General features: G+C 40.8%; 14 protein-coding genes across 20 annotated transcripts; 6 read left to right on the top strand and 8 right to left on the bottom strand.

The window, feature by feature from the left end:
• The first annotated feature begins 1,724 nt into the window (after positions 1-1,724).
• On the top strand, positions 1,725-22,453 carry cap2 (cyclase associated actin cytoskeleton regulatory protein 2). The gene is made up of 13 exons (XM_087834888.1): positions 1,725-1,971; positions 6,929-7,050; positions 7,131-7,231; positions 8,704-8,781; positions 14,114-14,257; positions 14,822-14,907; positions 15,268-15,373; positions 19,565-19,760; positions 19,869-20,035; positions 20,245-20,368; positions 20,461-20,543; positions 20,710-20,853; positions 20,955-22,453. Exons 2-13 carry the CDS (start codon positions 6,939-6,941, stop codon positions 21,036-21,038), a joined length of 1,425 nt encoding a protein of 474 aa, XP_087691014.1. The 5' UTR covers positions 1,725-1,971; positions 6,929-6,938; the 3' UTR covers positions 21,039-22,453.
• Positions 22,454-22,783: 330 nt separating this feature from the next.
• Positions 22,784-25,769, bottom strand: aunip (aurora kinase A and ninein interacting protein). The gene is made up of 4 exons (XM_006787824.3): positions 25,649-25,769; positions 25,309-25,427; positions 25,007-25,163; positions 22,784-24,684 (listed from the first exon to the last, which is right to left on the bottom strand). The coding sequence occupies exons 2-4, from the start codon at positions 25,399-25,401 to the stop codon at positions 23,651-23,653; spliced, it is 1,284 nt and encodes a 427-aa protein (XP_006787887.2). The 5' UTR covers positions 25,402-25,427; positions 25,649-25,769; the 3' UTR covers positions 22,784-23,650.
• Positions 25,770-25,965: 196 nt separating this feature from the next.
• vps28 (VPS28 subunit of ESCRT-I) lies at positions 25,966-31,243 on the top strand. The gene is made up of 10 exons (XM_006787825.2): positions 25,966-26,041; positions 27,845-27,911; positions 28,026-28,054; positions 28,245-28,282; positions 28,375-28,464; positions 28,556-28,661; positions 28,751-28,852; positions 29,146-29,199; positions 29,291-29,382; positions 30,319-31,243. The coding sequence occupies exons 2-10, from the start codon at positions 27,869-27,871 to the stop codon at positions 30,437-30,439; spliced, it is 675 nt and encodes a 224-aa protein (XP_006787888.1). The 5' UTR covers positions 25,966-26,041; positions 27,845-27,868; the 3' UTR covers positions 30,440-31,243.
• Positions 31,244-31,295: 52 nt separating this feature from the next.
• Positions 31,296-34,226, bottom strand: LOC102796944 (tektin-B1-like). 3 transcript variants are annotated; one of them, XM_006787828.2, is made up of 10 exons: positions 34,138-34,226; positions 33,532-33,684; positions 33,238-33,403; positions 32,975-33,100; positions 32,679-32,884; positions 32,301-32,553; positions 32,119-32,226; positions 31,892-32,035; positions 31,711-31,790; positions 31,296-31,610 (listed from the first exon to the last, which is right to left on the bottom strand). In XM_006787828.2, the coding sequence occupies exons 2-10, from the start codon at positions 33,534-33,536 to the stop codon at positions 31,406-31,408; spliced, it is 1,293 nt and encodes a 430-aa protein (XP_006787891.2). In that variant the 5' UTR covers positions 33,537-33,684; positions 34,138-34,226; the 3' UTR covers positions 31,296-31,405. The 3 variants fall into 3 exon arrangements, with proteins under 3 accessions (XP_006787891.2, XP_006787889.2, XP_006787890.2); XM_006787826.3 differs by having other exon boundaries at positions 34,046-34,194; XM_006787827.3 differs by lacking the exon at positions 34,138-34,226 and having other exon boundaries at positions 33,532-33,754.
• Positions 34,227-35,109: 883 nt separating this feature from the next.
• Positions 35,110-56,683, bottom strand: nup153 (nucleoporin 153). Of its 3 annotated transcripts, none has more exons than XM_006787830.3 (22): positions 56,549-56,683; positions 51,541-51,763; positions 51,178-51,453; positions 50,202-50,341; positions 48,334-48,462; positions 46,562-46,678; positions 46,357-46,404; positions 46,145-46,198; positions 45,045-45,182; positions 44,875-44,927; positions 44,477-44,609; positions 44,207-44,368; positions 43,936-44,025; positions 43,774-43,858; positions 40,971-41,072; positions 40,236-40,883; positions 39,925-40,104; positions 38,840-39,784; positions 38,022-38,459; positions 37,705-37,923; positions 37,425-37,611; positions 35,110-36,797 (listed from the first exon to the last, which is right to left on the bottom strand). In XM_006787830.3, exons 1-22 carry the CDS (start codon positions 56,624-56,626, stop codon positions 36,710-36,712), a joined length of 4,533 nt encoding a protein of 1,510 aa, XP_006787893.2. In that variant the 5' UTR covers positions 56,627-56,683; the 3' UTR covers positions 35,110-36,709. The 3 variants fall into 3 exon arrangements, with proteins under 3 accessions (XP_006787893.2, XP_006787894.2, XP_006787895.2); XM_006787831.3 differs by having other exon boundaries at positions 51,541-51,760; XM_006787832.3 differs by lacking the exon at positions 56,549-56,683 and adding an exon at positions 55,449-55,747 and having other exon boundaries at positions 51,541-51,760.
• A 1,967-nt stretch (positions 56,684-58,650) lies between these two features.
• On the bottom strand, positions 58,651-70,719 carry ptdss1b (phosphatidylserine synthase 1b). The gene is made up of 13 exons (XM_006787833.3): positions 70,438-70,719; positions 70,256-70,347; positions 69,445-69,489; positions 69,238-69,362; positions 68,767-68,925; positions 64,515-64,666; positions 63,992-64,133; positions 62,956-63,068; positions 62,724-62,789; positions 61,748-61,847; positions 61,468-61,527; positions 60,294-60,372; positions 58,651-60,204 (listed from the first exon to the last, which is right to left on the bottom strand). Exons 1-13 carry the CDS (start codon positions 70,614-70,616, stop codon positions 60,107-60,109), a joined length of 1,410 nt encoding a protein of 469 aa, XP_006787896.2. The 5' UTR covers positions 70,617-70,719; the 3' UTR covers positions 58,651-60,106.
• A 242-nt stretch (positions 70,720-70,961) lies between these two features.
• On the top strand, positions 70,962-75,224 carry mterf3 (mitochondrial transcription termination factor 3). Its single transcript, XM_006787835.2, has 8 exons — positions 70,962-71,041; positions 72,065-72,438; positions 72,534-72,686; positions 72,790-72,979; positions 74,296-74,443; positions 74,543-74,614; positions 74,699-74,860; positions 74,967-75,224. The coding sequence occupies exons 2-8, from the start codon at positions 72,072-72,074 to the stop codon at positions 75,159-75,161; spliced, it is 1,287 nt and encodes a 428-aa protein (XP_006787898.2). The 5' UTR covers positions 70,962-71,041; positions 72,065-72,071; the 3' UTR covers positions 75,162-75,224.
• Positions 75,225-76,810: 1,586 nt separating this feature from the next.
• uqcrb (ubiquinol-cytochrome c reductase binding protein) lies at positions 76,811-79,281 on the top strand. The gene is made up of 4 exons (XM_006787837.2): positions 76,811-76,873; positions 77,865-77,933; positions 78,059-78,225; positions 79,074-79,281. The coding sequence occupies exons 1-4, from the start codon at positions 76,855-76,857 to the stop codon at positions 79,149-79,151; spliced, it is 333 nt and encodes a 110-aa protein (XP_006787900.1). The 5' UTR covers positions 76,811-76,854; the 3' UTR covers positions 79,152-79,281.
• A 13-nt stretch (positions 79,282-79,294) lies between these two features.
• On the bottom strand, positions 79,295-82,097 carry lrrc14b (leucine rich repeat containing 14B). The gene is made up of 3 exons (XM_087835214.1): positions 81,822-82,097; positions 81,070-81,698; positions 79,295-80,340 (listed from the first exon to the last, which is right to left on the bottom strand). The coding sequence occupies exons 1-3, from the start codon at positions 82,095-82,097 to the stop codon at positions 79,674-79,676; spliced, it is 1,572 nt and encodes a 523-aa protein (XP_087691340.1). The 3' UTR covers positions 79,295-79,673.
• Positions 82,098-82,753: 656 nt separating this feature from the next.
• LOC102799860 (protein naked cuticle homolog 2) lies at positions 82,754-89,774 on the bottom strand. The gene is made up of 9 exons (XM_006787838.3): positions 89,639-89,774; positions 89,508-89,534; positions 89,331-89,401; positions 85,486-85,540; positions 85,137-85,243; positions 83,749-83,844; positions 83,523-83,658; positions 83,258-83,401; positions 82,754-83,175 (listed from the first exon to the last, which is right to left on the bottom strand). The coding sequence occupies exons 1-9, from the start codon at positions 89,661-89,663 to the stop codon at positions 82,754-82,756; spliced, it is 1,083 nt and encodes a 360-aa protein (XP_006787901.2). The 5' UTR covers positions 89,664-89,774.
• Positions 89,775-90,246: 472 nt separating this feature from the next.
• gatad1 (GATA zinc finger domain containing 1) lies at positions 90,247-92,823 on the bottom strand. Its single transcript, XM_006787839.3, has 5 exons — positions 92,136-92,823; positions 91,601-91,723; positions 91,459-91,518; positions 91,144-91,327; positions 90,247-91,057 (listed from the first exon to the last, which is right to left on the bottom strand). The coding sequence occupies exons 1-5, from the start codon at positions 92,313-92,315 to the stop codon at positions 90,867-90,869; spliced, it is 738 nt and encodes a 245-aa protein (XP_006787902.1). The 5' UTR covers positions 92,316-92,823; the 3' UTR covers positions 90,247-90,866.
• On the top strand, positions 92,365-96,754 carry chrac1 (chromatin accessibility complex subunit 1). Its single transcript, XM_035906421.2, has 4 exons — positions 92,365-92,461; positions 93,038-93,321; positions 93,442-93,568; positions 95,835-96,754. Exons 1-4 carry the CDS (start codon positions 92,377-92,379, stop codon positions 95,915-95,917), a joined length of 579 nt encoding a protein of 192 aa, XP_035762314.2. The 5' UTR covers positions 92,365-92,376; the 3' UTR covers positions 95,918-96,754.
• Positions 96,755-98,069: 1,315 nt separating this feature from the next.
• On the bottom strand, positions 98,070-100,880 carry si:ch211-57n23.1 (uncharacterized). The gene is made up of 3 exons (XM_006787841.3): positions 100,786-100,880; positions 99,715-100,273; positions 98,070-98,387 (listed from the first exon to the last, which is right to left on the bottom strand). The coding sequence occupies exons 2-3, from the start codon at positions 100,260-100,262 to the stop codon at positions 98,246-98,248; spliced, it is 690 nt and encodes a 229-aa protein (XP_006787904.2). The 5' UTR covers positions 100,263-100,273; positions 100,786-100,880; the 3' UTR covers positions 98,070-98,245.
• Positions 100,881-103,173: 2,293 nt separating this feature from the next.
• pip4p2 (phosphatidylinositol-4,5-bisphosphate 4-phosphatase 2) lies at positions 103,174-118,746 on the top strand. Of its 3 annotated transcripts, none has more exons than XM_006787843.2 (8): positions 103,174-103,418; positions 108,376-108,500; positions 110,297-110,403; positions 110,992-111,115; positions 111,737-111,811; positions 112,388-112,440; positions 115,956-116,046; positions 117,301-118,746. In XM_006787843.2, exons 1-8 carry the CDS (start codon positions 103,313-103,315, stop codon positions 117,442-117,444), a joined length of 825 nt encoding a protein of 274 aa, XP_006787906.1. In that variant the 5' UTR covers positions 103,174-103,312; the 3' UTR covers positions 117,445-118,746. The 3 variants fall into 3 exon arrangements, with proteins under 3 accessions (XP_006787906.1, XP_006787905.1, XP_006787907.1); XM_006787842.2 differs by having other exon boundaries at positions 108,352-108,500; XM_006787844.2 differs by lacking the exon at positions 111,737-111,811 and having other exon boundaries at positions 108,352-108,500.
• The last annotated feature ends 2,294 nt before the right edge of the window (positions 118,747-121,040 follow it).

Raw genomic sequence — 121,040 nt, 5'->3', positions numbered from 1 at the left:
TCGTATATCCCCTTTTTACTCCGTTTGAGCTTTCAGAGCACTTTCTCCTACAAGTTTCATTCACCCAATCACACACAAGCAAACAAGGCTTGTATCTATACCTAAGCACTTTTTAAAATAAAATTCATGCACACATATTCACACTCCGATGGATACACAGGGAACAACTAAGTGTTCAGGATCTTGGCCAAGGATGCTTCAACACATGGAGGAGTTGATAATCAATCCACTGACCTTCCAGTAATCACAACCACCCTAAACGTTAGGTAGTGAAGAACTAACAGACACATAAGCACCAAAATGGGCAGTTCTTCTAATGGCCACTTGAATCTGACTTGAAAAGTGAGTCAGGTTGGGACAGACATTTACATGGTTACAGCCTACTACAAAAAACATTTTGGACCAAATTCCTACTTAATAGTCTGAGGTCTTTTGTAGAAGTAGGCATAGTCCAGGGAGGACTCTGGTTGGTATACCTGTTCCTCATCTTCAAACTATGACAGTGCTTAGCACTGGAAACTGGAACTTTAGATGGGGGTCCCATTACCTGGACCTAATTCTAACTTGTGCCCTGGATAACTCTGAAGACTCAGTGTTGTTGCACATTCTCAAGATTGTTTATTAATCTTTTTTATTTATTTGTCTGTGTCTAAAGCTTCCTGTGCTGTTTTGTTTATATTAGTCTAAACTTTGTGTGAAGTGGCTAACTTCACCACCACCAATATTCAGCAGTGCTGAAATTGTAGCTTTTGAGAATTACCTCAAAACATGTCAGCTAGCTAGCTTACTGGAAACTTCTAACTACACTCAGCCTCACTGATTCCTAGATGCTACACCACACTGTTACCATACTGTTTATAAAAGATGGCTGTAGATGGGCATTCATTAGAAAAGTCCCATTATGAAACATCAAGCTGTGCATTTACATGGCCCCTGCCTTGTTGTTTTGAAATCAGATGTGGTGGGCAAGGTGCAGATGACAAGGTAAGCCTGTCCTAAACCATACTTGACTTTATCCTCTTGTCCTCTATTACTATAATGCTGACTCTCATTTACAAGTAAACCCCTGCTGTCCGTTAGAGAGAATGCAGATTTGAAACACTTCTACTCTGGCTTTGCTTTTCAGACCTGAGGCGTCAAGGAAGGAAGTTCACCACCATCAGGCTTTCTTTGCATTAGCTGGCTCAATGGGTATCACTGAAACGCTGAACAGGACCTGCTCTTGATTAGGAAATGCGCTTGCTGTAAGTTACCATGGTGATTTAACCAGGTAAAAAGATAGGCACTTTTATGACACAGAAACTCTGACTGTGCCCATCTTTTATATACAGTCTATGACTGCAACAGACCGGCGTATGTCTGCTATTCTTGGACCTCAGTGGGGTTAAAAATAGGGTTTGGTGTTTGTTTACCTTGGGGAACTGAGGGAGTATTTACGTTAAAAGTAGAAAACTAAAGGGCAGCTTTAAACCTTTAAACTGGTTTTGGAGTTATTGTTGTGACGTGTGTTCGTTTAGGGATTTAAAATGTTGAAAATTTGCAGTCTTAAATTTCAGTCTTAAAACTTCATTTCATTCCCATGCACTATGAATATGATGATGACTGCCCAGCTTGTAAAAGGCCATTCCCTCAAAAGAGCCCCATGCCGGCATCGCCACAGCACCAATCACTTGTCTATTTTTAGCAGAGCTCTCCAAGGCTGCCATGTTGTCTGCGAGGCAAACGTCTCTCCCCCGGAGCAGGGAGGCACTGAGTCACGGTCCTGGTCTCTGCAGCTGTGCGGCTCTCAGGTTCAACGTGTTGCTTAATTAGGACATCCCGGAAGAGGAGCCGGTGCCGCGCGCAGCTGAGTGACGGGGCAGGGGAGCAGGAGGGGACCGCAAGACAGCAGCGAACTGCCACGAATCCGTCCCGGCGTAATCACACCCCTAAAGATCCGGACAGAAATTTACCGCGGACCAGACCAGGGAGGTAAGATGCTTTTAGAGGATGTACTGATGATTTTTTTAACCAGTGTCAAGTTCAGTTCGTTTCAGTGTGGGGCGGAGGGATGGAGCCCCGGGGTGGGGGGTGCGCATCCCTACGCAATAATAATGTCCAGACAAAGTGATCCCGTGCAGCCTGCTTTCGTATGTTATGGCAGGGCATGTGAGAGCACTGTTTGTCACCTCCTTTATCTCGATCGCTGCGGGGAGTAACATTATTGCGGCGCGGAATATGAAGCATCAGACTGAAGGACGGGTGAAGTCCTGTGAGCCGGTGCCATGTCATGTTTTATTATGGAGTGATGGTGTCTTCTCGTGTTTACACAGAGAGGGTTCATTTTGCAGCTGTGATAAACCAGTGTGAGTTTAAACAGCCCAGTAATTTTTTTAGGATCACATATGCTGTACCTCAGAAACAACAGGACGCTAATACGGCAACTAAACCTTTAAACCGACTTGGACAAAATTTATATGCTTTCATATTTCAAATTGATTCATCTTTTTCTCAAAGATCTATCAGCACACTCCCAGCCTCTGGTCCATATTACATGAGTTACATATCTCTTTATTAACCGCATATAGATAATCCAAATTATTATTACATAAATAGTAATATTCTTAATCAAAACAGCCAAACCTTTCACCATCAACTCCCACTGATCACATCACAGCTTCCCACATCAGTAGGTGGATGAAGAGTTGCAGCAGATGAAGAATCAAAGTGTCTCCGAGTGCAGGACCCAGGCCCACAGTGGAATATCTTACAGTAGGCCCATAACAGCAGGAGCCAGACTGCGTCCCAATATAGCCACAAAGATCAGATACCAGGCCGGGGGGTTCAGGAGGCACATGCAGAGTCAGGGTGAAGTCCCTAAAATCTTTCCACTGCATGTGCTACTGGTTTTGCTGTGGAGTGTTTGTGTTGCTGGCCAACCCGACACCTGCTGACACTTAACTGCCCATAAACTAAACACTCCACATTTCGCACATTTGGACCTCTTTTAATGCTTCACGGGCTGATTCTATCACTTTATAATCACATATCACTCAGTATAGTCAGTATATAGTCCATTCATTCTTTTTTTTTCTTATCTGTTGTTTTCATGCATCATTTGGCATTTGTAGTTTGTGTATTCTTTGCTTTGTTTGTATTTTCACAAGTCAGTTGGCTGCTATAACAACATATTTTTCTCTCCAGGATAAATAAAGTTAACTGTCTTTATGTCTATTATTAAGGAGACTGGGGTAAAGGCTATTTGTTGGAAATTACAGACACGTTAAAAACAGTACTGCCACATTTTCATGCCACAGAGATGTATCTCTGATACAGCCAGCAGGCTTAACCCCCAGGCTTCTTCCCGTTAGGTCTTTGTGTTAGACTGAATGCATTCCAGTAAGTCCATATGAAAAGCCTAAAAGAGCATCATTGGCCATGTCTTTGCATTGCCATGGAGAATTTGGACAAGTGACAATAAAATCAGAACAGAGGCTGAGTGTCTTTGCTTCAGTCTTTATAGGCAAAATTTGAGGTTGTCGACAAGCGAGACAGTGATGAAGTGTTTTGGATTTGAAATAGTACAGTAGTTGATTTTTTTGCACTCTACTGAATTTAAATTTGAACTTTTTGCTCTATCCCCAAACCCAGACAAACCCAGACTTTTATGTATTATAATAATCGTTCTATCTTTGAGTTATGTCAGTATTTAAAGATTATTTTTGCTGGAGCCATCAAATTTGACTTGACTCTGAAGATCAGCTTCAATTGTTTCAGCTCTAATAAAATCACATCTACTTTTATGGCAAAAGATTTTTAAATCTAAACATACAGTCGTTATTGTGTCTTCAGAGAGTATAAGCAACAGGTATCAAGTCTACCAGATGAAGTATAAAAGCAGGTGTTACAAAACTTTCTGGGGCTTCTTAAAAGAAAGACTAATTTTTAAGAAATCGCTCATATCACTAATCCTCATATCCTCATGCGACAGTCTGATCTGTGTCACAAAGTTCACCATGCTCACCAGCCTACGAGTCTGGCTAATATCCAAAGCTGTAAGAATGGTTCCCTTCCCAATGAGAGGAGTGATCTTATGATAGATCGAAGTGATGATATGACATGCTTGTTTTGCTGAGTTAAATGGTCTATATATGATCCCCTGTACATATAATAAAAGCACAATTTCATGAGCTATGGCACATTTTGCAGAGCCCCTTGGGAGATCTGCAGACCTCACCGGACAAAGGGTGACAGGTCTGCACACTAGCTGACATTTCGCAAATATTGTGTATTTTTTGGGTTAATGTTTAATATAAAGTTTTGTTTTGTAATCCCACTTGGATCAGACCCTCGAGACCAGAAGCTGGTACCAAAGTACAAACTGATAAGAATATTTTCGACTCATTGCTCAAACTTTAAGTGTCCTGCTTCAGAGAACACAAACGCTTGTTGCAAAGCGAGACTCTGCTCTCCAGGTTTCTGGTCTTGCCTAAGAGCTGCTGTGACCCACAGAGCAGAAATAACCTCTGAGTCCTGAAACAGGAATTTGGCACTGCTGGGAGATTTCTCCAGAGAGATTCGATGACGCCCATCAGGACATGTTTGCTGCTCACAGGACATAATTAGTAGACATAATTTACAAAGATTACAGACAGCGAATGCTATTCAGCCAACATAGCTGCCATATTATTGGAGAGTGTTTCCGAGCGTTTCTGTAGATCGTTTTTGTAAAGCAAAGAGAGCCGTCTATAACTCACACCCCTGGATTGCATGTTGGACACCCAGGTAAATAGCAGGTGTCAGATTAGGAAGCATGTGTTACCTAGCAGTGGTTTGCGTAAACATGCAGCGGGTGGCTGGATTGAGTTCCTCCTCTGTTGACTAATATATGTTGGAAACAGGCCTGCATCGCTTCATAGTGAGACATATGGCTGGTCAGTGTGACAAAGTGGTCTGTGGAGTATTCTTGAATGTATTTCAGCGGTGCTCAGTTACTGTTTGTTTACGTCTGTCCAACAGCCAGAAACATGTGAATTTATGCAAATATGTTTCTACACTTTAAGTTTCCATAGACTAAAACAGAAAGCAGGTCTTCCCGTTGTATATATCTTGTCCTTCCGGGGTTGATGTTGATCGTTACAGAGCAAAAACTTCCAATATCGATACATCAGTCCATATTTTATGCAAAATATAGACATTGATAAAGGAAAAGGAAAATGTTCTCAGTTCCTGCATCTTCAAAAAAAATCATGGTCTACATGGTCTGTGCTCAAGAGTGAGGCTGGTGTAGGTGCATCATTAGCTACCATGCACAGAAGTCTGCAGAAGAAAAAAAAGGCTACTGTTATATCCCTAAAACAGAGCCATGCATGAAACAGAGACAATATCAGACAACAGCATCTTACTTGGACGAGGACCTGAGATGGTTTGAACAAGTGTAGAGGAGGGATAGTGGATGTGGTGGACAAAGGATGCTGAACACGGAGCTGCCAGGAAGGAGGAAAAAAGCAAGACTGCAAAAGAAGATTCATGGATGTAGTGAGAAGGACATGCAGAGGGTTGGATGTGACAGAGGAGGATGATAAGTATAGGGTGAGATGGAGGCAGATGATCTGCTGTGGAGAACCCTAGGGGGAGCAGCTGAAAAAGAAGTTGCATGACGATAGATGAGCTTTTAGAGATTACCTTTTATTCATTTATTTGCACACACTATAACAAAAGGACAAAAAAAGACAAAATTATTACCCAAAAAAGAAAAATTCAAATCACTAAAGCACCCAAAGATAAGCAAATAACCATAAATAAACTGTATATTTAATCAAAGAATCCACTTCATTGTTTGACTTTTCTCTCAGTCTGGCATCAGTTTCTGCCTTTCTTCATCCCGATTAGGTGACACTTTGAAATTGTTATGGCCCAGGCTGTGACTGTGGCAGTGAGCCAGACACCTCATACAGTGACATTATTTATACAAGGCGGGCTGCACATAGCTAAATTTAGTGTTGATGAAAATCAGGAGCAGCACAGTGAGAAGGTTGAATAGTGACAAACATCACCAAATAAAACAAAAATAATGATTATAAATGAATTGTAATGATTTCATCTGTCATCACCAACTGCGCCTTATCTCTAAGGCTAGGCATTATGTTCCGCATGAGGACCTGGAGAAGCTTATTCACGCTTTTGTGACCTCCAGGTTGGATTATTGTAATTCCTTGTACTACGGTCTTCCCTCTTCTCTTCTTCTTAGACTGCAAACAGTCCAAAATGCAGCAGCCCACCTCTTGACTGGTACCAGAAAATTTTGCCCTATTACTCCTGTTCTAGCTAGCCCGCATTGGCTGCCCATAAAGTACCGTATTCAATTTAAAATATTACTCCTTACATTCAAAACTATTAATAAATTAGCACCAAGTTATCTTAGTGAACTTCTCAAACCACATACTCCTGCTAGAACACTCAGATCTCCCACTCAACTACTTCTGACCCAACCCAAATCTTGGCTGAAGTCCCGGGGTGACCGTGCGTTTGCTCTGGCTGCCCCGGTACTGTGGAATGACCTTTCTCTCGACCTCCGCGCATCTGATTCCATTGTACTGTTCAAATCACAACTAAAAACCCACTTATTCAATCTTGCCTTTCCCTCTAGTTAATATTTATTTTATGATTTTATATCATGCACTTTTATGCTCATTTAAATTCTTGTTTGCTCTGTACTTGTTGCTTTCCTATGTATCAGTGACAGCTACCTGCTTGCATACTTAGTACTTGCTTTGGTCCTATTTCTATTATCCTCCTCCTATTCTCTATGTTACTTGTTAAGCACCTTGCATACCCTTGGCTTTTAAGTGTGCTTTATAAATAAAGTTAATTATTATTATTAAGATTATTATCATGTGACAGCAGCAGCAGCCATGAGTAAGAATCCGTGGCTGCTCTTGTTTTCCAGGTTTGTCTTCATGGAAGGATTAATGCAGCGCCTGGAGCGAGCTGTGACTCGCCTCGAGCAGATGTCAGCGCAGGCGTCCAGTGGGATGGCAAACGGGGACTGTGTCAACGGCATTGATGGAGGCAAGTCTGTTAAACTTGCATTTGGAGGATTAAATTAAGACAAGCAAGCAAGTTAGCAGGATTTCACTGTATTTTTCCAGGTCTGTCTCAGTGCGTGGAGGCCTTCGACGTGCTGATGAGTGGCCCGGTGTCAGACTACCTGAACAACAGCCGCGCCATAGGGAGCGAAGTGGAGAAGCATGTAAGGCTTCACCCACTAAAATCTAAAGTCTCACATATGCTACCCTACGAATATAAAATCACTTGTAGGCACTGTCCATGCATCAGCTGCTGCAGACAGATGTTTCTGCAGCTGCTGCTGCAGCAGTCTTCTCTTACAATGTAGCAGGTCTCTCATTCTGCTGTTTGTCAAACCGATCATGATTTAAGGGGGCATTCCCTAAACCTCATACTGAATTCAGCTCATGCTTTATAAGGAGCATATATTTATCCTCAGAGTGTCAACGGGGCTTTTTAAATGAGCCTCTTGCTCTTGTTAAAGAACATTATTTTTTCATTAACATGGCTTTGTTGTGAAGTAGTTCACAAAAAAAATACTATAACATTTGAAAGGTTAGCTTTATACTTTGGGACATATTTAGTTTCTTGCTTGCTTCTCAAGCCAACCATACAAAGGCAAGACAAGACACTCATCAAGACATTTAACGCTGTATAATTAAGATGACGTATTTGGTTTTTGCCATAAAGATGTGAGACTGTTGTTTGTTGTTTGGCTTTCTCTAACAAAAGATCAGACTGTTCGTAAATGAGCGTCTAATTTTGTGCCTGATATATTTATCTATAAACTAAGCTGTGCAAAGGAAGAAGAGCTCTCTGCAAAGGGAGCACTGCTGAAAAGAGGAGAGCCACCACAGATTTTCATTCTCTGCCAACCTTTATCTCATTGGACACACATTTATAAACACAGGATTGTCCCACTCTAGATTCCACTTAGATAGGCAAAGCTGTATGGGAGGTCCGTGGTCCCAAAGAAGGCAGACAACATGTCTGTGTGTGTGTGTTTCCTGTCCTTAACAAAGCCAAGGATGGGAGTATGATTGATCTTTGACCTTACATTCATTTATCAAACTGTTAGTGGAGGACCTTTTCCTATTTGGTAATGACCTCTACTCCCCGTAGGACCAGGAAGTGTTTTATGGTATGCCAGTTGGCAATAATAGCTGTGTTATGTCCTTGGAATGAATCCAGAACAACAAAAAGCCTCCAAAACAGACGTGTAAAGGTACTGCCTGAATTTCCTCTGTGCCTTGAAAGATGGTTTCCATCTCTGTGTCCCATCACTGAACACGGTGGAGGGTGTGTGTGTGAGAGAGAGAGAGAGAGAGAGCCAGAGGTGGTTTCTTCAAGTTTGTAAAGCTCCTTTTATGGAAAAAGCCTCCCCGGTGGTTCCCTTGGCCTGCAAATGGACCTCTCACACACACACAGAGGACACGGTTGGCTGGGAATAACCCGAACTAAGCGAGTGAGAGTGTGTGTTTGTGTGTGTATATCAGTTAGACATAGTCATTAGAGTGTTTGCCTAGATTTCTGCAGCGACTGCTCAGATTGTTCATGTTCTCTGCATGGTGAACAATCTGTGAAGACAAGCACTCATCAAGTATAACATAATGTATTATGAGATCAGTCCTAACATTTACACTTTGTGACTGACAGGCAGAGATGGTGATGAACGCCTTACAGACTCAGAGAGCTTTCATCAAGATGGCTGCCACACACCAGGAACCAGCGCAGGTACGACAGGAGGACATTAAAAGGGTGTCACAGTGTAACCTCAGAAGCTGTGGGATGGTTTTTGGGGGGTTGTTTTGTTTTGGGGTTTTTTTTATCGGCACTGGGTAATTATAATATAATTTGTCTTATATAAAGATCTTATTAAACTTGTAAAACACAACTGAAAACATGAGCTAAAATGAACTGGCTTATGGAGTCGGGACATATTATGCATAATCGTATGTCACCGACTTCAATCTTTCACAAAACAGTACAATTTTATTTATAAAGCACCAAAAATAACAACAAAACAAAAATAATAACAGCCACCTCAAAGTGCTTTATATGGTAAGGTAAAGACACTACAATAGTGCAGTGTTTTCTGTCTGATCAGCTGTTAAATAATATTTGATGAACTACAACAAAAACTATAAGTGTGGTTATGCATCCTGATTATTTAATAGCATATGGCATCTGTCCTTTTTATTCGTTTACAGGCTGCAGCCGGTCTGGTTTAACTCTGTCAGCTTGTTTAAAACTAAAATAATCCCACAGAGGTGATTTTGTTTTCCTTTTTCCGAGAAGCTCTTACACGACAATCACCTAAGGACAGGAGACTGAAGCTAGAATTTACACGAGCTCACAAACGTTGGGCCGTAGAAGTGTAGCCTGGTCTGACGAGTCTCATTTTCTGTTGTGACAGCCAGATGGTAGGGTCAGGATTTGGCATAAAGAACATGAAAGCATGGATCCATCCTGCCTTGTATCAACAGTTCAGGCGGCAGGTGGTGTATTGGTGTGGGGGATATTTTTCCGGCACACTTTTGGACCTCTTAGTACCAACTGAACATCATATAAACATGTCTGTGTGGGTTGTAGACATCCAGATCTTGGTAGTCTAAGGAGCTTGGAAAGAAAGCGACTGGACTTCTTTAAGCTTAAGATGTTTCATGTCTCATCTGAGAAGCTTCTTCAGTTCTAAGACCAAATGTTGGAGAGTCCCAGGTGTTTAAACCTTAGTGGGGATTGTCCCTTAAGAGGGTCGTTGACTTACATTATTAATCATTTGCCTCATAACATGAGGCAAGGTGGAAAAAAGGCAGCTCTGAAGGGAAGGCCAACCACGTACTAGCGAGGTGTACCTAATGAAATGGACAATGATATATGGTGGACAGCTGTCCACATACAAAAGGTAGGTTAGACAATCAGGAAGAAGGGAAGACAGAAAACAAGGCACCATTACAGGGAAAGACAAAAACAAAGAAGATGAACAAGGAAAAGTAATTTCTATAAAAAATCAGGAAGACAAAGAAAGAGGATGGCAAAAACAGGAAAACCCCAGGAACTCAAAACAGAAACCAAAACTAAATAATATCGCAACAAGTACCACTCAACATCACAAAAAGATGGCTCCATGAAATCTAACCTGATATGACAGAGCAGTTCAGTGTTGTTGTCTTAGCAACATATAACAGGTTTATTGGCCATCGTGTTGTTAGGGAAACACCAGTCATGGCATCCCTGCCATAATTATTTTTCACTGTATCCTCTTTATTGTCTTTAGAGCCTGTCTGAATGTGACGCAAACAGTGTTACCATGTGACTGGATTCCAAGACTGCGATTGGCTGTTTGTGTTTCAGCTCTCAGCTGAGCCACACAAAACCTGCTGAAGCGTGGTGCAGCTCTCATGACTTTAAGGGCCAAATTGCATCAAATTGCAGCAGCAGCCTAACAGAGAGATGAGCTGGGCCTCAGTCCTCTGTAACGGTCTGACCCATGTGTTTCCCAGCAGGCCCGTCTGTTCACAGAGGGATTACTCTGCTCTTTGACCAAGAAAATGCTAATACAACACATTCCCAACATGTTCACGTATAGAGAACAGAGGGGTGGGAGAGATGTCTGTGTCTGTGTGTGAGAGAATGATATCATCCCATTGGCCTTCTGCTTGTGTTGTATGTGTGTGTGTGTTACAGGGTCCACAGAGCCCACCAGGAAGTGATTACTCCCGATCTGTCAGGTCATTGGTTGAGAGGCTGTGAAACGAGCATTCAGAGATAGTCAGAAATGCAAACAAGGAAAGAGTGAGAGAGAGAGGGGGACTAACCCAGGAGAGGGGTGGGCTGATAGAGAGGAGAGACACATTCAGCATCACAACGAAACTCAAAACAAAACACGGAAAACGGGGAAATGGTGGCTCAAGAGCTGCTACCAACGCCCTGATCCAACCACATAATGGCCAATGAAAGCTTCTTTCATTGTCTTTTTGAATGTGCAGCATGAGCAAAAACTTCACACCCTCATGTTGTAACCCAGTTAAAACCGAGAGCAATGAAACATAAATTAAAACTGAGTTAGGTAAAACCGCACACCTTTGGTGTCTGTTTTTACAGACAGGCGTTCAGGTTTTACAAGAAAAGCTGGTAAAATATGGAACCTAAAGACCTGAAGCTTGCATGAAAACTGTAACGTAGTTTTCAAATGTTCAGATGTTAATCTGCATTCATATCATGCAGGATGAATAGGAATAAAAATACACTTCTGTTTATAACCTTTAAAACAGGTTGAACAGCAGATATTGTTCAATAGAAGGTGCCCTCCTTGGTTTAACTGTCATAGATGCCAGTTTAAGTTTGAATTTATAAGGCCTGATTTAAGCTTTCTACCTTAGCATGAAACGGTTTCCTTTGCACAGTCAACATAACCTAAAAACCTTTTAGTGCACAACCAAACACCAAAAAAAAAAAATACTCCCCCGAGTACAAAACTCTCTTCAGAAATCTCTCACAGCTTTCCGCAGTCAGGTCTATATCTGTAGCCCTCAGCACAGATAGAGAAAAGTGTGTAACTCCGGGCAGCGCCCCTTTTCTATCCACACGCATACACACACACACACACTCACATGCGCGCACACATATCTCCAAAACTTCTGGCTGGCCTTCCTCCACAGCGCAGCTCTGTTGTGCTCTCTGACTTTTTATGGGCATGTTCTATATTTGAGCCTGTTGTTGGTGTGCATGTGTATATGTGTGTGTGTGTGTGTGTGTGTGTGTGTGTGTGTGTGTGTGTGTGTGTGTGTGTGTGTGTGTGTGTGTGTGCGTGTGTCGACAGTTAGATCGAGTGTTAGACAAAGAGAGAAAGAGTCAGAGAAAGTAGGCATCTCACTCTCTCTCACCCTCTCATGTGACCTCAGGTTGGCCCGTTAACTCACCGTGTGTGTGTGTGTGTGTGCGCGCCCGGCAGTTCACACACGACTTTCTGCCTTTGATGCAGCGCTTGTGTAGGAAGTCAAGTCCTGTGCTGTTATAACGCACTGAGCTCAGCCAAACACATGATGTGAGCTGACGTTTTTTATCCTTTTTGCCGGATTGTTCTCGGCACTGAAAGAAGCAAAAAGCTCAAAAATCTGATAGATGGCAATAATGATTCAGCACACTCAGCTGAGCTTGTCAATAACTCTTTTGTCAGTGTGTTGATAGCTCAGCAGTAAACAACAAAAGTGGAAATGAATCAATTAGCTGCTCTAATACATCTCGCCAGCACGTGAACCTTCCCACAGCTGGGATGGGAGTGCAGGCGCCTCTTTTTTGCAGTAACTTCTCCAGGCTTTGTAAAAGTTTGCAGTTCCTCAGCTGGTAAACGACTAACGTGTACGGCAAGTCATTCTTTCTCACCCCTCTGTGTCCGGGAATTCTCAGAGCGAACTGTTTGCATGCAAACGAACCAACGAAGACCGAATCTGTGCCACTTCCTTCTGAAGCGGCCAAAGTGAAGTCATCAAAGGGAGGTGTGCAGGAACCAGAAGGTGGAAAACAGGCCAGAAAACTAGTGCATTCACATGCAAACAAACACAGAAAACTGGGAAATGTGACTGTAGAGGCAGAGGACAAAAAACAGCAAATGGCACGTCTGCATGGCAAGGACCATGACACTGGGTTGGGGGTGTGATACACTTCAGACAGGTCATCATTAAATATGTGATCATATAACACAACAGTTTTAACACTCTTAAAGAGGCTGTCCTTATGAACATATACATAAACGTAACATACACAAAGGTGCACCCAGCACCTTTGTGTATGTTATTTTTTACTCCCTAAGATCCTGCTTACTTATATGGGTGCATTACAGTTGGATTTTTCTGCACCTTATACTTTACTCTGCTCATCACAGACTTATTGTACCTCAGGCATCCCGAACAAGAGCTCAGATCTAAGCAGGGTAAATGTTTTTCCTCTGAATTTATCCTCCAGTACTCATAAATTTGTATTAAATGAGTAATTGTTCACCTTTAAATACTGGCAATAGAGATAACAGATTAGTAATGGAAGGAATTACTACAGGGAAAGGTAATGGAAAAAGTTCCGCCTTAGGGAGGCAAACTTCACCCCTCGAATTTTGCTTGCTACCTTAAATTCGTCCTACATGCTCACTCTTAAGCACGGCCTATTTGCTGCAGCAAAGAGGTGATGTATTGCTTCAAAGACAGCCATTAGGTGGACTTAGAGGATATAAAAGCAGCTGGAGGAGCAGAGAAAGGGGCGTCTGTCTGTGCTTATGAAGATCATGCGCGTCTGATCAGGGGAAGAATTTGTTGGGAAATAAAGTTTAGTGCTGTTTTTGTTGCTCTCCTGCTCTCGAACATAAAACTACTAAACCTGATGCACATGAATAGATTTTCATTTCTGCATCACCTCTTGCTCACGTTGAGGTGATGCATGTATCAGGAGCACCGCTGCAGCTTAACCGATCACTGCCAGCTCATCCTGATTGTTCATCAGCTTCCTCCTGTCACAGCTCATTAGCTCCATATGTTCTACATTACACTCATTTCACAGCAGATCAGAACATGTAAGCAAGTAGCAGCTATTTGCCAGTGAAACGCTGTGTTCCTGTACTTCTGTGAGCGCGGGTGCATGTGTAATTGATAAACTGTAAACATTGGAGAAACGGTATGCCTTACAAGGCCACAGGGATCTCCCCATGAACTGAGGAATGTTTTCAGGCTCGGAGCGATGGGGAGGGGAGCTGAGAACTATGAGACGAGCTATACCGTAACTGAGATCTGGATGTTCCAGTGGAAAAAAGGCCCGGGCTAATCAAATCAGACCGTCTCCTGCAGTCCAGTTTAGGAATTGCTGGATGGTGCCGAAGTGGGCATGGAAATATAGCTCAGATTCTAAAAGAGGGGCTAAGGAGGTGGCTAAAATATACTAGCGAGTAAGATTTTACAGGCATCAGTGTTTCTTAAACAAATAAGAAAATTTGATGTTTATAGGGTTCAGATTATAACGACCCTTCTCTTTTACACCCATCTCCTGTCCTCTTCCTAATTTCTCCCTCCTGCTCTTGCAGACAGAGCTCCAGGACCTCTTGAAGCCAATTTCAGATCACATCCAGGAGATTCAGAGCTTCAGAGAAAGAAACCGTGGCAGCAGCCTCTTCAACCACCTTTCAGCTGTCAGCGAGAGCATCCCCGCACTGGGCTGGGTGGCCGTGGTAAGGATGAGCACACATGAACGTGCACATGATGCTGTGTAAAGATTGGCATGTCTGATAAACCCTATTTAAGCCACAATACAAGAAAGAAAGCATATCAACTGTCAGAACAGAAAGCTTTTTGAATTTGATGGTCCTCAGGAGCAAGTATTCGACCTTTATGAGTAGAGTGTGTGTAATAACCAGCTGATGGTAAATGACGCCGATGTTAGCTTAAACCCGTCAGACAAAAGCAAACATGAAGTTAAGCCAACTTTTCAATCATCTGCATAAACAACCTTTCATGCAGATAAATAACTAAAAGTAAGACCTTATTTTTCTTCCTACAACATGGACTTTTTCTGTTTTCCATCAGTAGAAACATTTCTTCTGACTTGAGGCGAAGATCATTTATATTAAGATCAAAGATCACCATCTCCAGTGCTTGAATACAAGTCTTTGAAGCTGCTTCTGGTCTGTGCAGGTTACTGTCAGGACGCCACTTATGAAACGTGCTGAACTTAAGATGTTCAGAGAAGTGTTTATGTCACAGCTTTCAGGAGATTTTATCTCTCCCCACCTCAGAGTCAGAAGCCTGGTCCATATGTAAAGGAGATGAACGATGCTGCCACCTTCTACACCAACAGAGTGCTTAAGGACTACAAGGAAACGTAAATATAGCTCATTTTTCATCTTTTCTAGATATTTAAAACATTACAGCTGATTTATTTATTCCATAAATGACAATTCATGCAAACCATGAAAGTGACTGTGGTAAACAAATCAGGTAGAGAGATAACGGGAGGCTAGAATGCAAAAGTAGATGAAAATTAGAAAGGTAGCATGGCGAATGCAGATTTTTTTATTTATTTCCCAAATTGTTAAAACATTTCTGTATCAATTTAACCTGCAAAATGCTGCATCGTGAGTTTCTTGCTCCGCTCACCTGCTCAGGTCCGTCCTCATCCACATGCCTCAGCTTCCTTCATATATAATTTGTTATTTGACCGTTATACGTTTGTCTCTCCCAGAGACCGACGTCATGTGGACTGGGTGCGCTCCTACCTGTTGATCTGGACTGAGATGCAGGCGTTCATCAAACAGCACCACACGACAGGTCTGGTGTGGAGCAAGAGTGTGAGTACACAAGCGAGGTGCCAAGTAGATGGATTCAAAAGGCTTTTTTGCCTTTGTTAGTACAATATTGTGCTGTTTTATGTTATACTCACCACCTTCTCATACCTGAGCCTGAATCACTCCTGTTACTAGTGCTTTATAATGTCAGCTGTGTTTTCGTTTGGTTTCTGTTCGCACGGCTTGATCGTTTTATATCTGCTCAAAATAACTTCTACCATTTTTAGTTATGGAGCAGTCAGTTACATAAACCACTGCAGGGAGCATGAATGAATGAATGAGCTTCTCCTCAGTGGTCGCTCACTGCATTTCTCTGTGAAGCTTTCAAAGACCTCTGTCCCACACACACTCACACACACACACTGTTAATGTCTACTCAAGGACTAACCTTTGCTAGATCTCAGAGATTACAGTGATCTGAAACCAAATCTTTTTCCCTTATTGGTTAGAAGAGTTTTTCCTCTTGATTTGGTTACAGAAAGAAACAACAAAACTAAAGCTTCACTTTACTTATTAACTGAATTGTTGATCCGAGGGGAAAGATGCCTGTTCACTCTTGCTCTGAGCCGCCAATGAGGATCAATACTGCTGTCATATTTGTACGCAAACTACGAGGTTGCTGCCAGGAGATGGTCGGGAGATCTGACCTTAGCATGAAGAATGTTAACAAAGTGAAACAGCTGGCCTGGATAGTGTCATTCATAGTTTAATTTTAAACTCAAATAAAATAAACCATTTTCATTACTGAGCTTTAGAGGTGCTGTGGAGATATAGTCATCATGGACACCCTTTTTACAGGGTGGAATGATTGTACAGCATATTTAATACCTTTAACAAAACAAGAACCAGATGCACAAGTTTGCCTTCATTTCAGATTTTATCTAATTCATAAAGGCTCAAGTAAATACACACACGGCCACTAATATTTGGTTAGATGTCCCTTAGCAAATTGCACCTCTACCGGATGCTTTTGGCACCCATCAATAATTTTCTGGTATAAATCTGGCCGGATATTTGGCCACACTTTATGGAAGAAAGATAATGTTAGAGTTCATTTAATTTAGTTGGTTTCCTGGCGTAGACCCGGCTTTGAAGTGCAGTCCACACAGGCTGAGGTCGGGGTTTTGGTAAGGCCATTCAAGAATCTTTGTCTCGCCTGACCACCGTCTCGCTTTTCCATGTGGGCAGCTGCAAATTTCAGTCGAGGTTAAAAGTATCGATTTAGTAGCAATGGCTTCTGTCTTGGTCTGCACCCTCTCAGTCCATGACAATGAAAAACTGGTTTCACTGTGGACAGTGATGCTGGTCTTCCAGCAGATTCCAGTTTCCAGACTTGAGCCTTGGTGGTTTCTGGTGACTCCTAACCAGTTTCCTCTCATCTGAGGGTGACAGTTTGGGTCTTCCTCCTGACACCGGCAAAGTGATGGCACATTTCAATAACTTGTATTTAAGTACAGTTGTTTGAACTGATAAATCCTGCAGTTGTTTAGAAATGACTCCAAGAAACGTGCTTAAATCCACAATTCTCCTTCTTAGTCTTCACTGAGTTCCTTGGACTTTCCCGTTGTTCTCAGTATTAGTCAGTCCAGTGAGTGCTTTTAAACTAATCCTTTTATACTGGCAAAGAGAAACTACAACGTAGTCGATCATGATCACTAATGAGAAGTTAGCAGGCCTTGTGAAGTTAAAAAAGTTAAAAGATTTAATGTGTGTTTTCTTATTTTTTAAAGTCATTAAAGATGTATGCAGTACACTCATTCGACACTGGAAAAAGAACAGTTCAAAGAAATCATTCGTGGCCTTGATGAGTGGATGTAAACTTTTGACTACAACTGTACCTTTGGACATTCAGGGCAGCTGCTTCCTTCTGTTTGCACTCTAAGTTAAGAGATCTTCTGCTCTCAGCAGGGAATCAACTAAGCCCCAAAAGGTTCACTTTTTCCTTTATTGCAACATGAAACGATGAAAACCTATGCTCAGCTAAAACTAATGCTCAACAACTGTGCTCACATGTGTACATGCAGAAACTTGAGAGCCTGCAGCGGCTGTGTGTGTGTCAGCTGCTGGCCCTGCTGTCGGACAGCAGAGCTGCTGCATGTGCGAGAGACACACAGTGTGTGTGCGCAAACAAGGACCGGAGTGTGTGGTACCAACAGGTGGTCCTCACGATTTACTTGAATGGAGGTTTTCTTTACAGAAGTTGCCCCGACAAAGAGCCTGTGTACACACACAGCCTGTGCCGTAACCTAAACTGCAGGGCTGGTCCCTCTTCACCGATGCAACGCGTCATCTGCTGCTCAGACAGCGCTTTAGTGACAGGCCTATCCACAGGCTGACATATGGACCCATGCAAACGGTCACATTAAACTAGACACAGGGTAAAAAAAACAAAAGAACTTAAAACGTTAAAGCAAGTCTGATTCTGAGTAGTCAACATCACACTTTTAACACTTCAAATATTTGTTCCAGTTGTCCCTCGGGGGCTTGTAGTTAACATGATTCTAGTTATCACTGTTTAAATGGTTGAACTGACAGTTGTTTTATTTATTTCAGCTGATTATTTCTTGTATAAAATCTTTGAAATCGATAAAAATAGTAATCTCTGCTTCATAAATCTCGGGGTGAAGCCTTCAAACCTTCAAGCAAGGAGTTCTTCATGTCAGAAACAGGAAACAATAGATGTCAACTATCTAATAGATTTTTGATTGCTTAAGCTGTAGTTTAAAACAGCAGAAATTAAGAAGATTTTAAGTGAAGCTAATTATATTAACACAAGGAGCCACCTTTTTTTTCCCACGTAAATCCTTTTTGTACACAAAAACCCACAAATACACACACAAAGAAGTGTTCAGTAGATAGTTTTACAGCCATGCATGAATGTGTGCGTGCACACATCTGCTGGTTCTAATCCAGAGGCATGCAGTGAGCTGTTTAGTGTAACAGGTCGACATTGTTCAGCAGTGATATTCACAACACATGTTACTCGTGTCAAAGGTCAAGTCTGAGCACTCAGAGTCACGTTTGGTGACAATTTAACCCTGTGGTAGGTGTGTGGGTCTGTCTGTGTCAGCTGTGCTAGATCTTCAAAAAGCAGATGTGTGTGTGTGTGTGTGTGTGTGTGTGTGTGTGTGTGTGTGTGTGTGTGTGTGTGTGTGCCCTTCTCTTCCTTACACATCAGGCCTTTTCTTCATAATTTTAATTCTGATGTTATAAAAAAGCTGTAATGAGCAAAATTTGGGAAAATGAGGCAAAAAAAAATCTTGATTTTTCTTTTCTGGCACAACAGTGCATCCATCTTCTTACGCTTATCCAATTCAGGGTCGCGAGGGGCGAGCTGTGGTCTATCCCAGCTGTCGTAGGCTGAGAGCCGTGTACGTCCTGGACAGGTGGCCGGTCTATCCCGGGGTTACGTTTGAGAAACAGTGCAGTCGTAAAATTTGGGCCATTTTGATGTGAAGCTGTCTGTTTTTCACCCATCAAGTAGGAAAACTCCTGTTTGATCCGGGAGAAGACAGGTCACTTTGGGGTTGTGTCAGCACAACAGCTGACATTCATCTTAATCATTTTTCATATTTCATCAGTTTGTTTTGTCTTTTTTTTCTTAGTCGTTATTGTTTTGTTTCTTGTTGCATTGCCTTCATTTTCTTTATTGCTTAAACTTGTTTGTTTAGTTGTTTTGTTCTTGTTAGTTTAATTTTAAAGGGAAAGCTCACAAACCAAAGATGCCGTGTTTCACTGTATTATAAAAGCTTACTTTAGTTTAAAATAGTATCCAAATTCATTCAAATAAAAAAAATTAGGTAAAGATTTTGTTCAGATTAACTTGTTCAATATTCGTGCACAACACTTAGCTTAAGTAGTACAACCAACATACAGGATAAGTCATGTGAACTGAAGGCAAAGTGAGTGAGATCTGCTTAAATTGAAGTTACTAAATTTAAGTGTTTTAACTTTCTTAAAACTCAAACAGTTCACATAAAAATGTGATTGTGTTGCTTTGTGTTTTTTTCATTACTCACATCAAGTGTCAGAGGACCAGGATCTGCGAGCACTGCAGAGTTGTACGATTTAAGTACACTTTAAATGAAATAAGCAGGCCGACCTCAGATTCAGAGCCTGAGTCAAATTAAAATATTTTAGTAAATATACTTGAATTATGTTTAAAATATTTTATTTTCTTCCAACATCTCTCAGGGCCCCATCGCTCCTGCTTCTCTCTTTGATTCGCCCCCAGCCCCGAGTGCACCCTGTCCACCTCCACCACCTCCTCCACCCCCCGGCCCTCCACCAGTGTTCACCGATGACGACGCCAAGCCTCAGGCGGACGCCGCCGCAGCTCAGCACTCCGCGCTATTTGCCCAACTCAACCAGGGCATGGACATCACTAAAGGTGCATCCACGAGCAACGCAGAAGAGCTGAGCGACAGTTTCCACCTTAATTTAATTTAAGCTTATATTTTTAAACTCATAATGTTATCCTCACACTTTCCATCTGTAGGTCTGAAGCATGTGTCAGATGACCAGAAGTCCCACAAGAATCCCAATCTGCGTTCTCAACAACCATCAACAGCCAAAGGCAAGAACGCGGGGCCTGTGGCTTCACCCACTACACCTTCCCAGAAAAGACCCCCTCTGCTGGAGCTGGAGGGGAAGAAATGGAGGGTGGTACGTGTGATGTGTAAATCCTATTTTGAGGATCATTTGTATTTAATTAAACCCACAACGGGAGCTGAAATGAAGGGCACTTTGGAAAATTTCAATGACAATTTAATTTGCACCTACCCAGCTCTCATTTATATCGTAGAAACAAACCCAATCCATGTGTCCTGGTAGACCGGCTGCTAATCTAGATTTTTGAATCCTTATTGTTGCAGGAAAACTTTGAGCAGAAGCACGACCTGGTGATCGAGGAGACGGAGCTTAAACAGGTGGCGTACGTCTTCAGTTGTAATAACTCCACCCTGCAGATTAAGGGCAAAATAAACTCCATCATCATTGGTAAGCTGCCTGAAAACAAAATCATGAGTTTGAGCACAGATTTCATAATGTGGGATTATAATCTTCATCTGGTTTGTTCTCATCCCGTTTAGACAACTGTAAGAAGCTGGGTGTGGTTTTTGAGAACGTTGTTGGGATCGTGGAGATCATTAACTGCAAATCGATTCAGTTACAGGTGAACACATTTTTATTTTGACACAGAATTAAGCGATGTACCGAGTGTCTCGTAGGTCCGCTTTCATTTTCTTAAAAATGTTCAGAGTTTTACACCCAAAGTGTAAAATAACATCTCACCGTGCCCAAAAAAAGCCTGTCAGTAAGTGTGGCATGTCTTTCTGCAGGTTTTGGGAACAGTTCCCACCATTTCCATCAACAAGACCGAGGGCTGCCAGGTCTACCTGAGTAAGGACTCCGTCAGCTGTGACATTGTCAGTGCCAAGAGCTCTGAGATGAACATCATGATACCTGAAGGAGAGGACGATTACGTGAGTAACCGAGATAAAGACTGAGCTAATTCTCTCCATGTGTGCAGCTGTTCTTACACTTACTTTGTTTTTGTTTTCCTTTTTTTTTTTTTTTTAAACAGAGGGAGTTCCCAGTGCCGGAGCAGTTCAAGACTGTGTGGAATGGATCCAAACTGGTGACAGAACCCACGGAGATCGCCGGCTGACTTTGTCGTTCATACGAACACAAATATATTTCCGTCCTCCTGATGTTATCCCTCAGACATACAATGCTGTGAAAAGTACTTTCCCCCTTCATAACTTTTTTTGTATAGTTGTCACATGTTTTTAGATAATGAAACTTTAATCAAGTTTCAAAATTAGATATATTGTTCTCTGCTGACCAAACAGAACACAAAGGCTCATCTCACGCCAAAAAACATCCTGATGGCCCCTGAGACTTTTGAGCAAATATTCTGTGGACTGACAGGACAAAAGCTGAACTTTCTAGAAAGATTGAGCCACTTAATATCTGGCGTCAAACTAACACAGCATTTCATAAAAAGAAGATCATACCAAAAGTAAAACATGGTGGCGGTAGTGTGAATGTCGGTGGTTGCTTTGCAGCTTCAGGACCTGAATGACTTCTGGGCGACTCTGCTCTCTACCAGAAAATGCTGACGGAGAATCTTCGGCCATCAACGGTGCTCAGGAAACTCAAGGACATTTGGCTTAGTCAGTAGGACAATGATCCAAAATACACCAGGAAGTCCACCTCTGAATGGCTCAAAAACCAAAAACAAATTGAAGGTTTTGGAGTAGTCCAGTCAAAGTCTGAACTTAAATCAGACTTAGATGCTGTGGCATGACCTTTAACACATTGGAGAGGTTTCTGACCATGCCGGAAACCTCTCCAATGTGGCTGAATTAAAACAATTCTGCAAAGATGAGTTGGCCAAAATCCCTCCACAATGATATGAAACGCTCATTGCCGGTTATCGCGGTTCTTGCTATCAAGGGTGGCACAACCAGTTATTAGGTTTAAGGGACAATTACTTTTTCATACAGGTAGTTTTCGGCAGTTTTTTTCCTTTGATAAAAAAAAAAATCATGGTCATCATCATTTAAAAATTGTGAGAAATATGGAAAAAAAAAATCAAGAAGGGGGCAAATACTTTTTCATAGACCTGTAGGAAAAGTTTTCTAATAGGCACGTAGATTAACTTTTAGTCCACTTGCTGTATTTGTGACTTCATAAGAGGTTTCTCCAGCACTTCTGCAGCTGTTGTCTGTAATGAATCTGTCAGTATAACACAATCTCCCACTAGTGGTGAAGAATAGCTCAGGTTTAGGTGTCACAAACCAGAACACACTTACATTTCTGTGCCAAAACAACACAGGCATTTATGTGAGAAAGTGTAACTGCTGAAAAATAATATTTTAAAGGTATTCTCATCATTAGATCCGTTTCCTTAAAATATAGATTTTAAATGTTCCAGGATGACCACTAATAAGACAGTACTCCACTTACACCTACTGCAGAAAACTTAAAAAACCAACATTACCTTCAAATAGAGAAAAGCAAATAAGTGTCTGTGGTACATTTTCCATCCAATAAAGTGCTTCCAGCCACCTCTGTAAAGAGCATCGTGCCCAGCAGTCATGTAGTAAAGTCACTGTGAAGTAAATGCAGTATTGTACTTATTCTGCATTAACAGCTGCTGTTGTGATTGAAATGATTAATTAGCTAATTTCTTTTACTGTACAACGTATCAGCTATAGTGGTAACGGTTACCTCCGAGCACTTCCTATTGTACTTTGTATACCACTCTTATTTTGTAGCACACAGCACCAGCATAGCACAGATGAAATGCTGATACTAAAAATATAATATACGAGAAAACAATTTTATGTAATTCTGTGTCTTTTCTTCTTTTTTTTTTCAAATAAAGTCAAAACCTCCCAGTTCTGGTTTGTTAGTTTTATTTTGTGAGGACAAAAAAAGCACAACAAAAAGAACCATGAAAGGGAGAAACAAAGAATAAAATCTCTGGAAACTTACAGGAGATTAGCCATGACATGGAAAGAAGACAATCACACAGTAGAAAAATAATCCAAAACAAATGTTCTTCCGGCTCATCCCTGTAAGGTAAGAACTGATGATATTTGGCCATAATGGCTTGTAATATCATAGAAGCAGCTCTCCCTGTTTTGAGCAGGAGGGCAAGAAGTCCTAACCAAGAACAGGCAAGAACCTGGCTAACTTTTAAAACAAAGGGACTCGTGTAGATGAAAGCCTTCAATCTGAGACAGGTCTGACACAACAAGACCTGCAGCATACAAGCTGGCCGTGTACTGCTAGGTTCATAGATTATATAAAACCGTGATGTTACTCACTGGCTGCTGAAGTCCCGGCTTTAATTCTCACACTGAACATCTTGACTTCCCCATTTTAGTGTTTTGAAACAAGAAGTGACAGCAAAGGGGTGCAAATCCACAGACACTACACACTCATATGTCAGCAGTCAGATAAATCACAATTTACAAACATTAGGTTATGAAATGAGATCTTGAAACTCTCCAGAGAAAAATTAACTGGGCTAATAACTCAAAGGCGCTGAAAGCTAACTTTCCTGTAGACTTGCAATAATCAGACTTCTTTTTTCCGTCCATGAGCTGCCCCCTACTGGCCATTAAAAAGAATGCAGGTTTACAACACTTCCCCAACCTGGAAGTCCTTAAAAAAGGATTTTTCAATATTTTATCCTCCAAAATCCACATTTTTAGAAAAAAATTGGAACAGCATCTGAAATCTGTAGTGCCTTTAAAAGGCTGTTTTTCAGTGTTTAATCACTACATTTCCCTGAGAGTCTTGAGTAAACAGCATCTCTTCATCCTCTTCCTCCTCCTCTGGCAGAGATTTGTAAGCACTCACCACTCCCGTGCTGACGTTACTCTGATCTTTGAGAGGACTCCTGGTGTGCAGACCTCTATGTGCGATCACCCTGAACCCTTCAGAGTCCTGAGTGAACAAAGTGGCCAAACTGTCCTCATCGAGTTCTCTGTTTCGCTGCTGCGGCATTTGCCTTTTGAGAGGAGAGCTTATCGGTTTTGTCCTCTTGATCTGGAAGGCAGAGCTCTCTTCTTTTGCAGCATTTTCCCACAGCTGACCTGTTTGTTTCCGAGGTGAAGCGGTTTTTGGTTGTGTCCACTTGTAATTTGAAACAGGTCTGAAATGAGAGGAAGATGAGTCTTTGCTTGGGGAATTATAAGACGGTGGCGTGCTGTTTTCCTTCTCATCAATCATACAAGAAGATTGAAGATGTTTAAAAGATTTCTGAGTTGAGGTTCGTCCTTCTGCATCTATCAGTTTTCTAAAGACCTCCTCCTCATTCTGCAGACTGTTTAGGAAACTTGGCCCGGAGCTGCTGAAGTTCTCCACTGTTGTACATTTGTGGCTAGTCTGATGAAAGTCATTTTCAGTGTACTGACTGAAAGTGAACAGCGGGTCCTGACTCCACGTCTGTGGTAGAGGTTGACTGTCATCTTGTGTAAAGATGGCATCAGAGACCCTCCTCTTACTCTGTGGTGGTTCACACTCTTCAGGCTTCTCTTCTTTAGATTCACAGTATATGTTTTGTAAAGTTGAATGGTTTTCTGAACACGTCTGCCATAATTCTGTTTCCTTCTTAGTCATATTTTCACTTGTACACTCGTCAACCAAAACAGGCTCAAAGTTGGAGTTTTCAAAACCAACATTGCGCCCTCGTTTTTTCCCTGATGCTGTGGCTGTCGGTGTAGTTGAGGCAGATGATGAAAGAGGCTGCACTGAATCCATGTTTGGTGGCTCAGAAGTGGACATCTTATTGAGGACTTTTAGAAGAAAGTAACAAAAAAAATATGTTAACACAAAATCAAATAATTTACTGTATTAACTTGTATGCTTATTGGTCACTTCATTAGGTACACCTGTTCAATTTCTTGTTAACACAAATATTTAATCAACCAGTAATGTGACAGCAATGCAGACATGATTAAAACGACCTACTGAAGTTAAGACTGAGCATCAGAAGTGAGATGAAAGGCGGTTTAAGTGAGTGTGGACATGGCATTGTTATTGGTGTCAGACAGGCTGATCTAGACCATCAGACTATAAGATTAGACTATAACTTTTGGCAGACTTTTAGATGCTTACCTCTCCGATGAGCTGTGAAAAAGGCAGATATGGAGCTCTGTTTGGTTTTTGGCATTTCTGTTTTGGTCTGAGTGAAGTTGAGTGCCACAGCCAAACTGTATCCAGCACCTTCACAAAAGGGGTTCAGCAGTTTAGAAATAGGACGGCTACGGCGCTTCTGAAAGATATAAAAGAGAACACAGTGTGTAAACAGTAATAGACAGAGACTGCAGATCAGCATTTTAGTGTATTAAATAACTGCTCTACTCAGGCATGCTGGAGAAACCATTCGGTCAGTGTTCAGACCCTGTTTACACAATTACCTGTTTAGCTTTTCCTTTCAGCTCCACAGTGTCCAGCCAAACATCACAATCCTCTTGATCAAAGGTCTGCGGTGCTGCTGCAGTGCTCTTCATGGTGGACAGCCCAGGGAAGATACGCTCTGTATGAAATAAAAACAGGATTTTATAAACGAGTTAGACATGCCGTTTATTTTAAATAAATAATCATTATACTTTAAAAACTATTTTCGTGTCTCTCGTTGATGAAGATGTTTGCAAGAAACCTTTACTTATCTTTAACTAATTCAATAACGCTACCACAGTCCTGTGAGTTAGCTACAGTTGGTTAACATAGCTCTTAAAACAGATTTTTGGGAAATACCTTATGATTCAATGAAGATCCAGAGTAATATTTTGAGGTTTCCTTTGCAATTTTTATAATCGTTTGTATAACTGAAACTCTCTAGTACTCGGTTCAATCTGCCGCCTTCAGGACTGTCTGCCCCTGATGATTGACTGTGTAAAAATGCCTTAATGTGGTTGTACCTAAAATGCGCGATTTAATTTAAAAGACAGTTTAAAAGTATGATATATAAAGACGTTCATAATACTCTTTCATCATAAAAATGTATTTATGTCTAATTAATAAAATTTACCGTAACAATATTCTTCATTTCTAGTTGGGCGCGTTGGACACCTAATATTTTGACGTCTGCCGGTCCGTGCGTAGATGTGGGTGTGTTTACGTTGACGTCATCGCAGTTTTTCCGACAGGGTGAGTGAATTGTTTTTAATTTGGTTTATTGAACTCTGTTATTGAAATAGAGTGAGCATAGCACCGATTTAACGCCTGTTCTCACAATAATGATCAGTTATACAAATCTTGGTGTTTAAAATCAGCTGCCTGCGCGCCACAGTGATTAGAAATCATAGGAAGTGCTGACAAGCTAGCTTCCGCAGCTAACTAGTTAGTTCGACTAAACAAGAAATTTCATCAGCAGAAGTATTCAGTGATTCGTAAGTGTTATTCTGCTGAGTGACTCTGTGTAACATAAAATGTTTATAAACTCTCTGTGCCGCGTTGTGAAGCTAAGTTATCAAGCCTGTAATCATAATCCGACGGTTGTTTTTTTTTTTTTTTTTTCGTTTTTTTTTCTGAACAGCGAAACACAACTGCCTGTTTGTGTGGAGCAACATTTCCATAGTGTTTGTCTATAGGTCACACTTGAAAGTGGACATTAAAGAAACTAAATTTAAGAGTTTAAGAGTGCTCGGCAGAAAGCAGACAGAGTACAAAGAGACAGAGAACAAATATAATTTAAAAACATTTACATTTGACCCCTACAGTGTGACCTTATATGTCCCCCTAAACTTAGGGTCACTGGAAGTTAGTGCAAAATTAGTGTGAATGACTTAATAGTCCAAACACCAAATGTTCTGACTATGAACGGGTTTTAATTTAATTAAGCAAGCACTGGCTCAACAGCTTTGTTAAATGCTTTTTATTTGGATTTCTTTAAGTTAGTCATCATCATGCGATTGTTGTTCCAGTGCCAGTCTTCATCATTAAAACTTGACTTTGGTGGTTACCACTGTTGCCTCACAGTAAGAAGGTCCTTGGTTCAAATCAACTGGCTGAGGTCTTTCTGTGTACTTGTGTCAGTTCTCTCTGAATGCGCTAGCTTCCTGTCAGAGTTAACTGGCACGTCTAAATTAGCTGTAGGTCTGAATGGTTGTCTGTCTCTTTGTCCTGCAAAAGTCTGGTGACCTGTCCAAGGTGTAGCACATCTCTCGCCCTAGCTGGGAGAACCTCTAGAAAATGGGTGCATGGATGAGTTTTCCTTACTAAGTTGTTTAGGCATGTGGTGGCATTGCATTTGAAACCCAATGTATGGGTTTATAGCTCAGTGGGATGACCAGGCGACCATAACCCCATATGGCCGGAGAACAGTAGGCCCGGGTTTGAGTCTGACCCGCGGCCCTTTGCTGTCTTCCCCTCTCTCTCCCTGCTTTCTTGTCTCTCTACACACTCTCTATCGAATAAAAGCTTACATGAAGGTTGATATTTTTACTTAAAAGTATTAGTTTATCTTATGTTACTGGTGTAATTATTGAAAAGAAAATGAAACAGTGATCATTAAAAAACACCTTATTTAAATTCCAGAAGGGGGGGTTTTAGTCTTTCTATAAATCTTTGGATTGTTCCTGTTTTACACTTCTTTTATTATCACAAAGTGCATCTCATATATATTTGAAAGCATGTGCGCATTAAACAAAAATGCCATACCTAAGTGAAAATTGCAGACTATTATCTCACAATTTTCAGATAATAACCTGAAATTTTCATTTAGTTCTGCCTGTTTGTTTTTTCTTTGGGAACATGTTTCCATACATACCAATGAAATTAAAAATGCCAATTAAAAATGTTAAAATTAGGGAAAACAAAACTGTAAATATGACCGCAGCATAGATTGTCTGAAGCTTTTGTTCATAAATGGAGACATTTATGAAATGTTAGAGCTGCCTGAATATATTTGGTCACAATTATGGAAAACTATGTGAAATAAATATTTTTCAGATCACATTCTGAGACATCAGCATCATGTTCCATGGGATACCAGTCACTGGAGGAGTTGGAGGAGGAGGTAAGACATTCAGATAAATCAGTGTATAAAACTGAATTGTTGAATTTGTATAAGAGTCATCTTTTCAACAGAAAACAGCAGTAATATTTCTTGACACTGTTTTCCTTTCCACAGCTCCGGCAAATAAACCTGAGCTATATGAGGTAAATCCAACAACGTAATTCTGATTAGTTTACTAAAATAAAGAGGACTTTATTTGTTCTTTTTTTTTAAAATAGCATTTAATGCCCATGTGTAAATCATCCGTAAATCTAAACTAAAGCTGGGAATGTTATCAAGAATATGTAATATCCTTGCTGTTAAGGATAACAATCATGAATGCTGTCGTTTCAGGAGGTGAAATTATACAAAAATGCAAGAGAACGAGAAAAGTAAGTGCTTGATATGTCACCAGTGACCATTATCACTTTATAAACTACAGATTTACTGTGTTACACATGTTGTAACGATCCTGTTTCTGTAGGTATGACAATATGGCGGAGTTGTTTGCTGTCGTCAAAACACTACAGGCCCTGGAGAAGGCTTACATTAAAGACTGCGTAACGCCTAATGAGTGAGTAACAGTTGAGATCATATTTAAAATATGGCACCTGTAACTTTAGCTGTGTGTTTTTTAATTAATGTGGAGTTTATGTTGGTTTCAGGTACACTGCCTCCTGTTCCAGACTCTTGGTTCAGTATAAGGCTGCTTTCAAACAGGTGCAGGGCTCTGACGTGGGCTCCATCGATGACTTCTGCAGGAAATACAGAGTGAGTGCTCGTCTGCAGTGCAGAGTGTCTGTCATATTTTTCGAGATTTTATTTTTGTAATTTCTTGTTGTTGTCATATGTTTTCCTAGCTCGACTGTCCACTAGCGATGGAACGGATTAAAGAGGATCGGCCAATCACCATCAAGGATGACAAGGGCAACCTGAACCGCTGCATCGCAGATATAGTTTCAGTATGTCCTCACGACTACATTAAATATGTTAAAGAGAGAGGTATTTAGGCTGCTGGCAAGAACATTTTTTAGGATTTATTGAGCTCAGTTTGGCTCAACATTTGGTAATTCCATAAAAATGAGAGTGGATATCACAAGCTTATGTTTTACCAACTGCAGGCTCAGCTCATAAAACAGACAAACTAATAAAGTCAGTGCGCTCGTTCCTAGAACTGTTTGTCCTGAAACATATTTCTCACTGCCGACTCTTAAAACTAGGAAAATATTTTGTCTCATCCTTCTCAAACATTTAGCTCTTCATCACTGTGATGGACAAACTGAGACTGGAGATCAGGGCCATGGATGAGGTAAATTTATAAATGTAAATAATATGTTATTAATAAACAATGACTGGACTTCCAAGATACTGATTGATTGTTTGTTTTTTAATTTGTTCAGATCCAACCAGACCTTAGGGAGCTGATGGAGACTATGAACAGAATGAGTAACATGCCTCCAGACTCAGAGGCCAAGGACAAAGTCAGTCTCTGGTTAGTAACACTAGGCCGCAACGTTTGTGCTCTTTATGTCGTTGATCTCTATGTGCAGCACACCTTGAGGCAAAACATGACCAGTCAGGAAACCTGCAGCCACACCACACAGCACCTATCCAGTTCCAGAATTGCTGATACAAGGCAGGGTGAATCTATACTGTCATGTTGTTTATGTCAAACTCTGACCCTACCATCTAAATGTTGGAGCAGAAATCAAGCACCATTTTTCCAATCTTCCATTGTCCAATTTTGATCTGCATGTGTGAATTTTAGCCTCAATTTCCTGTTCTTAGCTGACAGGAGTGACACCTGGTGTGGTCTTCTGCTGCTGTAGCTCATGTGTTTCCCTGCAAATGAAATTCCCACCAGTCGTGCTATGGTCACAGTCATTTAAATTTCTTCTCTGTGCTGTTGCTCAGTTCTCTTCAGTTCAGCAAATTGTTTTGACCGTGTTTACAGACCTAAATTCATGAAGTTGCTGCCATGTGATTTTCTGATTTGATTTTAATAGTTAACTAGTTGAACAGATATAATTGAAGTGGCAGGTCAGTAAGTGTAATCCAAAACTATCATTCATGGCTCAGACACACAAGTACTGCGTGGCTACTCTGTAGTTACTAGGATACTATAAGTTAAGGGGTAGCTGTGCAGTTCAGTGATGAAGGAAAAGAGAGGGGTTGAAGAAAAGTGTGAAATCGTAGGACTTCTTGCTAAATTGTGAAAATCTAACTTAATCCTCCTCCTCCTATTGGCTATTGGGGTAAATATTCACGGGTTTCCCATGTGTCCGTATTCATGCAAGGTAAAACTTTGTTTTGCATCTGGTGCGACCGTACCATTATCCATGCAACTAGCTGAGCAGTGGCTATAAAGTACCTGATCTTTGATGTGTTTATGATCATATAGTTCTCTTAACTGACATTTTTCCAACAGGCTGACCACCCTGAGCAGCATGTCGGCCTCGGATGAGTTGGATGATAATCAGGTTCGCCAGATGCTCTTCGACCTGGAGTCGGCCTACAACGCCTTCAACCGCTTCCTCCACTCCTCTTAAAGCGCCTCTCTGTCACGGATAAATGTGGAATCCTGACTCTAAAACCTGTTAATTTAAAAGAAGAAGAATGCTGCTTTCTGTGGATTTACGTCCCTTCCTCCTTCTGTTCTTCTTGCTGTACAATTGGTCTCTGTGTTCTTTAATCGGGATGTGTACAGGTCACTCTGCTGTCATCTCAGCCTCGTCAGCTCGGCTCGCTTTGTTCTGTGAACTGTTATCCCCCCTTTTTTCTATCCAGATTTGTGTGATAAATGCATTAACAGTGGCTGAACTTCATACTGTAACATCGAGAAGCCTATTTTATACCCAGGGTTTGCAGCAAACCAATAAACAAACATGATACAGGTGTTTTTGGAAAGATCTACATAACAGCAGATTTCTTTTCTTTTCATACCCTAATTGTATTTCTGACTTTCACATAATTTACTACATTTGTTTTCTACTAACAGGTTTTTGCTGTAGTATCGTATATAATTGTAATTACATAATTATTTGGGCTTTAAGATGATTAGTTTGCAGTTCAAAGGAATCATATTGAAACTAAGGTGAAAGAAAATAGTTCTGATTTTGATTTTTCTGTTGCTGTCTCTTCTCATGTCTTATCCATTATTTTCTTTTAAGTAAAGGGTTCATCAAGTGGGCAAAAAAGGGAGCTCACTGCCTCCCTTTTGTTGTTTACCAAATATGTTTCAGCTCCCAAACACCATTAGGGAGAACATATTTATTGCAATGTATCGTTGTAAATAATAGGTTTGATTTTTAAATAAAAGCATGTAACATCTTTTTAGGAATAAATTTTAAAAGGAAAGAAAAAAATCTACATCTAGCTTCTTTTGTGCTGTGTCCGTGTCAGATATGTGATTTATTAATCATTTTTCAATCTTCAAAAAGCGCAGACTGATTCCAAACAAGTCGAGGGGAGTTTGCTCATACGTGTTTTAATGAATAAAAGACTGCAGATGCGCCCTACTGAAAGCATTCATGACAGCTGGAGCTGCTCGTGGTCTTGTGAAGTTTGGCCTTGTTGGCGAGGACCACAACGGTGTCATGGGCAGGCTGGAATGTCTGAAGTAGGCTCTGACACTTCTTCTCCACCCCTAGGATGTGAACGTTTTTGGACAGTTTCTCCTCAACAATCATCAGGTGCTTGTGTTGGAGCTCTAGGTTCTGACTGTAAAGGATGGCATCAGAAATGAGCAACCTCGGGGTGTTATGGAAGAAAATGGTGTCGTCATGATCAGTGTGAGGCTTTTGGGAATGGGCTGACTCACTGAGAGAGCTTCAGCGCCGAGCGAAGTCCAGCTCCTATTTTTACCAGGTCGTAATTCTCCAGCGTGAGGCTGATGTGCGGCTGAAGGAGGAGCAGGAGAGAGAGAGAAAAAGAGGGTTAAAGTTAAAATGTTTCACAGGACAGTGGAGACTGACAACAGTCATGCTTTATATGGCACTCACCAAGTCCCGGCAGAGCTCGTATCCAGGTCTCTGGTTGAGGATGTCCAGGCGGTGGGAAGCATGATCCAGTTTGGTGTCACAGCTCCTGATCTCACACTTCAATTTCTGTATTTCTTTGGTCTGATCAGAAATGTCATCACTGATCTGAAGGTTAAAGGAAGTCACAGAATGATGAGCAGCAAAGAAAAAAATGTTGATTCGTGGTGATTAAACTCCAGTGCACTGACCTGCTTTCTCTTCAAGAGCAGCATTTCCTGGTTTCTGGTCAGTTCGTGGATTTTCTTCCTCAGAGCGTCGTCTGTCCTGCGGTGCTGACGCTTGTGGGCGTTTTTTATCTATAAAATTTAAATTGTCATCATAGAAGAAATGGCAAACACGCAATCAGCCTTGGATCTGAGGGTTTTCTTACATTGGCCAGAGAGAACTTCAGGTTTCCCCTGAAGGAAGAAGAGTCCTTCATCAGGATGTTGGCCGCCGTCTTCAGGTCTTTGCAGTGAGACAGCCATGTGTCATAGCCCACATGGTGAGGCTTGTACTGACCGGCAGGCAGACAGGAGCTCGGCGTGTTGAGCTCAAGGGTCATGCATTTCATAGTAAACTTGGTGGCTTCACCTTTGTCGTGTAAATCTGCTCCCAGCTCACTGTGGATCTTCTTCAGAGAACTGGAGGGAGGTTAAGATTTTTCCGTTATTTTCTCCACTTGCCTCTATTTTAAAGTTCTTTAAAGGATATGAAAACAAAAATAACCAGAATAGTCACACCGTGATTGTAATTCTGTGCATCAGACCTTATTTTGCTGAGCAGGATGCAGACCTGCGCCTGCAGAATTTCTCCGCTGTCTTTCGTCAGCCTCTCTTCTTTCCTCAGCTCAGCGTAAACGGGGTCTTGGCTCAGGACCGCTGGGCTCAGGGTGTTTACGACTGAAATACAGTCGCTCATCAGCTGAAGGCACAACTGCATCTCTTGGAGAAAGCTGTCAACGATGTCTTTCAGCTGATCACAGGAGAGCCAAATGGTCAAGTCCATGAGAATGAGGATACAGTCACAAGTTTTTCATTCTCGATTCACCACATGTATACATGCCTTCTCCAGAGCAGTGACTTCTCTTTCCAGCTGGCCCATAATCTCAGAAAACTGGGCCTGCCACTGACTGACTTCCCTGTGCCGAGAGCTGAGATACCTCATGGTGTTGCGAGTGGCAGAAGGCATCTGCAATGACAAGGAAAGAGGAAGGTGCGCCAGGTATGCTTACAAACCACACAAACACTTTCCACTTCAAGACTGTCTCTGAGCGTACAGAGAGCAAGTAAAAATATGGAATATTAAACTGTATAAAGGATCATTACCCAAGAAATATCTTCACCCATGTTGTAGACTATTTCATCTTCAAGCCGCTTGGTCTCCTTAGACTTTGGCCTGTTGCTGCTCACCAGGATTTTATTGCTGGACAGGACAGGCATACTGAATCTGACATTCAAACATGGCTGGTTGTCCTTTAGCACACACTCCGCCCTAACAGTGTGACAAAACATTGAGATGAAGCAGTGAAAATGTTTACTTCTAAAACTGTGGCCATTTGTCTGTATCCTGAGCAGCTTTTCTTAGAGATTCCATGAAACCAACTGAAAGACACGACTCACCACATGTTTTGTTACTTTGGATGAATCCTGCGAGAGGAGACGAGACGGTACCGAGTGAACACGGTTCGGTTTCGATGAACTGGATCTCAAAGTCACAAATCAACAACGAGTTGTGTTTCAGAAGCTCAGTTCAGTCCCTGTGAACTTCCTCACCTGGGATCACGGTAACAAGCAACTCATTTGGAAACATGGCACATGGAACCATGATGCAGTCTCCATGGAGACCCCAGCATTTTTTGAGCAATTACATACATGACTTTCATTCTATACAACCATAATAACCCCTAATCAACCACATAATCCCACAGTTTGACTTCTACAAAAGGTCCAGTCATGTATAACTTGCACTTCATAGCTGCTTTGGGGCTTTTTCATAATTGCAGTAAACAGACAGATATCACATACAAAGCCATCAGGATGCCAAATAATGTGCTCATAATCTTAAATAGTCACATACTGAAATAATAATATAATAAAACCACCACAGTGATAAACATCTTAGAGACACACTCACCTTCTGGCTTACTAGTAAATAAGTGACCGACTTAAGTGATATGAAAAAAATAAACATTTAAAAAATAAAGAAAAATTATCCTAAGTTCAAACCTGAAGGTCTCCTCTCTGCATTATTTCTGCTCATCGTCATAGAATCAGATTCCTATCCTTGTATTCTGTCTCTGAGGCCAACTGCAGCTTATTTTTGAATGCTTAACCACAAACTGACTCTGTAGGTAGTAATTAAAAAAAATTACCACTGGGAAACAGGGCATCAATTTACAAGTGGTGAAGAAAAGGTGTTTGCCCCCTTCGTGATTGTCACGCTTCCTTAATCAAATTGTAATATTAGACAAAGATAACCTGAGTGAAAAAAGCAGTTTTTAAATGATTATTTCATTTATAAAGGTAAAAAACAGTTATCCCAGCTTACATGGTCCTGTACAAACTGAATGAATTAAGTGTGAAAACTTTGATTTGCTGATTCAAGAAACCACTTAAACTATCATTACACAGTGCTTTGTATCCTACCACACTATCTGATGTCGATATAGAATTAGTGCATGAAAGGCAGTGAAATGTACCCACTTTTTTTTATCCCCACCAAAATGTTTCATTTCTTCTTCTGTGCTTTTGATTAGTGTTAGAGCGTCATGAGCGGGGGAAAAAAAAGTTTTCCCCTTTACTAATTTTTTTTTGAAAACATACATCAACACTTCACACATTTAGATACTGGTTTATTATGTGCATTTATTTTTCCTTTTTCAAACATATTTTCATGTGCAGCATTTACACAAACATTTTAAGTGTTTGAGAATCTTTTGGCCCGTTGTGTTTTAAAGATAGTGCCTCAGCAGTGAGAAAGAAATTTGTATTCACAATCTTAAAAGGAAACTGTGTCAACATATTTCAGCACCAGTGAAGCTGAAGTGCAGCTTTATTACTTTTATCCCATGAGGGGTCCCTAATATAATGTCCCAAGAGTCTAGGTGTTGTTTCTCAGTATACGCTGTTGTGTGGGAAGCGTGAAGCAAAATGCAGTTTTTAAATTATATAAAATAATGGGACAAAAGCAGAGATGGATTATTTTTCTAATTTTATTGATGGTAATTACCCATGGTTTAAATTTTATCACTCATCCAGTAATAATCATGGCTTTAAAATTAAACTGACTTCCTCATCACCCAAAGTCACCCTTGTCCATTTAAACACGCAATAGAAAAATATATACTTAATACTTTGTACAATACTGGTTTTGGTCCAAACAAAAGTGGATCAGAAAAGCCAATATACCTTTAGTCACCAAAGGCTCTCCAATTTGCATTTAAGCTCCTTTTAAATGGATTCGGGTAACTTTGAATATGGGAACTGACATAATAAATTCTAAAGACAAAAATGCTGAATGCGGAGTTTGTAACACAAAAAATTCAACTTCACAGATTAAAAAAAAATATCACTATTTACAGGTTTTTATAACAATATTCAAAGGCCAATTAAGAGAGAGAGAGAGAGAGAGAGAGAGAGAGAGAGAGCGGAAGAGCGAGAGAGCGAGAAGATGGGAGAGGCATAGAGAGATAAAGGGAGAGTAAAAGGAAATCAGGAGGAGGGAGGGAACCAGAGAGAGACAAGGGGCCACAAGAAGCAGAATTGAGGAGCGAACCAGAGAGAAATTAAACATGTAACAAGAGTTTTGAAATTACGCATTTACAAAGTCCTAAAGGAGGTGAACGAGGGCGTAAGCCTCCTGCCTGGTCCATCCTCCGCAGTGCATGGATGCGTTTTCCCCTCTCCCACACCCCGCCCCTCCTTCCGTCCTCCCCTGGTTTTTGTTTTAAACATTCATTTGCTTGTTCACCTGTGGCAGTGCTAGCTAGCAACCCAGGTGAAAAAAAAAGAAGAATTAAACAAAACTCTGTCGTTCAGCTGTCATACACACACCGCCACACAACCTCATCATGTACAAAGAAACCAAACACACCTCAAGTCTGTACATAAGAGGGGAGAAAACAAGCACTCTGCATTCGTCACAAACATTAAACGGTCATCCCTGTACATACAGCACGCTGCGCCGACGCCGCAGATGCATCTCCACCGGCACCCTGCCGCCTGTGACGGAGCAGCAGTTTGCAGGATTACCGCTGGAGATTGGCCGCACAGCTCTCACTACCTCTCTGCACATCACAGCTCATAGCCTGATCACCCATACTAATTAATAAGTCTACACTCTGCAGTTTTTGTCTTTGTAATTTTATTACAAAAAGGCATGCCTAAAGTCTAGCAGACATCTGCCCGTGTTGAAAATATAGATATGACAGTCTTGCTTGTTTTTTATTTTAATATCGAGTGTGGGGGATGTTTGCTTGATTGTTGTTCTCTAAGTCAGCGTCATTGTTCGGTCAACAGTTTTTGTGTAAGTGTCAAATCCTGTGGGGTGGTGTCACACAGTAAAACCTCCCATCTGCATGTGAAAACCTGTGAATAATCAGCTGAGCCAAAACCCGACATAAACCTGGCCCACCCAACCAACCCCGAGCACAGAATGATGCGCCCAGTCTCTGCCCTTTTCCGAATGGTAGCAATTTCAGTGTTGTCCAGTTGAAACCTTCCAGAACTTTATTCAGGCTTTAGTGGGGATTCAGTCGAGTCATAGTAACGTCTGAGTTCTTGTCAAGACCACGACAATCTACTTTCTGCGCCGCACCGCTGTCTTGATCTTGCGCCCTGCGATTGCTGGCTGTCCACCTGAAGTAGCAGTGAATGATTTTGTAGACCTGTGGGAACAGACACAGGTCCCGTTAGAGCATCACCACATACATACACAAAATCATAAATACTTTGTGGCTGAATCTACTGAACTGCACATCAAATATCTGCACTGCAGACAGCTGACTCTATTTATGAATACATATTATACAATGCTCCCCTGGGGGAGCACTTAAAAAAACATTTAGGCAAAAATTCTCACTGCCAGTGCTACCTCTTAGCCTGCTAGGAGAATTCATACCTATGGTATGAATTTCAAAATACTGTTTCACCTTGTCCCCAGGTGCTCTCATTCACAAGATAAGTTGAGGTCATTGATGGTCTTACTCTTCCAAGATGTTTTGACGATGTGCCTATGGTATCAATTTAAAGGCCCTACGCCGCCTCGTTCTCAAATGATAGCGAATGACAGCTGCAACTAGTGACAGCATCTCACATACATCGATGGTGGTATCATTTTTCTATCTGATTTTTATTATTATTAACATACACTTATAGATAGCAGCCCAAATACCACTCTTTAAATATTTAATTTAGGATATTTAAGGCACGCTAACTTGGATTTAAGCTGTTTTGATGTGCATACACTGGGAAAACTTTACATATTAGCTGTAAACTGAGAAAAAGTAACATACCCAATATTGAAAGTCGGAGTTTGCCCAAAGTTGAATCCACCTCCAGGTGCACCTGATTGGGAAGCGATAGAGGGGTTGGCAGGGGGAGCGGGGGAGGCTGAAGATCCTGCTCCGAAAGTAAACACACCTGAGGTGTTGTTGGTTGTAGCTCCAAATGCACTGGTTCCTCCAAACTGAAAGCCTCCACCTGATTTAAAAAAATAAAAAAAATTAAAAAAAGGTGTTACATTTTAATGTCACAACTAAAATCATGAGGCTCGAAAGGCAGCCAGCCACTCACCTGGTGCGGGATTAGCACCTTGCCCAAATACAGGGGTGGGGTTACTCTGCTGTCCAAAGGCCGGGGGAGGATTGGGTTTGGCCCCAAAAGCTGGGGTCTGGGAAGGTGTGGCTGGGAAAGGAGATCCGAAAGATGATCCAAATGAAGGAGTTTGGTTGTTCCCGAACCCAGAAGAGGGAGCCGAGCTGAAGACAAATGGGGTTGGACCTGCAGATGGAGCTGTGATTGAAAAAGAATAGAAAACATAAACACATATGTCGATCATAAACAAATTGATCACTTATAATACCTGATGTAGATACTTCATAGTTACAGACCTGATGAGGAGGCAGCAGAGGGCGCTGCTGCACCAAAATTGAAGGTGGGAGCAGCAGCGGCAGCAGGAGCAGGAGCAGCAGCAGCAGCAGCAGCATTGGTTGGAGAACCGAAGATGAAAGGCTGAGCTGGAGCAGGAGCAGAAGTGGAGTTGAGAGGAGAAGCTGACGGGGCAGGTGGCTGGCTGTCCTGACTCTGGCCAAAGATGAAGTTTTTAGCTGGGGGAGCGTCACTGGAGGCCGCAGCAGGCTGACCAAACATGAAAGTGTTTGGAGCTGCAGAGGGAGCTGGGGCCGCTGTGGAGGTGCTGCTGCTGCTGCTGGCAGCACCAAACAGACTGGGAGTTGGGGTGGAGGACGATGAAGTGGTGGAGTTGGTGACGTTGGTTGGTTTACTTGCCAGGAAAGAAAAAGCTGGTTTTGGAGCAGCAGAAGCAGGTTCTGTGCAGGACGAGATCATGACAGAGATCAATAAAACAGCAATTAAACCCACAGTATCCTTTTAAGTCACCAACACACACGTCAAAGACAAACAGATGTTTCCAGGTTATCACACATCCTGAGGTCTTAGTAATACAATGAGGGAGTAGAATGTTTTTTAAGCACAAAAGACCTACACAATCACAGGGTGAAAACGTAGATATTTTGGCATCTTCTTGTAAGAAAAAGATTAAAATTTTATAAAATGAATCTACTGAACTGCAGCAAGATACTGAATCCCAGAATTGCTTAAGCATTTTTATGATAGTAAAATAAACTGCATGAATGGTCTAGAAACCACAATCTACCCAAAATGCTGTAAGTGACAGAAATTTAAGTACCTGCAGCACTTTTTCCAAAAGCGAAGGTAGGCTTTGGGGCTTCTGAAGATGATGTTTCATTCTTGTCTGTTGACTTTCCAAAAGTGAAAGCAGGTGGAGGTTGCTCTGTTGGAGCATTGGGCTTGCTGAAGGAAAAGCCACCAGTGAAGGCCTGTGTAGTATCTGCATCCTTACTTGCAGCAGCAAAGAGGAAAGTAGACGGAGCAGAGGAGGTAACCGCTTCCTTCTTTTCCTCTGGCTTACCAAAGGTAAATGTAGGAGCAGCAGGTTCTTTAGCCGCCTGTGAGGACCCAAAAGTAGGGACTACTTGTGGAGCGCTGGTGGCCAAACTCGGCTCCCCCAATCTCCCAAATACAGACCCGGCTGTGGCTGCTGAGATGCTGCCTGAGCCAGTGTCTGTATATGCTGTGTCACTCGAAGATGTTTTACTGTTACTATTTTCTTGAGAGGAGGGAGGCGTGAAAGTAATGGAGGATGAGGAGGTTGTCGAGGTGACTGATGTTTTCTCTTCAGGTTTTGAAAGTCCAATTGTGAAGCCTCCCTTAGAAGAGTTGCCTTCTGTGCTAGAAGATCCCGTTCCAAACGCTATCCCACCGCTAGCTCCAAACTTAAACCCAGAACCTGCAGCAGGCTGGTCTGACTTTTTATCATCACTAGAGGCAGCCCCAAATTTAAAGCTCTCAGACGAGCTGCCAAATTTGAACCCTGATGCAGCAGTAGTGTCTTTAGAAGTGGTTTCTGATGAGGAGCTTCCAAACGGCACTCCAAATTTGAATCCACCTGATGAAGAAGAAGAGGTCGACTCAGTGAGCGAGCCTCCAAATTTGAAACCTCCTGCTCCAGATGCCGAAGTACTGTCTGATGTGCCAAACTTAAAACCTCCAGTACTAGAGGCAGAAGATCCTGAGGTTCCACTGGCTGAGGAACCAAAAGTAGAACCAAAGGCTGAAACGAGAGGACACAATTAAAGAGGGTAAAGTGATGTAATGAAACAACAACACAAGAGAAAACCTTTTAGTACCCTACACACTTAACTAGTATTTACATGCTATTGAAAAATACTGCAAGTAGAGTGCATTTATTACCCTTGGGTTCCACTTTAGCTCCAGGTTTGGCTGCCTGACAGGCGACACACTGTACATCAGATGCTTTATTCTGCACAAGACAGACATCACATTCCCAGGCTCCCTCCGGCTTCTTGAACTTTTCTGCCAATCCCAACACAGGGGCACTGCTGGTTGATGAAGAGGCTCCTGCTGATGCTCCTGCACAGTCAATGATGAGAATAAAAAAAATAAATAAATTTTTACATATAAGTTGAAGAACTGCAAAGGAGAGCTGGTGCAACTTAAAGCCAAGATTCAGCAACAGAAAAGCAACATTTTTAATTCATTACCTGGTTTAGCACTCGTGCAGGCCACACACTTTGTGTCCTCTGCTTTGTTTTGCACCATACAGGTATCACATTCCCATGCACCCTCAGGTTTTTTAAATTTGTCTCCAAACCCGGTGAACTCTGTAGAAACTGCGGCTGCAGGAGTAGGTACAGTCTTAACCGGCGAGAAGGCCGAAGAAAGAGTCAGTGAGGGTTTGAGTCCCGTTCCGGGTTTGGCCGTTTCGCAGGCCACGCACTTTACTGCATCAGGTTTGTTTATAACAAGACAGGTATCACAGTCCCAGGTGCCGGCAGGTTTGGAAAACATTGTGCCAAAACCTGTTGTGGTTGTAGTGGTAGAGGTGGTGTTAGTGCTGCTGCTGCTCTCCAGCCCAACAGAGGTGGAGGGTGACTGTTTACTGTCCATGGATTTGGATGAAGACTTGGGCTGTGGGGCTGCGCAGCAAACACACTTCGTGTCTGACTGCTTGTTCGGAACCAAACAGACATCACAGGTCCAGTCTGCTGAGGGTTTGAACAAACCACCAAACCCCTTTGAAGAAATGGAGGAGGTTGCAGAGGTGGAGGAGGGGGCAGTGGACTGTGTGGACGTCTGCTGGGGAGTAGCATCGCGAGCTGGGGATATCTGAGCGACTGGAGAGGCGAAACCTGAAGAAACCAGAACATTAGTTAAAGCAATGAACTTCAAAGTCAAACACCTGAAAATTTTTGATAACACAAAATACAAAGACTAACCAGGGGCTTTGAGAAGATCGAGGACGCTGCCCTGCTTCAAGGTCTTGGCTGGTTTGAAAGGTCCTTCAAAGTCTTCTGTGCTTTTTTTTACAGCTGCTTTTACTGTAAACATGAAAACATGAGACCAAAAACTCATTTCTCAGTTGATACAAACTAACAGGAAGCCAGAATTCATGATTTAGGCTTCAAAGAGCTCACTCCACAATTACTTCTAACAGGGTGACGTCATGTGCAGAACAGCGCTCCTCTGCCAATAAACGTCAGACACCAGCATGTGAATGTTTAGGCATAGAGGAAAAGTACTGAATTGGACTTGTAGTATGAAGTGTTTTGCATACTCAATGTGAGTAGAAAGAAAGCATACAAGTAGAGCAGGGCGATATGGCCAAAAATATTTATCACGATATATATTTGAAAATTTGCAATAACGATATAACTGACGATATAATTGATGCGAGGCAAAATACAAAATACAACTCCACAACTTTACTAGCGCAAAAAACCCATCCATTTATTTTCACTTAAACAAGCAGCTGTTTTTTATGTGCATTAAAACTATATAAAAATTTAACAGTGCAAATGTAAATTCCTTGCTGAAAGTTTAACCAAAGGCATTTCCAGTAGAAATGGGCTGACATATCCTGAGCATAACCATGTATAATATGCACTGAAGTTAAAAAGAGGTGCTTTGCAACATTAAACTGCAGTGTGCCAAATAAAAAAAGTCAAATACATTTTTTTTCCAGAGTGCACCATAAGGTGCACGGGATTATAAGACACATTAAGCAAAACAAATCAGTCAGATAAATCAAATTTTATTCAACTCATTCTTCTCGCTTCCTCCACTTCTGTACCATTGATTCATTAATGCTGTATTCTATCACAGCTGCTCTATTCCCATGTTGTTGCAGTATATTAATGACTGACCTTCTATTGTGGATGGATTATCTCAGTTGTTCTCCTGACTGAAGTTTGGTCCGTTTACAGCATCCTGCCAAGCAATTGCATTTGTCTCTAACCATCAGGAACCCTCACGTTAGCTTTTACTAAGTGGAAAAGTGTTAGCGTTCATCCTGCAGCTTCACTGTTTATGTTATGCTAACATAGCTGTGTCGCTAGCGATCACGTAGCACATCATTATATACCACCTAGCCCAACTTCAGTAACAAACGTCACTGCTGTTTAGTTTTCTGTCTTCATTTATGTTGGAAGTGACAGCAGAGCTGTAAGTTTTAATTTTTTCAGAACTCTCTCAGTCAGAACATGCTATATCATGCTTAGGTAACTAGCAAAACTAGCGAGCTAACTTCCGCTAACTTCCTGCTAACTTCTAACTCTGTTAAATGTAATAAATTCTGTTTTCAGAATTTATTACATTTACTGCCTGGATGTTAAACTTCATAGTTACACCTGGTAAAGCAGCAATGCTAATCGTTTTATTAAAGATGAAAGAACTGAGACAGTTTTTAACTCTCAGTGATGCTGCAGTGTTCGTTTGACTTTGGGACCTTAAGCGGACGGAGTTTTGGACCCAGACGATCGGGTCGATCGTGGCTCAAAAGTTGGGAGTTCGCCCTGTAATCGGAAGGTTGCTGGTTCGAGCCGGTTCGAGCCCCGGCTCGGACAGCCTCGGTCGTTGTGTCCTTGGGCAAGACACTTCACCTACCGCCTACTGGTGTTGGCCAGAAGGGCCGATGGCACGATATGGCAGCCTCGCTTCTGTCAGTCTGCCCCAGGGCAGCTGTGGCTACAACTGTAGCTTGCCTCCACCAGTGTGTGAATGTGTGTGTGAATGGGTGGATGACTGGGTGTGTAAAGCGCTTTGGGGGCCCTATGGGGGGACTAGTAAAAGCGCTATACAAATACAGGCCATTTACCATTTACCATTACTCCCAGATTTACGAGCACCTTAGTCCGACAAATACGGCAATAACGACAGCCCACTTGCATGTTCTACAAAAAAAAAAAAAAAAAAAAAAAAAAAAAGGGGGGGGGGGGGGGGTGGTGGGTGGTGGGTATCTGACAGGCAAACACCAAACCAGTTCCACATCACTGAAGTGGCACCATTTTTACAAACTGGGTCATCTGTTTCACTCAACGATCCGCTTTCCCCTTCTCATTCTCCGTTGCCGCCATGCTTTTTCAGCCATGTGCGTATGAAAAAAAAAAGGCACTGCGCATGCGCATTTTACCCATATTCTATTGCGATTTTTTCTTTTCTTATTTTTTAAATTTTCTTGCCTAACATTGTACCGGTATTACCGTGAACGGTATAATATGGCCCAGCCCTACATACAAGTATGAGTCCATTTATCATAAATCATTTAAGTAGAAGGAACCGCGCAAAATGGGTGCTTCACTCTGACTGTACTGTGTCTTCTTTGTGGCTGCTCACCGTCTTTTCTAACTGTCGTGCAGATACACATCATACTGCACAACAGTCAAAATTCAGTACAACACACGTTAGCAAGTGCTCACCAGCCAACACGCTTGCACCATGCTGCATTTTGCTCAATACAATAAAATAGTGCTGCCAGCATTAATCTTGTGAAAATGACGTTAACGCCATAACTGCATTAACGAGGCAAATATCCATTAACGAGCTAACCGCACTGACACGTTGACGCCTTGCTGCCCTACGCACAGGGCAATCCGCGGCAACTTGTTAACAGATTTGCCACGTTAATGCAGTTATGGTGTTAACGTCATTTTAACGAGATTAACGCTGACAGCATTATTTTAAATATGTTGTCACAATGTATGTGAAAGGGCCTCTGGGATTTTTGTGACACAAAACACTTACCTGCTGCTGCTATGGGCGTGGTCAGCTTTCCATTCACCATAGAAGGACCCAGCTTGGCTACAGGTGCACTAAAAGTAAATCCAGCCTAAAGAGAAACAATTATCAATTTAACCGTCTAAAGCAAGGTTGTGTAATTATTAAAAAAGTAGAAAAAATACTTACAGAGGGGGAAAAGGAAGGTGGGCTAGCAGCAGTGGTTTTGACAATAGGGGAGGAAAATGTGAAAAGTGGTGTTGAGGCTCTTGGTGGATCCTGTAAAAAGTGAAAAGAAAAAAAAAACAACCCTAATTGGTGCTGATTGAAAAACATTATTTCAGTCACTTACTCACCAGTAAAGTCAAGTTGAACTAGTTCAAAGTTTGTTTTGATGTCAATTAACGATTGAGACTCGCAGTTTTATGACAGAAAAACGCTTGGATGCTTTAAGACGTACCTTATCTGGGACTGTTTCCTTAACAGGAGTAACAGCCGGAATCTTGGGAGAGGAGCTAGTGGAAGTGTTGAGCGGCGGCAAAGGAGAAGGGAAGCTGAAGGTGGGTAATGCAGATGTGCTGATGGGAAGTAAAATGGCCGGGAGCTCTGGCACCTCCGCAACCTGCAGTCAGAAAACAAGCAGAAGCAACACGTTATACCTTTGTTTCTCTTACTGGATCAAGACTGATAACTTACAAAAAGATCATGATTAGATAGATCAAGATCTCACCTCATCTTCCAGACGTTTGGAGGAGGGCCGAGCACTGGTCTTCGCTCTCTTCATCTTTCCTCCTCCAGAGCTCACGCTGCTGACTGCAGGTGTGCTGGACAGAGGATAAACTGGGCCACTAGAACTCTTTGTGCTAAAAAACAAACAACAAAAACAAACAACAAATACAGGTATAAACAACCATTTGAATCACTTAACTTGTCGTGTTTTCTTACTTTGAATAAATTGACTAAAATAAATTAATTTGTGAGATAAATTCTAAACAAGATTTTTTTAGCAGGACATAAATCTGAAAATGTAAGAATAGTAAATGGACTGAGGAAACTGTTACCTCAGTTTCTCAGAGACAGGAACATCGTTCTTAAGTTAGACCTGATTAATCAAAGTCACTGTTTTACCTTTGAGATGGACCTGGGGTCGCTTCAGGAAGCTGTGGTGATTGTCTTGTGTGCTATGGGAATAATGGAAAAACAAAGGGATTACAAACAGTTTTTATATTTGATATATTCTGACTGGCTACAGTCAAATACAGAAAAATCATGGCGGGAGGCACCACCGTGCAACTAACCGTATCTCTTGCAGTCCTGTCTACAGCTCGAGTCACTCCTCCAGGGGTTAAAGTAGGCCTGAAGGACACAGAGCGGTTTCCTGACACAGAAGCAGCAGGAACCACAAGTTTTTGCACCGGTGGAAGGTTAGAGTCCATCTGGATTTAGGAGAAAAAAATAAATAAAAATAGAGTTAACTGAGAGGGCAATGTTTGATTCTTGGTCTTTTCTGTGTCCATATTCAGAAACAGTTAATTCCTTTCTACTCAAAAATGAAACCGATCTGAAATGTGAACATAAAAATAAAATTTTACTTCAAAGATAACTTTATAGCAATCCTTCAGATGCTGTCATAAAGAAATTGCAATGTGGACCCACAGAGGACTGTCAAGATTATATTTTAATTTAAAAATATGGGGTTTGTATCAGGATTGCTTATGTAAAACTAAAAGAAAAACAAAAATAAAATACCACTGCCTCAAGAGGCATAACCAAGAAAATTCTAGTAACTGCTTGGTTATATTTTGAACCATGCCAAGGGTAAAACAGAAATTACACATGAAAGCCCTGGTTTGGGTAAGCAGGGTTTCTTGTTCAGACCTGTAAGGGTGAATACACCATTGTTCTGCACTGCAGCTGTCACAGCTGGCAACGCCTGACAGTTATTACTGAGGACAAGTTCATTCCAGAGCTGGCACAATTTAACAATGGACAGCACTTAATACAGTGCACATTAACACCATTTCATGAGCCAACTACTAGTAGCCTGCCAGAGTTTTGCTCACAGGTGTGTGAGGACACATAAGAGATACACACAGAGTGAGGAACAGCTGAGGAGACTCCCGTTAATAAGCGTAAAGGAGACCAAACCGGTAGGGGACAGAAATGACATGAAGACAAATTGCAACAAGTGCTGCTGCACTTGTACAATGATCTCCTGTTTGTATCACTAAGCACACTGCAGAGGACACTTGAGAAATGTAGATGTTGATCTGCAACCACAAGCTTTAACCCACATTCAACACCGTTATTAACGAACCAGAGGTACGAGGCTAAAATTGGACAGCTATGAGCTAACTAACATTTTGATGGCCACATATATTCTGAAACTGGTACTTACCCGTTTCCTTTTAGACGGGAGATGTAACGCATCTGGATTTACACCATCCACTGGCTGCAAGACAGAACTCAAGTGAGAACTTTTTGGGCTGGATGTGGTGTCAGTATAACAAAATAATATAAACCAGCTTCTCAATGTCTGGGGTGTTTATTTTCACATGTGCAATGTACAAAGTGTCACAGATGTTTATGCTGAATATTAAAAGCTCTTACTGGTGACAGTAAGGGGGATGAAGCTGCTGCAGGGATTCGCTTGGCATCCTGTAAATGAAGACAAATAAATGTCCATCAGGTTTAAAGATTTTAAGCAGGAACACCTGCCAGAACATTTCGACAATGTTTATATTTGCATATTCACTTCCGTGTGGGACACCAAACTGAGATGAAGTATAATTTCATCTTGCAAGTGTGTACTCACAGCAAGTGGGCTCGACATGCGCTCCAAAGACTGCAGGATGCGTCTGGCTGTGGCGCTGGTTACCCCGCAGGGCTGAGCACCAGCAGGCTTGGCCTTGATCTGTCTCCTCACCGGGGCCTGCATATCAGATAAACTACTTCAGTCTACAGTTTGATCAATATTCAAACTATAATGTCAGTATCACAAACAAACAACTTACCTCCAACATCTTAAACATGCTCTGTGCAACATTTATTGTTTATTAAACAGAATTATTGCCAATATGTGAGCATATTATACCTTTAACCTCTCTAGCATTTTACAGCCAACAGCGTGTGGACTGGTGTCTGTGCGCAGGACAAAAGTTGAATGCTGTGCCTCCTTTTCATTCCCATCGCCAACAGTAAGCAACAACAGCTTTGAAATGGATTCCAGTAACCACTTATATATTTCCTTGTGTTGCCAAATACACTGTTTAAAGTGATATTTTCATCATCATTTGTATTATGGTGGGCAATCTTACATGGCAACACATGGATGCATACAGAAACATGAATACCAGAATGACGAGTGGAGCTGAGACAGAACACACATTGTAGCTCGGAAAGAGAGAACGGTGAGTTGAGACAAATGAAGGATCTTACTGCTAACCCAGGAACTACCTCTGTATCAAGAACTTTGTTTAGTTACATCAAGTCTGACAGAGACCAAACTGTACTTTGCATATTATGCTGCACAGTGGTCCCCAAAACGGGCCACCACAAACCTATTTGACCACCTATGAAAGAACCATATGAACGAATATGGAGCAAGTTTATGAATGAGAAACAAAAGAACCATCACATGGTCAAAATAAATCCTAGAGTGAACCTTTAAGGTACAATGTTTATATTTGATGTTTTGTATAATAATATTTTATGCTGGGTCTTTAATCATTTAGTTTTAAGAAGTATTTTAGACTTTATACAGTCGCATTTTTACATTCTTAAACAGTTGCTCATGAGTTTTAAATAAAAGAGACAAATAATCGTATATGAATGAGTACTGTTCAGTCCTGAGTACAAAATTTCTCATGTAAAACAGAAACATATCAGGATATGAGATTTTAATCATATCACAGTCCTAATAGCTTCCACCAAACAGACTCCAACACAAACTCAACAAACACAAAACTGCTGTGGTTTTGAGTGTCATTTTGCCAAAGGCAACATTAGCAAACAATCAAGCCAAGGTTGGCTAGCTACGTGCTACATCTGGTACCAATCACTGTGGTCACAAAAGCAGATAATCCTAACATCAGCCAGACACAAAAAGAAGAAGAAGAAAAAAAAAAAGGACTTTATTAGATAAAACTGTCTACCTGGATAAGCCGGACTACATTACACTACCAGAACAACAGTCTACATTAGCAGGGCATTCATGTGTTTTTCTGGATCAAACCCGACCCTCAGAAACTACTGCAAACTACTACAATGTTAGACAATCCAAACACTCCTGATATATACACTCAGATATGCACACTTCTTATTACAAGATTAAAAATATACTTCAGTGCAACCCATGTTTTCACTGTTTTATTCAACACAAGCTACATTAAAAATAAATGCAAGCACACCTGTAAATGTAACAGAATGAATGCATGGATATTATGTTTTATAAGGGTGTACAACCAAATAAAAAATAAATAAATAAAATACAACGCATAAGACCTACTGCAATAGACTGCTACTCGGTGCCATGGTAACAATAAAAGCTTCTGTTTTAACACCATACATGACCATCATCTTGCTCACCTGATATGGTGTTCCAGGACGACTGCGCAAGCTCCTGACTGCAGCTGCACCACCATAGGTGGTCTTCCCAGGGTAGAAGGGTGAATCTCCAAGCTGGCTAGAGTTCAGCACCGTGCTGTTTAAAGTGGACTGGAACGGAGGAAGGTACATATAATTCTGAGTCATTTTTTTCATACATTCCTAAATTAGTTATTATCCTAATTTATGAGAGGGTTATTTGTTATGATTTACTTTACTTTAACTCATGAAATAAGAAAAATATTTCATTTCAAAATAAATCAAATGCAAAGTTAAACTGCAAATATGTGTTATAGTGCCTTCAATATACAATGAAAGTCAAAGGTATACTATGACTTTTACTGGTCAAAACATAGCTTTCACATATTCTTGGAAGTTAATTTATTATAATCTCATGTGGTTTTACAGGAAATTACTAACTGTTACATTAGAGCTTCCCAAAACATGTCCGACAAGCTCAGACTTGTATTAGGCGTTACTCTTACTTTTTTGTTTAAATATTCAACTGTTGTTTTGTCTTGTTAAAATCAGAGCTAGACTGAACAGTAATGCTACTTGCTATGAATTGGTTGGCCTCAACTTTGGTGCCAGTGGCAATAAAAAGTAAATGTAAAGCAGCCTAACATTACTAAAGTAATCTTGTAAACAAGATATTGTCTCTTAGAGGGATAGTAACAGTGATTTTACATATTATCTAGGGCTTCCACGATTAGTCAACTAGTCACGATTACGTCAACTATCAAAATCGTCGACGACTAATTTAATAGTCGACGTGTCGTTTGAAGCTTTGTAAGATCCCAAAAGACGGAGGAATAAGTAGTAGAATTTAAGAGTGTAATAATGGACTGAAACAGAAGATGGCAGCGCTGCATGTACAAGGATGCGAGCTGCCGTTAAACCCCGAAGAAGAAAAAGCTGTGTCCCAGAATTCATAGCGCGGCCCTGCTCAGTTTCCAACAATGGTGGCAGCTAGTTAGTTTTAATATTACTCTTATTATTCTTTCTGGGTCACAAAATAAACGTTTAACATATTTTCAGGCGAGAATGTAGCTGTGTAAACCTCAAATATCTGCTCAGTTTATCAAAACACTGCATATTTTCAAAAGCGCTCCGACGTTTTCGGAGACGTCTGTTACCCACCAGCTCGATAGGTAGCCGGGTTCAAGGCTCACTAGAGCTGGTGAGAACACCGGACTCCCGGCAAATCGTTTTCAAACCCACCACCATCTTTCGCTACTCAGGTTAAACATATATAAGTCACTTAGATAACATAAAAATGTTGTTTGGCTTTTTTCAGTATTTTATTTGTTCCTGAGTAAATTGGTTTGGCTGAGATTAAAGTTATAGTTTTTACACAGCTGAATAAACGTCAAGCAGACTACTGATCATCAGAAGTGTGAGATGGTAGAGAATATACTCCGGTGTCCCGTTATATTTTAGATAGCAAGGAGCAGACGGTCGAGTTTATTAAACTTATTAAACTGCTCTTATGATAGCTATATGAGAGCAGATGCATGCTGGTGCAATAAGCTGTACGTTGTACGTCCAATGGATGCATGATCTGATTAATCGACTAATCGCAAAAATAATCGGTGACTAGTCGACTATCAACAAAAATATCACTGTAAATTTATAATTTAGAGCTCGAAGGATCAACATTTGACTGCACTTCGAAGCAAAGATCAGCACATTTACATGAAGCTGCTGTGATAAGCAAGCTTCACCCAATCATGTGCCTCACTCATCTCATGGCACCCTGGTAAAACACGTATGAAACTCTTCTTTAAGAGCTTTTTACAAACATTACATGCTGAGAGATTCAGGATCTTGTTGGACAGACAAACACTCACATTGGATGATGTTCCAAAGACAGATAGGTTGAAAGCAGGCTTTTTCAGGCTGGACTGGGAAGGTTGAGGTCCAGAGTTTGTTCTGTCTGTCTCCGGGGACCAAAGCTGAGGAAGTGATGCCGTTTTAGAAGTGGGGACATCTGAAAAAGAAAGAGATACTGAAAATCTCTATAAATCAAGAGAGCACTAGTGTGTTAATCTAGCTTCTAGCCGTGGCTCTATAGGGCTGTGAAAATCTGTCCAAAAAGTGTGGGATATAAAATGTAATTTATTTATTTATTTTAATTACAGCACTTTGTTTTGGTTATGTGGCTGAGTTGTTTGTATATACTAGATCCCCTCTACCTGAACTGCCTATCCACAAATGCAATACTTATTTGATTGCACTTTAATCTAAAAATGTATCCAAAAAGCAAAATCACCAGTTCTGCTTAGTCTGAGGCAAGAAAAACAATGTTTATAAGAAGATCATAAAAATCAACTCAAATTATAACTTTTACATCAAATCTGTTCAGACTCCCTTTCTTCATCCTGTAATTACCTTACTAGCTGTGCTAAACATGGTTTCATCCCACAAACAAACAGTATTCAAAGGGTAGAGTCCTGGAATAAAGAAATGCTATATGTATAGCCGTAAATCAGCTTTGCATATGCAAATGTATGAAAGTCCAACACATTGCGGTCAAGGCTATATATGGGGTTGTAGATGTGTGTTTACATTTAAAAAACAGTAGCCAAATAGACCGGTTTAACGGCACAACAGATCCACAGAACTCAACACTGAGGCTCAATTCACTCATCAACTGAGAATTTAATTTCTTCTAACTGCTCCACTATCTCAACCCACTTTGGAGGAAAAGCGAGTGTATGCAGGACATTACAGATTTCATGTTTGTAGCTGCCACTTTTTAAATATTTACATTATGTCAGATTACATTACAAAACACTTAAACACACAAATCTGCCATCTATTTACCCTTGTCAGATGCACGGGAGGAGAATCCACTTGTGGTGGAGATGTTATCATCTTCATGCTGTGACAGGTTATCCTTAATCTCTTTTACCAAGGAAAAGCCAGTGGAAAAGGGTCCAGGGGCTGAGGAGGTGGAGGGCTGTGAGAAGAGGCTGCTGGAAGCCCCCAAAGTTGGGGAGGAGGCATCCAGTGGGGTGAAGTGGAGATGGGAGCGACTAAGAGGAGGTCGCGAGAGCACATATTCCTGAAAGTTCAGGGATGCTCTGCTTGTTGAGGGCTCTGTGTAAGAAGGACAAATGTGATAGGTGAGCTCAGCAATACAAATAAAATATCACCACTAACCATATGATCTGAAAGACCCCTCACCTGTGTTACTAGTACTTGGCTCTGGGGAGTCACGTCCATCGAGGGGAGGTGGTCCCTCTTCGCTACCATTAGGAGGAGGAGGAGGCGGCTTGCAGTTTTGCTCTGTCCCATGTATATCCACTCCTCCTTCAGGAGCATCGCCATTCTTGAAATATTTCTGCAGCCAGGAAGGAACGATGCTCTTTACTGTGTCTGTCACTCGACTGATGAGGCCTGACTGCTGCTGATAAAACCAAGAGGGGAGAGGAAAGCGTCAATAAGGGTGTAAAATAAATAATATTTAAATTAAACATAAAAAACAAACCAAGTCAGTATTTGCAGCTGCTTCATTTGAAAATTCCTTTGACAACTGGCACTGGACACTATTCAATGTATGTAAAATAAAATTCCCTGCTAAAAGTGTTGCTAGTTGAGTCTTGTGGATTTTTCAGTTTTAACACCAAAACACAAAAAAATCCCATGCTCAGTCAAAAGACCTAATAAACTTGTGGTAAATCAACTCCACATAACTGAGAGTCATAAAAACCTTGGACACTTCAGATTAGCAAACTACAGCTATACATTGGATTTTTTATTTGAATCAAGTGCACAGCCCGTCATTTGCAATGAGACTCTATTCGTCTTCACTGGCGCAAAACAAAACAAGCACAGAAATTGGGTCAGGCACTGTGCATGCTTCTGTGAAACACTGAGCAAGTGACGTTCTGCACTGTACTCAGGTCAAACACTGGATGAATTCCTGTCGATGCAGAGGAGTCAATTCTCCTAAATACCATGCACAGAAAGTAAATGCATTTCAACACCCAGTTATACTGGGACACACATTTTATGATTTGTAACTTTTTTAAGCCATCTCTGAGAACAAAACAATCTACAATTAATTTAGCTCCCCTCATTCTTGTCTCCCTACTGGGTAGCTCATCAGTCTATGCAATTTAGCTCTGGGCTTTGTATTCCAACTTCCCAATCTTGGACTGCAGTTGACAACAGCAGTCCTTAATTTGTCCTGCAGAAGAACTGTGATTCACTTTAACTAGAAACTACAGCAACTAGAGAGCTTGGTCATGGACCTCTACACACAGCTCACTAAGGCTACAAAGCGAGCTCGACCGTTAGCAACTGCAGTCCACAATGATGAAACTCATCCACAGCAGGAGACACTCAGTGGAGAGCAGCTAATTAGTGCTTAGTGATTTTTTCCGAAATATAGGCTTATTCTGTGCAAAGGTTTTAAATAGAAATGTGATACAGCACGCAAACTGTCAGCCAAAGATGCAGGCAGACAATCCCAGCTGTGCGCAAAAACAGCTAAGCAACGATGCAACAAGAACTACAGGACTTAAATTTTTTTCCACCGTTTCTTTAATGTCAATACCTCTCAAAACCATGTCCAAAAATTGTAGCTGTGAACAATTTCTGATGCATAAACTGCAGATAAACAATGCTCCAAGTCTTTGTACAGCACACCTTTTGGATATAAGGGAAAACTCCCACTCATTGCAGCCACACATGACTAAGGGTACAACCTGGTGAGCCAGTCAATGAAATCTGCACCCTGGGGGATGCTGATGACTTTACTTCTTTAGTCTGTGATGATAATGCATGTGCATTATCATAGCTTTTATCAAAAGTTTAATTATTTATGAACATACTACAGGTGACAATTTGTGTAATTATTAAACCACAATAAACATCAATAATAACAATAATCTGTAAGTTCTTACATTTTAGATTTTTTTTTATAAAAAAAATTTGAACTTTATACAAGTTTTCACATGGCACGTTACAAGTTAATAATTTACGCCCATGTGCAACTGCTATTGCAGTGTGCATATACTCCCTGCCTCTGCCACAAAATGCAACCTAAACACAAGGAACACTGCCCTCATTGATAGCACTCTTCTTGTTTTAGTGTAAAGTAATGACATAACTATAGTTCTGACTACCTTTGGCATACTGGCAAGCTAATCTTCATACTAAGAAGGTAAAAAGGGTGTTTTCACATATGGATTCGATCATGGGAAATTTTTCTACACATTATTCAATTCAAATGAAAAATATCCACCCAAAAGTTTGTGTGAGGTCAGACTGAGCTGATGTGAGGACAATCCAGTGCACTATTGAGCAGTCTTGCCTGCGTCCTAACTCATTTATGCTCTGCTAGCTTCATCAGCTAAACCAAACAGAATATTTCCAGCAGTGTTAATATGTCTGATATGAACTGTTTCATACTGACTGCAAAATGTGAGAAAAGGAAACTTCAGAAAGCATCGCGACCAGAGACACCAAATGTGAAAACAGTTCCAGAGAGAGGACTGACCGATCTCTCAGCCTGTAGCTAAGTTTAACAAGAACCTGCCAAATTTGAAGCTATGTGGCAAACAGACTTTCAGCACACAGACCATTTTACTTTTGGTTTGTTCTTAATAACAAAACAAAACAAAAACCTCAACCTAGCAGCCTCATTTTCAGTGTGTAACCTGAAACAGCAGGTGAAAAGATTAGTCTTCTTCAGATTTAAGCTTTTTGAACAGGTGATGTGATAAGTGACTAAGTGGATTCTAAATTGGTGGTCTTTTGATGCAAGAAGACATTTATTGAAAACATTTATTTAATGTAAAGTCTGGTGTTATTGCTGTACTTGGGTGTCTTAATATTAAGACATCAATGCTGTTTGTGATAAGAGAAGGCAGAAAAGGAAGCTCTGAGGAAAAGCACCAGCTTGCAAGTGCATCTCTTGGAGACACCATGTACCCCGCAGTGACTTTCAACACTTGATAAGCTATATATGCTCCTTCCTTCCTCCTTATCTATGCCACACACCTGTGGGGCACCCTGTACTTTATCCTGTGTGCAAACACACTAGTGTATTCACATGTGTATAAAATGTGAAAAATGAGCATAACCACCACCATAGTGTTGCTTTTTAAAAAAATAAAAAATCATAACTGTAGGCACAGTAGCATAGCTAAGACCCAAGAGTGTTGCACGAACTGCACGTCAACCTCGAAAAGCCTGAAGTGAACAATATCTAATTAAATTTGTGCTCTTATTTTTTTTAAAAAAGAAAAGTGAAGCCAGCCCAATTGTTTTGAAGAATTGCAATCCTAGAAGTGAATCAAGACAGAAACAGCACAAACACTTACCAAGCTCCTTCTGCTTTCTCAACAAAGTGTTGTGTAAACAAAACTGATGATGAAAAATTAAACCTATCTTTTAAACTGTAAATAAGATTTGGGTAATTGTTGTTTGAGGGTGAGTGAGCCTTTACTTAAATGTGAAAGTTCAAACACTTCTGCATCATGTGCTATTGAATCGATGCACAATTTAAAAAGACTTAACCTTGACTCACATGTTACAGAGGTGAAAAACTATTCAACTTCTTTTTGTGTTTCATGCTACAGTTTAATGTACTTGTCTTCATTGTTACCATGAATGCCATTTCTATTTTAACACTATGTGCGAAGTCAAAAGGGTACATTGCCATGGGATCAATGCTGAATTATGCAAAATCTGGGTTGCTGATTATGTGAGATATGCTGTTAAGAGCTGTAACATGACACTGGCACGAGAACAGCAGAGCTTGGAAAATTACATGAATCTTCTTTTTCTGCTGTCGGTTAACTGATGCTTTTAGGTAGAAGTGTGAATGTTTTTCTCTGTATATGCATTAGCCCTACAACAGTCTGGCGACCTGCCCAGGGAGCACCGTACCTGTCGTTCTATGACAGTTGGGATGGGCTCCAGCCCTCTGCCCTTGTGACCCTGAATTAGATTCTGGTCAATTAGCAGCTTAATAAATCACTGCCACAACTTGTAAAGAGTCAAACATAGTCGTAAGAATGCAATCAATTATAATGCTTGATAGAAACATGTTGATTATACTTGAACTTGATTTGTGATATTACCTGATCCAGAGCATCAAACATGGGAGGAAAACAAAAACCATGAAACCCAGAAGAGTCGAATTAAAAAATGTGTAGTATTTTGTTTGTATAATCAATATATCTTGATGGTAAGCATAAATAATATCTATCCAAAATCTTGTCTTACTTGAAATTCATTCATGCTGGTGCTGATGATTGTACAACTACGACTATTAACGACGACTGTCAAGGAAAGTCGATTGTATATTTCTCAAAAAAAAAAAGAAAGGAAGGAAGAAAGAAAGATTTCCAGTTAATTTGCACTCCAGATAGACAATAAACTTGTAGTTATTAACTGGAGTTTTTTTAACTGATAAAAAAACAAAAGTACACAAGATTGTCTTAGCCACCATTAAGATCACAGGGTGGGTTTAAAGCCAACAATACCGCTGTCCAGGCGGCAAATATACCCAGTAAGGTAACCATGTGGGTTTCCAAGCAGCCAATGCTCTCTGCGCAGTTCAGCTGGCTTTGATTTGGCTAACGGTGCCTAGCACTTAAAAGGTTTCCACCCAGCCCACCAACACAAGCTTAAAATGGAAAACAGTTATGTGTACCCCGAGACAGTTGTTACTTAGAACCAAACCATCTTGCCACGTCTACCTGCAACAGTATGACGCCTCAAAACTTAAGAACCGAGGACAACAATGCGCCGTTCGCCGATGCTAGCGTTCGCCGAAGCTAGCGTCCACTAGCACTAGCTCCATCGGCTAACGGCTTCCTCGCTTTCTACGAACTTTGTTAACAGTTAAAAACTCACGACTTCAGCAAATATTGCCTATCTCAACTTGTCGCATGTGAATGAGCACTTAATCAACACTCGTAACCTAATGTAAACGACACACCGTGTTGGGATTGGACTGTCAAGCCCGCCTGCTTTTGCTAACCTATGAGCTAGTTAGCTAGCCTTTAGCCGTTAGCATTTCCTGTGCATGCTAGCAGCGCGTGGAGGCCACGAGCGCTAACTGCAGGCCACAAAATGTCTTCAACTAAACAATAACAAGACCTCAAGAATACAAGCATTACAGTCACTGTACGGTCCTCGAAACGGGCTTTAAACTTAAATTGTTCGTTCTGTTTACCTGTTTACTCTTGGCGTAAGGTTTAGAGGCAATATGATATCTCCTGCTTCTAATTTTCCCTCCACCCGTGGCCGCCATGGCTCTTTCGTCTCAGTATCTTTCGGTGTTTCGGCGCCGGATAGCTGTCATCCAACACAGTAGCCACTCTCAAAGGAACTATGGGAAATGTAGTTGCACAACCTAACAAAGGAGGTAAACTCGACAGGTCAAGCCTATGGCATCATGGGGATAATTATTATTATAAGGGTAAAAAGAGTAATTATAAGGACATTTGTACATTTACATTGACCAAAAAATAAATAAATAAAAAATCACAAGTATACGGTTAAACAACATATATTTGTAAGGGGAAAAAATGAGTTTTTTTCCTTTTGTCTAGGCATTTTCAGGATTTTTTTTAAATGATGTGGTAGGGGCGAGGGATATGGAAGCTTGTTTCTGCCACTGAAAAAAGAAAAATATTTTCTGTTGTCTGTCATTCCAAATATTGACTTAAGAATTCCAAATAATTTCAGGTTACATGTCTCTGAGATTTTGAGACATTTTGAGATAAGGACTTTAGATTTTGACTCAGATCTGCCTGGCAAATGGTGGAAGTAAAAATTCATAGTAGTGGGAAGCTCACCTTATGAATGTTTGATCATAAATAAATACAGTAAACAAAGAGTTTAATTCAACACAAAGGTTTCAAGAATATTTTGGTTTGAAGAAGTGTTTAACAAAATGGTAAATTATTATGTTTAGACCTTTTACTTAAATAAAAGTAATAATCCCAACTAAATAATAGTGCAAAATTGTAAAAATATAGGCTTATATGCATTAAAAGTAATAACTGTATTGTGGTCCAGAATCATATACCAAGGTATGCAGGAATGTATCAACAACACACATCTTCACTACATCCATGAATCTTCTCTGTGAGCTTCCTCTTTTCCTCCTTCCTGGCAGCTCCATAGTCACCATCCTTGGTCCCATATATCCAGTATCCCTCCTCTACATGCCCAAACCATCTCAGCCTTGCCTCTCCCTGTGGTTTTATTTGGCAAATATTTTATGACAGACACCCTTCCTGATGAAACATCAACAGTTAACTTAAGTAATTAAAAAATACATTAAAGAACAATTAAATAGTAATTCAGATAAACGATAGCTGCTACATCATCATATTTCATCTCACAAACAATTTGACCCATTTTGATTCTTCATAACAACGATATGTTAGATTTCACTGTGGTAGCTGGCAGAACTAAATGAAAAGGTGACTCATAACCATTTCCCCTTCAGACTCCTGTGGAGGCTGAATTAAGCATTCCTGTGTAATTTGTATAATGTGGTGTATAAATTACATCTTTCTACACATTAAGAGTAAATCAGATATACAACCAATGCTTTGCTTTTTACACGCATTGATAGTTATATTAGGTACACCTGTTCAGCTGCTTCAAATATTTAATCAGCCAAACACATGGCAGAAACTCAGTACACTGAGGCATGTAAATATGAAGACAATGTCAAGAAAAAAACGGGCATCAGTACGAGGAAGAAAGGTGATCTAAGTGACCTTGAACATGACATGGTTATTGATGCCAAAAAAGTATTATATATATTTCTGAAGCTGCTGATCTACTGGGAGATTTTCTTGTAAGTGGCCATTCTCTTGTCCATGATGTCAGAGGTCAGAGGATAATGCCGAGATTTCAACGAGCCACTTAAAAGGCAAGATGCATGTAGAAGAGCATCTCTAAATGCAAGACACCAAGTTTTAAAGCAGAAGAGCACACAAGGTGCTGCTCATGTCCGCTAAGAGCAGGACGAATCTATGTAACAAAAGTTTAAGGAAGCTCTGAAGGCAACCCAATACTAGAAACATGCAAGTAATAAAATGGCAGTTGAATATAGCTTTGCACTCACAAAATGTGTTGTAGAAAGCCACAGATATTTCAAGTACCTGGAAATATTTGTTCCTTTAGTTAATAGTTGTTCCTTTAAAATGTCAACAAAAGAACTGTAAAATTAATGTTTGTTGTCCTCTTGTCGTTGTTGTTGTTGTTTTGAGGGACACAGAGGACAATGAAATAAAAAACCATGAAAAAAAGACTACATTTATTTAATTTTTGTTTTAATTATGTGTACAAAAACAGTTCAGCCATTCAAATCCTTCATGGGTAGTAACACGTCATGCACTGTTTGCTGTGTTGTCTGCACTCGAAACTCAATACATTAAAATAATCAGTGAAGAAAGTTAGCGCTGAAATTAAAACTAACACTAAATGAAAGATTATTCTACACATTGAACAGCTTATTTAGAGTAATCACATGCTGTATTATTAATGTCACATTTAATTAATCCGGATCATAAAAAATGCATTAAAAAAGATATTTTTACACAAATATTGAGCCACTGAATGTCACAGTTCTGTGTTGGGTACATCACACATTCATACACAGCATCACACATCTAAAAAAAACTTTAATAAAGGAACAGCTGGTTAAGTAATTCTTACTTTCGTTTAAAACATAGACAAAGACTTTATTTCCTGCTGATGCTGTTTTGATTGAAGAAACTTATAGACAGTAAATGCACCAGCATCATATAACCATAAAAATATTAAACTGACAACATTTATAATCATCATCATCAAATCATCACAGAATCAACCCATCTACAACTCTTAAACCCAACAGTATTTGAGATCTTTAGTGTTTCTTAAAGCTATTAAGGTCAGTAAATAAAAACACACCAGTCAAAAAGGTTTAGTGCAAATAGTCTACATGAGTGTTGTACAGCAGCGGTCTCCAACCTTTTTTGCGCCACGGACCGGTTTATGCCCGACAATATTTTCACGGACCGGCCTTTAAGGTGTCGCGGATAAATGCAACAAAATAAAACTAGTACCAGTACCGGAAAAAATGAAGATTTATTCATAACACATTTGAAATGATCCAGGAAAACCGAGTTAACGATAAAAATGATAACAAAATAACGCTGAAAACCAATAAAAACCCTGAAAACCATACATTTCACACCTGAGCCTCAACTCTCGCGGCCCGGTACCAAACGACTCACGGACCGGTACCGGTCCGAGGCCCGGGGGTTGGGGACTGCTGTTGTACAGGATAGTGGGTGTGGACTGGTTGGTACACCCCTCACTTGACAACATTATTCCAGTGTTTAAAAACAATATTGGTTGTGGAATGACACAGACTGCTGTTACAGTCCAAATAAGGCACCATTTCCTCTCAAACTCCAGCACATATTACCTCATTACTTAAGTTTGTTTAGAAACGTCTTTGACATTTAATAGAAAAGAAATTCAGTCAAACTTTAAGCCTGCTGTCGTGTTCTGGCCTCCCACACCTTTAGAAGTTCAAACGGTTTATCAAGTAACACCGATATGATTTCTGGAATCTACTTTTTGGGGATTAATTGCACCAATGATGCAACTTACAATATTAATTAAATCCATCCACATAGTGCATACTGTATTCCTCTTGGTAAGCGCATCATTTCCTCATCCCCCTCCACAGAGGTCACAAATATTCAGTATCAGTTGTTGTTTATTGTCTCTTTCCTCCTTGACCATTTATAAATCTGTTCCTGCCTGCAGTTCTCCTCCGTTTTGCAGGCTGCACAGTTCGTGAGGAATATTCCTGAGCTGTGGAGCAAAGAGACACAAGACATGATAAACATTTGAGATGGAGTTTAGTGAAACGTTGTCATCAATCTGCATGTTATGAGACTGACCTGCAGCACCATCTGTGATGAAACCACATGAGTCAATAACACTCCTGTCATTGCAGTCGTGCCTTTGCAGAGAATTTCTCTGCCAACAGAAAGAAAATCAGAGACACAAACAGTCTGTACAACTCACTCGCTCAAAACACTGCTCTGGCTTGGTTCAAAATATACAGACGGTTTACAGTCCTGGTTTTCTGCATCCGTGCTCACCGTCATATTCTAATGGTGGTGCTGTGCCATGCTTACACACAGGGACTTAGAAACAGTTAACTTTTGGCATTAATGCTAACGCCAGAGGGGTGCACCGTGAAGGGAGATTAATGGCACAGTGAGCTATGTCGAGGTTAAAGTCAAAGTTTTCTGTGTCAAGAAAGTGACTCTGTTTTGGCTAAATCACCATGGTAACTCATGCTGCACACATAACCTGGTCAGGAGCAGAGTTTTAATTTAAAATAATCAGGAAGTGCTTTTCACTGATTCTTTTTTCTTTTTTTAAACATCATGTTTTCCATGTGATGAAGATCTTCTGCTGGGTAAATACATCTAATATGTGCAGCTTGTTAAGCCGTAGCTTACTAACACCACCGAACGTGCAGCTAAAAAGTTGAAGCAGTGCATTTTTACTGGGATTTGCATGTGTTCAGTTGGCGATGGAGGAAAAAATTAATATAAATTTTTTTATATTGGGTTCTGATGCTTACACAGCAGCACTGAGATTCACTCAATATTAAAATAAACTTGATGTATTGACGAGAGTCAAATTTTAAAGCTATTTAACTTTGTGTTATTTGCAGCACTGTTGCATTTTCCAGTTATATGTTGTTGTCATTTATATATACTGTTTAATCATCATCATCATCGGAAAAAAATCTCTGACTGGAGTAGCTGGCACTGAAAGAGATCACTTTGTGCAGAAGAAGCGTCATGTGAAGCATTAAATGGCCCTTTTTATGTAAATGTGCACATAACCTTGAAGCAGAAAGCCCGGCTTAACAGAAAGGTTGATAACCACCACTGCGATACCTGCTGTGTGTGACTGGGATTTTAGGTTTTACCTCTTAAGCTTTCTTTGTAGTACATCCCTCTGTTCTATTCCACAGATGGAGGTTTCTACTATCACAAGCAAACCAAAACCTCTAGAAACATTTAAGTAAGCAAGCAGCCCAAGGGCCCATCTCACCTTCACTTTCTTTTGCTCATACCACACCATCCCATATAAGCACAGGAGCGTGATGAGTGCCTGGAAGGAAAAGTATGCAAAAAATGAGTCTGCTTAAAGAAAAAAGAAAATATAAACTGCTACTCCTGTAAAAATCACAGATAATATTTGTTCAGCACATCAGATGCAAAGTCCTGCAACATCTACCTTATTAATCACTTATTTTCAATCTGTTTTAATAATCAATTACTGTAGGTGACACATATCGTTTAATTATAAATGCTCACTTGTCTTTTCTTACCAGACACAGCAGCCACAGGAGCACGTAGCGAATCTGTGTCTTGGAAAACAAGTCATGGCCAAATTTTACACAAGCAAGCGCCTCCAGGAAAGCGATGGCTCTTAAAGAGAAATAGAGAATAAAACAGAAATGATGTGCTTGATGTGAATGATTCAAAAACAGACATCTGTATTCAACAATGGCCCCCTCTCTTGGCCATGCCTTTACACTGCGCTAAAATGCCTCTATTGATGCATGAGACTCTAAATGGATGTTGTCCATGTTGCTGTTCCCACAGTATTAAGAAGCATAACTGATACTCATTCAGCACACTGTGCAGTGGGAAACTCTTTCACTTTTAAAGGTTACACTGCAGGGGTGAACCTCAGACAAGAGAGCAGCATCAGCGTTAAGTTGCTGACGGAGAGTGTGCCGGTCTCGTTGCTATAGTAACCGGAGCAGACTAAGGACATCAGCACCTTTGTGTCTGAGAGGACTACATGATGTTATGAATTTCAATTGACATGAAGCTACACTGTTATAAAAATGAATCCAAAAGGTTTAAATAAAGATTCAAACTGTAGTCTAATGCGACAGCTTGACACCCATGCTTCGGGCCTGATTTGATTATGGTTAAGCTGGCGCCAGTAGCAGGAAGTGTCCATTTACTCTCTGGTTGAAAATGAGTGAAAGCTTTATTTTATGTGCTGTTCAACAACAGATTTCAACCATAAAGAGAATTAGATGAGTAGTATGTGACACTTGTTACAATGTTACTTTGAATTTGCTCTGTTAAAACTAGTGTGGTGACAGCTTCTGCAAAGCATGCAAATAACTAATAAAAAAGATTCCAGCTAATTTTACATAATGACAAAGGAAATGGACAAGCTATGGCTCTAGCTACAATTTTTAATTTTGACATTTTTTAAAACATCATCTGAAGATACTCTTAGATAAAGAAAATGCTTAAATTGACAGTAATAAAAAAGATACTCACCCAAAAACCCAACACTGTGTGCCAACTCGCTTACACTGAGTGTCTGTCAGGTAAGCATAATATTGTCTAAAAAACAAACAAACCCCAAAACCCCAAAATCAGTAAGCAAACATTAACACAGCATCCTCACAGACGTGTATTTAGTAGGTACAACCTGAATAAGACCGCATAACATTGTAATTACCACTGCTCAAAGATTGATAAGTGATGTAAATTTGAGGTTTAATCATACCGTACAGTGGGTGCAGTGATGACTCCGATGAGGAGGATACGACACCAGCTGAGAGGGTGAGAGGCCTGGAAGACGAAGATGTGCTTGAGGAAGAATGTGTTCAGCTCTGTCAGCTGTGGAAATAAAGATGTGTAAGACAAAGAGGATTTCACAGGAAGTGTTGTTTATGTACAGTGAGGGTATTACTGAACATATGATTCTTCAAATGAACGATATTCAATGGACACATTAGTGAATTGATCAATGGCTCGCTATTGTGCAAGTACAACCCCGATTCCAAAAACTTGGGAAGGTGTGTAAAATGCAATTATTTAATAAACCCATATTTAATTCCCCCAAAAACAAGGAAAATATATCAAACTAAGAAAATGGACCATTTTAAGAACAAGTTAAGTTTTCTTTATTTCTTTTATCTCAAAAATGTTTCTCCATGTGTACCACTGTGTACCATCCACTCTTCTTTTAACAACAGTCTGTAAACGTCAGTGAACCGAGGATAGCATTCCTATCTGATGTAGGATGCTCAACAGTCTTGGGTGTTCTTTGTTTAGTTTTTTTCTTTCTTGATGCTCCAAATGTCTTCCGTTTGTGAAAGGTCTGGACTGCAGGTAGGCCAAAGCCAGGCTCTTGTCTGCAGTGTTTAGCATTGTCTCGCTGTAATATGAAAGGCCTTCCCTAAAAAATACATCTGAGCCACTAGTTTCGCCTTTGTTTTTTGCGTGTTAGGTCAGGTTTTTTATTTATTTATTTAAATTTGTTGAGCAGTTAGTGTGGATACATGTTTAATTGCTATTTTTGGCTTTAGTTTAGTTTTATTCATTTGACCTCTTTTAAGGGTCCTGTCTTTTTTGTTCATTTGGTATATTTTTGCACTTTTGGGCATAAATAAAACATTTGATATCTTTTTTTATGTTCTACTGTGAATAAAATATCGATTTATGAGATTTGCAAATCATTGCATTCTGTTTTTAGTTTTTACGAAGCACCCAAACTTTTTAGAATTGAGTTTGTGTTTCTGAATCACGGTACACCCTACCTGCCACAGGATCATAAAGACATAGATGCCTGCAAGCCTCTGGAATGATGATTTTGGATCAAACCAGCGCACGAAGGTCCAGCTGGCTGGAGTGAACTGAAGCACAGCTCGCTTTATCTTCCCGGTGGTAGTGTGGATTTCCCTGAACAGAAACAGTGTATTGTGTCAGGGTTGCACTCATAATACAGAGATCTACTCATGTTTGAAACATTAAACATTTGAACATTATTCAAGGTGAACAATAAGAAACCAATTGTTCTCCCTGTGGTCAATTATGTGAAAAAATATCTCTGAATGTAAATCATTTGAGGAAAAAAAAGGGAAAGAAGTTTAATGATTAAGGTTTATTGATAAAGGTTTTAGAGGAATTCCAGAGATGCTTTTTTGGCTTTTAGGAATTTGAAAAGACAACTTTGTCTTACACATATTATATCTCTTATCATATTATTAGATTGTTTCAGCTGTTTCTAATGTTCATGGCAATTCTTTTACATATGGGAAAAAAAGAGAAGAAAATACTGACTTGATGCTGGCCCAGCGATACGTCCTCATCTCCAGAAAACGGCAGACGGTCATTCCCAGCCAGATGCCTCCTCCATTACACAACAGTATGTCGAGTATCACCTGATCCCACCAGCACTCCGCAAAGTTTGGTAGAAGGTGCATGAAGAAGAGCTGTGACCAAACATGGGACATGAGTTAATATACAGTCAGCGAAATAGAAATTACTGCTTTTTACAGTTCTAAGGTTTATATAAGAGAACAAAAAGTAATCTGGTCCCTATCGGGTTCCAAAATCATTTAAATTGAAACTGATGGATAACAACACATAATAATTTATACTGCGTTATTCTTTATTGAACTAAAACATTGTCAAAATGCAGAAGTAGTATGCAAAAATTATTCAGCAGGTTGTTGAACCACCTTCAGCAGCAATAACTGGAACTACTTGTCCTGTTGTATGAGCCAGTTTAAGCCAAGCTTTATCTCTCAGACAGATGGTCTCACATTTGACTCTAGAATACTTTAATATACAGAAGAGTTCAGGGCCGCCTCAATGACTGCGGGTGTCCAGAACCTGTGGCAGCAAAAAGAGCGCAAATCATTACCCCTCCACCACCGTGCTTGACAGCATGAGGTGTTTGTGGCGATATGTTGTGTTTGGTTCTCTCCAGATGTGGTGCAGTGGATTCTGGCCAGACATGTTCACTTAGGTCTCATCTGTCTAAAGGACGTAGGGTTTCCTTTACAGTGCCTAAGAACTGCACGAAGGCACTGTTGTATGCAAATCGTGCGTACAAATGTTTCACAGGAAAATCTGTAGTTTATGAGTATTTTCATACCTCAAATTGCTCATACTATAGGCAGAAATGTAGGAGTCCCTCTGATCATGCGTACAACCAAATCACAGCCTGTCTGCCTTGGAAATTTAAACACAAGTCTTTGAAATTGACATAACTACTGCTACTAATTATGACAATAAAACTATGGTTACAGTTTTCCAAAACATCAAAAGCTACAAAATGTTCAGAACTACAACAGAAAATGCACATAAAGAAAACAATATGTAAAATGGGAAAAATGGAAAGGTCTAAGCGTTAACCTTCCATTTTCTTCAGCTTATCTGGGGACGCGTCACGAAGGCTAAGCCTAGGCAGAGCAGCCCAGCCCAGGCCTCCCAACAGCCCCCTCTTAATTTCCTCAAACTTATCCCAGGGAACGCCGACAGTGGCGTGTCTAGAAAATTTTTGTTGGGGGGGCCAAGTAGGGGCACAGATTTGGAGAAGGGTGGCAGATGTAATTGGCAGATAATGTTAAGAACAATTCTACCAACCGTTAACCATAATTCAATAACCCTATAAACCTAATAACTGAATGCGCTTTTAACTCTTATTAGAATGAGATTTTAACCACTACGGTGCAAAGTTTTTAGATACTGCGTTGATAAAATACAAGAGATACAATCAGTCAGTGTTTATTCAGCAGTCAAGGACAGCAATATTTGCATAGTATTTTTACTGACATATAGTGCACATATGTTTTGGGCAAAAACATTTTTGAATATCAAAATACGAACATTTTTAACATACAATTGGCCAATTAGCCAATGCCAATGCAAAACCAATGCCTATTAAAAAAAGAAGATAATCTTCTCACAAACTGGTGTTTGATTTTGAAACAGGAAAAAAGTGGGGAAACAAATGAAAAGACTAACATTTGAATAAAACCTGAAAGCAAGTAAATACTTTATATGCTGCCTTATGGTAAACTTTGGTCATATTGATGTATAAAGAACAACACTGGCTGATGATGAAATACAGTCAGCTGGCATGGTGACACTGCCAGTATTAACCTGCAGGGCTGGACTGGGACAAAAAATTGGGCATTTTCACTACAGACCGGCCCACCAGGTATTAAAGCCATAAAGCCTTTGAATGAAAACAAACGCTGTTGTGACAGTGATGTACAGTCTTTTTGGTATATGTATGATTTCTATAAATTTTACGTCAGATAAAAACTTTGTTCGCAAGATTCAGATAATTATTTAATAAAAGCTAAATACTTTAAATGAGAATAAGAAAGAAAAGTATTTCTTTGTGCCCCCCTCTCCCTGTTAATGCCCTACCTGGCCCCCTGGCAACACTTTGCTAGATCCGCCCCTGCACAGCTATCAGCTACTTAGAAAAGGATCCTGGTGTTATTTGTCTCTCAGAAACAGTTCATAACTTCCCTTCAACTCATTCATGTGACCTAAAAGGTAAACCTGTTTCTCCATCACCTGTTCAGCTCTGATGATTCAGTAAGGACATCTCCTGGTTTCATCCTCATGTTTCCCTCTCACCACATATCCAAACGACAACATGACCAGCAGCTTTTACAGCTGTGGCTCCAGCAAACATCAGCTGATACTAGAAATTAATATTAAATAAATTCTAACAACAACTGATCAAGCTTAAATGTGCTGCTGTTGTTTAGCGTGACATCGGCTGGTTTCCTGTTTCTGGCGCAAAGTGGGCGATAAATAAACGAGAGAGAAAAGCCGATCAGCTAATCATTGATCAGTTCCATGACTGAAGTAGCAACAGAAGGGGGGGGGGGGGGGGGGGGGTGAGAGAAGAGGCAGCTGTGTAGCGTAAAGACAGAATAACTCCAGCTTTGTGTCTTTTTCCATTCTAGCTAAAGTCCGGGACAAACTGCATCTCTTCTCAGCTCAATACAAGACGCATAATATTTTCTCTGAATGAGGGACCATTCCATTTTTAAGGAGCCGTTGGCAACTCTACTAACTAACCTTATGAATAAAATAAAGTTCACTATCAGTAACATCATAGCAACCGAACAGCTGTATAGAAACGTTATGCTAGCTCACGCAGTACGAGTTATTTTAACTGACTGTAAAATGTCAGCACAACGAAAATAAACTCCACCTAAACTTGGTTTATATCTGACCCAGATAGACTGCAGGTCATAACTTCTTACCTGAAGTTCAGTTCACCTGATACTCGGACCGGCGGCTGCCTCGGGTCTCTGCTCCTCCTGCCTCCCCTTCCCTCATCCACCTGTTGCCTCTGTGGAAGCTCCGCCATAGCCACCACCAAAAAACTGAGTTATTTTTACAAATCGGCCAGCATCTGGCCAATCCACCACCTCTCATTGTTCATGCCATTACAAAAATAAATAAATAAATAAGTCATCAGCCCACCGTGCAAATGTCCAATGGCTAGTCCACCTATGTTAACTTGTTAATCTTTCGCTGAAAAAATGTTTTCTGCGGTGCTGTGCCCCCCCCAGGCCACCCCGCTGACATAACTACTGCTACTAACGCCACTGAACACCGAACACTTCACTCTTGCACTCAGCTATCTCTTCACCACGACGAACTGGTGTGCTGCGTCCACAATCCCTCTACTTTAAACAAACTCCATTGACCCTTATCTCATCTTATCGTATGTTACATGTTCTCAACTTTCATTAAACATGACTTCTATCATTTCTGGATGTCATCACTTACAGTATAATTTCTTAACAGTATCCCATGGATGCTAGAGAATCTTTTTTTTTTCTGTTGCAGTGAACTCCTCATCTGGGGTTATTCTTTTCACAAGAAAGAATAACTTTTATTGTAGTTTTGTAGTTAGTCTTTTTCCACTTGAGCCACAGTGGGTGTCACAAGGGAAAAAATATTTAGCTCTTCTGTGTTATATGAGCCTGAGAGATTTTAGTAATTTATTTTTAAACCATCGTCATTCCCATGGAAACACTTTGGAAAGCCGTGCCTCTTCTGGCGATAGTAATTTTGAATATCTCATTTTTTCTGCAAGGTAAGAATGTTGCCACGTAAATATTCTTTCTTTTTAGAGCGCAGAGGCTTTCTCCTGACAACCCTTCAGACTTTTTCCAGTTGTAAGATTTAACATTTCGGTCTTGTGTTGTTGCAGTTTGTCTGAGCATTGTACATTCAGACCATGGGGTGGATTTGCTGAGACTTCCACTCCTTGGCATTAGTCAAGACCACAGCTTTTGTTATGTGCAAAAAGCCCCTACTGCTATTATACTGTCATAAATGTCTCCCAGACAAACAATCCCTGTTCCCTGCACAGAATAATCTGAAGCACTGTCATTCTCTCACATGAGCTGGATTACTACAAATGACTGATAATTACTCTTCTGTGACCTTGCAGACTCCCCGCTTTGTGAATATACAGCATGTTTATGACAGATTTGAATACAGGCAGATCAAGCCTGCTGTCATGCGGAGATCACATGCATGTTACCTCAGTGAGTTCCCAGGTTATGCTGATGGTCCAACACAGGCCGTAGCTGCGGATTAGCAAAGCCTTCATGGCCCATCCTCCAAAATGGCCAAATGCAAAGATGTCAAAGTGGCTCAGGATGCGCTCCCACGTTATCACTGTACAGTTTACAGCATACTCCTGTTAGGGAGAAAACAACAGTAACAATGCTAACCAATCACGCTGATCCCTCCTTTTGATTACATCTTTACTGCTACCACAATTACTTTATTTTACTGAAATCTGACTATACAAGTGTGTATTCACTGGTCAGCAGATTCTCCAAATAGATCATATTATGGAGCATGTAAGAACATCGCTACAATCATAAAACTTTATTGAAAAAACAAAACAACTATGCCGCATGATTATTCTAAAGCTATCAAAAAATGGCTTTAGAGGAAGTTTCACTTCAACAGGTTCCAAAAAATTTAAGGTCAAAGCTATACTTACCATGATATCAGCCTCCCGTTTTGCATAGCGGAGGTTTGGGTCGAGCCAGTACATTAGAGTCTTCACTTGGTCCCAGTTAAGGAAGATAAGGAAGACAAGAAACAGGAAGTAGAGCACACTGAGACCTACCCAACACAGGAGAAAAGTGAGTTAGTGACGATAAGGCTACATGAGAACTGTATCTTAGCAGAAAAGTTAAACACCCACCAAACACCATTCGCCATATTGCAGGGTGTGGCCTAACGAAGGGTCCTGAAACAGAAAGCATCATAAGGTGATTGTACTATTTATAATAAAGAGATCATGGAAAATACAGATCCAATGTCTTTTTTGCACAGTAATATCTTTAAGATTATATATATATATATTTCTGAATATAGATTTCTGAATTTGCAACTTAAAAACAACTGCATTCAGACAAACAAAGATACCCATGAGGCCATGAAGGAAATGTCTTTATGGCCCCACATCTCTGATGCATACAACAGTACAGGTATGACAATCTGATTAAACAGCTAACTGAGTTTTAACAGGTAATCTTGAGTCTCTAGCTTTAGTTAACAAACTATAAAGAGCTTACTACATTTATTTTAAAGCTACACTTTAATGGTAGTTTATAACATAAAGTATGCATATACTAATAAATGAAGACATATTCTTACAGTAATTAATCAAATTTAGTTATTTCGTGGGTAAAATCTATTTTTTAATCAAGTCTATTCTGGTCTGGCTAAGATGACAGATTTGACAGATTTGAATACAGGCAGATCGAGCCATATTTTTAAAATGACAAAAACTGACAGATTTGGTTTCATATTTTACAGTCACCTAATTCAATCAACCAAAAGTCAAAAACTGAAAATACTTGTAGCCAGAAAAGTAGTAACTCCATAAAAGCGAACTAGTAATTAATCATCAAAGCAGTACTAATGAATCCACTGTTTCAGATCCACACGGTGACTTTATCACAATCGACCATCCACTAAAGGAATGTTATTATGAGTAGTTATTAACTCACCATTAGGAAAGGCCAGGACACTGATGACCAAGAAGAAGAAGACGACTACCAACAAACCGACACGGAGGTTGTTATCTGTGTGTTCATCATCCCTGTCGCGGCACAAATTCGGGTGTGAACTAAAACACGAAGCTTTTAAACCAATTGCAAACAGCAACATACAATTTCAGCTTGTTATTTACCTGGTGAAGGCAAAGTACATCAGGCTGAGCACAGTGACTGTCAGCAGAGTGATGGTGTGCGGCTTATAGAAGAAGTCCATGGAGATATCCTCCACTTGTTGCTCGTTTATCATTCGGAAATGTAAGTTATAGTTCGCATCGTCCTTCCTCGGTATTCGGGGTCCAATCGTAGCTGCCATGTCGCTGAGACAAATGCCTCCTCCTAACTTTTTGTGATGCTAATTTATCCGTGAACACTAAAAGTTGTGAAATTATGAGGGGTGACGTAAAAACAGACCAACAATCAGGAACCTTGAAGACGGACTGAACCAAGCCTGATCGTAGGGGCGTGGTATACCAAAGAGTTTTGTAATACTCCCCAGAGCAAAGGTTATAAACTACAGCAGAGCATTTTTAACTGTAGTAATATTATGTTATGTTTTTAATTTTGTATGTATGACACTTTTTATCTGCTAAATATAAAAAAAGACATCAGGTATGCGTACAAACACGGCGTTGTGGCACGTCCCATAAAGTGACGTTTACGTGGAGCACTTCCGTTAGCGCGCACGTGAAAATACTTGACATTGCAGGACGGTGAAGAAAATGCTTTGATTCATAAACAGTGAGTAAGACAACAGAAAGGTCTATGTACTGACGCTGGATTTAAAGAATTATTATTCTGCTAGCATACAACGATGTAACCGTGTCCAGCTAGTCTCTCGTAGGCCATCATCAATCATTAACCGAGCTATCTGCATAGCTAGCTAATCCGGGGAAAAGTATATATTAATGACTTAAGGTTTTTGTAAATATGAATGACACGAGCATTTCATCTTTGTCTTTTTGAAAAACACACCATCACGATGAGCAGGGCTGTCCGTGACAGTGGTGAACTCCACTGTTGATCCTTTCCCAGTTCTGGCCCACTTGTCAACCAATCAACATTTGACCGATGCACAGTGCCAGTTGAGATTTTAGAGGACTGCACCCAAGCACTTTTGCAATTGGCAATCTTTTAGTGACACGACAGGTCCTTAAGGACCGTCACTTCTTCTTTTGTCCCCCACTTGTCCAGTTTCCTCAGATTTTTTTGTGAGGGCATACTGCAAACCATGCTGAGACACACCAGGTCTTCAGCTAATAGCTCTTTGGGAATCACCTGGTATAAAAATACAAATTTGTGCTTGTAAAACTGTGTTACCCTCTGTATTTTTCAACTAAAGAAATGGAAACAAGTGATGTGTTTTGTGACAGGCTGCTCGTTACAAAGGGCCTAAAGATACATTTAAAATTGGTCCTTGTCTAAAATGTGTAGACACAACACTGGTCCCTTGAGTCATCTGCCTTTTTATGGTGGAAGGATTCGTTTGTCCGTGTTAAAATGAGGGAAATAAAAACATTTCTCTGAAGGCCAGATTAAAAACAACTTTGCTTAAAATCGGTGAAAAAGCAGCCAATGTCCAAAGAAAACAAAGTGAAAGACCTTCTGAAAGCCTGAAGAACTATTGCTCAAGACCACTTTAAAAATTACAAGAAAGTCTGGCTACTTGAAAGTAAAATATAAAGGAATGACAATGAAGATCTTTTCCCACTACTGTATGTTGCATAGTATGCCTCTAAAATATGTCATGTTCATTTCTTACAGAATAACCATGGCCTTTACTTGTGCACAGCTGTGTCTAAGAGGCACGGGTCCTCTTTACTCTAAGACGGTGAGCAGTACCTGGCAGTATTACACTCGAGTTCAGCAGCGGATTAAGGTGACAAGAGTACCAACAAAAGTTATTAGTGGATTATCGATCAGGGGGAATCACACAACAGCAACAACGCTGACAAGACTGAGGTGGAAACAACAGATTTGCTTCTACAGTGACTCAGCAGCTAAATATCTGACAACTGAGGCAAAGGAAGGCATGAATACACAAGAGCTGTCTAGAACTAATGTTGGAGCACACAAGACCTCACTGTTACCAACCAGAGATGCTGCACTAACTACTGAAAATAGTCATATATCATTAGGTAGGTAGTAGCTTGCTGCTGTGATTGTTTATTAATTTAAAGGGTTTTTTGTATCACGTTGGAATCTGCTCATCTGTAATTTCTTTATCATGCAGATTTGGATCCTGTGGCTCAGCCTTCAGCTTTAGAAGAGATCAGTGATGAAGAGGCCATCAGTATATCTGTTCCCTCTGCCATCCCTCCAGTCTCCACCACTCTTAGAGATTATGTCGATAAGTCTGAGACGCTTAGCAAGTTGGTACAACTAGGTAATCAAAATAACCACTTTGGAATCACAGTAAAACCTCATCTTCAAAATCTGAACCCAAATGTTGTTATTTCTAATCATTCACCCACCCCTTCTCATTGCAGGGGTGAACTTGTGGAAGCTGGAACAAAGGCCTAATGTAGGCTCCATGCTGCTGAGGCTCAACTTCAACACAGATGTGACCCCGCGGTTACTGTTTCTCAAAGACATCGGCGTGGAGGACTCTCGCTTCGGCTATATTATCTCACACAACCCCTTCATTCTCACTGAGAGTTTGGAAAACCTACAGGCCAGGTAGCTCGAAGGCATCTTAATGAAAACCTTTACATGTCGAGGTTCTTTATTGTAACATAAATGTGTCTGATGTGATTAAGTCACACCCATGAAATTTAAAAATCTTATCTGATTTTGATTTTGCCTGATCTCCCTCTAAAAGTCATCTTCTCTTGTACATCTGGACCACTTTAAGGGCACTGGAGATGTTTTTGTTGTTGTTGTTGTTGTTTTGGGATTTTTTGCTCATGTAATGTCCCATTTTGAGCACCTGTTTTTTTTTAACAATTTAACCTCAGACTTGAACAAAGAGCAGACAACAACCTCTGTGTCATACTGACCCATAATGAGGCTCATCACTTGTAATGAGACCTTGTCTGCATGAATGAAAGCCAGAGGGTCAGGAGCATGATGATGAGGATGCTCATTGTTGTTTTTAATGTTCAGGACATTGTCCACATGAATTAGTAAACCAGAAACAGGCTGTCAGTGTGAGGTTTAGCTGTGTTGTCTTAAGGTGGCTGATGGAGGACGTTCAGTGGAAACAGCTGGAACTATGGAGTTTTTTGGCCACACTAAAATTATTGGCCCTCACCATCTGCTCATTTGTTAGATTTACCTCCCTGGAGCTTGCTCAAAGTGAAATCCAAGATAATGTTTTGCCATTTTTACATAATGGAGGTGATCCAGTGAGCTTTGGCAGTGCAGGTTCAAGGGGTCAGAATAGGACGGAACCCGTGAAAGAGAATAGCAGGACCCCTTAGAGCCTAAATGCTGGTGATGGAGAGGAAGGTGGCTTGAATGGAGCTTGAATGATGACAGCTGGAGATGGGGAAGAGGTGGGTTGTGCGACATCTGGGAAGAAGAAAAACGGATGGGCAGTGAGATATAAAGCAAGCAGCGTAAATGCTGATTGGTCTGGAGAAGGCCGGAAGAAGGTGATTGGACTAGACCAGTGATGACACAAACAGCTTGACAGTGTGGGAAAGTGGAAGTGATAAAGTTTAGATTTATCCGGCAGCACCTGGAAGTGGACAAATGTGAGGCCATAGGTCTTCCTTATTGAATTGACGCATAAGCTTCATATACTTTTGTACCTTCTTGGCTCAGGTTCCAAGCGGTGTGAAGTGAAACGATATGTGATGTCAATGGACTTTCAGCTGTGTCACTATAATGACCCCACGCACATTAGGTGGTACTTGATTGTAATGGAAAACTTCTGAAATTGAGTTGAGTCGAGTAGGTACTGCTGGAAAAGAGCTATTTGTGTTCATGTGTTGTGTTACTGTTATGACACTATGAGTGTTTTCTCTCTCTCTTTCTCATCATTTGTGAAGGGTGAACTACCTCAAGTCAAAGAACTTCAGTTCAGAGACGGTTGCGTCCATGGTGTCCAGAGCTCCTTATCTGCTCAACTTCAGCGTGAACAGGCTGGACAACAGATTGGGTTTTTATCAGCAGCAACTTAGCCTCAGTGCTAACAATGTATGCAGCTATGATAGGAGATATAAGATATGAGCCGTGCTATTATGCTTTTGTTATAGTGTTATTACAGCTTATAGGTTGTTTTGCATTTCTCCCCAGACACGGAATATTGTAGCTCGTCTTCCCAGGTTACTGTGTGGCAGTTTGGAGCCCGTTAAAGAAAACTTAAAGGTACAGAAAAAACAGGAGACATTATTAGAACTTGTCAGTTTTAGATGTGCTGTTCTCAGTAGATTTTGTTGATTTACTCTACAGGTGTGTGAAATAGAGCTTGGCTTTAAGAGAAACGAGATCCAGCACATAGTTCTCGCTGTGCCCAAACTTCTGACTGCCAATAAAAGGAAGCTGACAGAGATGTTTGACTTCATCCACAACACCATGAAAGTACCCCACCACCTTATCACCAAGTTCCCACAGGTAGGTCTCTCTTGCACTCATATTTTCAAGTTTTAAAGTACTATGAACTGATTTTCTTTGGCTGTTTTGAGGAATTCTAACTCCAGTATCTGACATCTTTTTCCAGGTCCTCAATTCCAAGTACTTGCGCCTCAGAGAGCGCCACCTGTTCCTCGAGTATCTTGGAAAAGCTCAGTATGATCCAACCCTGCCCAACTACATCTCTCTGGACCGCTTGGTGTCTTTGCCAGATGAGACGTTTTGCACTGAGTTGGCTTTGGCCACACTGGAAGATTTTTATTTATTCCAAAAGACACTTTGATTTTTCACCAACAGCCACATAAGTTATGTGCCAACATTAAAATATAAACATGGAGCATCAAAAGAGCTTGAAATGTACTGTTTTGTAAATATAATGATATATTAAATAGTAATGTTTAAAGTAAATGGACTGGTTCTTACATAGCGCTTTTCTACTCTATTTGAGCACTCACAACACAACTTGTCTCATTCACCCATTCTCACCCATTCATGCAAGCAGTTTTTGCTCTTTCAGCTGCAACAATTACATAATACAATCATGCACCTATTTAAATTATCTAAGTTACATCCAATATTTTTCTGGTCGGGTACCGAAAATCCACATGGGAAATCTGCAGTTACCTGAATGGGTTTTCCTTTTCTCATTTGAAAAGCTTGATTGTGAAAGATTCAAATTGCTGATGTCCACAGTTTTAACTTTGGATGAAATGATAAACTTATTTCACACATGCTTTAGAATGAGCAACCATTACTGAATGAAACTTTGAAGTTATGAGGACATTTTTAATCTAAATGGGCATTTTTGTCATCCATTCATTTATAAATCATAATAGTTTGTTTTTGGGTTGTGTTTTGTTTTTATTTTTTTATTTTTTTTTTAAATGTTGGATAAGTACAACTCTGTCCTTAATTGACCTCTGTGGATTTGAGCACTTGGCAAACATCATGCAAACTTCCTTTTAATTTTAAAATTTTAATTTGTGGTTCTGATCAGCTCCTTTTATTAACATTTTTAATTCCTCAGGAATACACATAAACACTGAGGTCCTGGTATATGCAAACTTTTATCTGGATCCTTACAAAACAAAGATGTGGAGCAATGTTAATAATTTGTGGGAACCCTTTTTAAAAGATTTACCAGTTTCCGATACCATTGTTGTAAACAGTATTCTCTTAAAAAATAATATGTTAACAACACTTACTGGACTTGTGGAGTTATTTTAAAATCCTAAGAGACTTGTAAACATCTGAAGAAAAATATTCTTTAATCATAGATGTAGACTCATGCAGAAATATTGAAATTTCTTTTAAATTTCATTTTGTAGAGTGAGAACAGACAGATGGGATTCTCAAAGTCAGTCAGTTTCTCTGGGTCTGACACAGAAACAGCACACAGTTTTGGGAAGAAGCCCTTTTTTTCTTTCTTCTTCTTCGTAATTTTAAGGTCCTCAGACTTTTATGTATTATTGTAAACAGATACAGCTGGCTCAGACATTAATGGAGTTTCAGATGGAGGTTCCTCACAGGGAACGTCAGGCATTATTTATAAAGTAGTTACACTGATTTACACTTTATCTTCCTGAGACCCAGCCTGTTCATTATGTCCTCTGTAGTGGACAAAAAACTGTAAGATACTTTTTTTTCCCTTGCTTCTCAGGAGGATATTTATACTGCATTTATAACTATTTATACTGTATTTATAAAATGTTTTGTACTGTATTGATACAGTATTTATACTGTGTTATACTGTTTTATATTATGTATACTGTATTATCCCGATTTATAATGTATTTATACTATATTTTTACTGTATTTATTCAGTGTTTACACTGATTTAAAGTGTATTTACACAGTTTTAAAGAAAATTTCTGCTGTCCGTGAACGTCGGACCTTACCACAGCGTGACGTCTGATCAAGTTGCTTTTAAACGCATCTTTACCCACAACCCACCGCGTTCCTTCCCAGCGATAAACATGGCGACGAGGGCACCAGGTAAATTAACCCCTATCCTTTTTCATATTTCCAGGTTATGCTCGTTAATCCTCTCGTTTTTAACCTGTGGTCAGATCTGTTTTATTCTGTTGCTCACAGCAGGTCGTTATGTTTACTTTGTCAGTATAATTAGGCCTTCCGGTGCCTTTGACTCGTCTGTGTCCTCTAGTGTCCCCGTGCTAGCTGATGCTAACGGGTGCTGGTCAGCTAGCGTTAGCTTAGCGCTGTCCAGTGCCGGTAAAATGAGATAATTGGTATTAAACAAAGACCTCCATCCTGTTGCGCAATAATGAAAAGTGTGTTTTACTAAATGACTGATGTAGAGCTTAGCCGTCGTTTGGAGTTAAATTTAAGAAATCAACCAAACTGCTGTTAGCTCATTGCTAATGGAGGTTAAAGTTTGTTTTCTTTAGTGAATAGTTACGTCTGTCTCACAATGACATCTGAGTGGTCGTAGTTGAATGGTTGTTGTCTGATATTCATACAGCACATTTAACTAATTGCCTCTTATAAGATGACATATACTTTATGTTGGGAAATCACTGTTACAGCAGCTCATACTACAATAGATCAGTAAGATAAATAAAATATGACAAGATAGATTTCTCCCTATATTTGTTAACTAAGACATCCATGTTTAACTACTAGGTCTCTGATCAGGTGATCAGTGATTGTTGGTGGTACTTTGGTCTAGGTTAGAGAAAGGAGACTGCTTTTGAGATTGAGGTTCGCTAGATCTGTGACACTGCTGATACCATTAAAAAGAAGATTAGGGGCCACCTGTACAGGCTTAATTTTATTTAAACCTAACTATTTATACACTTTTAATTTTCTTATTTTGTATTGTAATGTGCTTCATAACTAAAGTTGACTGACTTAAATATGTATACTAATTGCCTAGAACACTGTTCTCCTTCTTTTCTTCCATCCTCACTGATCCTGTCTGTCTCGGTCCCTTTCTCATGATTTTGTTTTTTCTATTTCTTTACAGCTGCAACAGGAAGGCTCCTCGTTGGCTTCCGTAAATGGTATTACAACATGTGTGGCTTCAACAAACTTGGTAAGGCAAACTTGGTAAATATAATAATTTAAGATGATCAGAGTTCATTAGCTACAAATATTGCCAGTTTCGAAGCTTGCTAATGAAAACAGGATTGTCTTGAGCTTGTGGGTTTTCTGTTGCAGGTTTAATGCGTGATGACACGATCCATGAGGACCTGGATGTGAAAGAGGCCCTCAGAAGACTTCCAGAGAATGTGTACAACGACAGGATGTTCAGGATCAAGAGGGCCCTGGATCTCTCTATGAAGCAGCAGATTCTTCCTAAAAACCAGTGGACGAAATTCGATGAGGTGCTTTCACACAAACAGACTAAATTAGCATTTTCAGTGCAGTGTAAAATGTAGTGTTAATGTTAACATGGATAGATGTAGTATTTTTCTGTTGGTCATTTCATTGGACGTGGTTATTTGTTAAGTTTTCAACTGAGGCTTGAGTCATGCAGTCCTAAAGATTTGTCAGCACAGGTCTGGCAGCCACTGTTTGTTAGGGGAAAATGTGATCCCCTGATTGGTTGTAAGTGGTCTTGGCACTTGGTTTGAAACTGGTAGCCACTGGTTGCTAGGGACAAGTATGTATTCTGTAACTGGTTGGCGACTGGTTTCTGGAGAGTGTTGGGAGTCCATAGCCTGAAGGTGGTTGCAAAGTGGTGTGCAGTGCTGCTTTGATGCTAGTAGTTTGCACTTAGGATGCCAACTTGTCTGAAAACTTATAATTAGATAAAAGTTGTGCAACCAATACATTTCAAAAGCCACAGCCTTCATTCTCCTTTCCTGGTATGTATCACACTTTCCTCACTACCAATTGCATAGTTTGTAAATGTTCACAGACAAGTTGTGTCTTCCATGCAAACTACTGGCAACAGTTTGCTAGTGACTACTGTAATCATAAGGATGTTGTTGGGGCAGAACCTTCTCTACGATTGATTTCACCTCTTATCAGTCAGCTGGAATATAGCTGCTGAGTCCTAAGTGAATTCTCAGTGTAAGATATGAAATTTTAGCCAAAGTGTGGGGAAAAAAAAAAAGATAAGTAAACAGAGCTATCACAGAGGGGTTTTTTATTATCTTAGTTTAGGGTGGGATTTTTAGCCTCTGCTGATTACTGATGTCATGTATTGTGCCTTGTGTTTTTCCTGCAGGATGTCCACTATCTGACTCCATACCTGGAGGAGGTGATCCGTGAGAGGAAAGAAAAAGAGGAATGGATGAAGAAATAGGCCATTCCAGTTCGCAGCTGTTAATCTTAGTCTTCGGTTGGTTCGTGGTCGTCCCCTGGTGTAATATTTAACATGAAATGTAATCTACATATATAACACAGTGCTCAATAAAGAAATGTACATTTTGAAACATGTCTGTCATTTATTTAATACATTGATATGACAAATTACAGTTTCAGAATTACTATAGAAGGATCTGTCACATGTTTCAGTGTTGGGCTGCTTATAAATGTAGTTACAGCATTTAAACAAGAATATATAAATTAAAACAACATGCACTGTATATACAGCTAATAAAACATCTTACCAATAACCAATATAGTTGCTATCTGCATTGCACATCTGTTTAGTTTATATAATTAAGTCCTGGAAAAAAACAGTTAACATTTGTTGACACTAACATAATTCCTGTCTTAACTATAGTTAAATCTGGTTTACTGGATCCATTTTCACAGTGTTGGGCTTGAATGAAGCAGCAGACTTTGAGCTCAGGACTAGTCACAGTAAAACTCAATCATCTTTTCAAGTCTGGGATCTCCTGTTGTTCACATCGGTTATCGTACCTATAAAAGTGCCGATGATGGCGTTAAAAGATTTCAACATGGACACCCCCAGCTCATTACTAGTTTCATTGATGTCTGGATCATAGGCCCCCATGACAGGGGTGCACACTTCCACCCCATCTCTACCTGCTCTTTCCAGGACGGCCATCAGCTGGATCCTGATCTCCTGAAACAGCTCCCTGTTGTAATGCAGCAAGACCGAATCATCCAGAGGATACGTGACATCGTCTGCGTAACATTCACGGGGCACAGGTGCCTCTATGTACCTTAACTTGGGAAACCCTGCAGATAGAGTGGAGAATAACCTAAGCAGGGCAACAGATGTCAGAGGGTTTCCCATAAGTCTGAGCTCCTCCAGTTGCTGACAGCAAGCCAGAGCATTAGTGAAGGCGTTCATGTGCTCGTCCTTTATGTTGCACTCCTCGAGAGCCAATCTCGCCAGAGTTCCCGAACTCCTGCTAAGCAATTTGTGTACAGGGGTGGAGAAAGAGTCAAAGAGGTCATGTCCACTGATGTCAAGGTGAACCAGGGTCTCACTGTGGAGACTGTTGGCCAGGTAGGTCATGTCCACACGGTTCAGGCAGCAGTTGGCCAACTCCAAGCATAGTAGAGGTGTGTTGAGAGGACTGTGAGAAGGAAACAAGGGAGAATAAAAATGACTCTGGTATGAAATGCTAATAGAAGTAGAAATTTGTAGTCAAACAGGAGCGGTACAGGAAATGCTTAAAAAGGTACAGCTAACAGGTGACAAAGGATAAAAGAGAACACTCATAGCTCTTATACGCTACAGGCTGGCACGTTTTCCTTAGACGGAAGTGTTACGTTAAATCAGTGAAGCACATAGGATGTAGAGATCCATTTCATCAGTATGAAAATGTTTTTCATTATGTTGGTTGGTCACCCATCTGTACATCTTTGTAAACGCAAATTCAATCTTTTGTCAAAGTCTTTGCTCACTTATTTGTTAATTTTATGAACAATGTGCAAGCTTTTGCTCATCTATACCTTGTTTGTTGAGGATCAAAACATTTTACATTACAAAATCTAGCTGGCTTAAATGATACTGTGCATACTCGCTCCTGTTCTATTTCCATTTGAAGGTGAAGAATACCCAGTGGTTCTTTGTCCTGCAGCCACCTGTCCTCGCACTGGCACCACATCAGCAATTTTAACAACAGAATACCTTCCACTGTTGTACAATTGACAAAGGTTAAAGGTGGGTATTTTGAGCTGTGTTAAAGCTCTTGATGTTGTTGCTGATCAGGTCTACAATCAGCATGCATTACAAGAATAGACAAACTTAGGGCACCTTGTTGTCTGTCTCTTTGTTGCTCCCTGTCTGTGCTTGTACTCACTTTAGCAGTCTCCGTAGGTGTCCAGTGAGAGTAGAAAAACCAACATAGAGCTCAGTGAGGCTGCTCAGTCGTGCCAGCAGGTTGCCAATGGTGGCCAGCAGATCCTCGTCGTCAGAGCCGAGCCTCCTGACATCCAGGGCGCTGGCTGGCAGGGTCAGAGACTGTAATTTGGGGAATTCCACCCTGGACAGCAGCACCTCCAGGTGTGAGGCCTCTAGAGGAATATTGTGCACCACCTCCAGCTTTGTGATGGACTCTGGCTCTGCTAGGCGAAGAACATAGAACAGCTGCTTGAGAGTGAGAGAATCCGCTCTAAAACTAACAAAGCGAAGCTTCAGGGGACAGTAGCGGAGGAGCAGGAAGGCCTGAGCTACCAGCTCGTAGTTGCGGCCTGTGACGAAGCCATTCAGACGGACGTCAACAGATGTTTCAAAGGCAGATTGGGACACGTCCGTATCTTGCATGGCCGCCATGGTCTCGTAGCACAGTTTTGTCAGGAGCTGGGTTCTTGCCCATCGACCCAGGGTGGATTTACAAGGGCAGGCCTGATGCTCAGTGTCCTTAAGGGCAGTCAGGTCCACCGTGTGAAGGCTCTTGGCATATGTTCTCGGGGGAGACAGCACATAATCCTAAGAAAACAAGAGAATATTACATTAAAGGTGACTATTCATGAGTGTTTTAAGGCAATGACAACAGAAATGCAACTGAAATGAAAATGATTAGGGGTACATTCAAGGTGGGTGGTTTGGTACCTTTAGGCCGGTGAGAATTGCTTCCAGACAAAGCCGGCAGGTGCGAGATGTGAGGTCTAACTGACAGTCGGCTGTCTTTCCCAGAAGTCTTTGTAGGTTGAGTTCAGGAAGAGGCCACATCTGGACCAAAGCATGCAGCACCTCAGCCTGCTCGTGGAGGTAGCAGGCCTTGAAGAGAAGTGGGTAGAGGTTAAAAGACACACAGGTGAGGTTTTCCAGAGCTCTCGCACCAGCCTGAATGAAGCCCTCAGCAGCAAGGAATCGCAGGGACTTCATGTCTTTAGTGTTTTTTTGTGTGTGTGTGTTGGTATGTATTTGATTCAGCGTCTTGTCTCTTTTGTAGCTGCTGCTCCGTTGGTATCTTCTGTTGCTGTCTCTCTGGGTGTTTTGCTCTGGTGAGGCAGGAGAGGCACAGAGGGTAAGTAAGAGGGTTGAGGTTATAAATAGCAACAGCTGTCTCACGTCCTTCGCTGGACGTGGTTTCTATTTGCAACTTTTGCCAGACAGATTAGCAGGAACAACATCTGAATGCTCACGAGAAGCTTCACTTTCCTCCTCACAGCACACCAAATGTTTGGCGTTTAACACAGTTTTAACTATTTTGCCATCATCTACTTCATTTTATGTATCTGCTATTCTTTTCCAACCAAACTACTTTGTACAACATAGAGGTGCATGCTTGCAGGGCATTGTTGTGCAACTGAGGATTTTTGTCAGGAGAGATACTTTGGTCACTGCCCCTGTACTAACAGATCCATCCTCAAATAAATAATAACAGTCTAAACAACTTTATTGCATGTATGTGTCTCACATTTGACATTATAATAATGTATTGGGGCACTGATGAGAAAGAAAAATCCAGAATAAGGTGAAAACTAAGCTAAAATATTACTAAGCTGCTCTTACCTGTCTTATATGTGTATCACATGAGGTTATGATGGGTGGTAGTGGTGATGATGGTGATGATGCTCATGGAAGTGATGGTGCTCATGTCTCTGGGCCATCGGGACACCAAAGGAAGGCTGAAGGCTGTAAAATGTCTCCCTGTCTTGTCCTGGCTGTGCCTGGAAACCAGCGTGTGTACGGGTTGAGGCAGAATATTGTACCGTGGAGTGAAGCTTCCTGCTGTGGGCGCGACGCGGGAGGCTCTGGGAGGCTCGAAGGAGAGTCTGGGTAGGATGGCACCACGAAGCAGGGTGCCGGCCATGCAACCTGCAGGACTTTCTCTCAGCTCTGGTCCTATCACACATGGATCTGCTTCTCATGGAGTGAACAACACGGAGGTCTTGAGGTGACTCAGAATGCACAGAGTTCTCACAGTGCACCACTAGATGGTGCTGAAGAGGAGGTGAGTCTAAAAAAAAACAGAAGAAAAAAACCCTTAAGTGTATTTTCCAAAGGACACACACACACAATTAACGGAGCTTTTATGATACCTGGATTGTCAAACTTGGAGGCATAATTTTCAATGCCAGCTAGATCCTGGTAGTGCTTTCTGCGCTCTTTGTTTTCATCCACACAGAAGAGCCTTCTCATTGGATGGCCGGCCTCCTGAGATCCACTCTGCTCCTGCTCTGCATCTGTTTTCAGTGAGTGCAGGATGTTGGCATTGCTGACAGCTTAGAAGCTTATTAAAATCTTGACGGTCATGAACTGTTTAGTTTTGCGTCCTTGAATCCTAAAAATCACAATAATACGTACCTGTGTTTGAGCTCTTGCTTGGATAATATGAGGAAGTTACAGCTAGCTTGATCCTGAGGGGCCTTGTGCCACTGCAAGGCTGCTTCACCGATGTCTCTAAAACCTCAAACACGGAGTGCATCAGGCTGGACATGTCCTGCAGAACACAGATATACACACTGCATGCAGAGACATTTTACATCTGAAATATGTCAGCAGCAAAACAAAAAAAAAAACCCTCTCTTACCTCTTTCTTGACCTCATCTGTGTTGTCAAAATTGTACAGTGTGAAGGTCCACTCCTGCTGAGAGTCGTCTCCAGGCTGCACGTTACCCTCCATGCCCTGTGTTCACATGCGAACATGCTGTCAGAATAATACTGATGCCATAGTTTGTCATTTACAGTAATATGTGTATTTGCTTATCATATGTATATGTACTGTAACTTTACACTCATGAGATATTTTAATATTATTGTTATTATTAGGTACACCTTACTATTACACTCCCTTTTGCTTTCAGAGATGCTTTAATTCTTCATGGCACAGATTCAACAAGTGCTGAAAACTTTCTTCAGAGGTTTTGGCCATATTGACAAAATATCCCCCACACTATTAATCCACCAGCAGCCTGAACTACTGACAAAAGGCAGGATGGAGCTACGCTTTCACAGTTTCCTGTTCTCAGCCGATAGGAGTGGCACCCGGTGTAGTCTTCTGCTGCTGTAGCCCTTCACAGTTCAGAGATGTTCAGAGATGCTCTTCTGCATATGACTGGTTATTTGAACTACTGTTGCCTTTCTATCAGCTCAAAGCAAACTGGCCATTCTCCTCTGACCCCAAAATCAAAAACTTCTACAAGGCCTAGAGATGAACATGTGGGAAAATCCCAGCAAGATCAGCAGTTTCTGAAATACCCATCTCTCTAAATGGTAAATGGCCTGTATTTGTATAGCGCTTTTACTAGTCCCGCCTAGGGACCCCAAAGCGCTTTACACACCCAGTCATCCACCCATTCACACACTGATGGAGGCAAGCTACAGTTGTAGCCACTGACAGAAGCCAGGCTGCCATATTGCGCCATCGGCCCTTCTGGCCAACACCAGTAGGCGGTAGGTGAAGTGTCTTGCCCAAGGACACAACGACCGAGGCTGTCCGAGCCGGGGCTCGAATCGGCAACCTTCCGATTACAAGGCGAACTCCCAACTCTTGAGCCACGATCGCCCCGTGGCTCAACAATCACATGAGTTGCTCCCATGTGATTGTCTCAATAAATATAAGCATTTAAATGGCTAAAAAAACAAAGTGGCCAGTTAGAACATTACAGCCCCTTTAAAATAGCAAAATCCTCCATAACGGCCTGCAACCAACCTGATAAGATAACATGTTTTATCAGGTTTGTTTAGTCCATTTCAAGGATACATATTTAAAAATGGGTGTTTATGCAGCTTTTTTCTGCACAACTTCTTCACAGTCAGAAGGAGTCGTCTCATCACGTTTTACTAGAAAACTCCACGAAGTCCCGGCACCCAACCCCACCAGTCTTGGAAAAACCAAAATCTGAGTACACACCAGTTGCTACAATTATACTATATTATAACGTTATTTGAATATCAAATAACGAGGTTACCAGTTACCTCACTCCCAGCAGCACGGTTGCTGCTCCTCTTTGTTTCCTTCTTGCACTTGAAGTGAAAATTGGTCCCGTTATCGGGCGTCTTCTCTTCTTCTGGTTGCTGAACCACTAAACAGCACAAAAATGCATCATAATTCTCTTTTTTAACAGACTCACAGTTTATGGGTACTTAAAATGATTGCGGTCTATCTAGTATCTTTCTGATTACTCATGTTAGGCTCTGTCTTAGTCTTATATGAACTATTTCCACTGTTTTGTTTAAGTGGATAAAACCTGATGACATTCACTAAACAATTAAACCTTTAAAGACCTAGGACAGGGAACAGGATGATGTGTGATCGCCCACTCACCCTTCATGTCGCAGTTATGATCAGAAGTGCTTTTCCTCAATTCCACATACAAGTTCTGTGAAAAGAGTCAAGAGTGTAAATTATCAGAGGACACATTTAAGAGCGGGAGGAAGCAATTAAGTGATTTTCTTGTCCCGTGAGTGTGAAGATGGATCTCCAGATGTGAGCAATGTTGAATAATCTGTGCATTTTTCCTTTTTTTGAACCACAAAACACAAAGCAGTGGTATGAATACTTTTGGCTTACTTTGCACACGTTTAAACACACAAACATACGGCACTGCAAAGAAGAAGAAAGCCGGTTTACCCGCATGTTTTTGAATGGTTGACATCTTTTCGCATGGTTTCTTGCATAAATACACGAAGATGAAAACGCTCACTTAAATCCTGAGTCTTGGCGGGACCTCTTTGCACTTCAGGTTTAGGTTTAGACACACTGTATATGTGTTGACTGCTATAAGTCAGCTTACTTTAAATCCTCTAAATCCATTATATACTTATATGCATTTACACATATTTTCAAATCCTACAGCAGACAGGGTTGATGAAAGGACTTGGATCAATTTCTGTTACTTGAAAAATATCGAATGAATAATACTTTAAGAAAATGAATCTTTTTCTGCTTTAGTCTTCCAGTGCAAAACAAAAGAAGACAGGAACAAAAAGCCTCTTATCTGCCAACATGTCCCTCACCCATGTCACACTGATGCTTCAGCAGATGCAGTTGAGCAACACAGGGAGTGATAATTTGTGGGCACGTCTGCACACCCGCATTCGTGTTCAAATGCAGGCAACACACCCAGCGTATCCTGCCACGCTCTGCCTGCAGTGAAGCTTTGATGAAAGAAGGCGGCATCACCCGTCAGTCCATGGGCCCATCCTGATTTCAGTGAGCAGCTTGAGTTCATTTCACTAATGTGTAGCTGATGCACATCTATGCAGGCCTGCGAACAACTAGGTCCACACCTAATAGCCTGTAGAACCACTTCAATGGTCTCTCACATTGTTATGGAGGAATTTTGGCCAACTCTTCTTTATAGCATTGCTTCAGTTCATTGAGGGTCCTATGCATGACCTCGATTTTTTTTACAGCCTTTCTGTTTGCTGATGTTTTGGAGATCCTTGTAGTTTTGGCCAAGCTTTACCTCTCAGACATGTGGCCACACATTTGAATCTAGAATACTTTGGTATTCAGAGGAATTCAGAGTTAACTCGATGACTGCAAAGTGGTGAGTCCTGTGGCTGCAAAACAAGCCCAAACCATCCCCCCTCCACCACCGTGCTTGAAAGTTGGTGTGAGGTGTTTGTGCTGATATGCTGAGTTTGGTTTTCTCCAAATGTGATGCTGTGCTTTATGGTCAAACATTTCCACTCTGGTCTCATCCGTCCAAAGGACATTTTTCCAGAAGTCTTGCAGTTTTTTGCGGTCCAACTTTGCAAACTTAAGTTGTGCAACCTTTTTACAAAGAAGAGCATTTCTCCTGGTAACACTTCCAGACAAGCCAGTCTTTTTCCGTCTTTTTCTAATTGTACTGTCATGATCTGTAACATTTAACATGTTAACTAAGTTTTTTGGGCTTTTCTCTGAGCACTGAACAGTCTGACTTTGGGGTGAATATGCTGAGGCATCCACTCCTGGGAAGATTGACAGCTAGCTTAAATGTTTTCCATTAGCTGTAGAATGTGGAACTTAAACTGTTTGGAAATGGCCTTTTAACTCCTCCCAGATGGGTGGACATCAACAATTAAGTTTCTTTAAGGTCACTGATGACATTTTTCCTCCTTGGCATTGTGTTAAAACACACCTGAATGCTCCAGACCAGCATACCGGCCAAACATCTGTTTTTAGAGGTGCTCAAACTCACTTGATCAGTTAATCAAATGCATTTAATTGGCAGCTCCCGGCTGCTGCATAATTCCTATGGAAGCGGTAAGTGTGGACTTAGTTTTTCTGCACAACTGAACAGAGTCCTGTGTAAACCCTCTTTATCACATGACTGTATACTAATGCATATTTACATGTTTACCGATAGTTCACATTGAGCTGCTTCTATCAATCTGGTATTTTAAACATTTAGCTAAGCAACTAAAACAACTTCACATTTGGTAGAATTCAATTTGAGGAATGTAAGTGAACAAACTCAGATTGTTTGGTCTATAATTGGCTTGCGGGGTGGACTATAACCCAAATATAATCACAAAATCCACATTTTGAACACATTATTTTGAAAAGAACAGAAGTTTGGATTCTCTGTCTAAGCAAAAAACTAGAAAGGATTGTTTTCTTTGAACTTCAAAGTTAAACTCGCCACGCCTTTTCTGCTCACTATGCCAACATTTACTTAAAACTGTAATTATTCAGCCTCTTTTCTGCACACATACTTGACGGAAGATCATAGGAAAGGAAACAGGTTTGTCCGTTCTTTAGACAGTCAACCTGTCAACACCTGAGCCTGCCTCAGTGGTACTTGACAGGTATGTAAACATTCACCTATGAGCCGGCGTGTTTAAAATTTTTACCCACGGCGCTCCCCTCCTCCCCCCAAACTGGATACATCGAACGTTGCACATAAAAGACTTCATTGTTTAGTTATCTCTACAAAATCTTTTTTAAACTCTTCCAGCTTCTAAAAACCGTCTTTAATCTGTCACCTCTGCGAAAACTGTGACACGGAAACGTTTTAAATGTGATTTTAAGGGGAAGACTTTCTAACAAAGATGCAAAGAACAGAGTCATCTTTTGGAAAAAGAGATGTTTTTGACATTACCACTTCACAGCAGTGGTGTCATGGGGGATAAAACTACATTGGGTTGGAAAATGTAATCGCAGGAAGTGCTCCGAGCGCAGAACCTCCACCACAGCCCTTTAAACATCTTGGCAGAGTCAACATCTTTTTCCAAACTGCAGAACTTTCCAGAACTTTTTTTTCTTCTTACAGCAGCCCTGTGCAAATATTGTCCTGAGCTTCAGACTTTATTGGCCTTAAAATAACAAGTTATGCCCAAAGATATTAAGAGATCAAACACTTGAAAAGCTGGATCAGTGAATTTTCTGTCCTTAAAGTGTGTAAGACAAATGAAATCAGTGTTTTTAATCAGGTGGTCTCAGAAGCAACAAATTAAAAAAAACATTATTACACTTGATGCCATTTATGAAATGAAACAAGCCACACTTCACCCGCTCCAGCCCCAAACACCCCACCTCACACCCTCACCCGTCTGGCTGGGGCAGGAAAGCAGTCCCAGATGTGGATTTTTTTTTTCCTTTTTTCTCTTTTTCCCCCTCAGTGAAGTTGGGCATAAAGACCTCGCTGTCTGGAGGGGGGTGGGTGTGCTGAACTTCACAGACTTGGAAGTCTCTTTATAGAGATGGAGGAGGAAGGGTGGAGAAATAAATAAACGACCACCTTCCAAACATCTTTTATGTCTCCTGGATAGATGTGAGCAGTTTGTCCCCAAGCTGGCACGACTGAAATGAAGCCCTGGATGCTGTGTTAAAGGCGTTTAAAGAGGCAGTGCGGTTTTTTTCTGCACCATAAGAACACATGCACTTGGCTTTAATGTTGCCTCATGTGCATTTATTTATTTGTTGAAAGCAGCTTACACAAAACATGATTTTGATTTCTGGGCCCTTAGATCCTACATTATTACCGAAATTACTAGTAAAACCTGGCTGGTTTCCGGAGCTGAATAGTACCCGGGCATTACTGCACCAGCTTCAGGTCTAACCTCTTTTCTGTCAGCACCAGATCAGCGCAGTGATACAGGAAACGTAGGTGAGCGAGTTATAGGTTTAGCTTCTCTCGAATTCGTTATTAATATATGAACAAAGATAAAACTCGTTACCTCTGTCAGCTTTCTTCTGCATATGTGGCTACTCTGCGACTCTCTCAGCACACTGGAAGCCAAACTCCGTCCTGCAGAGGATAAAAACAACCACATATTTAAAAGAAAAAAAAAAGAAAAAAAATTATAAATTCATGTACAAATTAGCTATGACAGCATGTGTCTTTTCTGTCTTACCTTCTGGACTCTGCCTGGGCTTCGAAGCTGCCCAAATAATGAGATGACAGTGAGCGCTAGTGATAAGACATTTCAAGTATTTCATTTCTAATAATAATAAAAAAAGAAGCTAACTAGATGTAACTTCTCACCGTGTTTGGACTGGAATTTGCCCATACTGTGATCAAGAAATGTTCACCATGTCCAGCCCAGAGAAGAAAAATAACTCAAGACATGAGGAAGAGTTTTCGTGGACTGGGAATTTCACCGACGACTCCAAAGTTTCACCGAGACGTTTATCCAGGAGTGCACAGGCAGAGAGCGATGACTGCCGCGCACTTCCTGCTTCGGTTAAACTCGGTTTGATTGGTTAGAGATCTGTGATACACGTGACCCAACCTTACGTCTGTAAATCAAAGTAACAGTGTGTTTATTGTTTAAACGACTCTGAACAGCATCCGACTGAGAAACGGACACAAACCACCGACTTAAAGACTTTACAATGAGACGTTCACGGTCAAGAGCTTAACTGACACAAGTGGCTTCATTCCAGTCTTTAGACAGCACCAGTCTAACATTTTGACAGAAATCAAACGTGACATCTGTTTAATCAGGATGCTGGAACAAAACCCAATCAGATCTCTCTGTTAATGTTTTTTTAAACATTTATTTATATCAGTTTTTTTTTTTTTTTTTTTTTTTTTTTTTTAAAAGGAACAAAAGAAAAATCACAGGCAACAGTAGTGATGAAAAAGAGCTTTTTGTTTATTATCAAATACAAAAGTAACATTTTTATAGAAACTTGTTTCTACCACTGAAAAAAAAAAAGTGGTGTAAACAAGCTTCCATACATTTCAGCATCACAGCTTGTGAATAACACAAAGCAATAAGACACATCCTTACCATCAACTTACAACTCGCCTTCAAATGTGAAGTAATGATCAGAAAACCCCAAAATCATTATCTCCTTAATAAATGAATGACTCTCTGTATGCATTTGTCGTCTGTTCTCCTTCAAACTTGGCGGGTGTATGGACTGGAGGCAGTGCCAAGTTTGAAGTAATTCGGGGGGTGTCTCAGTTGTGACGCTTCTTCCTGTTACTAGTCATTGAAAGACCCCGTCGCTCCTGTTGCTAGGCGTCCTTAAAAGCAAATGTCACATTTCAGACCGTCCTGTGTCCTCACAGATGACACAATCCTCCCAGATATCAGTGTTTATTACATTTAAACCTTATTTACATTTAAACCTCCACTGACTGCAACATCTACCACTGCAGATGCTCTGCTGATGTGCTGGCGACTGCTGACCCTGCACTAGCATCATGTGAATGTACATTTATTTCTTTAAGAACAGAGTCCATGTCTCTAATCACAGTCCCACTAACTGCTGGCACTGACAGACTCTTTGACAGTGTGGGCCGGTGTGGATCCTATGTGGGTCCAAATATAGCCTTTTTCTGGTAGTATTGGGATAGTAGGGAACGGGGTGCTCCGAGACTTGAAGTACTCAGAGGGGGCGTGGCACACAAACTCCAAATACTCCATCTTTCTGGGCAGATCCTCCTCTGGACCTATTGCAAAACATTTTTGTTTGGTTTTTAAAGCTTAAATGAACAAATTCCACTAGAGCACTGCATGATCCAGAATAACTGCTCACCAACAATATAGGTGCCAGGATCGAACTGGTCCTTTGGGCTGGCTTGAGTGGGGATGAGCCACGTCAGTGCTGCACTTTTTTCACAGTACTGATCCTGCACAAAGCCTCGAATCTGAGCATAGTAAGGCTTCCCATCTTCTTCATCTGTTACCTTAATCACGTCTCCTATCTGGTAGTATACACCCTGTGATTATATTGACAGTGATAAAGGATTAAGGTTAATTAAAGCAGTGATATAATTAATGTTTTAAAAAGATCAGACCAGTTTCAAGTGAAAGTATTGTTTCTCATGCTGTGCAACAATAAACACCGTACCTTATAAAATATGGATTCTGACGTGATGATAGTCGCTACAGATTCTGGTGCTTTGATTGGCTAAAAGGTTGGCACACACAAGGGTCAAATGCATGAACTCAACAAGAAAGAAGAAAAATCTAATTTACATTCTCAAACTTACATTTTTGAGTTTAAATATGTGTCGTCTTCCTTTTCCTTTGGTTGAGACTTTTTTCTCTGATGCAGGAGCTTTGTACTTGGTGCTTCTCAGACGTGCAGACCTCCTGTGGATCTCCTGCTTGGACTATAGACAAACACAAGAAGGGATCAGACAATTGACTGCAGCTTGTCAGTTGAAGAAGATGATGAAAAATAAACAATGAGACAATACTAAGACCAGTACTAACAACTATCAGTTTGTTTGTTTGTTAACTGATTAATCACTTAATGTGAAAAATATTTCAGTAAAATGTGAAGCTATGTAATGTTTAAGGCATATAGTTTTACCCTTCTAGTTTGATCTCACTTGATAACAGACTTTATGATCTCCGGGAGCGCTATTATATTTTCCCTGTAGGATTATCTGTGAATGATGCAGCTGCAATGTCTGCACACAGCTCCAGCAGTCTAAAAAAGAGCCTGAAGACAAACTCGTGAGGCTTTACACCATCACAAACAGGCCTGGCTCTAATCTAGAAACACTGCGTTTCACTGACCTGTTTCCCTCCGCCATTGCTGGGCTGAGTGATGGAGGACAGGGAGGGTCCTGACGCCCCGCCGCTGGCGCTCTTTCCCGTGCAGCTGTTACACAGGATCTCTCCCTGGTTTCCTTTCTTCCACATCGAAGAAGAATTAGTCTTGCAAACGGCGCAACATGGTTTCAAACCCAGCGGCATCGTGGCCGCTTCTTAAAACGACACCGGCGGGCGAAGAAACAACACAGAACTCAGTGATAGGATGAAGATGCTCCGTTTGTGTGGCTGTGACTCCGGTAGAGAGGCTGAAATCTTCCTTCTGGGGCAGTTCGACTTTAAACAAACAGGTATGGCTCTGAGTTACTTACGAGAACAGCAAAATTGATCAGAAACCTGGATTGTTTATATCTGTAGCCCATTTATAGCCACTACTAGCGGCACCATTCTTCTTCTGCGCTGGCGCCTGCCACCAGTTCTTCTTCTTTGGTTTAGATTTAGGTACATGACTAAATTATGCGACGCCACTGGACTGGAGGACACAACGCTAATAGACGCAGGCGAGCTTGTGAGAGTGTGAAGATGTTGATTAATTTTAACCAATCGTGTTGTGGTAGTGATAAATTACGATTGGTTAAAACAACACAATGAGTAGGTAATATGTTTAGCTGTTTTCCTTTGATGTATAATGTATAAATTATTTATTAATTTGCCCACTTGCACAAAATGAGTCTTACCTTTCCACTTTTTACTAACTAACTTTTACTTTTTCCGCTTTTTTGAAATCACTGTTGTATATGTAAATTTTGATGTATAATGCCCTCACTATGCACCTGTGGCACTGCTGTTTATTTATTGTAAGTTGTACTATCTATCTATCATCTAAAACCAGCTAAACCATTTTAACCAAAGTGCCTCCTCTCCAGCAGGGGGCGATGTTACAGCGTCGAGTCCACCAGACGGTTTTAATCTGGTCAGACGAAGAAGAAACAAACCGCGTCACAGTTCAAAACAATACTTGGAAGTTCCGCTTGTCTCGCGCCCTGTCCTTATGAAGATGTCTCATAACAGCTCAGGCAAAGACGACCAAGCGTCGGGCAGCAAAAAGCCGATCTCTCTACCGATATCCAGGGTGAGGCTGATCATGAAGAGCTCCCCTGATGTCTCCAGCATCAACCAGGACGCTCTTTTCCTCACCACCAAAGCTACAGTAAGCTAAACATCATCCGCAGCTCATTCATTTGCTAACACTTTTAGCACCGTTAGCTTGTCTAGAGCATGTGATCTGAAGCAGGGCGTTTGTGTGTGTCTCCTGTTGTTATTGTTTTAGGAGCTGTTTGTACAACACCTGGCTCTATCCTCCTTCAACAACGGTTCAGGGAAGGAAACAAACACCCTGTCGTACAGCGACCTGGCCAACACCGCTCAGGAAACGGATACTTTCCACTTTCTCACAGGTGAGAAGCACTGCAGGCACCTCGGCGGTCCTATGATGCACCAGCTGGTTACAGATTATACCTCAGACTGCACAGAGTCCAGATTGTTAGAAACAGTGAATTAATACCTCTCCCGTTGCTCTACGCACTGACTCACACAACGTCCGAATAAAAGTCAGCACAATGTCTGAATCGATTAATTTCCTGTTTCACACGATGTCTGAACCTACCTGCAGTGGCCTCACCCACAGTCTAAGAACTACTGTAATGATAACTGACCAGACTTTGGATTATTAAAGTGTTCAAGGTAGTTACATAACCCAGAATCAGCAAGTGTAGATAAATGGGAAACTGTGGTTCCGTTGTGGTTGTGTGTTTGCAGTTGCACCTGATTTATGCTTCTGTTTGAAATCTACACGCCAAACGCCACCCTGAACATGTAACAGCTGTTCCATCACGTTATTGTCTCCCCTAAATGGCTTCTGTCTTATTTTGTGCACCTCTCAGGGCCATTGTAAGGGACAAATATGTATGTCTCCAAAAAGAAGAACAAAAACAGAAAATAACTGACCGCAACAAAAAGGAAAAAAAAAATTCTGTCATAGATGGTACTGCATATAAAACACTGGGACATTACCCTCAAGTAATAAACACATAAAACACCACAAAAGCATCAAGACTGGTAACAGTGTCAGCCACTTAAGTACATTACCCTGTAGGCTCTACAAAAATTCATCACAGAAGTCTAAAGGGCAAACTGTGGTTGAGCTGAGGTAGTATATTTGCAGCCCACTGGCAGCTTCAAACTACCTGTCTACCTGCAGAGAGCATCTGCTGTCAGATGCATCAAAAACATGTCATGTAACTGTTCTGTGGGTCTTTCTTGTGCTGCTGATGGTCCGTCACCTGGCTGTGGAAAAGAGCGAAGTTATAACATACAAAAACCCAAAGAGAAACTGGGTGTTAAAAGCAATCAAAAGTGTCAATTTCAGACATTGTCTGTGCTTTTTTTATTCTGTATTTCTGATGTTTTTTCCCCCCTCATGCTTCTCCCGCTCCTGGCCGGCCTGTTAGCATGTGACCCTTGCAAAGCGAGCATTGGTTGACAGCCCTTGTCTGTAGGTTCTCTGTGGTCAAATACCACAACAAATGGACACGATTCCATAAATTAAGCATAAGCAGGAGGAGTACATCAGGAACGGCATCTGATAAAACATTTGTGCCAAATCAAACACGCAGATCAATCCACTATGGTTATCCCTTAGGAAATAAGGGAGCAGCTCACAGTACCTCCACCAGGTGAACACAAGAAGACCAGATTAATCGATGAATTTAAAAAAATAATTAAATTAACTGATCAAGAAAAGAATAAGCATTAGAAACACTGCTTGGTATAATGTAGTACAAACAAAACGGCTCTAAAATCTCCATAAAACAAAAACTAATTTTAACAGTTTTAACAAAAATCAAAAGTTGTAATCTTCATGAAAGGATGAGTTAGTTTAGCCAGCTTTACTTTAAGGATTATTTGAAGTAGCACTGTTTTTAAGTCTCTCAGGCACTGCTTTAACCCTTAAACACCATTAATAAGACTTTTATCTCTCTCATAACTTCCTTTTATCTCCTCACAGCTCACACTCACTCCTTTGTTACTTTTGAACGTCGGGCTGTCTGAATCCAGCGATTCAGGGGGTTTAAGGTGGAAAGCTCGGGCATGTTGCTGCTCGTTTTGCCTCTGATATCTGCGGTTCTTCTGGCTGCTCGATTGTTTTGGGAGAAGTCACCAGAGCGTGCATGTTTGGTTTGGCACAGAATTACACTGGCGGCCCTTCCTGATGGTTTCCTTCTAGCCATTTATCCAGGCTGGGGGCAGAGACTAGGTGTACACCGGATTGTGTCCCATTCTGTCGAGGCTTTGTAAGGCAAACATGTTTATCACTACATCGTGGAGCCACTTGTGCTCAGCATGCGTCTTCTGGACATATGATTATGTCAAGGTTTTAAAAATGGCTTTTCTGTAAAAACATTTTGTAAACAGTTTGTTATAATCTATAAAAAGTGAAATATCAGATGCATTTTAAATATACAGAAGCTTAAACGTTAATGTGAAAGTAGATTTTAGTGCAGCTGTGCAGTGTGTCAACTTTTTGACAGCCAAGTTTAAAACCATTTGAGTCTTCCTAATACTCTTGAGTTAATATCACTCACTGACCAGCAACAAAAAATGAGATCTTTCCCTTCAACTATGCATTTTTTAAAAAAAATTTTGCTTTGTTTTCCTGGACAGATATTCTGCCTAAGAAGATCTTGGCTCAAGATTACCTCAACTCTTTGGAGCAAATGCAAGAAGAACAAGGAGCTGATTACTGAAACAGGAGGATGGTCCACATTTCCCATCTGGACAGATGTTATCGCATCTACTCTTCCAGCCTGTCGCCGAAAGCAAAGTGACCGTCAGTAAAAGACACTTGAACTCTCGAGTTCATCTTCAGGGCTTTTATAAAAAGTTAGAGGACGTGGAACTAAACGCAAACTCACACGGGATCAATGTGAAATCAAGTGAAGACTCAAATTTCAAACCCCCCCCCAACAGTAAATGAAGTTCAGCGACCCTTTTCTGCAAACTGACAGATATATTTTGTGTGAGCTAAAGTACTGTCATTACTAATATATGATGCAAACAGGAGTTCAGAACAAGTTTGCATATAAGCTTGTGTACTTAGACTGTTTATGGAGGTTCCCGGGTAGCACTGACTTAATTGGGCTGCTTGATTTGCGTGCACCGTTATCGGAAATGTTTCTGCATAACTGGCCAGTACGGACTTGTTCCACGTGAGCCGAGACATGGGAATCCAGCCCACGCAGCTGGAGCGCAGATGTCTTAGCTCCTGTGTTACTGTTGGCTTAAAAAAAAATAAGTGGGTGAAAACATTATTTTAAAGGTGCTGTGAAACATTGATCTCAAACTCAGATGTGCTGTTGCTACTGTTAACCATATTTTCGTGTTTTGATTTGACTGTCAAGAACTTGAAATTTACTAGAACTGAAAAACTGCAAAACAACTGAACATGCTCTGAAGTTCAAAATAAAATCTCAGACTCTAACAGATGTAAATATTTAAAGTGTTTCAGCTTAGACGGCATATCGCCTTCTGTGTATTTACAAATGTGTGGTTTAGATTTGATATTAAAATAAAAATTCATGCTGTCTCGTTTTGCACTGAACGTTTTTATGTTTTTTTTTTTTAAATACCACAGTTTATGAATTTGGTGTGTTAAACCACTCGCTTACTCTCCTCTGAGCTCCTCGTGTTTCCTGCAGTTTAGAGGTTTAATGTGACCATGAAATCTTCATACCTTTGCAAACAGGTAATATAGAGCCATGGTAAGAAGCTCTCTTTTACGATTTTTATTTGACCTATTGTACTGTGTCATCATTTCTTTAACAAAAGCTAAACCAGAATACATAAGCAGCGTGTTTTTAAAGAAAAAGAAGTCCATAAAACTAAAGTGCACCCCATGATTTAGCAGCTTTAGCAGGAACTAATCGTTTTCTGTATGACTGTCAATCTCTCATATCGGTATGGAGGAATTTTGACCCACTCTTCTTTATAACATTGCTTTGGTTCATTGAAGTTTGCAAAGACTCATTTATGCACAGCTCTCACAGCATTTCACTCATGTTGAGGTCTAAACTTTGTGCCTCTGCAGCACCTTGATTCTTGATTCTGCTCAACCCCCAAAGTGTTCCAGAGTCCAAATTCCCAAATAGCTCCACTTTGGTCTCGTCTGTCCAAAGATATCCTTTCAGACGTTATGCAAACCTAAGGCATGCTGCCATTTTCTTTTTAGAGAGAAAGGGTTTTTTCCTGGCAAACCTTCCAATAAACACCACACATGTTCAGGCTTTGTCTAATTGTACTGTCGTGAACTTAAACATTTAACATGCTGACTGAGGCCTGTAGAGTGTGAGATGAAGCTCTTGGGTTTTTTTGCAGTTTCTCTGAGAACTGACTTTGGAGTGAATTCACTGTGACGTCCACGCCTGGAACGACTGGCAACTGTCTTGAACGTTTTCCATTTGTGAATAATCTTTCTTACTGAAGAGTGATAGTATTCAGATTTTTTGAAAATGACCTTATAACCCTTCCCAGAATAATTGGCAGCAGCAGTCACTTCTGTTGCTGATGCATTACCTCCGTGGCATTGTGTAAACACGCACTTGAACACTTCAGACCACCATAAACGTCTTCTTTTATAGAGGTTCTCACACGTGCTATTACTATTCCTATTAATTCCTATAGAAGCAATAAGAGTGTGCTTAGTTATTTTTATGCAATGTTTTTGCAGTATAGGTTAATTTCTATTAAATAAACAGTAATGTGGTGTAATGTGTTTATTTTAAGAAATGCTACGATGTTCATTTTGTTCTTTTATGTCAAACTTTGACTGTAAAACTAGACTTTATAACTCTGTGTTCATCAGAACTCCAAGAAAATGTGACATTTATTCATTTCTGCTGATTCTTGGTTACACGTTTTATTTTGGCAGGCGGGCTGGTGACATAATAAGGTGCAAATCAAGTGTGTTTTGTTCTCATTACAAACCACACCCATCCTGGGCATGCATGCATGGGCTACATCGTTATGAGACATTCATATCATATAAATACAGTTCAAATAAGGGGTTTCCTGCATCGTCAGTGATGGATGAGTTTTCTAAGTCGAAGCTGTACATTGAGAAGCGTCGCCTCCAAAGTGGAAAACTTCTCCTCCAGGTGAACAGCCATGCGGTCTCTGCCTTCGAGAGCATCCCTCGTATTTGCGAGATGCTCCTTCATGCTGCATGGGATGAAAAATCACAAGCAAACACGACAAGAAGTCAAATTTGAACAATTCCCTCAAATGCTCACATCTAATAGAGCCGAATGTCCAAACGTTCAATTTATATTTGTGCCAGAGCCTCGTCTCAACCAGATGTCCAGACAGATGTGTGCAGGGAAATACTGGAAATGACTCAGATTGGCTGGAAGCTGTTTTCACTCAGCATGTTAAGCAGTTAAACACTGGCCCAGGGTTCCCCACAACCTCACTAATAATAATTTAGGACAAACCCCCAACAACTGGCCTTGGATCACTTTTTGGATCCAAGCCCAGCTGGAAATGTAGCTGCTTTACTTCTTTACTATGTGACTCAAAGTTGCATCTACTCTGTACTAAGTACAGTGGATGAAGTCTGTCTATAAATATGCCAAAACCCTCATTAAAGCACCAGATTTTGCATCATTAAAGAAGAAATCAGGGGATAAACATTAATTTTCTCTGCATGAAACAAAGTACTGCACTGCATTTTAAAATGAGCAATGGAAGACATCATGGCGTGGTTTCACAAGAGCAAGAAAAAGGGGGAAAAAAAGAAAGAAAACTGCTGATAACAAAGACAGATGGATACCAATATTTGGACCAGACCGGACAGTCTCCCACAGAAGCTACGATTCTTTCCGGCGGATTTTTTTCTTAAGTATTTTTATTCATCTTTAGCCCTGATTGAGGTTGTCATAATTCATGCATGACACGGTTAAATAACAATAATTAATTAATAATTATTAATGGAGTGACACATCAGTGTCCAATGTAGTGGTTTATGCGCAAGTATACCATCAACAATGACACAAATACAAGAAAACAGCCTTTGAATAGCTGTCCAGTGTAGTGACCACCGTGCCTGAAAGGGTTAAAACTCTGTTTCTTACTGCCACTGTTTATATTATCTCTATGTAGCATTAATATCACTTTGACTTTCAGATCAATCCATAGACCTTGAGGGAAAGGTCGGAGGCCAAGTATGACATGTTTTAAATCATTATACAGTACTTTCTATATATTGACAACACACTGCCCACTTAGAATCATAGCTTCTAAGTTATAAGGCTTTTTGTCAGTTTTTGACCAATAAATCATTAAATTGACATTGAAGACCTCAGTAGATGTAAATTTTAATTCATGGGGTGTGACATGACCCCACTATAAACCTACAGAGTTTTCTTTATTCATTTAAAACGTTAATAACATATAATAATATATAGCCTATTTTATAGTATTCACCTCTCCACCCACCCGCTGATCTTGGGTTATTCCTCCTGAATTCTCCACTGTTATTGTTTCTTACCTTGTAAAGACACCCCGCTCCTTGCCCTCTTTCCTCTTCTCTGCCAGAGAGACAAACACGGTCTCCACGCTTTGTATAGTTTCGGTCACTTTCTGGTGGTCTGATCGGATCCCCTGGACCTCTTCTCTAGCTTGGTGGTCGTAGGACAGCCCTCCCTCCTCCACTCCGCTGGAGGTGGACACCGCCTGCAGGGCGGCCCTGTTCTGCAAAACAAGCAGACGAGACCTGGCAAACTCTTTGGGTCCTGCTATGTTTTCCCAGCAGATTGGAGATGATGGAGGGAGCCAGAAGCGCTGCGTGCAGTTGACTGGCTTTTCTGAGGACTCTGTTGTGAAGGGGCTGTCAGCAGGGAAGCTGTGGAGCAGGTGCAGAAGAGACGATCCAGAGCCCCACTCCCAGTCCTCGAAATCCGACTCCCCTGACCCTTGCTCAGGGGGGAAACTAGGAGGAGGACTTGCTGGTCCCCCATCCTCAGCTGGAGAACAGATCCCCAACAGGAGACAGAAGGACAGGCTGAGCCAAGCCCTGCTAACTGTCCCCTGGAGCATCTCCAAACTGGCTGCAACAAGAAAAAGACTTAGACACGCAGGAATCACCAAAGAAAATCCATTCAGTATGATTATTATCAAGTATTCTCATACTTAAGCTTCCCGTACAAGAGAAAACTACTGTGTGAAGGGCAAGAAATTTCTACTGATCAATAGAAACATGAAAAATAACACTGAGACCTCTTGATTGTATGCATTCAATGACATAACATTCAAAATAAAAGCATGAAGTTTATTATGTTAAGTTCAATAGCAAATAAGCTTAAATAAATTTCTTAATAAATTACACAAAAAAATAAATCCAGTACAAAACCAGAGAACATACATTTGTGTTTTTTCTCCTGCAGTTTAACCGGAAATTTGCCTCAGTTTGGTAGCCTCATAGTTGGCAACAAATCAAAACTGCAAACGCATCACTGAAGGAAATCCTGAACTCCAGATCACCGCGATGTTTTTTTTTGTTTTGTTTTACGGATGTGGTGCGAATTTTCATTCTAAGATGACTTTTGTTCAGCGGTCTTACCTTACAGAGAGAGCACAGAGCAGTCTCTGTTTGTGCGTAGCGGCGCTCCTCTAGTGCCTGCAGCCGTCGGAAAAAATGAGTCGTTCACTGCAGACTGTTACATGCAATCTGAATCACTTTTACTGGCCCGGTAACAGCAGAATCAGGAGCTTGGATTTTCCCTCAGTGGAAGGGGATGGGATGGGAGATTGTAAAATGCATGTGAGGTGTGGGTTACAGTAAAAGCTCCCTGCCGGAGGGAGAGAGCGCCATTCTCTGCATCGTATTCCTGATTTGAAGTGTATTTATTTCTTTGTGAGCTTCATTTTCTATGCTCATTTGTGCTTGTTTTTTTTGTTTTTAGAAGTGAAGACTTTTTAATTTGAGTGGCAGGGGGAGAAGGAGGTGCGATGCTCTGGGTATTTATGAGCCATTTACAACATCCAAAACAGCTACAGCAAAACGCTCGAATTAAAACACCAAATCTGCTTCTTAAACTTGCTGGTCTGAAACCATCCCTGAGTTACATTTGAACACGATGGTGTCCTGCAGTTACTGGAGAGTTTCAAAAAGTACCCAGACTGTCCATGAGCTCAAGACTCATGCAGCGCATCTGTAGTTATTTAGCGAGTTTTTTGAATGACCAGAGAGTGGATCTACACAGCCTGAGGCTTTCACCCTGACATAAGCTGCAAGGAATGGGACACATTTTGGCACAAACAAGCCAGGGTTTTGCAATTTAAGGGGCAGCAGTTTTCTGAAAACAAACACTAAATTTAAGGATGAATTGTAAAACATAAAAAGGGTGGGACTTAAAAACATTACACCACCATGAGATCCTGCTTATGCAATAAATCACTGGTTTGGCTTAAGTGTGCCTGCTGCCTCGCAAAGTAAAGTTTTAAAGGTTTTCACTGGGTATTTTAGTAAAATGTGAAAATAACATGACAATAATAAGAAGTCGAATAAAGTTAAAATATGAATTCCAGTTTATTTACGTGGTTCAATAACACTTCATTTATTTCATCTGTTTGTAAGAGTTGACTACTTTTATAGTAATTTTGTATCTTTATGCTGTTGTTGTCACCAGAAAGTGACCTAATGTGACTTTGACCTTATTTTTAAAAAACAACACTAATATTCTCTTGATGCGGCAAAGCACACGGGTGTGGAAAGAGTTCACTTTATGAGCATGTGTGCTGGAAAAATATTGTGATTTACTTTTAATTTTTCTTTTTAGTGAGAGAGATCAAAGCTTAAATTTTACAACTGCAATTCTGAAAAATTTGGGATGCTGGAAAACATGTCGTCAGATGTTTAAACTGAGAAAGTCTATCTTTTTCAGTCAAACTGAAAAAGGAGTGTTGTTTATAAACAATCGGCTCTATGAAGGCCATCTGTGTGGTTCACAGGTTTGTATAATTGTGTCCAAATGTTGTAAATACAGTGAAAAGCGAAGTCCAAAACTGACTCTGAAATAAAGAGAAGTCTGACTCACAATACTTTGAAAATCCTGTCAAAAGCCCTGATCAGTTGTATGTTTATGGATTTATTTTGGGGGGTTGTTATGTCTAAGGCTATTACATGCCCAGAGGTTTTTTTCTTTTGTCATTCATACTACACTAACGTAATAGATACACAAAAATACAGACATTTCTAAAAAAATAAAAAATAAAAAAATTAATTATGATTTATTAGTTATGACATACTCTCCTGTAGTTGCAATTGCAGGACAGTCTGAGCAGTGAGCTATCAGAACCTTTTCCTGCAGTTTTGTAGTTTTCTGTAATGATTTCTTTCATTGACTACAGCAGCATTCCTTTATCATGTACAATCCTGCTAAGACTTACCATTATAACTGCACTTCTTATTCTTATATTAAATGGGATTAAAAGTGCAGTTAACCATATTTACACAGGCAGAAAACGGGAGGTATGCTTAACAGTTACTTAATTTTGGTACTCGTGGTCCTCCATATTGTAAAATGAGTTTGCCACCCCTGGTCTACATAAAAAACAAAACACAGCGGGACTTTGCTGAGTGAACCTGACACCACAGCCGTGTATAAATAGTAAAATACGTTTCGAGCGTGCTCTGACTGCACTGCCCCGGACTTCGGTAATCCCACAGTGACATCTAGTGGCAACAGCCGTGAGTTGCTGCTTTTTCTTATCCCACCATTTAAACTCTCAAACTTTATCGTCACGTTTGGATTTCAGTCATGTCGTTATTATTCTTAGGCTTAAATATGAATTGATATGTATTTGGGGTATTAAATGGAAAACGCTTTTTAAATCAATGCAGTTTATCAGGAAAAAATTCCTTCAGTGTTCACCAGCATGAACTCTGCCCATGCCCGGGGCCATATCTGAGAGGGGCGGGGACCACCGCGGAGCTCCTCCCCCCTCCAGGCTTCCGTCAGCGAGGCTGCTGCTGCTGCTGGACCGGAGCGAGTCGGCACCAACAACCAGCCGCTGGCTGCTCCTCCGTGCTGAGGGAAAACTCGGTGCAGCCAGGAGCCACCCCGTCATTTTTCACGGTCAACGACATGGCCTCCGACGGCATGGACGAGCGATCTCCGCTGCTGTCGGGCCCCAACTCCGAGAATGTGACCCCAACAGCTCCCCCGTACCTGCAGGATTCAAGTCCCCGAGGTAAACACGCCACACGCTGCACCCCGCCGCCTGCATGCTGAATCATTTTCAGGGCGTATCGAGTTTGTGTGAGTGCGTAAATAAAGCTGCAGCAAGGCGAGGCAAGGGCATCGCTGGGAAATCAGTCGGCAGCTGACTGAAAGGTGGAGCTTGCACTTTGAGAACTGGAGCAGTGGGTTATAGAGGAGAGGGGCCTGCGATAATACCAGCAGTACCATCAAACAGTGTTTTCAGCGCAGAGATTTCTACATCACGATTCACTGGGGCCTGTCGTGATTTTGGACAGCAAAAAAAAAAAAAAAAAAAATGTATGAGCTGAAGCTCTGCAAAGCCTCAGTAGATTTTGGGTTGAATGTTGACGTGGGAGCACTGAGGCATTGCAGATGGAGGCAGGCGAAGCATCCTTTTGTCCAGCTGCAGATCAACAAAAGCACCCACAGGTGTGCCCCTTATGGGAGAAATAATGCAACACGAGTTAAATGTCGTGTTCTCCTGTTTTTAATGATGGTGAGTTTTGCTCGTTTGCATGGTGAATGCACTGTAAGCGACGAGCTTGAGCCTTCTTGCATGATTTGCAGCTTTCATACAGCAGAAAACATAAACATGTAGGTTACAGCCCACAGTGCTTGTTCTCAGGACTGGCAGCAGCTGTCTGCACTGACCTTTGCTCTGAATATAATCTCCTCAAATTCTCAATTTATTCTTTTCCACAAGAAGAAAGACGAAGCAAAGTGCCTAATGCATGATCTCACATAGAGCCCTCCTTGTGTTTTGCTGGCATTAAATATTGATTCAGGCTGTACTTTGACTTCAGTTCACATTCTCTTGTCTGAGGATTAGATTTTGAGTGCTACTTTCAGTAGTATTTGACTTTTTTTTTTCCTGTTTCCGCTTCTACGTTTTTGTCAGCGGCCTGACAGAAACAACGTTTCTTTGCTTTGCAGCAGCTCGGGATGGTCGGCAGCAAATGAATGGACTCATTGACCGTGTAAATCAGTTTAAGGAGCATTTCAGGCCAATTTCAAACAAACAGAGGAGAGAGAGAAGTGCTTGTTGTTCTCGAGAAGTCTAATCCCACAGAATTCATATTTCACCACGGGATTAAACTCTTAATGCTGGACTGTAATAATCTAAGAAGCGAGAGCCTGGCTGGATGCTAACACAGTGACACAGTTTCTACCCCCTTCCTCTCTGCAGACTGGATTATTGGCTAATTCCAGTTTGGGTTTGTAAAATGAATTAATTTGATCCTAAGATGCCAAAACTGTGACATTTCCCAGAAACACAATGACTGTGACGCTGATTTGACTAATGAGCAGCTGCATTAAGGCACTAAAGTGAGCTGTGGCTTGAATTTAAATTTTAGGATATCCATGTAATACTTGTTGTGTTCACTGAAATTATTCTGTAGTAGCAGGTAGAAATTCAGTGGTTCCTGCTTGTTTTTTTTTTTTAATATTTTGCCCTAAAATAATCAAAGAAAAACAAGCACGTCTGCCTCGTTTAAAATGAAGCTTTACCAGCTTCACATTATCAAGACTAATTAGTCTAAGGTGAAGTCATGAAACGTCAGCAAATATTTTAACAGGTTTCTTTATATGAAGAGATCCAGTTACCCTGCTATTACAATACCGAAATAGAAAGGTCTGATTCTTCTTGTTAGCAACTCATGGTTCACAGGTTCACCTGTTCAACCGTTCATTAATGCATATATCTAATCAGCCAGTTGCATGGCACTAACTCGGTGCATTGATGCATGAAGACGACTAACTGAGAATCAAACTGGAGAAGAAAGGTGGTTTAAGTGACTTTGAATGTGGCGTTGTTGTTGGAGTCAGACGAGCTGGTTTGAGTATTTCAGAAACTGCTCATCTACTGAGATATTCCCCACACAACCGTCTATACAGTTTACAGAGATTTGTCGGAAAGTGAGAACAAATCCTGATCTGATAAAACGTCAATAGCAACTGAAAAAAAGCAAACGACCAAGATATGGAGAAGAGGATCTCTGAGTGCAGAACAGTTTGAACCTTGAAGCAGATGAGCTACAGCAGCAGAAGATCACCCCAAGTGAGACTCCTGTCAGCTAATAACAGGAAACTGAGACTACAGTTCACACAAGCTCACCAAACCTGGACAATAGAAGACTGGAAGACTTGTGTGATGAGACTTGATGTTAGATGGTAAGGTTACTGACCACATCCATGGCTTTATGACCGCAGTGTACCCAGCCTCAGATTGTTGCTTCCAGCAGCCATAAACAGGTTTTTTTTTGAACATGACAGTGAGTTCACTGTGCAGGCGACAGATTTGCAGCAACTGTGTGATGCCATCATGTCAATATGGGCATTACACCATGGAGAAAGCACCTTGTTGAAGCCATGAAGAGTTAAGGAAGCTCTGAAGGCAAAAAAAAGGGGTCCCATAAAATCCTGGAAAGGTGTACCTAATAAAGTGTCTGGCAAGTGTATATAAATTCAGTTACATTAGTATGAAAAATCAGTTAATTTACTTTCTCATTAAAACCCCCCCCCACACTGTTATCTTGTTTTGTTTTGGTAGTAGTAGAAACTCTCTGTGTTTTATTTATCATGAAAACACAAAGTTAAAAATATTGCTGACTCCACCATTAAAGAGCTGCCTCCAAAGAGAGAGCAGCTACATGTGGAAGTGGGTGGGTTACAAGAACATGTGACTTAATGTGACCAATGACGAGTCTTTATCACAGGTCAGTGGAAGAGAAAAAGTAATTAAAATAAACAGAAATGATATTTGCAGTCATCAGTTATCAGTCACGGATTTGCAAACAGAGCCGACCGAACCCAATGTCCTGTCTGACTGATCAACACTAATCAGACGAGTGGAGGAGCTTTATTGATATCTGGCTGAACTGTTCATAGGTGGAAGCTGCCCAAGTTATAATTTGCCAAGATGACTGAGGCAAAGCCTGGAAAGACTCCTCCATGAATAAAGAGATCAGCTGTCGAGACATGCTGTCCTTTAGTAAATGAACACAACAGGAGAGATGGTACAATAACATTGATCTTAACATGATAAAAGCTGACTGATCATCTGAATCAGAGGAGCACTTTATTAGAAGAAAACCCAAACCAGTGTGCTTATACACAACCAAGATGTTTAGATTAATAGCTTATTGTAATAGTGTAAAACATAGATGTAATTAAGGCACATTGTTTGCAATTTTTATACTGTGTCTTACACACATGCACTAAATGTCTGCTAACTTAGCTGCTTTAGGAGATAACTCGATTTTCTTTCAAATTAACTCTCAAATTTGTGGCTAGATCTTAAAGACTTCAGATTAAATGTAAAATGTTGGCTGTAGTGAGGGATGGGCAGACGCGTTGTTGTGTCGGTAAAAGGAAAACTGTAGTATTATTTTAAGATCAAAGAGATTATTTTTTCTTGCCACACAGAAAGGTCTCCAGAGCTGCTGGTGTCTGAATACCAGATGTTCAGCTTGGCTTTCTATCCCACAAACCACAAGTGAAGTCATCGAGTCGATACCCTTAAAGCAGGATTGTATGTTGTGGTGTTGGTGGTGGTTGCAGCAGAGTCTTCTCGTCTTTCCTCTGGCTCCTCGTGAAAACCTATAGCTGCTGTCTTCAGTGTCAGACATGCATTAAGACACACAAAGCAGCAAGAGGAGGAGAAACAGACCTGAGGCTAAGTAGGGGTGGATACTAACACGGCAGAAATTTAGATTTAATCCTAAGGTGTTGTGGAATAATAAAAAATATTCTCCATCTGGTCGCACTGTGTTACATTTTAGACTAACAAAGCGTAGTAGAGGAGGATTCATTTAGCTTTGTTGTGTAATAAGAGCCACTCTGCTGCCTGAAACTCAGTGGGAGTGTCCAGTCTTGGCATGCTCGCGTCGTAGTCGTAGCCAGGTTCGTCCAAATGTAGACGGGTGTCCCATCTGTCCCTGTGGCGTCAACCGGTTCAGAGTCTCTAAATGTCGGAGCCAAGCACGTTTACCCACCGACCCATGCCATTATCTCATTCAGGGCGAGATAAGATTCTAATAATTAGTCGATTGTTAGATTGGATGGCTTCTTTGTGTCACTGAGTCGTCAGTCGGGTAAATGAAGCCAAACAAAGAGACTGTATATTCTGATATAGCTGGTTAATATTTTTTGGAAAGAAGTGCGTCCTCACTTTTTCTCCGGTGTCTAAACATATTTAGCTTCCTGTCATGGAGGGGGAAGAGCAGCAGCTCTACATACCACATCTGGATTGAGGAAATGTATTTTGGCATTTTAGTTTAAAAAAATGTGAGACTGACATCTGAACGAGTATTTAAATGTTGATGATTTCAGCTGCCCCGTCAGTGCCAGAGCTTCAGAATATAGATGGCGTAATTACTGTATACTCACATTCTATTTAAACCTCTGCTCCTGTTAATTAAAAATTTAACTGATAGAGGTATTATGGTTAATTGTTTAACTACAGATTTTATTGGCTTTAGCTATGTTACAGACAAGCAGAATTTTAAATATGCCACAAAGCCATTGTAGTAAAGGCAGTGCAAGCCAAGCCTTAAATGTTAAAACTCTGAAATACAGACTAAATACACGAGGTTAATGTGGGATTAAATAGTACAGAGGTCATTATGGTGGCCACTGTAGTCAGTTCACAGTAGGCCTCGCAGACATAAAGAGAAAATCTTGTCTGTAAATGGCAGCCAGTTTAATTTGGCGACTTATTCAACTCATTCAACAGTGGAAAATAATCTTTAACAAAAACCTTCAAGTTTAGGTGGAATTATTCAGGTACTATAAATTATTCTCTGTTTCCAAAGTACAAACTGGACACACAAAGCCAAATTTTTGTTCATGAAGCTGCTTTTCTCCAGATGCATGCCATTAACAGCTGGCTGTGTGTTGTGTGCTTTGCCTTCCTCTCAAAGCCGAACTACCTCCTCCTTACACAGCCATCGCCAGCCCCGATGCCGGCGGTGTGCCTGTCATCAACTGCCGTGTTTGCCAATCACTCATCAACCTGGATGGAAAGCTGCATCAGCACGTGGTCAAGTGCACTGTCTGCAATGAAGCTACAGTAAGTGGAGGCTACATCATCACAGGTGTCGACAAACTAAAGCTGTAACAGTTCAACATTCGACTTTCCTCTGTATCTGTTACAGCCTAAATTCCCTGTTGAATTTTATTGTCAGGCACATTTTTGCATGAAAGAATGTTTGATTGACTTTCAGTGCCCACTTTTGGACTGCTTTTCCCCCACCTTTGCTTCTTTGCCTGTCTTTCTCGCTTAAACTGATGTTGACATTCGACCAAATTAATCAGGGCCTAAGGCTGCCAGTGTGACAAGGAGTGCAGGGAGAATGAATGACTGTCATCACCAGCGCTCGGGTGGGAAATGCCATTAGCACAGCTGATATTTTTGGTCGTTATGCATCCACACGGGCATCTTATATTATGCTACTCTGCACCAAAACGATGCACGGTTTAGCATCTGGCCTCGAGCTGTTGTATCTTACTGTAAATATAAAGTTAGAGAGTCACATGACCAGAACTTGATTTTAACCAGGAGTTTCTCCAAGTTTTGTTTGATTTACACAGGCAGCGCAAAAAAGTACACTTGAAATATTTGTTTTTAAGTGTGTTTGTAATGGTTTCATTCAGAGGATGGTGGCTTATGTTGTAATTGACTGTTACAGTTGTTGACACTAGCTGCAATGTCCTTTTTAAGAGGGTTTAGTCTGCTATGATGGCTGGATACAGAAGATCTGAAATAGAAGATAAATTCTTCCCCGAGCTCATTCTGCTCATTCTGTGTCGAATTATAACGTGAACTGTGGATGAGCTCAATTTAAAGCAGTGCATTCTTTACTGGTTGTGCTTGTGGTGCTGCTACTGTGAGAACCCTGGATTTAAAGTGCACCTACAATGCTTTGACTTTATCTTTTTTATATTTACAATTCTTTGATTAAGTATTTACCCCTTTCCTGAGTTCCTTTTGTTTTCACGTGTTTGTTACACTTAAATATTTGAGATCATTGTCTAATATTAAAATTTGTTCAAAGATAACCCGAGTAAATACAAAATGCGGTTTTGAAGTCATGATTTCATTTATTGAGGGAAAAACAGCTATCCAGACCCACCCGACCCTGTGTGAAAAAGTACTTGTTCCTCTTATTAAACCATGTTTTAACTGTGATTAACAACAACAGGCTTTGGGACTCTAGTGAATTACAACGAGAGCCATTATCCACAAATGGAGTCGCCGGCCTACCAAAATTTGTCCAAGAGCCCACAGACGACTCATTCATGAGGTCTTAGAAGAACCCAGAACAACATTAAAGAGCTGCAGGCCTCACTTGCCTCAGCTAAGGTCATAGTTCATGATTCGACAATAAGAAAGATACTGGACAAAAATGGCATCGATGAGAGAGCTCATGCTCAAAAACTCTGTAGCAAAGATAAAAAAATCTGCAAAGAAGATTGGGACGAAATTCCTCCACAGCAGTGGGAAAGACTCATTGTTATCACAGACGCTTGAATGCAGTTCTTGCTGCCAAGGGTGGCACAACCAGTTAACAGGTTTATGGGACAGTTACTTAGTCACTTAGAGCCAGGTAGGTTTTGATAACTTTTCCCTTAATAAATGAATTCATCATTTAAAAACATTTTTTATACTCTCAACTTTCAGATCATAGTGGTGTCAGTGGGCCCAATAACCCTAATGTGGTCACAGCTTTGTAGCTCCATGCAAATGTGCTCAACAGATGCAGACAATCAGAAGAAACTTGCTTAAAGGAGTTGTACTTTAGTACTGAAACCAAAACTTTTCTAAGCATAGCAGTTTTAACTCATACTTTTTTATGTTTCTTTTAGCCCATTAAGAATCCCCCTACAGGGAAGAAGTATGTGCGGTGTCCCTGCAACTGCCTGCTCATCTGTAAAGACACATCCAGAAGGATAGGATGTCCTCGACCAAACTGGTACGGAACAAGAAGAAACATTCAGACAGTTTTACCCCACTGATGCAATAAGCCACACAGTGCTTCAAAACTGAATCTGGGGCTGTGGCAACATGTTGGCTCTGTAACAAGTCAAACAGTCGCTCAAGGTAAGGTAAGGTAAAGACCAAGGATGTTGGAAAGAAAAGCGTGTGGACTTCTCTAAGTGTCTTGAAGATGTAAGAAGCTTCTCAGATGAGAGGTGAAATATCTCTTTAAAAAAAACCATTAGAACATTACATTAAAACATTAGAGGTTATCTAGGTCTTTATGCCTTTAAGAAATTCCTGCAGTTTAACTAGTTGGTGTGTGTCTTCTAGCTTCATACATGGATAAAGCTGCATGTCATCTGCTAAGCACTGAAAATGTATGCTGTGCTTTCGAATGACAGTGTCCAAGGGAAGGATGTATAATGTAAAAAGAATTGATCCCAGCATGAAACTCTGTGGAACTCCATAATTAACCTTAGTATGTAAACAAGACTCGCTGATTACATGAACCAGTTCGAGTTTTATTTTTATCTATATCAGTTATTATTAATCATAAATGTCTTCTTGGTTCCTCTGACAGCAGACGCATTATCAACCTGAGCCCAGTGATGGTGATCCCCGAGGAGCAACCTGCCCAGCCAGCGCTGCCCATCCAACCCGAGGGAATGAGAGTGGTCTGTGGCCACTGTGGCAACACCTTCCTAGTATGTAAACCTGCAAATACAACCATCCTCAGTCAGGCACAGGCTTGTTAATGCAGAATCTCATTGCTGTGCTGTTGTTGGTACGTGCATATATACGTAATTTTGAGAGCCTCGCCATATGTTCATGTTTACAGAAAGCTACTGCAGTAAACAGAGAAATTGCTGAAGGATTGTCTGCTAGCTAGTTGTACTTTATGTGGGGTCAGCTATTCATTAAAAGCCCAGAATTAGACACCTGCGCGTGGCTGGCATGCATTTTCTGCATGTTTTCTTTCCTTGCCTGTCTCACCAAACATCCCGAGTACCTCTTGACTGAGCGTGGCTGCACCTTTCCACACAAGTTTCCCTCTCTAACGTGCTCTCAACCTGCTTTTTGCAGAGTTTTCTAATCTCGGATAAAAATGGCTTCCTGCCACTCTTTGTTGATGTTACTATCAGTGCATTTGACATGTTTGGGTTGAGTGTAACATGTCACACATGCATTTAATATTTCACATAAGCAAGGTTATGTACACAACCTGAGCCATTGAGTCAGTGTGACACAGACTCGCATGTAAGAAAAATAAAGTCAGTGCTGTTTTCCTCTTAACATCTGCACATTGCTGCTTGCGGCATCTGCAGGGCAGTGAGGACGCCAGGACATCACAGCCTATGTCTGGTCTCCCCAGTGATGGCTCTCCACCAGCACAACAACAGGTTGAGAAAGCTGGTCTTACTGGTGGACTTATTAACAACAGCCTAACCCGCTCCAGCTCAATTTGTGGCCTTATTTACTCTGACTTTGTGAACATCTGGCTTTGAGCAGAACTTTGATCAATTGAAAAAAATAAAATGTATAATTATTTTAATGCATTAGGCTCTAGAAGTCTGCGCTAAATTGTTTCTTTTTTATTGCCGCTTGCTTACCTTTAGGTATTTAATTTATTTTTCATTTCTAACCTGAAGCCAGATGTTGTCACATGCTTAACTTCACTGTGACCCTTGAATTAATATGATTTGGAGTGATTTAACACTAGATGAAATATCAACTAACGAATTATGACTCCGTGTGCTAACGTAGCAAGAGTGAAGGATAGATTTAGACGGTTCATTAAAACTGTTTCAGATCATTTTCAGTAAGCCTTCTGCTGATTTGTTGTTTCTAAAAAGAGTAAGATTGTAGTGTTTCGTTTCATTTCTGTGAGCCTGTGCATGCGTGTGTGTCTCCGTGCGTGTATAAGTTTTCTTTGTGCCTTAAAATGAAAATGCTGATTTCTTTTTATTCCCTCACAGTGGATGGAGCTTCGATTTAACACCCTAGCCAAGTGTCCCCACTGCAAAAAAATGTGAGTCCATCAAACCTTCACACAGAGTTCCCCTTCACACAGTCGCTTTAAGTGGATATCTGTATGTTTATATTCTGAATCAGTAGGCACAAAGCAAGTTTTAATGAATGGGAGTTTTCTGGTTTCTGCATGCTTTAGTAGCATAAAGCTGAACTTTGGAGTAGGCTGTTCATGCAGAGAGCAAAAGAACAGTGGCATTTGCCAAAATGCAATCTTTAATTTTTAATGAGATCTGTGCTCACAACCCAGCACTGTGCAGCTTGACAGGCACTCTCCAGAAAACACCAGAACTAACAGGTTCACCACTGGAGCCCCATTTTCTTCACAGAGGAGAGCAGATTCACACTGAGCACACATGACAGATACCAAGGCATCTCCAGACTCTTTCACATGTGTATATTTATCTTCATAATGAATGATTGAATTAGTCTTTGTTGTGGGGTGGGGAGGAACACCAACACATTCCCATACATCTCAAAAGCATGTACTGGCTGCCTCCTGATGGGATATACCTGGAACACCTCACCCAGGAGGCATCCTGGTTAGACAGAGTAAAAAAACAAAAAATTAAACAAAAAAGCTAAAAAAACAAACAAACAAACAAGCATATAAAATAAAAGTAAAATTCAGGAAGGAAAAAACATTAAGTCCACTTTCCTTCAAACAGACAGCTGTACCAGTGTCTTCACAGCTGCCATCGGTAACAGTTCTAAATCTTGTGTTTGATAAACCCAAAGTTTGATAGTTTGTTGTGGTTTTCTTTCTATTATCGCAACTGTTGTTGGCATTTCGTGCCATACAAATAAAATTAAATTGAATGAACTCATTCATGCTGTACGTGAACATCAGCTGTGCTTCAGAGCTCTTCTGCTGAGAAAGTAAACTTCCCATGTGTTTCTCCTCATTTCTGCTGTGTGCTGCACAATACAGTTCTGCTTTAAAAACTACAGCAAGTTAAAAAAAAGTGTTAACTACATTTTATTTTCAGATGTCAGTTTCCAATTTAATCTGGGAAAATTTTCAGGTTAGCCCGTTAACTATGAAAATGTCTGGTTTGTTTTTTCCAACTTCATGATTTTGCAGTTACAGAAAGGAAGCCACTAATTTTACTTCATGTCTCATAGAAAGAAGTACTGCAGTCTGCTTTTTGTTAAAATGCATTTTATTACATTACAATTGCATTCTCTAATGCAGCTCCTGGGATGCAGTTTTAGTGCTTATGTTAAAGCCAGAGGAGGTTTACAGCTCTGCAGGTAGAGTCAGCAGAGCAATGGTGACTTTTACTCACCATGCCCCGTAGTGTTTGTTGACATCCTTCTGTAACTGAGTTCCTGTGGCTCTTAAACACTTCCACTCTGCAATAGCATCACTTACAGCTAATTGTGAAATGTCTGGAAAGGAAGAAATTTCACAAACTGACTTGTTGCAACTGTGACATCCTATTACAGCACCGCGCTCCGAATTTAGAGCGACTCATTCTATCACAAATGTTTGTAAAGGCAGACTTTTGTCCACATAATGTACACATTTTTATTTATAAAAATAAAAAGAACCCATTAATTAGCTGCCCCAAACAGGAGATTATAGAAAATAACTTTAAATTGCAGGATGCCCTTCCTGATGCAACCCCAGACACATTCATGTCTCGTCCCAGCATTGAACCAGACATGGTTCAATATCATAAGACACTTCTTAAGCAAATGTGTAACCACTACACTATAGAGCCAACTAGTGAACACGTTCAAATCGGTATGATTCATTATATCCACTGAGCTTTGTAAAAATCTAAATTTGGTCAGCAGAGTGAAGCTGAGGCTGTGTGAAACACTGTACAGTGTTTTTACACTAAAATCCCCACACAGCTTACTTTAAAGTTATTTATCTTTATTTATTGGAGAAGTAATTCACCATGAAGGCATACTGTGCATGAGAAAAAGCAGAATGGAAAAAACATAGACATTTCACTTCTGTATAAGCATTAACACTTCGCCATGTAGAGCTGTAGTCTAGTATGACTCAACTATGAAACCAAACACTTGAATACCAGGAGAAAAAAAGACGGTGCGGGCCGATCGTGGCTCAAGAGTTGGGAATTCGCCTTGTAATTGGAAGGTTGCCGGTTCGAGCCCCGGCTTGGACAGTCTTGGTCGCTGTGTCCTTGGGCAAGACACTTCACCCATTGCCTACTGGTGGTGGTCAGAGGGCCCGGTGGCGCCAGTGAGGGGGCAGCCTCGCCTCTGTCAGTGCTCCCCAGGGTGGCTGTGGCTGCCATGTAGCTTGCCATCACCTGTGTGTGAATGTGTGGATGACTGGATGTTTAAAGTGCTTTGGGGTCCTTAGGGACTAGTAAAAGCACTATACAAATACAGACCATTTACCATTACCTATTGAATTTATGTTTAAATTCACTGAGATGCAAAGCTTTAGAGGGCTGGATTTGCAGTTCTTGGAAGGGGGAGGGGAGATAAGTAAGGCTAATCTAGACGTGTGACACGTATTAAGGTTTGGCCTCACATGTAATGTTAGTGGTATGAGGGTCACAGGGCTGAGGAGAGGAGGAGGGGTCACCTCAGAGAGGTTTTTGTCCTAATGAGATGATGCAGACAGTGATGGTGAGATAAGCAGCAACTATAACATGACACTACTTCTACCCTTGTTTTCTGTGTAGTTGGCTCGTACAATGCTTTGTTCTACGTACTTCTTTAAGCCAGTGAACTTCATTTATTATCTCTGTGCAATACTTTAACCACTCATAACTTTTCCAAAAATTCCTATCATCGTCTCTCTCATCCTAAAACCCCCTTTCCTTCTTTATTACAGACATAAAGGCTGAGCTAAATATTTTCCCTTAATTCTCATTGAGGAACTGAAACTTCTGTTCTAGTAACACCTTTCCGAAGAGAAGTCCTCTTAATTTAAGCAGATAAAACAGTAGTAATGTCCCTCTTCTGTCTACATTACTAAAATGAAGAGATGGTTCTAGTTCACTGAATAAACAGCTAGTAAAAGAAACAGGGGATGTGAATGCAGTAGAAAATAAGCAGAAGGCAGTAAATCAGGTGACCAGGCACCCCTAAGCCATCTGAATGCCGGTGATCCCTGAAGAATGCTTCAGTCCTGTCACATGAGAGGCATGTGAGAGCTGAGTGGGGGAAGGAAAGTGAAATTATAGTAAAGTTATGGCAGTCTGCTGCTTCAAGGCAGTTGAACTGTGTTTGTTTAGAGGCTGGATGGAGTGGAGGTTGTTGGGAGCTGGACATGTGACCATCCTGGAGTGCTTACAAGTGTAACTTAAAAAAGGAAGTGAGATTTTTGGCAAACAGATTTATCATCAGAGCGTGGTGAAGTAAGATCACTGGGATAATGTGTGGGGACTTCCACTGGATTACAAAATAAAAAACTAAATAAGACAGTGTAACATCTAAATGTAGTTTGTATGTTTCAGTCTGTATCCGTGTGGAAACCCTCTAAATGTTTCTCCCCAATTTCTTTCTTTTCTCAATCTCTCTCTGCAGATCCTCCGTTGGCAGTGCGCTCCCTAGGAGGCGCTGTTGCGCTTATATAACTATAGGAATGATCTGCATTTTCATTGGAGTGGGTTTAACAGTAAGTACGCTTTGATCAGTTTGTGCAGATACTATGCAAGTAAGTAAGTTGCTCTTTTGACAATGAAAATGGAAAAAAGCCACCAAGTTAGCTCAGTACAAGCAAGATGTAACTGTAACTGAGCTAAAGTGAAATAAGGTAAAACAACAAAACGTCACAAAAAGAGAATCTGATCTGCATCATATTTCATGACACAGCAGTAGAGACTTTAAACTCTAAACCACAATTCACTCCCTCCATGTGGAGGTGCTAGAGGACAAGTCTTCAGCAGCATCACCCAGTGGGGTTCACAAATATCTGCAGAAAATGTCAGTAATCCTTCCAGTTGTCACTGAAAAACTTCAGTGTAGAGCATTTGTATTTATCTGTACTTTATGAATAGGAGTAAAGATCTGGAAATTTCCATCAGACACTGGTGTTGTGACCTGAGAAAATGAAAACTGTATATATGTTTTAGAGATGACGAGAAAGATAAAAGTGACAAATCTACAAAACATCCAATGCATTTCCAACCACGCCTTGTTCAGTGTTTCACAGAATCATATTTAATATAATGAGCTTATACTTTTGCATTTCAGCTGAGGCATGGTCTCACAGGCTGGCCAAAAAAAAAGTGATTGCCCGGTTGGCTGGAGTAGTTTTTTGTCTTTGGCTGGGTGATATTAGTTGCAGAAGGTGCAGCACCAAAACTATCCTTTTCACTGCTTTGGTTGTTAACAGATTGCAGCAGTTTCCTATAGTTTGTTTGGAAGATGCCAACTTATCTGTCGCTAACCAACTACTGAGTGGTAGTGAAATTCGCAAAGGTGCTGTACAAATCATAAATGGACACCATTCCCCTTGAAAGTACAAGTTGTGCCTTATCAGAAGGCACCATGTTTCAAAACATGCAGCTTTTACTGTGAGGGTAACTGTGTCTGTTTTCAGGTTTCCCAGTTTCACTCCTGCTTAGAAAGCAATTAGCAAGGATTTGCAGATAACTTGATAAACTACGAGCAGCCACGGCAAAATACAAGTGACCAAAGCAAACACAAGGAGGTTTTCTGTGCAGGGAATACACTTTTCCCCTAGCGCCTGCTTGCTGCTAGGCAGGCGCCCACTGATCTCTAGCCTTTTATGACTGGAGCCTAATCTGACAAAATGCATACACAGCCCTTTTTAAGTACAAACCAATGATCTGTATTTCTATAGGTGTAACTCTGATTTCCTCCATGCTGTCTTCTTCCTCCCTCCCCCCATTATGTGTAATTATAGGTTGGCACTCGGGACTTCGCCAGACGTTACAACGCCACCTACGTGTCCTGGGCATTTGCCTATCTGCTGGGCCTCATCTGTCTGATACGTGCCTGCTACTGGGGGGCTATCAAAGTGAGCTACCCAGAGAATAGCTTCGCCTAGAGTGATCAGAACATGTGCACGGCTGGAAGAACAAAACTTCACTTTTAGTTTTTTCATCTTGCTCAGATTTCAGTCATGTTCGGCAAAGTGGAACATCTGTAGAGTGAATGGACACGAGTTTGTTCGAGAAAGAGTATACTGGTGATTTTTCTTCATGTTCCGTTTGTGTCTGGAATATTTTTGACTTACTGAACAAACCTACTGCCTGTCAGTCAGTCCTGTACCGGTCCACTGAGACTCAAATCCAGTCCAAGTCTCCTAAAATCGTTCAAAGTACAGAATTAAGAAATTGAAATGATTTTTCTTGATAAATGCCTGAATTAATTGGTTCACATGCTGATTTTAGAAATGATAGTGCAAGAGACTGGCTGGGTTTAGGATTTTTTTAAATCAGTTTTCTTTCCTTCAGCAGCCTGAATGACGTGACTGCACCCACTTGATTTTTCTCGTTACCGACCAGACCAAATTGAAACAACCTAAGAACAGTTTTCCCATTGCACTACAATTATATGCAATTGTGTTGTTTTGCTGCTAGTTAATGTCCAGCTGCAGAAAGCTGCATATTCATACTGCATTGTAACCATTTCTCATGCCTGTGTACACTGACATAGTATTGCTATATGATTTTAACTCCTGAAAATGTTGATTTTTGAGGAGAAATTATCCTTAAATACCCATGTGTGCCAACTTTGCTTCCCAGTGTTTAGTCAGGAAGAGTGTCAGATCAAGAGGAGCTTGTGTTTTTTTTAAATCATTTCTTTGTGCCATGCAGCTTTTAACTCACTACAGCAATAACCAGTTTGAGTTGTTATGAAGCTTCCTGGTCCTCTGTCCCCAAGCTTTTCACCGTTACCTTCTCAAAATGATCCACAAAAACAAAACAAAACATGGACTCACGTTTGCATGCCAACTTTTTTTTTTCTCTTCCAGTTTTAGAGGTAGTTGAAGCCTATGATTTTCCTGTCTTTGCTCCTTCTGCCTGTGAGTTAGAATGTAAACCCTCCTCCCTTCGCTTATATCGCTGCTCTTTGACCTCCAGTGAACTCTGTCTAGCTAGCATTGCTATACGCTAACTCAGCATCCTATCTCTTGACCTTGACCGGTGGGCACAGTTCGAACTCCTAACCTTGTTTTGAATGTGATTATGACGATGAAGCAGAAAATACTAAGAAAAACTTTGTACATAGTTCAAATTCAGTACTTTGGTAAGTGAGTATGTACGTAGCGGGAGCTAGAAGGTAAAGTTGGCTGTGGGGCTTTTTAAAAATGATAATTTATCAATAAAATAAAATGGGAAAAAAAACCTGCATGTGCTGGTTTGTTTGTTTGTTTGTTGAGTGAGATCAGAGTTTAAGGATAAAATATTGGCCGCTCGTTGTGTGATGAAGCAAATAGGACCAAATCAACAGCAAAAAGCAGTCTGCAAACGTTTCTGTAGGATTACCACACAGCTATGCTGGTCCCTTTTTTCTAATGCTAAACTAGTTTTGTTTTCCTGGCAAGTCTGCAGCCGTTTTATTTATTGTTCAGTCTTTCAACAGTACTACCGAGAGATCTTACTAAAAATAGTCTTTGGCTCACCAGAAGTAATTCATGTTTCACTGGACTGAATTCTGATGCTTTTTTGCTAATCTAACAAATGCCCAGTTCAATAATGCAAGAAAGACAAGGAAAGATGGAAAGAAAACATGATGATTTTGCGCCCTAATTTATGAGGTATTCCGGCTTTGTGATTTTATTGTCATCAAAAGAAGATTTGAGAAAACGAGAAGAAATAAGTGGTAGTTAAATGCTTTACGTATAGTTTTATTTTCCAGGTGAGTCTTCAGCCAGTTAACTGTTCAGTTTTTTTTTTGCAGTAGCCGACCTACTATAGTGATGTGTAATACCAATTTTTTTTCTTTTCTGATCTGATACCAAGTAAACGCAAACAAGCAACTTTATTACAACAAACAATAAGGTTAAACACTACATAAGCTGTACAAGTACATTGTAATAACACAGATCTGTTAATTAATGGCAAGTGACAGAGTAATAAAATATAATTTCAATTGATAATGGTGACAAACTGCTTGGACAATTTGGACCAAACAGCCAGTGATGTTATTTGTGAGATAATTGCATTAAACTGCTCTTAAAGACTTCAACAGTACAATTAATTGAAGGATTCACATTAGCAGAGGTGAGGCCTGACAGTCGTTGGCTACAACTACCTGTATCAGAACACCTGGCAATCAACACATGATCCTTCTCATTTCATTTTTGTGACTGGTAAGATATATGCTTCTTTTTAAATTGAAAACTCAGTGATGAATCTATCTATCTATTTATTTATTTTTAAAACCAGGTTGTCCAGATTTACAACCTTTTTTTTCCCTTTTTAATCAGAATAGTATGGTGGCCCAGAGAGGCCAAACAGACTGCAACTTTAGAAAACACCAGCAATAAGAAAAACGCTGCAAAAGCACACGAAACAAAACAGAAAGAGGAAAAACAAAGACACAAATAAGATGAACAAAAACAGAAATATGACCGGTTTGGCGGTGGTTCAGTGATGGTACGGGAAGGCTGTGTGCACATGTGTCTTTGTCTTTCTGTGTGTCACTAGTGGGACTGTCACCCTTTGGCTCTTGGCACCCCATCTCGGGCCTGCTTACTTCTCATGGTGGGGTAGATGCACAGATGTCACCAAGATGTGCGGCCTCAGGTGTTTGGTACCCCCGGGGCCTGCAGATGGCGCTGTTGTCCTGGTTCCATCTCTGTCTGCCCCCAGTAGTGATGGGATTTCCGGCTCTTTTTAGAGATCTGGCTCTTTCGGCTCCGAACCGGCTCTTCAGGTTGTTTTGTTGCTTTAATTAATTTATTATTGACAATAATATAAAATTATGCACAAAAGGAATTACTAACGTAAAAAAAAAGGGGTTTTATTTATATATGTTTATATTAGGGGTGCAACGATACTCGTATCAATATTGAACCGTTCGATACAGTGCTTTCGGTTCGGTACACATATGTATCGAACGATACAACATTTTTAATTTATTTTATCAACTTTCCTTCTGACGGTGCTGTCTGTGTTGAGCGCTCAGTGGATCTGCACTCGACAGTGCAGCCTAGGCGGAGTAGTCGAACACAGATTCACTGAGCGCAGGGCAAGCTAGCTAGACAGAAGTTAAGCTCGTTGCAACATGGCAAATTGAACCTCCCCCACCCTCATTCAGATCTGGCGTCTGGAACTATTTTGGTCTTCATGTGACGTATGACCCTGAAGGTAAGGGTGTCATGGACTAAAGTAAAACAGTATGTCAGATGTGCCACGCAATGCTCAATTACATGAGTGGGAACTAGTGTGTTAGCGCAGTTAGCTCGTTAATGTGTTGACGCTGTCCAGCCCCACACACGGGGCAATCCGCGGTAGCTCGTTAACGGAGATTTGCCGTGTTGTGGCGTTAACCTTATTTCAGATTAAGGCTGACAGCACTAGTGGGAACACAACGAATATGACTGCACATTTACCCGATAGCATCCTAGTGCAAAGACAAGTGGAAGCAGACAAAAACAACAAGCACGCATACAAACTTTACCCGAGTCATTTA

This window comes from Neolamprologus brichardi, chromosome 22 (assembly GCF_056152115.1).
Source record: "Neolamprologus brichardi isolate AB-2024 chromosome 22, ASM5615211v1, whole genome shotgun sequence".
Taxonomy (NCBI): domain Eukaryota; kingdom Metazoa; phylum Chordata; class Actinopteri; order Cichliformes; family Cichlidae; genus Neolamprologus; species Neolamprologus brichardi.
Note: the sequence above shows the minus strand (reverse complement) of the source record. Positions and strands in the feature narration are given on the sequence as shown.

Coding starts and splice junctions, on each gene's coding strand:
- LOC102796944 (XM_006787828.2), bottom strand. Junction 32,885..32,974: donor AAGTCACTGCTCTGGAGAAG/GCATGTATACAT, acceptor TCCTGTGATCAG/CTGAAAGACATCGTTGACAG. Junction 32,036..32,118: donor TGCTCTTGAAGAGAAAGCAG/GTCAGTGCACTG, acceptor TTTAACCTTCAG/ATCAGTGATGACATTTCTGA.
- ptdss1b (XM_006787833.3), bottom strand. CDS start 70,616: ATGGCAGCTACGATTGGACCCCGAATACCGAGGAAGGACGATGCGAAC. Junction 62,790..62,955: donor ATCACTGCACCCACTGTACG/GTATGATTAAAC, acceptor TTTGTTTTTTAG/ACAATATTATGCTTACCTGA. Junction 61,528..61,747: donor TCCTGTGGCTGCTGTGTCTG/GTAAGAAAAGAC, acceptor TTTTCCTTCCAG/GCACTCATCACGCTCCTGTG.
- uqcrb (XM_006787837.2), top strand. Junction 77,934..78,058: donor GTGTGGCTTCAACAAACTTG/GTAAGGCAAACT, acceptor TTTCTGTTGCAG/GTTTAATGCGTGATGACACG. Junction 78,226..79,073: donor AGTGGACGAAATTCGATGAG/GTGCTTTCACAC, acceptor TTTTTCCTGCAG/GATGTCCACTATCTGACTCC.
- si:ch211-57n23.1 (XM_006787841.3), bottom strand. CDS start 100,262: ATGCTCCAGGGGACAGTTAGCAGGGCTTGGCTCAGCCTGTCCTTCTGT. Junction 98,388..99,714: donor GAGCGGGGTGTCTTTACAAG/GTAAGAAACAAT, acceptor CATCCCATGCAG/CATGAAGGAGCATCTCGCAA.
- lrrc14b (XM_087835214.1), bottom strand. CDS start 82,097: ATGAAGTCCCTGCGATTCCTTGCTGCTGAGGGCTTCATTCAGGCTGGT. Junction 81,699..81,821: donor CAATTCTCACCGGCCTAAAG/GTACCAAACCAC, acceptor TTGTTTTCTTAG/GATTATGTGCTGTCTCCCCC. Junction 80,341..81,069: donor CACCTACGGAGACTGCTAAA/GTGAGTACAAGC, acceptor TCCTTCTCACAG/TCCTCTCAACACACCTCTAC.
- cap2 (XM_087834888.1), top strand. CDS start 6,939: ATGGAAGGATTAATGCAGCGCCTGGAGCGAGCTGTGACTCGCCTCGAG. Junction 14,908..15,267: donor CTTAAGGACTACAAGGAAAC/GTAAATATAGCT, acceptor TGTCTCTCCCAG/AGACCGACGTCATGTGGACT. Junction 20,369..20,460: donor AATAAACTCCATCATCATTG/GTAAGCTGCCTG, acceptor CATCCCGTTTAG/ACAACTGTAAGAAGCTGGGT.
- mterf3 (XM_006787835.2), top strand. CDS start 72,072: ATGGCCTTTACTTGTGCACAGCTGTGTCTAAGAGGCACGGGTCCTCTT. Junction 72,439..72,533: donor AAATAGTCATATATCATTAG/GTAGGTAGTAGC, acceptor TTTATCATGCAG/ATTTGGATCCTGTGGCTCAG. Junction 72,980..74,295: donor TTGGAAAACCTACAGGCCAG/GTAGCTCGAAGG, acceptor TCATTTGTGAAG/GGTGAACTACCTCAAGTCAA.
- nup153 (XM_006787830.3), bottom strand. CDS start 56,626: ATGGCGGCCACGGGTGGAGGGAAAATTAGAAGCAGGAGATATCATATT. Junction 40,105..40,235: donor CTGCACGAGTGCTAAACCAG/GTAATGAATTAA, acceptor TTGACTGTGCAG/GAGCATCAGCAGGAGCCTCT. Junction 37,924..38,021: donor CTCTGCTGCCTCCTCATCAG/GTCTGTAACTAT, acceptor TTTCAATCACAG/CTCCATCTGCAGGTCCAACC.
- LOC102799860 (XM_006787838.3), bottom strand. CDS start 89,663: ATGGGCAAATTCCAGTCCAAACACG. Junction 85,541..89,330: donor GCAGAAGAAAGCTGACAGAG/GTAACGAGTTTT, acceptor CTCTTTTCACAG/AACTTGTATGTGGAATTGAG. Junction 83,659..83,748: donor CAGATGAGGTCAAGAAAGAG/GTAAGAGAGGGT, acceptor TGTGTTCTGCAG/GACATGTCCAGCCTGATGCA.
- chrac1 (XM_035906421.2), top strand. CDS start 92,377: ATGAAGATGCTCCGTTTGTGTGGCTGTGACTCCGGTAGAGAGGCTGAA. Junction 92,462..93,037: donor GTTCGACTTTAAACAAACAG/GTATGGCTCTGA, acceptor CCTCCTCTCCAG/CAGGGGGCGATGTTACAGCG. Junction 93,322..93,441: donor TCCTCACCACCAAAGCTACA/GTAAGCTAAACA, acceptor TTATTGTTTTAG/GAGCTGTTTGTACAACACCT.
- gatad1 (XM_006787839.3), bottom strand. CDS start 92,315: ATGCCGCTGGGTTTGAAACCATGTTGCGCCGTTTGCAAGACTAATTCT. Junction 91,724..92,135: donor GCAATGGCGGAGGGAAACAG/GTCAGTGAAACG, acceptor GTTTGTCTATAG/TCCAAGCAGGAGATCCACAG. Junction 91,328..91,458: donor CAGAATCCATATTTTATAAG/GTACGGTGTTTA, acceptor ATATAATCACAG/GGTGTATACTACCAGATAGG.
- aunip (XM_006787824.3), bottom strand. CDS start 25,401: ATGAAGAGCACTGCAGCAGCACCGCAGACCTTTGATCAAGAGGATTGT. Junction 25,164..25,308: donor TGAAAGGAAAAGCTAAACAG/GTAATTGTGTAA, acceptor TATATCTTTCAG/AAGCGCCGTAGCCGTCCTAT. Junction 24,685..25,006: donor TTTCACAGCTCATCGGAGAG/GTAAGCATCTAA, acceptor TTCTTCTAAAAG/TCCTCAATAAGATGTCCACT.
- vps28 (XM_006787825.2), top strand. CDS start 27,869: ATGTTCCATGGGATACCAGTCACTGGAGGAGTTGGAGGAGGAG. Junction 28,662..28,750: donor ACTTCTGCAGGAAATACAGA/GTGAGTGCTCGT, acceptor ATGTTTTCCTAG/CTCGACTGTCCACTAGCGAT. Junction 28,853..29,145: donor GCATCGCAGATATAGTTTCA/GTATGTCCTCAC, acceptor TCAAACATTTAG/CTCTTCATCACTGTGATGGA.
- pip4p2 (XM_006787842.2), top strand. CDS start 103,313: ATGGCCTCCGACGGCATGGACGAGCGATCTCCGCTGCTGTCGGGCCCC. Junction 108,501..110,296: donor CTGTCTGCAATGAAGCTACA/GTAAGTGGAGGC, acceptor TGTTTCTTTTAG/CCCATTAAGAATCCCCCTAC. Junction 111,812..112,387: donor CTCCACCAGCACAACAACAG/GTTGAGAAAGCT, acceptor ATTCCCTCACAG/TGGATGGAGCTTCGATTTAA.